At 28.9% G+C, this 121,896-nt stretch overlaps 2 protein-coding genes and 1 long non-coding RNA gene across 7 annotated transcripts; 2 read left to right on the forward strand and 1 right to left on the reverse strand.

Moving 5' to 3' along the window:
- The first annotated feature begins 37,396 nt into the window (after positions 1-37,396).
- Cyp18a1 (Cytochrome P450 18a1) lies at positions 37,397-39,895 on the forward strand. The gene is made up of 6 exons (XM_088203790.1): positions 37,397-37,977; positions 38,157-38,278; positions 38,363-38,587; positions 38,669-38,873; positions 38,946-39,210; positions 39,294-39,895. Exons 1-6 carry the CDS (start codon positions 37,620-37,622, stop codon positions 39,709-39,711), a joined length of 1,593 nt encoding a protein of 530 aa, XP_088059916.1. The 5' UTR covers positions 37,397-37,619; the 3' UTR covers positions 39,712-39,895.
- Positions 39,896-40,847: 952 nt separating this feature from the next.
- On the reverse strand, positions 40,848-119,611 carry phtm (cytochrome P450 enzyme phantom). 3 transcript variants are annotated; one of them, XM_088203759.1, is made up of 8 exons: positions 119,545-119,611; positions 119,315-119,439; positions 44,705-45,193; positions 44,446-44,645; positions 43,942-44,377; positions 43,731-43,883; positions 43,456-43,630; positions 40,848-41,056 (listed from the first exon to the last, which is right to left on the reverse strand). In XM_088203759.1, exons 2-8 carry the CDS (start codon positions 119,327-119,329, stop codon positions 40,884-40,886), a joined length of 1,641 nt encoding a protein of 546 aa, XP_088059885.1. In that variant the 5' UTR covers positions 119,330-119,439; positions 119,545-119,611; the 3' UTR covers positions 40,848-40,883. The 3 variants fall into 3 exon arrangements, with proteins under 3 accessions (XP_088059885.1, XP_088059894.1, XP_088059903.1); XM_088203768.1 differs by having other exon boundaries at positions 119,533-119,611; XM_088203777.1 differs by lacking the exons at positions 119,315-119,439; positions 119,545-119,611 and adding an exon at positions 115,684-115,758.
- On the forward strand, positions 112,498-113,989 carry LOC148237713 (uncharacterized). Of its 3 annotated transcripts, none has more exons than XR_015812704.1 (3): positions 112,498-112,628; positions 112,697-112,740; positions 112,822-113,989. It is a non-coding gene; the product is annotated as an uncharacterized LOC148237713 (long non-coding RNA). The 3 variants fall into 3 exon arrangements; XR_015812706.1 differs by having other exon boundaries at positions 112,986-113,989; XR_015812705.1 differs by having other exon boundaries at positions 112,502-112,616.
- Positions 119,612-121,896: the final 2,285 nt, after the last annotated feature.

A 121,896-nucleotide genomic window follows, 5' to 3' on the forward strand; every position in this document is an offset into this window, starting at 1 on the left:
TAAACTTCACACAAATAGTAAATTACGGTTCATACGCAATAATTTGTGGTTGTAAAATTCAAGCAAACATAATTCGTTTTATTCTAAACGTCCGCAGAATTTCACGAATACGTAAAAATAGTAAATTAAAAGTTTCATATCGGGTAGAATCAGTCAGGTAAACAGCCTATTAGCTATTAAATCTAACGCATTGAGTTTGTGAAAAAAACGCGTTAAAAGCGTAATAAGCACAATGTCTTGACGACTTGCTTAAAAATGATTTTATATGTGACGATAATATATTACGAAAGAATATCATCCCAAAATGCATCATATACAAATGCTAATATTGATTTTATTATTATTTGACCTTTGTTGCTTATATTGAACATATTGACCACGTTTTAAAAAATATGTTAATATTTTTTTTGGGAAAGCTAAACCTATCTATATTTTTAAGAATTAGGGCATGATAAACTTTATCAAAAGCCTTTTCAAATGCAATAAATATGACATCCTATATGATTTCTTTTTATAAAGTATATCGTCTAAACAAAATTGAAAACGCATTTATTGCTAAATTACCTGATAATAGCGTTTTTTTATTGATATTTATTAGTGCTAATATATTTATTATTATGTATTTTTTAATTAGATAATCTAAGTTTGTAAATAATTATTTGTGGGATGATAAGGATGTTTAGCCGCACAGTGCAACGCCTTAGCGATTTTTTTTGTGATGTGATTTGAAAGAAGAAGAAAAAAATTAAGAATTCGAATGCATATCGGCGAATAACCAGCAATGGTCAGATGCAGGTAGAAATAATAATGAATACGGTGGAAATAAAAGTCCACGTCTAGGTGGATCACGATTGTATTCTACCTGTAGAATTTTTTTGCGAGCTAAACCCCATTATTTTAGATTTTTATTTTTTGTCTGAAAACAAGGAGAGCCTTGACTGATTCTGTTGTCAACTCTGCACACAAATGGCGTTGGCAAAATTTACAAATAAATAAACGCATCTAAATTTAGTCAAAACAATTATCTGATTTTTTTATATATTATATATTTATATAGCACCTGTAAGATTTCTCAATAATATAAATACTATATAAATATTTTTTTTATTATATAATATAAAAAGTACAATAGAGTATTTTATTATTACTTGTTTGAAATATTCATAATTAGTTCTTTTAAATATATGATACTACAATCTAGTATTTTTGCTGCCTGCTATATATTTAGCTACGACTTACCCACATTTATCACTGTCTAGTGTCTGGTGGTTGTTTACATTCACAATACACATTTTTTCAAGTTCAATAACACCACCAAAGTCCAAAGCACAAGGTACCATGGAAGAAATCGAAGTTAAAAAAAATACATGGAAATCTACCAACTCTCAAACTTGCCTTATCTTTCTCATTTATCTTCACTCTGTGCTGCCCTTTTATCTGGCAAACAGCGTCGAGAGCTTTCATCGGCCACCCGTTGACGTCATCATTGACGTCATCGGCATCAGCCCTACCGGTAGGAATGTCGTAATGCCTACAAGGTCGATGGAATCCTCCGCCGGATGCGTCCCTGTAGTAGTTCAATTCTGAGAAATCCGTGGACCTGCACTTAGTCAACGGTGACAGGTAACCGCCATTCGTCATCACCTGCCCACCTGATACTCGAGATTGCTTTTAAAAATATAACTGGCGCCCGCCCTTTACCGTTTATGACGAAGGGCTGAGTTTGAAAATACGATTCCGAGAAGTGGCTTTATGAATAGGATGGAAAATTACGGTGCACTATGAAGATAGTCGTAAATCTCCCTTTTGTAATTAAAAATAACTAACATAATAGAATATTTTATTTTATTATAAACCGCTACAGTATATTACTGCGAAATGAAATAAATAATGCTGTATGTTTTTTGTCATCAAAACTACTTACACAATTAAAAAAAAGCCATTACTTGTATAGTATTTCAAATAGTAAATGACAAGATTAAAATATATCTAATGTAACCAATAAATATAATGAGACAAGCCACGAGCCTATTTGGCCGATAGATCTGGTACAATATATCTATATACTACATATGTATTATGAGAATGTGTATACATATATTATGTATAATGTATTAAGTCATTATTGCGTATTAGGGAAACCTGCAAGTCAGATTTCAAATGAGTTATAAAACTGCGACGGGAACGCTCGTTACCGAACGTCCCCGCTGCGATAGCGCCGATACGATTTTATTGCTTTTGACGTGAGTTTTTGACTTCTGAGAAGGGATAATTGTTTTTGGCGCTTCAAAATTTGGTTTTGATGTGCTTTTTTCACCGCGATAACACGATTTTATTAATTTTAATCTGGACCGGAAATTCATTATGTAGCAACACTGAGCAGCAAATAAAACACGACTTATTATCAGTCTAATATTATGAGTCGATATTTTTTAATAATTTTTAATGCATAATTAAAATATTTTGCATAAAATATATCGCAGCAGTGGCTAATTTTTATATTTATTTGTAGCATTGAAAAGGTTAACTCGTACCTATTATTATTTTATCAGGAAATTATATTACGATGTTTAAATATACATAAAATTAAAAACCACCAGACTTTTCAGTCTGTGAATCGGTATACAATTAATAATAAATTATGATGTGTATTATAATTTATAATTAATAAATGTTACTTTGCAGCTAAGGTCTGTTTTAAATAATAACGCATTTTTTTAAACAAAAATTTGAGTCTGCTGCGGTGGCTCGAACCCTTGGCCTCTGGACCTTGCAGACTACGCTACTCCGGCTTTGGAATAAATAAATAAGGAATGTTATCTCCCAATTAATATATGTAGAATTTATTGTATTTTTTATTACAAATCTAAGCATCATAACTTGACTGTTTTCCCAATGCGTCATGATTAGGGATTCCAATCCCGGGATCCCGAATCCCGGGATCCCGGGATCCCGGACGATTTTCAATGCCCGATGAGTCCCGGGATTATAAAACATAATCCCGAATTTTTCGGATTGGTTGATTTATCAAGCACAATCGAATTATTATTGACAACATCGTTATATTTCGTGTACAAACTTGCGCGAGTTGCACGTGTCATCTGTGAATCTTTGAGGCTGTGAGTCTGAACGTGCTTTTTCAGCAGCAGGCTGCTTAGGAACCAAAATCAGATCAAGGCTAAATGATAAAACACTTGATGCTTTGATGTTACTTCATGAGTTTTATTCAAAATAATGTTTTCAATTAATTGTGTCTATGAATGTACATAATATGTACATACATTGTCAAAAGCTCATTTTTTTCTTCTCAAATAAATATATAAGACCTTCCCTTTTTTATTTTTATCATAATATTTTCTATTTTAAGTCCAAGACTAAAATTATACGTACTTTATACATTGTACGTTATAAAAAACAGATGTAAAAATATATTGTATTATTCATTTAAAATTATTTTTATCGATAAAATAACATGAAAAATATCCCGGGAGTGGTCCCGGGATCCCGGGATCGACTAATTGCAATACCGAAATCCCGGGATCAAAATTTTGGCCCGGGATTGGAATCCCTAGTCATGATGGTGCGTTATTGAAAATATAATACATTCAAATTGTAGATAAAAAAGAGTATTAAAATATCAATTGATCAGAAATACTATGTATTTAATAATTTTAAATTTTCTTTGAAGAAAGTGAAACACAGAGATAATGAAAGTGGTTACGGAAGAAACCGAAAGCATTCTGACTTCTTGACAATGTTATACGATTTATACTTTTACTATTAGTTTATATTTTCAAAATAATATTTATATTTTTGATTAACGCTTTTAATACATATATAACAAATATTTAGGATTATTATCTGTTTGTTTATTTATTTACTTAATTTTTAGATCATCGGTAATTTCCGCAATAACAAATATTCGAAATATTTTTTATAGTAATCTCAGCTCTTAGCAATGTTCAATTTCGCGTTTCCTGTTGTGCTCGAAGGCATACCATAAATTTCTAAAAACCTGATCTAAAAATGCGATCACACACCGCACAGGCGCCAGATAATGAATTATTCCTTGCGAGTGCGACTAAGGTAGCAAAAAAAAAAACAATCTCGATCGTCCTTGAACTCGAAGATCGTTAATCATTTTGGCGTGCTCGTGTTGAGTCAACAATTTTTTCTACGGTCGTAATTATCGCAACTTCGCCATACTATGCTATAAATAGTCGAAAATCTTTCTTTATAATTCTAGGGGCGAGAAGTTCCATGGAAAATTAAAAAAAAAAGTTTTTCGCCGACCTTCGATTATTGAGAATTTATCATTGAAAACCGGTCGATGTTATCCTTGGAAAAAAACATCAATAATCATGCGAATTTACAGAACTCGTCTCTTACAAAGTGATAAATTAGACTCATCGCATCAATAATGTCACCAAAATTCGGCAAAAATCGTTTTCTTTGAAAATGCTCATTGATTGAATGATTTAGTGCTCATTATTAAAACACCTGTGTTGAATGTTTAATAGTATACACGTAAAAAATTACATAACTCAGATACTTTTAAAGAATAGTATTGAATTTCAATTTTTAGCGATAAATAATTGTAATTTATATAAATATGATTATCGCAGAATAAAACTTTTAACTACTTTGTTAGAAGATTCTGTGGTTTTAATATTAAGATGAGATTAATTCACAGAACAATATCTCACATATGTATTATACGATAATTTCGTAACTCAATTATTGATATCACGTTTGTAACAGTTTTACGCATAACTATCTTAGTTCATTGCACTGTGCGTATATATAATCATCCTGATATAACAAAAAAAACGTGATTTAATTGATGGGTCAGTACTATAATGTGTGTGTTGCAAGATAGCGGTCTATCGTAGAAAAATCTGAGTAGTTATCTATTGAGAACGAATCGGAACGCGATAAAAGGTTCAAACTATTGTGCGTAGAAGAAGCATTATTATTGTATTGAATCTACGTAAAACGAAATATGTTTCTAGAAAGATGTAGTTCAAAATTAAAAAGTCTTTTTTATATGGCTTAACTAAAAAGCATATATAAGGCTGAGAGGTGGGGGGAGGGGAGAAAAGAGACACACTCCCGGGGCTTAACTCTGGAAATAATCATGGTAAGAATATATTCATAAAAAAAGTAAAAACCGACCACAAATAATGTATATTAACTAAACTACAGGTGTTTGAGATGTATGTACTGATGTATTTCATGTAGAATTTCTTCAGCCCTTTTTATACATACAAGAAATAAAAGGAGTGGAACATTACCTTCAAAAGCCACTTTCCATGTAGTACTTTTACAATAACCATTATTATTCAAAGGAACAGATTGTAGCTTTTTTTGTTTGTGCTAAAATTTATTTGCAAATTTTTGTTGACTTTATTGCTTTTTGAACGTTTAAAAAGTATAAGACATGAAAGGAAATATTTAACGAATGTAAATTAGTAGCAGTAAATTTAAGTATTCGATCTGAAAATTTAGATCAGATACTTAAAATTCAGAAGGAAGCAAAGAAATAACGAAAAATCAACAACAGCACCAGCTATATTATATATTTTTAATGTTTTTATAGATTGTACTATCGATAATTTGACAAGTGGTAGTGCAGCTAAATAAATAAATAATACATTCAGTGTCATGTGGTTATTCCTAAAACAAAATCTAAAAAAGTCAGTCTCGAATCTATTTAATATTTTTTGAAATATGCTATTTCAGTAAAATCATTTTGGATATGTATATACATTTTTACAAGTGAAAATATAAATTATCTGGCAGGTGCTAGTAAAATTATATGCCTTTAACTTGTATATATGTAATAGTATATATATGATATTTATATACATATCATTATTAATTTACATCCCATATATAAATGTTACATTTTCACTAGTAAAGTTCAAATTCATTTTCACCAGTAAATATATATTTTTACAAGCGAAAATACAATTAAAATAAACTGATATGCTGCTCTAAAGTGTCTATGAATTAAATTTGACAGTTGCGAAACGCCTATTTGCTGTTCTAACTTTGGGTTAGAACAGAAAATAGACGTTCCAACTTAACCTAACCTAACCTAACCTAATGAAAGTTCTTAAACTAATTATAGTTTGACAATTTTCATTAGGTCCATTTGCTGTTCTAACCCAAACCTAACCTAATGAAAGTTTTAAAACAAATTATAGTTTTAGAATTTTCATTAGGTCAAGTCCAAATACAAACTAAACCAATTCATCTCTCAATAAATACAGACAGACATCGCATCTCATATATTGCTGTTCAAACCCAAACCTAACCTAATAAAAGTTCAAAAAACTAATTATAGTCTAAAAAATATTATTAGGTCTAGACCAAAATACAAACTAAGCCAAATCATCTCTCAGGGGAAAATTAGCGAAAGAATAAGTACAGATAGACAGATGTTTTAAAAATACGATATCTATCCTTACCGATATTACTATGGACTTATAATATAAGAGGGTTGATCAAAGTATATACAAGCTGAATTTTGCTCAATGGGATTGCGCAAAAACAGTTATTACTTATCAGAGGGCAAAAATTCACGTCAAAAGCAATTTTGAAAATAAAAATAAAAATAAAATTGAGTCATAATTCTCAGTTTCCATAAACATATATTGAAGATTCTTTAAATCATTTAAATACTTTTAGAGTTTAGAGGTGCTTTTTATCTTAAATTAGACCTTACATTCTAGTGTTTATTTATCAAATTAAGGTTCTTAGCTATAATGAAAGGCTTAACAAAAATATTACTCACTAAAAAATCGAAAAAAATGCACTGGAATATGAATTTTGAATTAGAGAGAATTTTGATGACAATTGTCTTAAAATAAAATTTTCATTCATAATTTCACAAAAAAAACTAATCAAAAATAAATGTGGCTGCTATTTTTTTTATAAATAAAGAATATTGCTCTTAGTAAAAAATAAACAGATTTTTATAAAATGTTAAAGAAATGTAGAATATCAGACTGAGTAAATTAAAGAAAGTATTTTTTATGATTTGGTGTTTGATTATGGTTTGTGCTTAACTCTTCTGTGTTTATGTATAATCTAATAATACATACGAATCAGAATGAGATAAGTTCATAAGTTAGTTTATAAGCATATTGAAAGCAATTGCTCTTTAAAATTTTCTTGAAATTGTGTCTCAATTAAAACTGCGTTTTGAGAGAGATAAGAAAGCACAGTAAATCTACGTAAAATATATATTTCGTTAGCCTATCACACGTCTCTAAGTGCTATCGGAAATCCCCTTACTTATAGACCAGTGGTGTGGTTAGTGAATAATATGTGAAAAACCAGGGCTGGAAATACATACATATGAACATTTGTATAAAAATATCTAATAATAAGCTACTTTAGTTTACAAAAAACTTCACATATATGATACAAACATATAAATAATAAATTAAAAGTGCTTACCGAGAGTTTTAAACCACGACGGGAGTTGACCTACGTTGTTAAAAAGGGGATGTACTGTGCAATCCGGAGGAAAGTAGCATTTTCACTTTATTCGTCTGATTTGGTCCAGAACCTTGAATCTCCAAGAGTTAACTCGAACTCTAAAGCAAAGGCATAGCATAAATTATGCATCACGTATCTAAATCTAAATTTTAATTTATTGCACTTATAATAAACTTAATTCGACCTATGTAGATTGAGAAAATAATTAAATACCTAAATATATGTTAAACAATATATTCAATATCTCCAGTAAAATAAATTAACATATCTATTAATTATAAATTTAACATAAATTAATAATTTAGCATAAGTTAAAATCACAATGGATTTATTTCGTATACAATTTAATCATGATTTTCTCTACTGGTTTTTTTATGCCTAAAGTTTAATTCTAAGCGCTTCAAACTTAAAGCTTCTGTATCGTATCTTATTAAAATATATTTAACGGATTTCTAATGTAATAATTCGGCTGCGTTTTGTAATAGTTAATTAATAATAGTTTATTGTAATAATTATTTTAATTATGTAAATATTGCGTCACATCTGTGCGAATAAATGCTATTATCTACTTATAATAATAATAAATATATTATTATTAAGCACACAAAAATACACAAGTGTTAACCTTGGCCCGTTTCTTAGAACGATCTCGAATGTGAATGACATGGAAATATACAACCAAACGAAAAACAAGTCTCACCACATTTTGCACAATCAGCTTCTTGGTATCCCAACAATGACTCCTATCGTGGAAAATTAGGGCGTGTCGCCCTTGACCCATTTCCGAGAAGCCTCTCAATGCCTGCTAAACTTTTCTATGGTATCACTTTCTGGTTAAGAGGTTGATTCACGTTGCATAAATGGCGCTCCTCCTGTGCATGTGTAAGATGTATTTATATAATATATTAAGAATCACTTGAGAATTGTCCAGGAAGCGTTAGTTGTACACCTTGTTGGTTGCGACAAGTGGCGTGAATTGGCTCGTAGGTGGTACGGGTTTAACGACCGTTAACAATTTTGCCACTGAATTATTAAATCGCAGGGTTATGAAATGCGCCAACATCCGCGTTGCTCGCAAAACGGCCTTCAGCTATCAGTGACCCCAGTCTTATCGGCACGTGAGCTGCTCTACGAATATGCTATAAGTAAATGGCATATATTGAATTACAAATGCATTTTTTAAATATTTTTTTTAACCAATAACTCACATAGATAAATATAATTTCACTAACCATGCCAGTTAAAATGGATCGAGCTGATTTATAATTTCACTAGTCAATATGAGTACGCTCGAAACATTTTGAAAACTCGCTGATGGCGTATATAATATTTCAGTGTAATGTAATCCGATATGATTTCACTGAAATGCCAGTGAATATATATTTTCACTGATAGTGCACATTCACTGTGATATATGTATGTGTAATCACGATACAGAGTTATAAGATTGCAAAAATAAAAAATATAAAAGACTACTGAAACAATTTTTTTTAATCGTATTTAAAAAAATATGTCTTGCTTCTCGCTTTTGAATAACGACTGAAGCTCTGTATGGGTATTTTAAGACAAAATGCCATCTACATATTTCAACACATTCTAATAAGCATAAGGGGTATTCTCCTTTGTTCTGAGAACATAATTATATAACGTATAATTTTGTACTAAACGGTCAGTCAGAATGCTAATAATATCAATCTTGGTTAAACCTTTTTCAAAATCTTTCGCGATACATTTTATACCTGGTAGCTTAGAATAGTCGCGAGTGTTGTTGAAATCTTCGTAACAACAAAATGTATCTACAAGTAATTTATCAATATTAAATTGGTAGTATAGGTAAGTCTTATAGACTAGACATACTATGAAAAATAACAATTATTGATAGTGAAGCTTCAATGCAGCTTGAGAGAAATTATTACGAAGACAATGGAATCGAACCTTTGAACTAAAAACTCTTATTAATACAAAGTAAGTAATATTAATGATACGTCATTAAAAACAATGCATTTAATAATATAAATATTTGCTTAAGTGTATACCTGATGTTTTAATGTTTATCGAAAATAATTTTAATTTTTTACATAGCAAAAAAACAATGTTTTGTTAGCATAACATTGCTTTGGTAAAAATAATATTAGAAAAAGGCAACGACCTTTAATAAAAATAAACAACAGCTATTTTAAAATTATTCTGACCTTGATTATCTGCGTACTGAAAATTATTTTAAGTAACTTCTACACTTCATTATTTTAAATAAAACATATTTTTGGGAAATTAAAAAAAATATATGTGTTGTAGCAACTTTTCGAAAAATCCTATGCATGAGTTAAAGATATTTGCTATAAAATTATTTCTTAATATACGTATATATACATGTATTTTTTTTTTTTAATTTTAATATTTGCGTGCCAAAATCTACAATGGATTTTATTACGTAAAGCTCGCTAAAACCAAGTAACTCAAATACTGTTTCGTAATATTTTCATGTTCCGTTACTTTCGTTTTTCTTTCGGAACTCGAACAATATTGATATACGAACACAATGTGCATACATGTAATTTAGCACAATTTTTCCTTGTTTGGACAATTAAAGTGAGAGTGGCATTGTGATTAGCGCATCGTGTAGCATTCATGATTTAGTTATTATAATAATATTTATTTATTTCCCGCTTATATCAATCACCTTGTGAACTTCCAATGAATTTGAACTATTACAATTTGATCTTTTATTTTTTTTCCCACTGTGATAACTCAAATCAAATTTTATTTCGACATTAAAATAACGGTATCTTTTTTAAAAAAAATAATAAATGAATATTTAATTATGGTACTAATTCATTATTAAACTAATATTATCGACAATTAATTTATTCAATAGGTTGATGACCACCAAGTAAATAATTTTTTGTTTTAAGATATTAGTCCCTAACAAAATAATTCTAAGAAAATCGTTTGAACTTTGAGGTGATAAATATTTACATCACACTATTTTCTAAAAAAAACTTTGGACACTTAATAAAAATTTAATATTGTTTATATTGATAATTTGGCTGTAATTATTGTGTTTAATAAAACAATATTTGTATTTTCCTACCTAGAAAGTGGGTGCTTTTAAAGGCAATGTTCGGCTCCTTTTATCAATTGTATAATCTTATATATAATTGTTCTAAGCCGCTTCCGCTTCCGGATATTATATGCTCAATATTCTACTTTGTAAATCGAATCGCTTTGTATGAACAAAGGAAATAAAATTAATTTTGCTTAATAAAAATAAAAATACGGTTGATATGTATTCTTTTGTTGTCGACCAATGACAAATAAGCATTCAAATATAAAACAAGATGGCCTACCGTAACGTGACAACGGTTTTAAATAATTATTATTTAATAATAAAATTTTGCTACGCGACAATAATCGTCATATTTATTGTTCGATTTGAAGAATATAAATATTCGGATTGCAAATTAACTAGGTATGTTATAACTATGAAAATAAAATAATAATGTGTGTAAGGATTATAATAATACATTGATTAAACTAGATAAACAACATCAAACAATCTTCGTGATGAAATCTTCAAATTTTGAACTCCCGTCGACGGGCTCCGAGGCAGAAAAGTGAGTTTTTCCTTTTATAATACATAAAAATTATTATTGCTTCTGATTTAATCCATATATACGCTAGATTTGACTGAACTAGGTACGTTTTAAACGTGAACATGTAATATATACTAAAATTGAGGTTAATGTCGATCAAACCATATAAATGTTATTAAAACGTATTTTTTTATCTATTGATTTTTGGGGATACTATCTTTCACGACGATTGCGTGACAATGATTGTGATGCAGTCGGTTATTTAGCTGAAGAAATTCGGTTACAGCAAACTAAATTAAAATTATTATTGCAATAAAAAAATCACCTAAATCGTTCCGTTCCGAGCGACGACTCACAATATACACATGTGTAGTTTCTTGAATGTTGTCTAATAGACGACATTTTTCAATGATTATAAATATGTCATTGCATACCTGGAATAATCGATAGCCAAAATATCTAAGGGTTGGGTTATTTTAAATGTAGAAAAATATGTATACGTTATGTTTTTTAATAAATTTTTGTTCTATGCCATCATTCCTTTTTCGGAATAGCCAAATTCAAGATATTCAGTAACATAAAAATTATGTAGAATACAAAATTATGATAGAAGATTTACTCTTTGTTTTAATTTATCAATTCTACGTTGTAGCCAAATAGGTCATCAAATTGTTTTATCGTTGCTTCTGAAAAATAATTAAAAACAATAAGACCTTTATCAAGAGTTAATAATTGAACACATTATTGCTCCTAATACAATTAATAAATGAAATTTAAACGACAACCGAAGTACAAAATTGACGGAAGTTACTGTAAACGATTAAACACGTATATTGGCAATTCTTCATACTCTTCAAAATTGTCGCAATATGTCATATTTTAATTGTTTGTCAAACGTAAATGTTATTAGATCTATCATTGTTTCTGAAAATTAACTGTAAACGATACTACATAGTGAGTAAAATGTAATTTTATGTTTACACTAATATGAGATTTTTCATTATTGCTACCATTGTAATATGTTTAATTACCTTTGATATGTATACCTTTAATTGCCAAATCACTGCTGTTTGTCTTTTAATATTAGATCCTAGAAAGTCAATAGTAATTTTGTTAGAATAACCGTGATATATTATTCATATAACCAAACACTTAATGGCACACTCATAATTTATAGTTTTGATTATATTGTCCATAATTTCAATGCTACATCACTTTAAATAATTTTCAATTAACACTTTGTAAGAAAAATGTTGTAATTATAACATATTTCAGTGTTTATTTAATTGCACCGAACTGAGCGCAGCGAGCGCTTGACAGATAACAGAAAAGTAGTGACGTGTAAACAAATTTAAGAGTTAAGAGAAATCCCGGTTTTGGGCGCGCTTGAACGTTAGCTATTGAAAGTTATATTTTTTAGAGATTTTTTAAAATTTCGCTTTAAAAAACATTTCCAACAAAAAGGGGCAGTGTCTCAAAATAAGTACTATTCGCGCTGTCACATGGACAGCGCGTGCTGTCATTGACAACCAACTACTAAGCATATAGTGTTACAAAAATCCCTCTTACTGACGCCTTCGAAAGGAAACTACACATAATTTTATAACACTAAATTTAAATATTTTTAGAGTCTCACAATAAAATTTCAAGATTTATTCAAAATATTTTTTTCAATCTTGAAAATATTTAAAATTTTATTATAGATTTCAAATATTCTTAGTTTAGATTTTATATATGTTTAGTTTATTATAAATTTTAAGCACAGTGAAAACTTTTTGCACTTATTAATTATTATAATATATAATGCTGCGCAGAAAAAAACGTTTACTTTAAAAAATATATAAATTAAAATATTTTGTAATAAAAATAGACGAAGGTCTCATAATTAACGTTTTAATATTATATTTTATGTTTAAAACATTTTCTATTTTTTTGTTTTATTAATATTTAGTTTAGTTGCAAACCTGATTTTAAACGTAATACAGTAAAATGTCTTTGTAATAAATACCGAAATAACGAAATTCCCAGTATAGCGAATCTTCAATTTGTCCACGAAAAACTTTCATACAAAATATTTTCATTGTAACGAAGACTGATCTCAGTATAACGAAATATTTTGATCCAAATTTTAGAATGACGTTACAACTTGACACAATATTTTTTCGAATTCAGTTCAACCTTGACTTGACGTGTGCTGGATGTGTTCACAAGCAACATTCAAGGTGTTTCGCCGACCCTCAAACTTTTTTTATAAAACATTTTTTCAACAAATTTTATTGTGTTCATTACAGTAACCTTAAAAATGGACAAAAAACGATTTATTAATCTTATAAGAAGTTATTTTGATGGTGTAGAAATATGGTAATTGAAAATAAAATGAAAATATATGATTTTCCTTACATTTAATGTAACGGATTTCTAACTTCGGTACCGTGAGTTTCGCTATACTGATATTTATTGTACGATGTTTAGTTTTATTATTAGCTAGCTAAGTTTTAAGCCTAGTCTTAGATTTAGTTTTATTAAGTTTCAAATCTAACTTTAAATAATATAAAATGTTTTCTTCTGAAAATATTTAGCTTAGTTGTAAACCTATTTTGAAATGAATTGCAAATGTTCAGTAGTTTATTATAGATTGAACTATTTTGACTTTCATTAAAAATTCTAAATAATAATGTCTAATTGCAACCAATAAATTTTAAAAATGATTAAAAAAATTAGAACGAAACAAAAATAATATTTAAAACCCAAAAAGTTGAGGGTCCGGTATTCGCACACTCGCTAGCTTCGGTACCTCACGAGAGTGAGATACCGATAGCTAGTATGTATAAAAAGGGCTAATGGAACTTATACCTGAAATACATCAGTATATAGGTACATGTCAAACAACTGTACTTTAGTCAAAATTCATTATTTGGGGTCGTTTTTTAGTTTTTTTTAAATATATTCTTGCTATGATTTTTCCAGAGTTGGGCCTCTCAAGGAGAATGAGCCCCAGGAATTTTTTCCTCCAACCCCTCTTGACAGGCCTGATTGAATGTAATTATTTTATTTTAATTTTGAATACTACTGTAAATTTTAAGTCAGTAATAATTAATATTAGAATACGAATTCTGTTTTTCTTTTTTTAATTCGCGAAAATGCCACCATGTCACTAAATTTACAACTAAAGCAAATCAACTAAAGAACACTGTATAAAATAAAATGATGAGGATCTATGTCAATTAATCTCATTTGAAATATGTATATGTATATGCTTGTCATTGGATTTTAATATCCTGTTTTCAATAACAAAATCTAAACTCGTTTATTTTTGTATTTTATCAGATAATGTATATATTTACTATATATTTAGTCTAATATAATATAGCATGTGTATCCGTTATAAATAGAATGACAGACGTGATAATGACCTCCAAGACTAACAATAAAAATAATCTTATCAGTACTACACCAACACGCTTCACGTTGTTATTTTTTCTCTCTTCGAATCGTATTTATTTGTCCGTTTGACACGATAGTAAGACGTAAGATGAATCACAGATGACGCGAATGGCAGACGTCCGGCAGACACTTTTCTATCTTTGAACTTTTATCTCGATGAAGGGAATTCCACTCTCTCGTACGCGTGTACTTGTCATATTCAATATTTCATTTCATGATGTAACGTTGATATATGCAACACGTTCGTGACATTGACATACCGTGACTAATAATCCAGTGCATGAATGGGACGGATCGAAAGAGTTCGTGACTCACTCACGCAATTGTTCGTGAACTCGTGAGCAATGTTTGCACGGCAAGGTTGTGTATTATAAAATTGCATCGAAAGACGAACCCATAACGTTTACACAAGTGGATGGTTAGCAATTTGCTGACGAATAATGAAAACGCTACTTTGCTTTTGAGATTTTTGACTCATGAATGCGTGACTGAGTGCACCTACATACTGCAATATTGTGCAAGGTTCGGTTTTTGTGTTATTTTTAGTTGTTATTTTAAAAAAGAGGTCAGGGTACAGCGCGATCAAGGAGCGTGGTACGACCCCATAATGAAATCTCCCGATGACCTTATTTGTGTTGTTTTTATATTTTTAATTCGTCGAGTTTTTAACAACAGATACAGAATTAAAGAAGAAAGGTTCAATGAAAATATGGCATGGAAAACTTTCCATTATCATTTGTTTTAATAAAGGTGTCTAAGGTTAAACTATTGTATCATATTTCATTTTATTATAGTATCTCAGACACATAACTCAACAGTATTGAACATAATGGACATAATAATCTTTATTAATGAATTAAATATGGGTCATACAGTTTTTCAGTTATTTTAACTATAGTATATATTATCTACCTTAGCTAGATATCATTGCTGCGTTAATCTTTACTACTTATTTCACAGTAATATATTACGAGGGATATTTACAAAATAAAGATACAGGACAAGTAAGAATTGTAGCGATTATTACTTGATTGGAATTACTGATGTTTCAGTAAAAGTCCGCGTGACTAAATGCTGAAATTTTTTTTTAAATCGATGAACTTTATGGATAAATAGAAAGAAATGCTCAGAACTTTTTGAAATGATAGCCAAAATATTTATTTTTCTAAAGAAGGGAATAGAGATAATATCACAATGTACATTTGCATACAATAGAAAACTGGAATCTGCCGTGTGTTTTTATAATGAAAATCGAGGATAGAAGAAGGCAGAGGTTGGACCTGTGACGAAATATTATAACTATTTGATTCTCTGTTTCAAAATTATATGCAAACTATTTTCAAAAATAATTTTTGATAAAAGCTTCATCTTCAGAAGCTTTTTAGCATATCTTTAAGTTTTGCATATTCTATTTAATAATCTTATACTATTTTGAGGTCGTGATCAAATTAATGGTTGAGGTTTATTGAACTTGCTTCTGGGAATTTATTCCTCCTGTTCCTCGATGTATTTTTCAGTATCATATCATTAACATAATCAATCACTTAAGCTACCTTTATCTGATAATATTTTATTAATAGTAAATTAAATTAAATTATATTTATAAAAAAATCAATATCGATTCAACATAATCAAAAAAAGATTGAGTTCGAAAATTTTCTCTGATATTCTTTATTTTTTTATTTGTTGACGTCAACGTTCTTAACGAGTGTCATGATCATTGGCATCGGCTACAAACGTCAAAATTTCGTGTCAACGCATCCCCTTGTTTGTTCAGTTTGTTTCAATGTACGTATATGTATACGCACGTGTGCGCTTTGACACCGGATTCCACGAAACACCACATTTATCACGGGTTCATCTCCTTCTAATCAGTCTGAAGTCTGCGACTGGTGCAGATAAAAAGTCTCCAAAAATATTACTTTGATCCTGCTCGAATTATCGTTTTTAAAAGTTTAACGATCTTGTAGAGTTCGTCGAACTAATGTGGTGTCGTAGTGGGGTCAATTTCTCGCGTACTGACAATAATATTAATTAACGATATTATTTTTAATCGGCATTTTGTGTGTGCGTTAAAATAATTGCTTTATAATAGCTTAGAAAATGAGTTTCGATAGTTTCTATGCGAAAATTATTTTTGCTCGAATAATCAGTTTAATAAATAATATTATAGATACTGAAGAAGCAAAAAAAAAGTTTGAAAAAATATTATTACGTTGTAGCATATTTATAAAAACAATTTAAATTAACTTTGAAAGTTTAAAAATGTATCCAAAAAACTTTACAAAGAAGTTTTTAACCATAATTACAAAAAATATATTTTTCATTAATTAAATTAATGTACAAAAAGTTTTTTTTACTATTATAATTCAACATAGTTTTGGATTTTGGAAAACGCTCCATTATCAAGCGTTTATATTAAGACTTTTTATGAAAATATTACGAGTGAGAATCGAATAAAACACATCTAAACTAAATTTTGACCAATAGGAGAGCGCGCAAAAAATAATTATTTCTTCTCAGAAGTCAAAAATCAACGCCAAAAGCAATAAAATCGTTTCGTAGCCGAAATGATTTTATTGATTTTGCCATGATTTTTTTCTTACTGAGAAGTAATAATTATTTTATTAAGAATCGCCTTCTAAGATTATGCGATAAACTTTGATGCTTTATGAAATCAAAATTTATGCGATAAATTTTGATTTCATAAAGAATCTCTTTTTTTATAGCATCAGCAGATTTTTTATAGTAGTATTTTTAAAACAGTAATGATTTACTCCAAAAAGTAGATAATTTTAGTAGTACTGCTATTTTTAACACGATTATAGGGCTTGAATTTATTTTTTTTAATACATAAAATAATTTTAAAATATTCGTACCTTTTAATTTTATTTGTAGAAACATATCTATGATTCATACATTTAAACAAAATCAAAGTAGTTAATCATTAATCAATGCCTGCGCCTACGGCGTAGCCCACGGCTCGTGATTTGGCGTGTTGAAATAATTAATTAGCGATCAGATATACATATGTAGGTTCGAGGAACGAATTGTGCCCTAGCCGCATTCCATAATAGTTCCTATCTGGTCGTAACGAAAATTTAGAGGTGAAGGCCTTCCTTATCGTACAAATCACCTGTCAACTTGTTTAATTTTCGCAAAATTTTCAATTGCTGCGATCACGTGATTTGTGCGTGATATTCACGTGCACAAACAAAATGTTGATCATAATAAGTTGAGCGATCCTTATCATGGCTAACGTTGTTTGTCCCTTGATCAAGCACTTTATGTGTATTGTACACGGATCTACATGAATAAATGGATCTAACGGAAGTACATGTGACTATAAAAATATCAATAATAAAATAAAAAGCATTCTGTATTATTATTTTATTATAATGTATGGTAATTAAATTGTAGTTAGAGATTCTGTCCTATGATTTATTGGTCGAGATTTCTCGAGTAATATTCAAGAAAATAATTTTTATTTAAAAAACAGATTTTATTTCCTGATGTTATTTCGTAATACACCCATACCTCGTTTACGGCCTAGATACGTTCCACGAAACTTGGCCGCTAAGCGAAAAGCCGTATAACGAATCAATTATTCTAATACAAATTCATACAAATTTAATATGATCGGTTCCATATTTGTTAAAAATGTAACATGGTTTATCATTTAAAATGAATTTTATCTTTTTATTTCATTTAAATCAAAAATACATACATAACAAGTACATACATTTGTACATAAAATAATAACAGACTCCAAAAACCAACAATAATCCATAAACAAAAATGAAACAACTTCATGTTACATAAAATATGTGTATGAATACATACATAATTTTTTTTAAAATGGCTTTAATCTGAAGACGATAAAGAAATGGTAACCTTCAGATCACTGTCGTTCTCATTTTTCGCTGGTAAGGATGGGCCTGGCTTGAAAAAATTGCCCAACGATGTTTGTCTTGCCTTTTTGTCTCTTTCGTTCTTCAGAGATTAATAACAGCTAATGGCTGAGTTAATTCCTCGAGAAACTTTAGCACTACGTTTGACGTCAGGATCGTTTTCAAGGAAGATGTGTATTCCTTGTTCGAAATAGGAAAAAGCTTTTGACAATTTTTTTGATGTTAGCTGTTTGAATACAACAGGCTCTGTCTCTTCATCAAATGCCGGTTCTGCTTGCAATTGAATGGGTTCCTTATATGAAAGGGTTTCCCTATCAGCTTCAAGTAGATCAAGCACATCACGTTCGTTCAAACCTTCAAAGCCAAGATCATGTGCTAGATCCAAAATGTTTTGCCTAATTTCAGGAAGGCAATTAACTTCCGCATCAGTACTTTTTACACATTCTGGCCATATTTTTTTCCAAACATGGTTCATTGTTGTTAATTTTAATTCCTTCCATTATTCACTGATGCTGTCAACAGCATCCTTGATGTTATAGTTTTTCCAAAATGTTTTAATTGAAGATTTACCATCGGTTTCCCTTATAAGTTGTCGGAAAGTTCGGCGTAGGTAATATGCCTTAAAAGTGGCTATTGCACCCTGATCCATTGGTTGGATCAGAGCTGTTGTATTTTTCGGAAGGTACTCAATCATGACATCTTTAGATAGTTCGGATAAATTAGTAGGATGCCCTGGTGCATTATCCAAAATTAGCCAAGCCTTGTTGCTTAAGTTATTGTCTCGCAAATATTTTTTCACTTCTGTGCAAAAGTGATTTTTGAACCAATCCTCTAAAGTAGCTTTAGTCATCCAAGCTTTCTTGTTGGATCTCCATATGAGAGGTAATTGATTTTTATTTAGTCCTTTAAGAGGCCTTGGATTTTCGGACAAATATATTAAAAGTGGTTTTAGCTTAAAATCACCCGCGGCATTTGCACCAAATAGCAAAGTTAATCGTTCTTTAGACACCTTATAACTAGGCGCAGATTTTTCGGTTTTTGAAATGTACGTGCAATCAGGCATTCGCTTTCAATAAAGCCCTGTTTCGTCTACGTTAAGCACTTGTTCAGGTTTATGACCCCTCTTTCAAAAATTCCCTTTAAAATGTTGGGATATTCCTTAGATGCGGCCTCATCGGCGCTAGCTGCTTCACCTTTCATTTTAAAATTATGCAAATTAAATCTATTTTTAAATTTTTTTTAAAATCGACATCGAAAAAAAGTTTTTTTGCCGTTATAGCGAAACATTTTAGGCCATATATCGAAAACGTGCCTTAATTGAAGAGGGCCGTTATAGCGAAAAGCCGTATAAAGAGCGGCCGTATAGCGAGGTATGGGTGTATTGTTATTACTGTGCGATTAAAGTATCTGGCAGCTTTCATATAAAAGAAGTAGCTTCTGTGAATAGAAAATTAAGAAAGTCCTGTACAATACTTTCACGTTTTACAGTTCTTCTTATGTCTATCTGGCTGAATAAATCACACCACTTGGCAGCAAACCCTGAAAAAATAAACAATTTAACTTTTTAATTATAAGAGCTTTAAATAAAAATTGAAAATGGAGAAAATTAGTATTACTACAAGTCTAATGGTGACCTATTCTTCAAATGAAAATATGTTTCATTGATGAATAAATTATCTTATCAAAAAAATAAATAATTTATTGATATTAAAAATCCTAATAAGGTAGATTTATATAATACAGTGCAGAAGTATTTCAGTCCCTTTCAAAAACAGTTCGGGAAATTTCTTGAAGTTTAGTTAACGATTAGCAAACTCCTGGCATATTGATTTTTTTCCAATGTTTTTAATGAGTTTATCGGTGACAATTGATGGCTAAAAGAAGATACGATTCACTAAAAACGTTATGAATAAAAAAATTACTTAACTAAGCTATCACGCAATTATTATACGTAAACAAATATTAAAATGGGAGCAGAACATAGACCTTAATCTTGGTTTATGTACATTTTGTTAGTATTATACATTTAATTTAGAGCACAAAAATACTAAAATAAATATATAGAAATGAAGACTTTGCCAAAATGTATTATATTATTAAAATAAAAATTTATTTTAATAATATATTAATGCAAAGTTACTGGAAGATTTTATTTAATTTTATAAATATTTTTTAATTTCCCATTACATCAACACATTAACTGAATTACTAAAATTATTATATGGAAACTTATATTTATTACCTATTCATGTATTTTTTTGTGTATAACCTTTATATAACACCTTGATTTATATTTTATCCATTTATTATTTTTTTGCATTAAACCTTATTATTTATTTGCATCTCGGCCCTGCATCCAATCATGACGATTTTTTATAAATAAATCTGCCTCCATATTGTTACATTCTCTGCGTATCGGAGACAAGCAAATTATATTGTCCTATGAGACAATGTAATTGAAGAGTATGTTTACGATATTCAATTGGCCATTTACGAGTTGTTTGCGATTAGACTTTTTGTCGCGGTCGAATATAAGTGCACCCTCACTGTCATCTGAGTGTGTAAATTAATATGCACTCTTCCCATATTTTATTAGATATAATACGTGTGTACAAACAATCGAAACGATTCGCGTCCGTTCATATCTTCCATTGTTATGACATTGAACGTTCAATTTATACATAGAGCTAACAGCACGAACGTGAAAATTATTAAAATGTATTTCATGAATGAAACGTATTACCAATCGTTCATTTTACTATTACGATTTTTTCACGAAATCGCACTTAAAATACATAATTAGGTTCATGGGGAAAATTTTGCGTGTGTGCATCTTGAAATGTAACACTAATTTTTAATTCAACACTGTCTGTCATATATATATTATAACTATTATTGTCGTTTGAGTCATATAATAAGCTAATGTATTATATTATTGTCTCGGTGTAATAGAATGCACATATAAATAAACACACCAGTAAAAGCTTATTCAATGATAATATAATGACTGAATGAATATTTTTAATTGATTTTTTTCTGATATTTTATATTAGTACTCATTTGTTACACTTTGTTTTATTTTATTTTTATACTTATTTATTTGGCTCTGTTTAATGTCACTGTGCATTAGAGTAATACTTAAAACGTATAAATATATATATATTTTTATGGTTTGTAATCCTAAATATATGGAACATCAATGATGACGTCACAATTCGAATTTAATATGATACATTGACATATTATTATATAATATAGATCAGTATCATGCTATATTCATTGACGTAACATTTTAACGAATGCAAATATTTTCCTTTTGAACATAAAAAAAAATATTCTCTTCAAATGACTAGAAATGTAATTAAACATTTATACTGAGTACTAAAGGCATTGTGCATTATTTTAATATAATTAATTATTTCATATTTGTCTAACTCCTGTTATTTGGATAAATTAAATATTGTTACACTTTGTTAACGCAGTGGGTTTACGTATGTTATGTTACAGCAATAGATTAAGACCTTTAGTAGAAATATTAGGTTTTCAGCAAAAATATGTACTGACTTAGTAGTGACGCGTTTTTTATAAATTAATATTCAATTTTCACTATTTTTTATAGCTCATTTCAATTTACTTATATATGTATATATATATATATATATGTGTATATATATATATATATATATATATATATATATATATATATATATTATATATATATATATATATATATTTATGTATATATATATATATATATATATATATATTTATTTATATATATATATATTTATATATATATATATATATATATATATATATATATATATATATATATATATATATATATATATATATATATATAAACTTTTGCGTAACTGTATTAGTTTAAGCAGCTGGAGTTTTGGCAACGCTGTAATGTAACGCATTCCACTAGTAAATACGATACCATTTGTTAATGCACCGAACGATTTTTGTTTATATTGTCATTTGGGTATGCATTTACCTAGTTCTTATTTTTTTCTAGTAAATCAATACATATATACATACAAATATTAATCAAATATACTTTTTCCTTTAATTTTACCGATATGCAAACAATGTTCTTGATTCTTGAAAACTCCCAGAATTTTTTGTTTCTCTTTCCGGTAACATGCGAGCGAGCGAAAGGGAATGTATCTCGCCGTACGCGCTTGATAGATACCCGAATTAGGTATGCAAAAAGGCTTTCTTATGAAAAAGTAGTAGCCAAAAAAGTATCGCATTAATTTGCTAATCAAGAGTAGGAGAGAGCGAAGCATATTACTTATCAATAAAAGAGTATATGTGTACTCAAGAAACTTGTCCACTTATCAAAATTAAATAGTTATAAACACCACTTCGCTTTTGACTTGGAACATGTAACAAGCGGAGCTACATCTAATACTGTCCAAAATGACTCTGAAAACTGACTGCTTTCCACTTCACGTCAAACCTGGTTCAAAAACGAACTCCAAAATCCAATATTTCAATTCGATCTTCAGAGACAACTAAGAAACTACAATACGCATACAATGCTATATACTATTGCATAAATCTTACGCGATTTAAGAACTGTTGCGAATTTATTAATGACCTTAAGGTTAAAGCCTTTTTTATTTTGAATAATATAAAAAGACAAAATACATAAAAATGTTGGCACCTCTACTTACGAACCGCTCTACGTACTAATCTTTTTAATATCTCATTTTGACCTCTACATATGAACCTAAATTCGAGATACGAACCGCGTCGTTGTTAATAAGTCTCATTTATTTGAATACGACACAAAAAGTGGTGTGTGCGTGTACCAGTTTTAAGATATAATGCTTTCTATCTTTAATATTTGAAAATTCATCGTATGTACCAAGTTTATAATAATATAACGAGTTTCTTTTTTAACACAATTAAATAAAATTCGCTTGGTGTAAATTACAAAATAATAACAGACGCATTATGCAACCGATGATGCAGTTAATATAAATATCTAAACATATTGTTATCATACGGGTTATATAAGACAATAATACGCACATATATTATGCAAAATTGATTGAATAACGTAGATAACTCATATTTATTTGACAAGTGCCTGCAGATCGTCACGTTATTGATAATAATTAGATACGAAGTTAATTCAAAATAGAAACCCAAGTTTCGCAATCGCTAATCAATTCACACCGATCGCTCCATTTACCGAGAGAAGATTCTGATTGCATAATTCCAAATAATGCGCAGAGAGCGTTTTCATTTTCAATGATTTTACAAGTAGAAACAATTTTCAGCAAGAACACTTGTGTTTGCTCTCGTTGGTTCTATGACCCTATGTCAGTTGCAACACGACTTTGACGTCAGTTAATTTTAATGTTTGCCAAGATGATTGCAACGCACTTTGAAAGAAGAATTTGCGAGAATTCACTTTTTTTTTTATACATCAAATGCAAAAAGTCAGTGACTCTCTTGATAATTATTGTTTGTTAAATGCCACTCATATCCTTGTGCATGTTCACCACCAAATATTAAATTCCAAATAAAAAAATAATATTTTTATAATAAAGTAAACACAAGAGTCATAGACCTCCAGTTAGTGTAAATCACAAATAATAAATTTCAACAGTAATCACGCGCTATGACGGAAACAATGCGAGAGTAAAACGTCATTTATGTTACGTAACAAAAAACATAATTCATTATTTTTAGACACTTGCCACATGTTATTCGATAATATTTATATCGATTTATAGTATAATATTATTTACATGTATGAGATTTTATCAAAATTATTTATTATGGAATCGGAATCAGCTGGTTTTCTAATTGAATGCTCAAAGGTATCGATCGATTAGTAGTTGAATATATCAACATGAATGGAAAGTTTTAACATTTAATAATGCAAACTAATGACATTTAGTGTTGCAAAATAATATTATGTGCATTGTCTATTAAAATATTGTACAGTGATTATTAGGCTAATTTTATATAATGTTTAATGTTATTTTATAGTTATTTCACTTAAAATTTGATAGCTTTTCCTCACAAACCTTCAGTTTGAAAATCAGATTTTGATTAAAAACTGATTTTTTAATTTTTAAAATTATATTTGATGTACTTAAAGTCGAGATAGTGAAATATAATAAAATGAGTTTATTTTTTTTATATTCCACTTTATTTTTATAGCAAAAAAATTATTTTTTAACTCAAATTGTATCAAATAAAATTTAGTAGTCTATAAAATGTAAGACAAAATATATTAAAAATAAAACATAAACGTGTAACATTTATCTATTTAATGATTAAATTATTTATAGAGAATAAACATCTCGATATCTCTCATTTCTCGAGAAATGAAAATTCTCATTTTCATTTCTCAAGAAATGAGAATTTCCGCCAACTTTTCTTCTGTCAGAATCGACTTTTTACAAAAAAAAAAAATTCACGATATCAATCAAATTCCAGATATGGGCTCTCGTCTAATTCTATGGGGGAGAGAAAGTAAAAATAATTAATCGATAATATGGTTGGTTAAATGGGAAATTAGTACTTTTATTTCTTCTGCCAAATTAACAGAATCAAAAAAATATTTTTTTAACGCTTACTTTAAGGAATCTTTACTGTGATTATTTGTCTCACTCTGTATAATTCACACATTTTTTTTTTATCTATTTTTAATTTTTCAATTTTTAATACATATAAGATATTTTTTTTGAGCCGTATTAGCTCATTATTTGAGAATATTCAATACCAGATATGTACGACCTAGCTCGATTTTAATTATTTATCCTATATTCATCCATGAGATTAGGAAAATCTAGGCAAACCTAATATGTGATAGTTTATCGGAATTATAACTATATAATAATCATTAATACCGATCTCCCAAGCACGATATAAATTTAAAAACACTTCCGTATGGGATTCGAACACAGGTCTTTCAAGGCAATAGTACCATTATAAATGTGCAATAAAAACATATCAAACAGCAAAATTTTCCTTTAACAATGACGAAAAATAGCTTTAATCCCATTGCTCATGGAAATTATACGGCTGTGAGAGTTTCAACCATATGTACAAATTGTTATATTATTACTATTTTAGAGCAACGAAAATAAAAATCATACGTTTCTAAAGTAGCTCTAAAGAGTTCTCGTTACCAAATATTTGCGTTAATAATTGGCAATATATTGCACATCCATCCAAAAATATTATTCACCTACAAGTATCGCTGAAAAATTACTCTTTATTTGGAAAGGACGCGCGTTAGACTATACATGCTTCACATGCTGAACACTTTTCGGCATTAAAACCAATTATGAATATGTCGATACATTGTTATGAGAAAATAATACTGTATCTTAGTATTTAATAAGAAATAAAAATATACATAAATTTAATATTAGAAATAGAAACAATTTAAGGATAGTTAGGTATAAAAAAACGAGTACGGCCAGGGAAATAATGTGAATTTGTGTAATAATATTTCTAGGACAATCTGCAAGAATAAAAATGTAGCGGATTTCCTAAATGGAATAAAGAAACATCGTCGTGCATTAGGAAATAAATTATAATATAAAATCTTTTTTATATAATAATATATTATGTTTGTTTCGATTACATTTCTTTAGTGTATAAACAATTAACTATATTATCTAAATAAATGAATAAAATAATAAATAAATAAATAATAATGATTTGTTATAATGAACGCGAATAATCGAAGGACCAGAACGGATCGATCTACTTCGATTGAATACAGAGCGTCGGAATTTCGGGCTTCCGTATTCATATAACAGTTATTGCTACTTTAATTTTTTTTAATATTTTGCACAAGATAAATATAAAAACTTTTTTTATTATCAAAAAATCAATATATATTGCGTAACTTTGAGGGAAGCCACCATACATTTTAGCAATTTGCGATTCCCACGCGGAGCAGTTTCTTTTAATATGATTAATAATAAAAATCACATATTTTTATTATTAATCATAATATAGCAGCATATAATTTCACCCCAACCATTTTACCTGTCAGATAATTTATGTTTTCAATAGTATAAATATATTGAGAACATAAATTTATGTTCTCAATAGTATAAATATCTATCGATAAAAATGTACTATGATATAATTTCACTGAAATGCCAATGAAAATATATATACATATGTGAAGTGGAAAGCGGCTTCTTTTTTTGATATTCTCTGATGAATTATTTTCTTATTAATATTGTATAATACATACTTATATACTAATTATTGCCGATTTTCCTGATATGATTGAAATTAAAAAACACTATATGTAGTCCATATGGGATTCGAGCCCAGGTCTTTCAAATCAATAGTCAATCGTCTTTCGAGCTGGTTATTGGCAGAGCCGAGTATTTCTAGCTCGGCTCTGCCAATAATTTAAATGACACTAAATTACATTTTCTTTAAAAGTTCATCACTCACAATAAAAATAGCATAGTGTGCTGAATAATTGCGTTGAACTTCCATAAAGTAGCTGTGCACATTTGAAAGTTTTTGCTGTTTAATAAACAGATTTTGATTTTTAATTAAAGATTATTTTACTTCAGAAACTAAATAAAATATACAATTGTATGTGCATTTTTGTATTATTTACTGCAATGAAGAGCATTACGTTTTTTTGCGCAGTGAAGTATTTTATTATTGCTTGCTGCATTTTAGGCGTGCTAGATCGCATAAATTACATTCTTTACGATGTACCGAGTCACTCTTGATTTTTTTCGTTAAGAATAGTTTGTAAGAAAGATATGATTCTTCGCTTTATTTGTAAAAGGAAAAGTTTAATATTATAATATCTATAAAATTTATACTATACATGTATGTGTATAGATATAATATTTTTCTCTATTTGATATTAAATTCAATAACATATACAATTATTTCTATAGAATATTCATTCTAATGTAACGATTACTACACTTGCTAAACAACATTTATTCTTATACCCAATGTTTACCACTACTGACTTTGGATTACATTAAAGCTAAGGAAGTTAACGCAGTGCATTACATAACGAAAGCTCGAGTGGAAAAAATTGTTTTGATCCAAATGAGTCGTCGATTTTCCGCGCAGCACAGCCGCGGAAGGCAATGGCCCGCGGTGCGTTGATCTCTCTTGTTTGTCTGCCGGTCTAAGCATTTTTTTGCAAATATTTTTTTGCCTCAAACACCTTGAAATATCTTTAAGCAGCGCCAGCGTAAACAACACGCAGATAGAACATACCATCGCCATTATAGAACCGAGCACGATTTATGGTTGCCGATGGCAAAAAACCGCAGACACGTGTAAGAGACTACGATTCATTGAATCGGCTACTATGTGTCATTAGTCGCGGCGGCGAGACGAGCGTAGTAAAAAGACGTAGAACAAGATAAAAAAATAGTAATAAAACGGGTTCTACGACAAGTCTATCGTCCCAACTTAATAGCCACATCTAGCATACAAATGTGTCTTTTAGCACCGTCTGCTGATTCGCCATTGTCCTTGCTGAAGTTTCCATTGGCGGCGAATGGAGGATGATATCACCACTTTCGCTGGTAGTGGTGCGATTGCTATCAAGTTTTCTAGATTTTAAAGTAATAAAATATATTTTAATTAATATGTTCCAAGAAAAAATAACAAAACAAATGAATTTGGGATTTCAAACTTAATTATCATAAAATATTATTTATTCCTCTATTAGCTTGCTAATGTAAAGAAAAATAATGACGATGAAAAATAATAATCTTTCAGTTCGGAACAGGTGTTTTCCACTTTTACCAACAAAATATAATGAATGTTGCTTTACTGATTATTTAGTTCAGGTACTGTGTCATTTTTCTTAACGATGATGTTGTTCAAATCTCAGTTACGTTATAAAAATATTAATAGAACAAGAAACAATTTAGATAGATGTCAAAAATAAACAGTACTTTGTAGTACACAATTATGACGTATGTGTGGCTGTGAAAAAATATATTAAACTACATTGTATATTTAATGTGTATTATTTCAACAAATATTTTACGATCTAATCAATATTTGTTAATGCAAATTAGCTTATAATTATTGTAACATAAGTTGTAAAATTTATATTCTATTTTTTAATCGCTGTTGAATTCGAGTTTTCTTTGTTTATCTCATAAATTGGATTTATATTTGAACCAGGACTGTGAAGTCGTTGGAATTTTATCCGAATTTAAAAATTTCGATAAGATACTTTTAATATTAAATTTATTTTTAATTATATTGTTTATTAATTTTTATGTGAATATCAAAAAATAATTTATAATTTTTGGGTTGTCGAGTTCTGAATTTTTTTGACAAGATGTGAGTCAGATGATGTGTTAGGGAATTAGGTGTGAACGTAATTAGTAAATAAATACTATTTCTAATATGTCATATGTAAATATGACCCTGGATGTCATTCGCTTGGATTAGTGCCGCGCCATTGTATGTGTCTACGTGTGGCCGATCGGTTGCGGTACGCGACAATTGGGCGACGGACAAATGGGCGATTCCGGTCAATTGGGCAACGGACAATTGGGCGATGGTTATTTGGGCGATGGTCATATGGGCGACAGAAATTTAAAAAAACTTGCACGCTTTGCTTTATTTTGAATATAAATAAAATATACATTAAAACGAAAATGTATATTAAATGAAAAACAATTTTATTTTCAAATTATTAACTCATATTATAATTATATGCAATACCATGTAAATATTCTATGCTATTTTTTCTATTGTACCTCAAAACTTTTATAAAAATTCTTTGCTCTATTCTTTTTATAAAGATATCCATTCCAAAAATATTTTTCCTTGTCTTTTTGACTTAATATGTCTGAATTATCCATTTATAAAGAATATAAACTGTGGTAACTCAAATTAGTCGCTCTCAACAATAATCTATAAAAAACAATTATCTATAAATAACACATATAATATAACCCACATGTGAATATAAAGACACATACTTATTTTCTTGCTGTACTGAATTTTTTACCAAAAACACAGTGACACTGTGACAAAGTGTTTTAAAACCACGACAAAAATAATTTTCAAAGACGCAACGAAACTTTTTTCGAATGTTTTCAGTCAAAATTCAAAAGTATACTGAGCGCTAGTTATGTGTTTTTATATTTATATATAACTACCCTATCTAATTTTAAATAGATAACTGTAAAATATGCGATTTTTGTGAAATCCCAAAGTTTATTCTCACATTAATTTCCAAGGCTCAAAACATAAAAAAAATCGCGGAAAGGGCAAAATCCACGATAAACATTTATCAGAGCTAGTTCTAGCTTATTATATTTATATATAACCACTCTATCCAGTTTAAAATAGATAACGGTAAAATATGCGATTTTTGGAAATTCCAAAAGATTGTTCTCACAGTAATTTATAAGTCTCAAAACATAAAAAAATCTCGTAAAGGGTAAAATCCACGATAAACACTTATCAGCGCTAGTTCTGTGTTATTATATTTTTTATATACCTATCCTATCTAATTTAAAATAGATAACTGTAAAATATGCGATTTTTGGAAATTCCAAAAGCTTGTTCTCACAGTAGTTTCCAAGGCTCAAAACATAAAAAAAATTCGCGTAAGGGCCCACTAAGAACATTTATCAGGTAGGTATTTATAATAAAATTACCGACTTAAGCCGTGTGCTTTAAGTGTTTTATGATATCGGGTAACTGTCTTAAATTCTTGAATGAAAAAAATCAAACTGTTTAAGTGATATTTTATGATTAAATAAGCACAAATGATAAGTAAATATATACATACTATATCTTATGTAGGTATATTATATTTTGTTTAGACCGAATAATGTTTTCATCTTTTAATTCTATTATAAAAAATATTACTTATATTTTCGTATGTACGTATATGTATATATATATTTTAATATGTATTAAATTATGTAAATTATTTAATTAATTATAGGATCATGATTTGCTACACATTTATTTGTAATGCATTATTATTGTATCGCCCAAAAGACCGTCGCCCAAAAGACCATCGCCCATTTGTCCGTCGCCCATTTTGAATTGCCCATTTGACCGTCGCCCAATCGCCGTCGCCCAATTGACCGTGTCCCGATCGGTTGTTGTTGAATTTTTATTTACTTCAAATTACCGAATATAATACCGAAATAAACGCATGGCGCACGACGAACAATTAAAAAAATATTGGTCGGGTTGGAAAGGGTTTTTTATTAATAGTGAAAGGTAATACATATGAAAACTATTTTTTTTCTATTAGTAAATTTTGTGATAGTAAACATTGTTATATGTTTGCGACAAGTCGAATGATTCAAACCCTTCACCAAACTAGTAGAATTTCTCGATTAAAATGCTGAATCGAAAACTTTTTATTTCTCGATAATTTTGCATTTTTTTAATTTTGTGACCGCTGCATAAAAAGAGTGGGTCCATGCCAGATGTTTGAAAATGTGCATACATAAAAAATATTTACGATTTTCTCAATTAATCTAATCGATCTTATCTTTGCTTAGATAATCTAAAAACTAATTGATTAGGTAATAAGAAACCGATTCACGTGGTAATCGGCAGATTTCAAAAATGTATGAGGGCTTTTCACGAATCAGCTTTTACCGACAATTTTCTCTACGATTCGGGTATAAATTCGGGAGCCCGAAATTCCTTCGTAACTCGACGCTCTGTTATTAATCGAAGTATATTCATCAGTTTTGATCTGCTGTGCACTTAACGCTGAGGTCATTCAAACGACAATTTAGAACTTGAGAAAAGGAAATAAAAACTCGTTTTGACAATAGGAGAAAAAAAGAAAATACCACATCAGATACCATAGTTATCAGAGATTGAAAGTAAACGATCGTTAAACATCATAAAAACAATATTTTTTTCCATCAAGGATGCAATGGAATGTGTTTATCTGGAGTAAACACCGCTATTGCAATTTATCCCTTATTTATTATTACGAATAAAAAAACAACTTGCAGTTATACTTCAAAGCGTAAACATTGTTTGCTGGTAGAATGTGTAAGCGATGCATTGGCCAACCAATTTCTGCATCTCTGATGCGCTGGAGACGACTCGAAAAAAGAGTACAAATTGCTCCAAAACTCTCGAGATAATCGAAAAATAAACATAATAATTTTCTTTGAAGACTCATTTGAAACCATCGCAACCACTGGATTCAATAAGAGTTAAAGACACGGCAATTTATAACGGTTGAGAGGAAACTCATATCTAGAATCTATCTAATACCTTTCTGAAATTAGAATCCTTGAATTTGTACATTATATATTTAAACATCCCATCAGATAGTGATCAAGTTATTAATATATATTTCATGAGAAGCTAAGCGACATATGTAATATTAAATTAAATCAATAATGATTACAAATCATTAATTTTATGAATATAAATTTTGTGTATATTATGACAATCTATCATAAAAATTATGCGTTACATCACATTGAGCTGATTTATAAGACTATAGCTCACTCGTACGGTTCACTTGTCAGCGATTCGATAAGCGTTATTTCAAAAGGGTTTTTCCTGTCGATTTTTTCCTTACAAATGTTGCTGTAGGGCCGATAGCGTCAGAGTGATGTAAGCGCATCAATGGCATAACATGACACAAAGTCGATAAAGTTGACCGTTGCGTTTGAGACCGGTGACCCTTGGAGTACGCAAGTAGCTGTCAGCGTGTGACCGACATATCCAGTAGCACGTCATGACAATATTTATGTAATAATATTATGTGGAGTTGAATGCACTTTATGCCTAAACAAACCCAACCCTTCATAATAATTTTATCGATTTTCTACTGAAATATATACAAAACTAGATCAATTATCGAAATATGCATACCATTTGTTATTGTAACATTTGTGATTCAAATAGCGATAGTATCATCATCTCGCGTTCAGGTATCTGTCGCACATTACATCGTAGTATATAGTGTAATCCTGTACCGACTATATCCTTTGTTCAGATCACTTTGGTCAAGTGCTTTCTATGAATACTTTTAATCCGTCAATACATGCGATCAGCATATAATGCTAACGAATAAAAAATAGTATTAAATAGAGCAGAAGCCTTTGTGACATATTTCATCTTAAAGTGTCGAGAGATTATCCGGTATTAAATCAACAGTGTCTTGTCAGTGACTTCCTCAATCCTCCTCTGAACCTACTCACACTATGATGTATAATTTTTTTATGAACCACGAATTCTAGAGAAACAAATATTGCTCAATTACATACATATCTCTTAATGCAGCATAATGCCATTTCAATAGATGTAATAGCGGTTTTAAAAGTATCAGAAAAATTGCAACTAAAAAATTGAACTTTTCTAAAATATATTAATGCTTAATTTGTTGTCATTAAAGCACAAGTACTACAAACGTATCATATAACATTGATAGAAAGCTTTTTAATTGAGCTTTAACGGTTCATGATATAACAACATTCAAAAAGTATTTTTTGTACATTATGTTACGTTCTAGTCTTTTTTATGCTTTTCTTTTTAAATAATATTAGATATTTTTATAATATAATATATTACTATATTTTTTCGTATATGTGTATGTATATACAATGAATGCTTTAATTCTAAAAAAAATTATGAAACTACGTAGCTGGGTATATAATATTATAATATCATCATAAATAGTATTTATTTTATTTAATTTAAGTGTTTTGAAAGTCAATTAGACCACCAGGTTCCATTGGATGGCGAGAGTAATTTACTCTCTGAAAATATCGATACTTAACTCTCAGTTTAAATTAACAAAGAAGACAGGCAGCACTGCAAGATGTGTGCTTGTTTATTGTGTCGTCCTGTGTTAAGCCATGATCTGTGTTTCCTAAAATCGATGAAGGCATATTAAAATATTGAAGAAATCATCTCAAAAGTAGCCTTTAAGAAATTTAGCCAGCATTTATGGCATATAATTGACGAAATAACTTTTTTGTTACTATGTTACGAGGAGTTTGATTAATAATCATCAGCAAAAATAGTTACGAGTTTGAGCAAAAAAATATTTCGAGTTTTGTGCATCGATTCCTATGACAAATTCAGAATGACAAATACCATTGCTTACATATGTATACATCAAAGAAGATTTAAAAGAAGAACTTTCATAAAAATATAAACGTCACAAAAGTTCAGCTGTACTTTAAGACATGGGTGATGTTATAGGTAAAACGAGATGTCGAGTTACAAGAACAATAAATTGTAATTAAATATTCAGCCTGAAGATTACAAGGCGCACGAAGCACGTTTTATAGGACACGGCCCATTGGCGTGGGCCAATCTTGGGCAAACTTGAAAATCTCTCCGTTATAATCGCAGCACGTTCCAGATTCCGAACAATGGCCGTGCACGTGGCTTATTGAAATTCGTTGTGCATTCCACCCGACGACTTGTCTGTTTAACTATTTTCTAATAACTTAATCGCCACCGATAACTGATGAAGCGTGAACCACTCCATCAACGATCGTTTCTTGTTTTTCTTTTTCAACACGTGTATGCGCAGGGAACACGTGTATTTACGATAGCCATGGAGTCTCGGAGTCTAGACAAATAGCTGAAATGATAATTGATGGAATTCAAAATATGTTCTACAATAATAGATAAAAGTCATGTGAAGGGCTATAAAACAAAAATAGAATTATACGTACATTAATAAAACAAAAACAAAAATCGATGCAGATGTTTAATATATATTTAAAATTATCGAGTTTTAAAATATTAGAAACAAAGCTGAAAATTAAGATTAATATTACAATTGTAAAACATTATGTTAATAATTTAAGATTTGTGTTATTTACAATAAATATATTGATTTAAAAATATATACATTCAACTCTTTTTTTACACGATTTTGAAATAACACGGTCCAAAAAAAATAATGAATACATATTTTCACTATATTTTTACACGAATTTTTTGTTTTAAGATGATTCTCAGAAACAATTATATTTCATATTTTCAATTTCACGCGTTTTGAAGTATAATGTTAGTTTCGAAATTCCAAAATTGCGCTTAATGGTAGCTCTAAATGTATTGTATTATATATATTTTATTATTTTTCCCTAATTAAAATATGTACATACATGTGTATAATATTTAAATAAAAATAGTTTTAGAATTTATTTATTAGGCTTTTATTATTACCTTCTTTTACACGATTTTCTATACTACACTGTTGTTATTTTTTCAAATATCACGGTTTTATAAATTTAGGGAACCAATCTTTGATTATACTATGTAAATTTTTCTTTTTACACGGTTTTTTGTGGAACGTATCCACCGTGTAAAAATAGAGTTAAGTATATTTGTAAAAAAAAGGCTTTTCTCAAATATATTGAGCTAAGTATATTTAATGCATGACATTAATTATTTAGGTTGAAAAAAGTATTACAATAAAACTGATTTTTAAATTTTAACTAACGTTTTAAATTTTAAATATGAAAATAAAAATTTGCATTTTATTTTTTTATAAATATTTAGAATTAAACCTAAACAATTTATAATCGTACATATATATGATATAATACATGTGTGTCTATGAACCGTTTAATAAAAAATAAGACAATATCAAATCTTGTATTTGATCAAAATAATTTGTGTATAAATAAAATATTATACAATACACTGCTTTCACAGTATTTTTTAGATATATCTGTATATTTTATTTTAGAAATGAATTTAGTTTTTTTTCTAATAAAAAAAATATAAAATCACAAAATATTCAATAAAGTTTAAACAGGTATTTTAAAATAAAGGATATTTTGAAAAAAATACAAAAAATATGTATTAAATCATATTGATTGATTATTTTGGTTGTAAAATTGTATTTAGGTGTTAAAATATTTACATAAAATTAAAAAGCAATTTTAAGTATGATTTTAAAAAAAAAATCTTATTCCATGTTGAGAAATAAGCATAAAAAATAATACTATGTCAATAGGATATTTATATATTTTCCACTAGTAATTAAATTTCTTTCCTCTTTAGGATTTAATTAATAAACTATTTTATATTACAACAAAATATTGTTAAAAAAGTTGTTTTTTTTTTCTTATGACGATTTTAAAAACACTGGGGAATTTTAATAATAATTATTGTTCAGTAATTATTTATAATACAATACAAACATTCTATAAAAAACTGGTACTTTTTGGTAAATATTGGCAATTTTTTTTTATTAAATTTTTCGATGATTTTATTGTAAGTTTCTGGTAGCATCTCGGCTATAACTTGTTGCGGATGTTGATTTTTAGGTATCCCAACATTTCAGGTTTTTCAGCGTAGACACGACTCTTAGCATAATTCCACAAAAAACCCTTCGAGTAGTGTTAATTTTTTGTTGTACTGATTAATTTGATGTAAATATATGTAATTAAATAAACATGGTAAATACTTAGATCTAAATTACATTATTTAGTAAATAAAGCACTCTCCGAAAAATTTGAAAATTGCTACTATAATACATATACCTAAAATAAAATAAAAACAGTAAAAAGTTAAGACCAATTAACATGTTGCCTTGTATGGAAAAGATAATGAAAGAAGTAGTAATAAAACAATTAAAGGATTTTATTATTAAGTACAGTAGAATCTCGATTATCTGCACATCCATTATCTGAATTGGATTTAATAATAATAAAAAAAATTTCAAACGATGGTATGAAAAGCTGTATTCCAGAAATGAATATATATTTCAAGGAAAAAGTATTGTTATTACTCGACAATGCACCTTCGCATCCGTCAATAAATTGTTTAAATCCAATTGACGAAATGTTTACGATAAAACTTCTTCCATAAAATGTAACGTTTGTAATACAACCAATGGATCAGGGAGAACTAGATATATTAGAGCACTTATACCGAAAACAGATCCTTCGAAGACTATTGTTAGCAGATTAAAATAAGTTTCCACAAGATGAATAATTTTAGAGACTCTTGCTACATGGCAGCAGAGATTTGAGATTTTATAGATGTATCGACATTAAAAAAATCGTGGAACAAACTTTTGAAAAGACCGTTAGTGAGTTCCAGTAATAGTAATGCAGATCTCGCTGATACGGTTATTATAGAAGACATAACAAATCAATATGCAGCGAATGGGACAAAGAAGATGTTATGGAGTGATTAAATTGTGATACAAATTTTAATTAATTTATAATTAATGAAATATTTGACATACCCTTAGAAGAAGAAGAAAACGAGGAGATTGTCGAGGAGGAGGAGAAAAAGAATGAACCTAAGACTTCTAAAGCTTTTTTTATATTTCTAAATTTAAGAAAAATATTATATTAATTTAATGTTTTTTATTTCTTCAGTTATATATGTAAATATATTATATAACTATCTGGGGTACCTCAAAACAGTGAAAGATCGACCGCCGTACATGTACGGCGATACTCCTCAAAGAGTTGTGTATTAAAAATATATTATAATATTAGTCTTTTTATATATTCTGTTAATGTTTATATAATGTTTTGACTAAATAAATTATGAGAAATCAGTATAATGTACGAATTATTATTTTTTTTTGTAAAAGATGCTTCTTTTTATTTTTGGCAAAAAATTAATATATTCATACTGGACGTAATTAATAATGTAAACAATAAGATTATTGCGTACAATAATAGCTCGAATAAATTGCGCAATAAAATTGTTTATAATAATTTAGCGTCGTAATATAAATGCGCACGTGAGTCGGCTACTACAGCTTGTACGGCGCGACGACTACGACGCACCGTAGTCGCACCGAAAGCTCTCGAGCCAATACCTGAGCTGACCGTGAAAGCGCTCCAGTGGTGGGGGGGTGGGCGTCGTCTTCGCGGCGACACCTATACGCCCCCACTACTCGGCGCCGGCTATATAAACAGCAAGGCCACAATTCGCCGGCACAGTCAGTTTTGACGCTCTGCGGCGTGTGCGGTACACTCTACGCACACGAACAAAAAAAAAGATACGACCGGCGAACTCTTCGTATTTTATTATTTACATATCATACGAAACCAAAACATTACACAGTGACAATATTGTGCTCAAAAGTGCGCGTAATCGATGAAAAATAAAAACATTGAATTTAATTCATAAAAGAACTTATCAAAATATATAAACAAAGATGTTGTTCCTCGCCGTTATAACATGGTTCTTAAAGTTGGGTAGCGGCGCTTGGGCCGTATTCGCGATAGCTCTCATACTAGCGAGGTGGGCTTTGTACAAATGGAAGGAACTCAAATCCCTACCGCCTGGACCTTGGGGAATCCCCATCTTCGGATACCTCGCCTTCATGAAATCGGGCGCTAAGCACAGCGAATACTTATCATTGGCTGCCAAATACGGACCATTATTCTCGGCGCAATTGGGCAATCAGCTCACCGTGGTCCTGAGTGACTACAAAGTCATCAGAGACGCGTTCAGGAGAGAAGAGCTGCACAGCAGACCCGACACTCCATTCATGCGGACCCTTGAGGGATTCGGTGAGTTATCTATATAACTTTACGATCTGTCAAAGTCACGTGCGTCGAGCGAGAGTGGGAGTACTCGCCTCCTAAGCTCCGCCTCGATCGCCCGCGCTCGTGAAAACTCGTTCATACATTTTCCTAAAGCGACCCGCGCACGCTCCACATTTCTAATAAATTATTTAATTAATCAACAGGTATAATTAACAGCAAGGGTAGCTTATGGAAAGAGCAGCGCAAATTCTTATTGGAGAAACTCAGACATTTTGGCATGACTTACATGGGCAACAATCGTCAAAAGCTAGAGAATCAAATCACGGTAAATATCATAACCATCAGTATTTATATATATATATATATATTTAAAAAAAAGATCTAATGTTTTATTTTCTTTAATGCTTAGATCGAAGTAGATGAATTGATCCAAGAGTGCAAGAACACCAATGGAGAAGCCATTGACATGTCGCCATTATTGGCCGTGTCAGTCAGTAACGTAATCTGCAACGTGATGATGTCCGTTCGCTTCTCATTCGACGATCCTCGATTCCGTCATTTCACAGGATTGATCGAAGAAGGAATGCGATTATTTGGAGAGCTCTGCACAGTAGATTATATTCCCACTTGGCAGGTATGCATCTGAAATCGCATGATTTATTATTTTTATATTAAAAAATCGATCGATCAATAATAATCATATTTTTTTAAACAGTACTTGCCCGGCAAAGCCACAGCCAAAAACAAGATCATGAAGAATAGAGAGAACATGTTCCAGTTCTATCAAGAGGTCATTGATGAACACAAGAGCACGTTCGATCCGAACAACATTCGCGATCTGATCGACTCTTATTTGGCCGAGATCCAGAGAGCTAAAGAAGAAGGTCGCGAAGATCAGCTGTTTGAAGGAAAAGATCACGGTGAGTCTCTCTTTATTTAATATATAAATAAATTTATATATGATCGAGACTAATATATATTTTATTTTATAGAGCAACAGATTAAGCAAATCATCGGCGATCTATTCTCAGCGGGCATGGAAACGATCAAAACCACTATTTTATGGATGATTGTGTTTATGCTGCGCAATCCTGATGCCATGAAGAAAGTTCAAGAGGAGCTCGATTTGGTCGTCGGCCGTGAAAGATTGCCCAAAATCGAAGATTTGCAATATTTGCCCGTCACCGAAACGACCATCTTAGAAACGCTGAGAAGGTCTACGATCGTTCCTTTAGCTACGACTCACACGCCCACAAAGTAATTTGACTTTACAATGATGCTTATTTTATTACATCATCCTTAGACTTTTCATTAATTAATTATTTTTATTTTATTAACAGAGACGTGAACTTGAACGGCTTCAAAATCCCAGCTGGGTGTCAAGTAGTGCCTTTGATCTACAGCGTCCACATGGATCCGAATCTTTGGGAAGAACCTGAGAAATTCATGCCTGAGAGGTTTTTAGACGCTAGTGGTAATATAAAAAAGCCAGAATTCTTCATGCCGTTCGGAGTCGGAAGAAGAATGTGCCTCGGTTATGTATTAGCCCGCATGGAGTTGTTCTTGTTCTTCACCGGACTCTTGCACAGCTTCAATATATCATTACCAAAAGGAGAGCCTCTACCGTCGATGGAAGGAAACGCTGGAGTCACTCTTTCGCCGGACGCTTTCAAAGTTCATCTGACTCCTAGGCCGTTCCTAACGAAACCTAAAAATATTCCTACGCCATCAGTGCTAAGGAACGTAGGCTCGCATTAGTAAGCTCGACGCCTTCAATACAAATCAAAACCATGCCACCCCAGAGCACGGTATACAGCATTTATTGTTCCTACTACATTAAGTATTATCAATATTTATTTAATCATTCCGATATCATACGATCAACTCAGTTTCCCCCCAACGGAAGTATCATATTCATAATCATGAGTTAAAGAGGAGAAAATGTACAAAGCATAGGTCTTTCCGGCCTTTTAAATTATTCGTTTTAGCGCGTGTTGAAAATTCGTGTCAATTAAAAAGTGGCTGTGCTTACGAAGTGTTCATTAATTTATAGGAGAGTATTAAATTGTAAGATAGTTTAGGTGAAAAGGGGGTCACGACGCGCGAAAAAATCACATAAAAAACCCCCTTGAAAGTAATGCATTTCCATTCCTTAAAATCGTTCAATTATAATATATCGTACGAAGAGGATGTATGACACGAAATTCGCGTTTGTTACTTTATATATATATTTTTTATATTATTATTAAATAAATAATAAATCATAGTACAATGATCTCATTTGTTGAGATTTGGGGCCATAGCTTGTTCACGTAATACGGCCATAATCTCAAACGAAGATTTTGTGACGTAATCAATCACAGGGTCACAATTTTTTTATTATTATATACAGTAATAAAATTAATAATTAAATAATATATTTTTTTATGTATATGACTAGTCTAAAGTCGATACGGGTCGATTTGCACCCATCGTTTGTACCAATTTTACACTACATACCCGCGTGTTCATTTTTATCTTAATTAAAAATATATAATTATATAATATAATATGTGAGTGTGTATGTATTGTACATTCGTCGAAAAATATTGTATTTTTTATACCCAGCATTCAAGTTGCCATTAGGAGTTTAACGAATACATTTTTTTTTGTATATTTATATTGAAAAATAATCAATTACGACCATATTGTTATTATGATTAATATACCATCTAAGTCGACCAATACATAAATTTTGTATCGAAATATCTTAATATATGTATTTAAACGTGTTTTTTAGATTTAGTTTTATATTGTTGCATTAGTAGTAATTAAACCAAGCGGTTCTTAAGACTATATCGATTAAATAAATATACTATTTTTGTAAGATGTTTTTTTTTAATAAAATGACAAAATTAAAAAGCATGTATTTTATTTATTGGTAGTACACATTACAAAGGTTTCAATTTCAAAGAATATTCCGGTGGAATCAAAGTCAATCCAAACGTTCCGTGTAATGAAGGCACAGGTTTGCTCAAGGAAAATTGATATTTGGAAACGAGTCTTGTACTATACGTAAAGATCGCCATTCTTGCAAATTCATCGCCAGGACACATCCTTTTGCCTATAAACAAATAAAAATATATATTAAATAAAATAATAATGTACAAGATGAGCTATAATCATTTTTTTTAAACGTTTTTTTCAAATACCTAAAGAAAGAGAAAAAACGTTTTTTTTTGTTTTAGAAAGTTAGCATAATTTGTAAAAATAAAAAAATAATAATATACATTTATACGTATTTAATAATAACACCATAAAACAATATTTTTGGTACAAAAAAATAAGACAATTTAATTTTTTTAATACATGGATTTTTAACACTAAAAATATTATTATTTAATTACAAGATTATAATTGATTATTATTAAATATAATATTTTTTACACATTAAATCTATTTTAAGCCTAGTTTTGTGATCTAGAGTAAAAATGTGAATTTTTAAAGTAGAAAAAAAGAAATTTTCCGCAATAAAATGAATATATTATATTTACACGAAAAGGTTTTTAATACTTGCTTTAACAACAATATACTCAATAATATTTGTGTTTAATTATAATTAAATATGAAACTTAGAAACGCATACATATTTAGTTTATCTTGTAATGAATTAAGTTTTTTGTTCTAGATTAAAATTATGAATTTTTAAGGTAGAAAAAGTAAAAATTTCGTGAATCAGCAACGAAACGTTTTTAATATTACTTACAAAATAATCAAATATTTGTGATTAATTATTATCAAATATGAAAGTTCATACGTATTTAATTCATTATTAGCTAAGTATTGTGTTCTATACTGAAATAATGAATTTTTAAGGTAGGAAAAGTAAAATTTTCGTAAATAAGTCACGAAACGTTTTTTTTATTTAAACAAAATAATTATAAATATTTTTTTATATAAATATTTATAAATCAGTATTTATGTACTTCATACGTAATACTTTTTTTGCTAGTTAGATTTTGTGTTCTAGATAAAAATTATGATTTTTTAAGGTAGAAAAAGTGAAAATTTCGTGAATCAGCTACGAAACGTTTTTACAAAATGATCAAAAATATTTGTAATTATTAAATGTGAAACTTCATACGTATGTAATGTAATTCCTTATTAGCTAAGTTTTGTGTTCTAAATTTAAATAATGAATTTTTAAAGTAGTAAAAGTGAAATTTTCGTGAATTAGTTACGAAACGTGTTTTTTTATTTAAACAAAATAATCAAAAATTTTTTTTTAAAAATGTTTGCATTCATTATATTAAAATATTTATGTACATCATGCGTATTACTATTTTTCGCTAGCGGTTTTGTGTTCTAAATCAAAATTATGATTTTTTAAGTTAGAAAAGTAAATATTTCGTAAATATTTTTAATATTACTAAATTGAACAAAATAATAAAATATTTGTGTTTAATTATTATCGCATATGATACTTTATTCGTATTTAATTCATTATTCACTAAGTTTTGAGTTATGAATTTAAATAATGAATTTTGATGGTAAGAAAAATTCAATTTTCGTAAATTAGTGAAAACGTTTTTTTCATTAAAAAAAAATTTTTAAATATTTTGTTTAAAAATGTTTGCAATTTATTGTAATAAATCATTTATGTACTTCATGCATATAACTTTTTTTCTATATAAAATTTATGAATTTCTTAAGTAGAAAAAGTGAAATTTTTGCTATAAAAATCGCTACGAAAAATAAAAATAAAAAAAAATGAACAAATTTGAAGTTTCAGATTTAAATTATAAAACTATATTTTATCTGTATAATCATAACATTACTACAATGACAAAATCAAGCATTATGTAAGTAAAGTAATTAAAAAAATTATAGTGAAAATTTTGCTTCCCAAATCTAAAAATCTTTTTTTTTTATGTAAAACATATATTTTTTGCGTATTAAAATAAAAATAGTAAAAAATTTAAAGGCACTTTATCTCAAAATTTTTTCAACAAAAACGATTAATTTGTTATACAAAATGTTTTTAATACTATGCTATACCATTCTAAAATTGCAATTGATTATAATTGTGTATTATAGTTTATATCTATTACATGCATTTAAGGCTCGGTTTTGTTTTATAGCTTAAATGTACAAATTTTTAAAGTAGCAAAAATTTTCGGTTTAAAAATCGCTACAAATAAAACATTTTTTTATATGATAGATATGATAGCAAAACAAAATTACAACAATATAGTCATAATATACTACTAAAATAATAAACGAACTTTTTGTAATCAGAGTAAGAAGCTAAGATAATTTTTAAGTACAGTTTTTAAAGCAAAAATCTCTTTTTCTTCTTTTAAAATCCTTTAAATAATTCAATACGTAATATAATATGTATCATAATCAATATTAAAATGTGTTTTTTTTTGTTAAATAAAGAGGATTAAAAAATTATTTGTAACAAGCTATCAATTTTACATGTAAATCGGTTCATCTTATATTTAAAATTATTAATCAAACCTGATTGAAATGGTATGAAATGCAATGGAGCTAGCAATGAACCATCTGCTCCAATGAATCTCGAAGGCTTGAATTCACTAGGATTTTCCCAAACTGTTGGATCATTATGAATGTACCATTGCAACGGCATTATCATAGTATCTTTTGGAATGAAATAGCCATTGAATATCGTATCCTGAAGTACATAATAAAAAAACATTATATCGATAGATCATCTCACTGTTGAATTGCGTATTATAAAAAATCTCTAAATTCAGCTATAATATTATGATCACCTCTAGTGTACTATGGGGTATTCCTATAGGTACTACGCTTCTCAATCTTTGAATCTCACATATCGCTGCTTTAGTGTAAGTGGCATTTGGCATATGTTCCAAAGAAGGTGTTTCTTCGCCGCATAAGGTTTTTAATTCTTCTCTGATTTTTTCCTAAAATATTATGAAATTGTTTAGAAACTATATTAGATCTTTTGAGGCATAATTTTACCTGTTCATCTTGGTGCATTGCTAGATATAAGATAAGCCAAAGAAGAGTATTGAAAGACGTATCCAAAGCTGCTCCGAACATATCACACATAAAAAATTTCATTTGTTCGATGCTCATACGATTAAATCCTTCAATATCTCCAGCAGATTTTCTTCTTTCCCTTTCTTCTAAATAGTGATCGAGTACGCAGTCATCATCGACGACGTTTAAAGTAGACGGGTTAAAGTAACACTTTTGCGGATTACTATTCATTGCTGAATAATGAATAAACTCTATGCCATTTTTCTTATCAAACTCTTCGTCTAGCACGACTGGACCACCCCCTTGCTGCTTTCGCAATTGTCTGATAGCCACATATCCATCAATAACTTTGTGTGTTTGAGTTTGACCACTAGTTATGATATAATATACTTTTCGGAGCCACGGGGAGAAAAATCTGAAATTAAAGTAAATAATATACTAAAAATAAATCGTTCTATTTGATAATATTTTATGATTTCTTGCCTTAAAAATGGTAAAAAATTAACTATTGCAGCTACGCCCATGTATTCAACAGCTTCTGTTTGTATTTTTAATAACCAATCCATAACACGGTCATCTTTTTTATAAGATATTCCAAAGAGCAGCTCGTATATTGTGTTACCCATTACAAACGAAAGAGTTTTAGATAAATCGGTATTATCCATATCGCCATCTAAAACAGCCTTTTATCCAAAATTTAAATTACAATTGTATTGACATACTATATAATATTATTAAAAACCTGTTCAAGTTGGTCGGCCGAAGATTTCATACGTTCCATAAGACGCGGTCTAGTCATAGCTCCGCGAGCAGCTCCTAATACCCTCATCCAATTTGAAAGTAACTTCCTGTGATCCTTCCATAATTCTCCATTGGAGAATATAACGCCCTTTCCTTTCATGACTCCAGTGGTCATGTATAAATTAGGCCTGCCGCTGAATATGTCATTGTTGAACGCTTTTTTGATCAAAATCGGATCGATCAATACAACTGTATTTATCGAACCCAGTTGAACGGAAAACATTCCATTTTTGGCGTATTTGTTGGCCATGTTTATAAACGATATGTGCGGACTGACTGCGTCCATAAATGCTAATGATCCCAAGATCGGAAAACCTATTGGTCCCGGAGGATACGGTGGATTTGCAAACCTGAACTTTGAGAGTAGCCATCGTATTATGCCGATCAAAAGTAAACCGAGCACTGAGGTTAACAAAATGTTAAACATGATCTGCAACATAGAAAATAAGCAATGTTAGATAAGAGAACACGTATGAGCGCAACGGACGTCACGCAGTAGACTGAATCTAAAAGAAACGATTCCAGGTAATATTGTGTATCGCACTGGATTTAAATCATTATTGATTTGCAAGTTTAATAGCATGATACGAAACGGATTCCGGCCTTCATTAACATAGGTCTGTGTGGCTTGTTACCTGAAAAGTGAGGATCAAATCAAACCAAAAGAAACTAAGGAGACGGAGTGAATGTCCTCTGAAGGAGTTGGGCTCTCTCACATAGCCCTAGGAATTCCATCGTTATCGGTAACTGGATTGTCTTTACTTTTTGTTTCGTCTGGCGGCGGCGTTATTTATTTAGATGCATACGATTTTTGCGCCAGAAACAGGATACATTTTACATTCATGACTTATAATAATGTATATGTAGAAAAAAATAAAGTCAGTATAAGGCGAATGTCGTTTACCCGAAGAAGACCGTATGCATAAATTATTCCACATGTGACCGGCACAGTATGCTGGAAGGAATAGCCGAGTCAATGGGACTATCTACCCCGAGGTCGGTGCCTCGCTCAGGGGGCATTGTCTGTTCTCAGTCAGTCAACCCTCTTAGACCCTGATTCTTCACATGACCGGATCTCTGGCTTTGACCCTACTCTAAGATCGATCACCTGACATAGCTGAGGGTACTCCATTATTTAACAACAATCAGTCATCGTTTCCACTTAGCAACAACACAAATATATACTACGCCTTCACTATAAATTAGTTGTGTATGTAAATGAATCCGTAAATAATATTTTTTTTAAATTTACCATATATATGTTCATATTAGGGTGCATTAATATTAAAAATAAAATTTTAAAGTCATATATTTTACTACAAAATAATTTAATATAAAAGTAAAAAAGAATTAATTAAAAATAAATTTTTTTACTCGTTTTATAAATTATTCTTTCAAGAATATTCTAGACTTAAAATAAGTACATTTATATATTGCACTAAAGGGTCAGTTGGGTTCAAAACGCAGACGTCCTTGGTACAGGGCCGCTCTCTCTGGGGCCAGGGAACTCGTCAGAAACTAATTTTAACCACGTCATTCTTATATTTAATAGGGTTTTCATTTTTATGTTAACGGGATAGTTTTTTAATATTTAAAACCCAGGGTATATAAAATCAATATATTTTACATAATATATTAATAAGTCAAAACTACGTTAAAAAATATTAGAATAAAATTTAGTATAATTTAAATCATGTTATGCTATTATTATGTTGTTAATTGTATGTAATATAAAAATAATATAATATTTTATATTTCACAACCCTAAGTGCAAAGCTTCTCTCATACTAATTTATCAGTTACAATAGACGAACAGCGGCATAGCCTTTTATTAAAAGAACGCGCTTTATTCCTTTTTCCTTGTCGTGTCAGACAAGACATGATGGAATTTAATCATTTAAACTTTCCATTATTGCGAAACTTTCATATCTGTTGCCCTTGAAGCTCTCGAGGAAAATCTTTAGGGCTTAGTCATACCCTTCTCATTATTAAAACAGGCTCTTCTAGTTGTACTTATTGTATCAATTGAGCTTACAGGTGATTCCAATACTGTATATAATAAATTTATTTTAATGCATAATTATTTTCTTTTATTTAGAATTATTTTGGGATCTTAAAAACATATATTTAAGCTTTACTGTACAATTCCCATTAGTATTTATTGTTGCCATTAAATAAACAGTTATTTGCAGTAAAATCATTAGTCCTTATTAATATTATATATTTATTTTAAAAAATATTCAGATCTGTATTTATTAAAAAGATTATATTTTCAATAGTATAAATATAATTTAACTTACTGTTTCAGTCATAACATATCTGAATAAATTTTTATCAATAGATATAAATTTCTACTAGCAATAATAAAATTGTCTTTGTAATTTAATTTGACAGTTGCGAAACCTCCATTTGCTGTACAAACCTAAACCTAACTTAATGAAAGTTTAAGAACTTTTATTGGGTTTGGATTTAAAAATCAATTGGACGATTAGTATCTGTTTATTTTATTTTTTTACAAGTGAATTTTTCAGTGAAGTTATATTTTCACTAGTATAAATGTAATTTGACTTGAAATTTATCAAAAAATTAATAAAACGTTTGCAAAATTTCATACACAAGTTATGTTCACAACTGTCAGTTAAAGATCACTAGGCTTTTTTACGCGTAAATAATAGCTTAAAACAGCATATAATTTCAATAACACCTTTGTAATAAAATAGTTTTTATTACAAAGTCAATACCTTATTTTCTAATACATAATAATTTAATAATTAATATTGTATATTTTTGTCATTTAATAATCGATCATTTAAAGGCACTTAAACCTTTTTCAATCAATGTAAATGTCGATAAAAACATATTTTTCTTTGAAGAGATAATATCTGTTGTAGCACGTTCATTTTAACATATTATAGAAAAAATAATTAATATTACATTAAAAGTAATATTTATTATTCAATTATATTTATTTGATATTACTAGAGATTGTAAATTCAATACCTCAGTTTAATAAATTAGTACAATACAGTAATTAAATATTCAATGTAAATGTATTTAGAAGAAATTCACAACACAGTTTGTAAATTAAAAAATGAACCAGTGCTGATGAATTGGGTGTAAATATAATTAAAGAAGCATGCGTAATACTAAGAACTAAATTACATTATTTAGTAAAGAAAAAATCCTCTAAATAAGGAATACTTGATAATTTGAAGATTGCTATTAATACCTATACTTAAATTAAAAAAAGTAAAAAGGTTGAGGAAAAGATTAATTAACATGCTTCCTAGTGTGAAAAAGATAATGGAAAAAATACTAATCAAATAATTAAAGGATTCTTATGTGAACAAAATCTAGATTCAGATAAACATATTCAATTAAGACTGCCCTGGCCAAGGATACGAACAAAATCATTGAAGCTTAAATTCTTAAATTTCAAGAGAGCTTTCAAAACAATAGACAGAATAAAAATGTCGAAGAAATTTAGTATAAATGAAATAGTTTTATAATTGTTTGATAATTATTTAAAAAGAAGAAATACTAATCAAATAATTAAAGGATTCTTATGTGAACAAAATCGAAATTCAGATAAACACATTCTATTAAGACTGCCCTGGCCAAGGATACGAACAAAATCATTGAAGCTTAAATACCTAAATTTTAAGAGAGCTTTCAAAACAATAGACAGAATAAAAATGTCGAAGAAATTTAATATAAATGAAATAATATTCTAATCGTTTGATAATTATTTAAAAAAGAGAAAGAAAATAGCTAAAATAAATATTGCTTATTCTAAAGAGAATAGAATATATCATGGTGTACCATAGGGGTCCAAAATAGGACCATTGTTGTTTATAATATATATAATAATGATATAATTATTATTATAAAAAAATATGAATGTACTTAAACTAAATGAAAATAAAATTTAATGTATGTTTATTAATTATAAAGATATCTTAGATAATAATATAAAAATAGTGAGAGACAACTCTATTATTGAAATAGTTGATACTATAAAATATTTAGGAGTTATTGTAGATACAAAATTAAATTTTAATAAACATTGAAAAAGTAGTAGAAAAATAGATATATTATCTAGGATGAGAAATATGTTAAGTATAAATACAAAACTAAATTTACGATAGTATTATATTGCCCACTTCAATTATTGTGCAACAATATTATACATTCTTATTAAATTAGATAAAACGATGTTGTAAAAATTACAAAATAAGACAATAAGACATTGAATACTAGAAATTGAGACAATTTATTGATATTTAAGTATAAGAAAACGAGTACGGCCAGGGGAATATTGTACGGAGGTGTAAATTTATTTAATAGTATTTCTAGGACAATCAATAGAATAAAAAACACTCTCTTGCATTAAAAATAAATTATAATATATGTTTTTTTTTATATTCTGTTTTATATGTATGTTTTGATCAAATTTATATTTGTTTTAATAAGATAATATTTGTCTAAATAAATTAATAAAATAAATAAATGAATAATATCGCCATGATAATGTATTGACCTTATCACCATAACTAATTTATGATTGGTAATCCTATTATGTTGCTGAATAATTTTAATCAATCAAAAATGGGTAACCAAAAATTACATACGATTGGTTGTGTATGTTTTGAAAACATACATACATACATAATTGTGTTTATTCGATTTGGATTATTATTTTATACCTTTACTGCTTCAACCAATGACAATATTAGCACAACGTCGATCACTAATATCTGAAATACTTGGGTTCAAATCCCACATGAATCAAAATTAGTGATATTAAACAAATATAATTTTGATTGATCATCACGTGCCCATTTTTACCATATATTTTTTCAATCTCACGTTACATAGATTATTGCCCTTCCGTATTACTAATGGCATAAATACTTTTCCCTTATTTTCCCTTGTGGTAAAAAAGTTAGAATACTATATTTTATGATGTAAAATCTATTTTAATGTATACTATTTTATTATAATATGTTTTATTGCACACTTTATTATACTAATACAAGGCTCTTTTATTAAGTAAAATAAAATGTATTGATTACATCTTAAAAAATGTTATTTTTGTGTATTTAAGTATATTTTGGTATGTGTATCTCTGAATTTTTTTTTACATTTTTTTGCACATTGGAATAAAAAATGCATAATTTAAAATACTACCTTAGCAACAGATGGAGAATCCCATTATTGTACAAGACAGTGAGTTCATTGAATTCTTTTTTACAACTATAAGGTCATCCACTTCGACCAGAAGAGACTGGATTTTGTTCCAGTTGAATAGTGGAGATCGTTCACCTACCAGTCTCGTATGCATATAAAATCTTTTTTATAACTTTCAAATTATTGAATAAATATGAGATTCATAAAAATGCTTCTATTACAAAGCTAGAATACCAAATATGGAGAGAGGGTGTAGTTTTCTACAATCAGACTTTTGTTTAGGCAATAGTGGAATCGGGGGCATTTTGAATCGAGCGCCTGAAGGTGCATCAAGGAGTGCAGCTGCTACGTCTACAGTAGCAAGAGTAGCATCAGCATCGGCGGTGTTTATAAACAATAAGAGCAACGTTCTTCAAGTAGGTTACTATGCGCCGGTGGGGCAAGAACCCCGGAAAGCTGTCGCTCTCTTCCCACCCACCTCCTCGGCCGCTTTCGATCAGTCACACTCGATCAATCAACATTTTCGTAGAATCGTACTTTCCATTCGTTTCTCGCGTTCACGTGGTTGTGCCTATAAAATGACACGTTTCCACTGTTAACTGTCGGCGAGTATGAAACGAAAATTGGGTCAATTTCCATTTATTATGGACCGGAGCGGCGGTTGTTTAGTGAGAAAAGAGCTTTTTCATCTCTCTAAGTGGTCGATCTTTCAGAGACTTTCTTGAATTAGAGTATTGGTGTGAAAAGATTAACTATATATGATATTATGCTACAGTAAATGCGAATAACTAGACTTAAGATAAATGTTAAGTCTACAAATTTGATAAAAAAATATTTTTACTACAACTCAACTAATAAAAAATATAAAATATATCAAAAGATTGTAATGATACACATAATACTGCACGAAATGTAGGTGTGAAATGAAAAATTAAAATCCCGTAGCAGCCATAAGAGTAAAGCTCGACAGCTGATTCTCCCAAGCCCTTTATATCTGTCAACGCCAATAATTTAACGATGCGACTATAGTGATATAGTGAATAGTGAACTCTACTTAATTCGTTAATGCACGTCGTTCATAAGATGACAAGGCATAAAAACGTCGTACTTAGAGTTGTACTATTAGAAAATATAATAAGTAGTTCTTTTCTATATATATATATATTGTACATATAATATAGCACATTTCTAGTTATATTCTCATTTAATATTTATTTGATACAGACATTAAAAAAAATATACAAAAAAGTTTAGCTATTTAACTATGACTTATTTTTTTTTTTGATAAAAAAAATATTTTTATAACAAGGGGATGAATAATAAACATAACAGAGCAAAGAAAAAGAAAATCTTTTTTTCAGATAGGCTAAGGTGATAATTTATTTTTAAAGCAAAGGTTAATCTCTAACATACATTTCTCCAAATAGGACAAAGAGTCAATGAAAGTTTCTATTTAGATTTATTAGAGTAACCCGCGAGACACGTGTAAGACTCGAGTTTAATGGCACACATACAACTGGTACCTTTACAGATACTAACTACATAGATCGAGCTGAAGCCGATTGTTAACCTTTGTAGCATCATTTTATTGTTTTGTTTTCTTTCGGTCGTTGACATTACATTCACTAATTTATAGATAAAAAGCAATAAGTTGACCGATAAGTAATTGTGGCGATTATTGTTAATGAAACGGTGTATTTTGATTTTCAGTAGTACATAGAAATGCATCGATGTATAGAGTTGTGAATGCGGCGATAAAGTGTCACCTAATGGTGTCGTGTTCGTTATGAATATTGAGATTAGCCGATATCTAAGATTAAAAGAGAGGTAGAGAAACAGATGACGGTTGTCTTAATGATAATTCGGTGAAATTCTTATCTATCATTGGTATGCCACTCTATTTTTAAACGTAGCATTCTGCAGAGCTACGAAAGCTATATAATATATAACTGCAAATGATAGAGAATTTGATTAGATGTATATATATTCGGAAGACATTAGCTATATTATGGGAATAGATAATAATAACTGATGGGGAAGATCTAGTTGACAAAAGTCCAGATGCACCACATTCAAGTAATTTATTAAGTAATATAAGATCAATTCATTTTGATATACATATACTGACAGGAGTAAGTCACCTATTACCTGTCAATATATTAGCAGCATCAGAAGCATCAGTGTGGCGATCAGATGTCATGATACCTAATGGTGTCGTGTTCTGGTGCGATGCAGTTGTAAATGTCAAGATAAGCCGATATCCGAGGTCGCCCGAGAGAGAGACGAAGGTTGCCTTGGTGAAAATTCGGTATGTAAATGTAAATGCTCTATGGCTGGTCATTGACTAGCGGCGGTCAATTGCACCGACCCAGTCGGTCAATGGCACCGTCGAAATACCCCCGGCGGGCATTTCTTTCTCACATTTGATCTTGAATAGAAAGTTAAGGTGGTATTGCATAAGAGCCGGTGCGTCATCCTCTCGGGTCGCCGAGGCCTTTGTTCCCAATTCACCATCGTTTTATGACCATCCGACTTCTTTTCACTTCACGTGCCACATTTTCTTGTCTTCGCTAATGGAAAGTGGACGCTCGCTGCATTTTTCGCATTTAACCCACGCGCTTATTTACGAGCGCAAAAAATCGTACCTATCTCAATCTATGCGTCGAAAACAAACAGAGCTACCCAATAAATTACGTACACAGTAAGAGTTGTTTTAATAAAATTTTGTGTCAAATGAGTCGTCGAGAATATTAGGAGCCAATTCGGTATTGTTTTTTTTAATTCATCATAACGTTCCTTAAATTTCAAAATAAACGGCTAATGGCTAATAATACAAGAAATAATCTAACATTACATTTACTCTATAAAAAAATACTAAACTATATAAATATTAATAGCACAATCATTATGTATCATTCCTTCATATCCTACAACTCAATAGAGTGACAAGATCTATGAAGTTAATAAGCTGATAATTAATATTATCTAACAAAAAAATATTTGTTTTTCGATGCTCTCTACATAAACTAATGCTATACATAAAAAATGATAATGTTTAAGATAATAGTGTTTTTAACCGCTAATACGTATTATTAAAAATAAGCTCAGATATATTGTTAAAAATGTTTTATGTTTAGTATTTAAAGTATGTAGTGTATGTATAAAAATAAACTTTTTTATACTCCCTGCGCGAAGTAAAAAAAAGTGTACCATAAAAAAAATGTGAAAAGCTCCTAAAGATGCGGGGAAAATCGCCGGCGAAATATAGAGGGACCTATTCAAAAAAACAACGCGAGAAAATCACGTAAATAAATTATTTTTTTAAATATATTGCCGCGTAAAAATAAAAACAATTTAATAATATTAACAGTTACGTGCTGTAAATTGTTTTTTAAGGATCGAACATTTGTAACAATACGAAAAAACGATCGATAAAAAATTCTTCTGTATGCTCCTATCAGCGGAGCAGTGAAGGTGCAATAATATTCAAACTAAAAACCGTGTTTTTAACATTAAAACCAAAAAATAGTGCGAATAAAAAATCCCTCCCTGCGCGAAGTAAAAAAAGTGTACCATAAAATATATATATATAATATATATATATATATATATATATATACATATTTAAAAAAACAATTATTTACGTGTTTTTTTCGCGTTCATCTTGTTTTTTGAATGAGTATATTTCACCGAAGATTGTCCCAGCATCATCAGGAGTTTTCACATTTTTTAGAGTACACTTTTTTTTACATCGTGCAGGGAAGGATTTTTTTATTCGTACCATTTTTTTTTATTGGTTTTAATGGTAAAAACACGTTAGTTTGAATATTATTACCCTCACTGCTCCGCAGATAGGAGCATATTGAAAAAAAAATTATCGATCGTTTGTCGTATTGTTACAAATAATTTATAATAAATTTAATAAGAAATAAAGATGTACATAAATATAATACTAGAAATAGAGAAAATTTAAAGATAATTAAGTATAAGAAAACGAGTACGGCTAGGGGAGTTATGTACGGAGGTTTTGATTTATATAATAGTCTTCCAAGAGAAATCCGAAACAGCAAAAATATAACGGGTTTCATAAATGGAATAAAAAAACACCTTCGTACATATAGAAATAAATTATAATATTAAGTCTTTATTATTGTATATTTTTATTTTTTCTTTCTGTTATGTATTTTTTATATATTTTTTATATATGTTTACTAAATTTGTTAGATGTAAAGATTAGCTATTAAGCTAAATAAATTAATAAAATAAAATAAAATAAATGTTCGATCTTTGAAAACGATATACAGCTCTCTTAAAAATGTGAAAGCTCCTGATTATGCTGGAACAATCTTCGGCAAAATATAAAGACTCATTCAAAAAACAAGATGAACACGAAAAAACTCGTAAACATTTTTTTTTTAAATAAAATATCGCGTAAAATATAAACGATTTAATATTAATAACAGGAACGTACTGTATATCGCTTTCAATTAATATAAAATAAAATTATATATATAATCCATATGAGCGATAAAGTGATATAAAAAACGATCGCGATATGTAAAGTAAACGATAGATTTAACAACTGCCCGGCTATTGGTATGAAAAGCCGGCAGCTCCCACTGCGAGACATGAAGGCCGAAAGGTCGGAGAAATAGACAGAGATTCAAAACGTCAAATGCATGAACGGTTGATGACGGGTGACTGTAGACACGACAAAGAGTAATAGAATATTAAAAAAAAAACAGCTTGTTTTTTAAATATTCGCTATTTATAAATAATATATTGTCGGATAGAAAACTAATAAAATATATTTGTAAACTTATAGAAATTATGAGAAATATATAGTAGAAACATTTGAAGGTATTAAATGTTTCTACGAAATGTAATTTAATTATTTCTGCTGCCTAAAAGGCTCATTTAGTTGCTATCGATGTGGCTTTATGCAATGTGTTTAATAGTATATCTGTCCTCAGGGCCGGCCCGAGGGACAGGCAGTACAGGCGATCGCCTGGGGCGCTAGATCTTGTGGGGTGCCGTGATACCAAATAAAGGCGCAATATTCACTTAAAATTATCAAACAATATTGTTAAAGAATATAATCTGATATTATTTTTTTGTATACACTACTGTGCACTCTTTAGATTATTTCACGAGTAAAAAATCGCGACGAAAATAAAACGACAAGTTCTTAAATACCCACAATCTCAAAAAAGAGTATGGTGGCAAATATAATATTAAATTACTTTAATTTGAATTATATTTTTGGGCTCATGTAATGAGTTATTAAAGTATTAATAGGGGGGGGGGCGCAAATTTAGTTTTTGCCTGGGGCGCCAAATAACCTAGGGCCGGCCCTGTCTGTCCTTGCTGTCTTTTTATAAATGTGTTTTAACATTAACAAGTTTCTCAACCATTAGTAAAATTATTCTCTAAAAAGAATTTAAATTTTTTATTTTAATATTTGCTTAACTATTTTAAGAATAGTTAAACAAATATTTACTACAATTCAGTATGCTTAAAAAATATTATCATACAAAGTAACTTTAAACATGGTTCAAATTTAACATTATTGGTATTGAGTTAAAAATCCACAGCTGCAAATTATATACCCTTGAATATAAGTAATTTATGAAATTTCGTCAAATACAAAGCGTTTTTTTTTCTGTCTAAGATAACAATATAAACTTCACACATAGTTTTTATTGAGAAAAGTCCACATCTGCATTATTAAAATAATTTCGTAACGTTAAGATGAGAATTTAATTTCAATATTTATTACTTGAAAGTTACTTTTTACCAAGGGAAAAAATTTATAATATAATTAATTAAAAAGTTTATTGATTTAATATGCACATATGTTCAAATGTATACCGCTGATCTAATCGATAGTTTCTAACGACTGACCTTAAATCTGAAATAATTAACGATGATATCGGAGCGCAAGTGAAATTATAAAAAAGTGCATTAGGCCGTTTGTAAAAAATATCGTAAACATATCCGGTAGCCAGATATGTGTGTCGTGAAGAGTGAATGTGCATAATTATGCACGTTTTCGGTATGTAAATTTTATACTTGAATAAAAGTGATAGACACGTGCAATTTAATAAATATAAACAAACGATAACAACGAAATGTAACAGTAAATATGGGATAGTTAGAGTGCACGAGGTTCTATTACCACGACGTTTGTATTATAGGAATGTAGGGCATTGCAAAAGCTTTCAAAATAAATGCATTTTCACCGTGTCTAAGATTTCACATAATGATATGCATGAAGTCATCTATAAATGCTCTTATATGTATATAAGGTATATAATTTTACTTCTCGAGTTCAAGTTCTTAGAGAAAGAAACTTCCTGATAAATTAATTCTTACGGTATGACGAAGATGTGAGTAATATGTAAACTATTTCCGTAATGATCCATCGACAATATTTAATGACTATATAGCAATCATTAAAAATAGATATGTAATCATATTAATCAATTTAATCATGCTATTTGATTACTCAAATAGGTGTTATTTCTCGTTGAATTCTCCGTCATATTAATAATTAATAAATGATGGAAGAATATAACATATTTTTTAAATTATTAAAACTGAAATTTATAGTATAATAATATCTAAATAAACTGTATTAATCAATCGTTAATTGACTCACATTAAATATTTTTAATATTATATCTAAAAACTCATTAATAAAATTGATTTTGTATAGTTTTTTTAAATTCCTTTTAAACTTTTTCATTTATTACCTTTGAGTTTTGTATTATTATTTCTTTCTGGTGTAATTTTACAATGTAGTTTTTACTTTTATTTATAAATAGTTTTGAAATTTTTGGATTATTTACTTATGAACATCATTGTCTAAAAATAAAATGGTGACATAAGAGAAATGAGGCAAAACTAATAACCTTATTTTAATATTTTATTTATTTATACTTAGCATAGATCAAATCTAACTTTACACATAAACAAAAGTTACTTTACTATTAATAACCTAATTCATTATAAATAATTACACCTAAAAATTTAAATCTATGAACTATGTCAACTAATAACTGATATTTATAATTCGATTTTGCTACAGCATTAGTAATATTTTTTAAATATTTATAATTTTTTTTTATAATAAACAATAACTTTTACTGGTTTCTAATAATAATAAAATTATATAGTCATTTTTATTACTTATTAGTGTACTCTAATAAGTATAAGAATGGCAAAATCAATTCTGATTCATGTTTACGTATTTGTTTAACATGTTTATATGTATCACGTATATAATTATAGCGAGTTATTTTAAAAGTAAAATAATAAATTTCCTTTTATCGCGAATAAGTGTTTCAATGACCTTAAAGATGAGGTCACGAAAATCTCGAGAACAGTTCATTGTACTAGTTTCACTATTTTTTAACTTTCGCATGATGGATCATTTCGTGAAAACATAAGAGCCAACAAAATAAATTAGGTCAGTAAGACTAAGCTAACAAGATAAATATTTTTCAATTTCAACATTGTATTATATAAAGTTAGTACTTAGTATAAAAACTATATATATCAAGAATATTTTGTTTAAATATTTAAGCAACATATTTCTTATTTTAATATCATTGATATTATAATATATTTTCGGGTCATGACTCATATGACAACTAGAACAAATCATAGAAAATTGTACTTATTTTATATAATTTACCATTTATTTTTAATACACTTTTTTGTGATTCATCATCACAGTAATCCCCAACAATGATGGAAAAATCGATTAAGGGCAAACGTAGTAGGACGTTGACCAAAAAATAGAGAAAACCACGAACACCGGCTTATCCGAACGAGTCGAAGTAGAAATTTTGTGTATTATATAACATTTGACCTCAATAGTTTTAAAATTCGGCCAGAAGAGTGAATGACACCGGCGGCCCACGAAAGTGCAGAGAGCGGCCAAGGAGAAAAAAAACAGGAAAATTATCGACAGAGTAGTTTCTAAAGAAGAAACCGAGCAGCGAGACATCGGAAAGAAATCAAGTAGAGCGTTGTCACACGTGAAAACTCGACCGGATGAAAAAATAGATTCGCTCGATTTCGTTGTCGCGAGATTCGCAACTCTGTCTGAATTCACAACTTGGATTTTGGGTCAACGGGTATAGTGGGCAACGGAACCATGGAAGTTTCATTGACCTTTGCATCCGGTTCAGCAGAGAATCGCTCTCCATAGTAGTGGAAATAGTCTGCGAAACCTTCTCCTTTGTTTCAAACAATACACTTATTATACACTTAGATGATGGACACAATAGTGATTTTCGACTCGCACGATCAACTATATCTATATAAAGACATAGCACCGATGTTTAAAATAATATAATGGTTACAATTTTGACGGTGGCGAATGAGTCGATGTTTAACCTCAATAAGGAGTGGACCAGTTAAGTATGCATAATTAAATATCTATATAGATGTATTTATAATATTATTTTAATATAAAATCTACCAATTGTATATACTATGTAATTATTTTAAAATTTAAAAGCATATCAATAATAAAAACAGTGGTTCTACCCCATGTTTTGTAATTCAACATAGGTATTCTATTAATAATTAGTCTATTAAAATTAATTTTTTATCATCTTTTAATTTTATGATCTATTGCAATTTAAATAAAAATCTATTAATAATGTTTTTTAAATAAAAATATAATAATTTATCTATATATATGAAGTGTATATTCGTGAGTTTTTAGAGGGACAGAATAGTAGACAATATATGGTAAATTTATGGCTGAAACTATTCAACGGATGTCAATAAGTATTGCACTGAAAGCTTGTTACTACATTTTGTTTGCCTAAATATTTACATATTAACGCCTTAAATGCGCTATCTATTTCAATATATAATATAAAAAATTATAGTATATATTTTTTAATTCTAAAATTATAGAAAATAGCTGAAATATTTGCCGCGATATTTTCCGACGTAAAACTTGTCTATCAAGAAATAATAATTTAATATATTTTAAGAACACAACCAACTAATTATTAATTCAATATCTACAATATAATTTAATAATAATATTATTAATAAATATTCTTTCAAGAAAATTAAAAAAATTAAAATAGTATTTAATTTTTTAATTAATAATAGATATATAATATGTATATATAGACATAACATATAATTTTATGTGATGTTATTATTACGTGTCATAATCAATTTAATAGGTTATAAAAAGTCTAGTTTTATAAATTAAAACACTATTCAGCAGTTAGATTAATACCGACTGAATTTGATCATAAATTATCAAAACATTCATCTTACTTTTTCTGTGATAGTAATATTGATTATATAATCACATAAGCGTTTCAAAGAAAAAGTACAGTTTTCAGAACGCTGTAATTATATTATCAGATTAAAAATAGTATTTAAATTATAAAATATTTATATAAATATTTTATTTATTAAAATTATAATCTAGATCAATTTTTAAGTATGTCAAAATTATCTATAAATTTATAAATTATGTATGTATACCATCAAATTAAAGAGAAAAGATAAACTTGAACATAAAAACATCGTTATGAAGTTACATCTAAAAACAAATATTTTTATAAATATATTAATTAAGCTCACATCAAAAATTAGTTTTAATTCGTAAACTTAGTATTAATTTAAAAAAATAAAACTCAACTTTTCTGAAAAATCAAATAGCAATTGCAAAAATTGAATAGTAAAAGAAATGTTGTCACTATTAAACTCATTTAAAGAACAGAGAATAAAAAAATTATTTTTATGAAAATTTGACTGAAGCTTTCGAGAATACTGCGCGAATCGAATGCTGGAAAACAGGAATAGTTCCAATTTTTATCAATTATTAATCGGAAAAATGTGGCAAAATTTTTTCGTGAATTTGAGTACTCGTAGCAAAAATTAAGAAAATACCTTAAAAGTATTCAAAACTGTTAAATAAGACTTATTATGAAAAATAAATAAAATATATTAAAATAAAATTTATTTTATATATGCTGAAATACAAATTATAAAAAAATCACGGTAAGAGAAAAATAATGATTTATTTTGAATAGCCCCCATCTCATATTTGTTGTCGCCGAAGATAATCTAAGATTATGTTTGTTATTGCTACGAAATTGCCAATAATTTTGAGAATTGTATCTTCACTTTTTTAATATTTCATTAACAAGGATAGATGATAAAATAGATCTATATCTAGTTAATTAGTGAGTTGTTAAATTTTAATATTGATAACATTATCAATGCTAACTTTATCTGGAATCTGAATGCAGATAGTGTACTCAAAAACATAACAAAGGCTGATAAATATACATAACACATTTTTAATAACCTACTAATAATATGTATAATACGGATAATTCGTGTTCAATAAACCTTTAAAATCGAGGGTTATTTGTTTCATATATCTTTTATATTCAGTAAATAAAACAACAATCATTAATAGTCATAATAATAGCACAAATACTACTAATTAAAAATCATACTTTAAAATAAACATTTTAATTTTACGATAATGACTTTTCTTTTGAGAAGTTTCATTAAATATAAACCGCATAAAAGAGACAGAGATTTGTATAAAGGTTTCAAAAATTAAATTGTGTTCATTATATTGCATTAAGTGTGTCCATAATATTAAGAGTAAATCCATCAAAGTGTCGTTTTCTTTACATTTTATGATAATCCTCGCAGAATAATATAGTAAAAAGTCGGTTATAAAGATATAAATAATTCTGCACTGCGGTTACAATATGCTGGATGGTGAAAAAAATGGCAAAAATCAATAAGCAATGCAAGCTTTCCCATATTCTAACCACTAAATAGCCTATGAGGTTTGATGGCCATTTTATTCTAAAACGCTTGAATAACATTGATGTAGGTTATCTTGAAAGATATGTTTATTGAGTTCGCCCTTAGTCGTTTTTCTTTTCTATAAAGACAGACAAGAAAAACGACTTATTTATTATCTAGTTAGCTAAGTCACCTTACTATAAAATTAATGGAATAAAAAACTGAACATTATAGTTTTTCCGACAGTTTTCATATTTAATTATATTGGTCGTTAAAGTTTCGCGGTCGCGATTACATTGTACGTAAACGATCATACGCACTTAACAAAGGCGACAGCAGTCGGAACGTGAAACGTACGCTCGGATTTTATCCGTAGTAAATACATAGTTGATTTCTAAAGTGAGAATCGTGAATTTAGTTGGAAAGTGTCGTGGATGGGGAGAGGAAGCGGGTCGATGTCCCTGCGCCGTACTATCGCTGATTGCGACCCCATTAAATGTGGGTCTAGGCCGAGGTCCACGAACGCTGTGACCCACATAGGGCCAGTTTCGTTGCACAAATTACTATACTACTACGTCGTGTGCCGCACTTTCATATTAAATCTGTATGAGATATCAAATGGATATATTGCCGGTGGCACAGGGAAACTCTCACAACGCACAATGCTCGTCGTCTTCTTCTTCTTGTTCAATTCGCTAGGCGAATGTACTACGCGCGTATAATCACGTGCGCGGATGTACACGTGCAATATTTATTTATTTATATTTTATATTTAATTATTTTAAAATAGTTATCCAAAATATTAGAGAACCTTAATACATGTGCTATGTCCATATTTTGAGAAAATAATTAAGCTTTTTGCCACAATTCAAATAAGTTTGTTTTCATTATTTCGTGGACACTCTCTAGGTTTTGATTTATATTTGCAACCATAACGTCATTTTTTCAGATACAATTATTTCAGCAGCTTAACATGTGATATGTTTTATAGTGAATCGTCCGTTTCAATTAGACAAAAATGCGTTACAACCAAGTATATACAATCAACAACTACAATACAAATAGTGAAATCCCAGACTGACATCAATCTGTAAATCTATTTAGATCAATATTGGTAATACCGGTATTGGTTCAAAAATCGACTTTTGGTAAAAATTAAATATTTACAATTTTTTCCCCTAATCCGTACATTTTATTTGTTAAAAACAATATTTGGTAGAACTACGAAAAATTCCTATATTACTTGAAAGCAGAAGCGGAGAATAAAATAATGCCATTGTAAGGGGTCAACCTAAGTTGTGTTATCAGCGTAAGATATCAATTTAAATATTTACGTATTATATCATATTTACATGAACATATTATATCTAAAATTTAATTTATGTTACTTTTGACTTGTGTAGAAATATATTATAAAAATGATTGAGATATCCTAAAATAAATATTAAATGAGAAATAAATAAAATAGGATTATATAAATAAATCACATCTCAATTGCACAAATCTGTTTTTAAAAAAAAATATGTCGCATTTTAAACAAACAGATTAAAAATTTTCTACGCACTCCTTTCTCATAAGTTTTTTTCGGAAAATCATAACTAACAAAAATAATGAGTTTTATAAGAAAATATTTTATTGGAATAAATCCAGAAGTGGTCGATCAAAGACGGCGATTTTCTAGACGTATTGTTTTGAAAACAGAATGATTTTTGCTCGTATTTTTAAAAGTATTTTTTCTGAAATGAGTGAAAGTAAAAAAATAAATGGAACAAAAGGGTTTTTACGCACCTATTAAATTGTATTGGTACTCGTAGATAGCACAACAAAGGACCAGCGTATAAAGCATGTTTAGAAGTACCTGAATATAAGGAAGATTGTTCAAAAAACGATGCAACTGGCTCACTAACATCATCATCTGCGATTCGTCAGTTATCTCGAATCAGTAAATTTTACATTTGGTCGTAGACAGACAGAGAAGTCCAGAGACTTGACAATATATGTATTAGGAATCCCAACATTAGACACATCAGCAGATGGTCCAGCATCATCAGTACTGTTTCTTCTCAATAATTACTTTTCGAGAATTTCTAAAAAATGATCTAAATCAATAATTTTCTTTCTCTAAATACTTGCTTTTTTTTGTTGAAAAATGAATATGTTATAATCACAGCATTTTTCTTACAAAATATTATTTGAAGATGATTTAAAAAGATGTAGCATTGGAATTATAGACAATTTAATCAAAATTTTAATTATAAGTGTGCCAAGAAGTGTTCATATTTTGATATGTTTTACAATTTGAATCAATAAAATCAATTGCGTAGCTCGTTATCAAGCGCGCCCAAAACCGGGATTTCCCTTAACTCTTAAATTTGCTTACACGTGACTACTTTTCTGTCATCTGTCAAGCGCTCGCTGCGTTTAGTTCGGTGCTATTAAATAAACACTGAAATATGTTATAATCAGAATTTTTCTTACAAATTGTTAATTGAAGATGATTTAAAGTGATATAGCATTGGAATTACAGACAATACAATTAAAACTATAAATTATGAGTGTGCCAGTAAGTGTTTGGCTATATAAATAATATATTACGGTTATTCTAACCAAATTACTATTAACTTTCTAGGATCAAATATTAAAATACAACCAGCAGTGATTTGGCAATTAAAGGTATACATACCAAAGTTAATTAAACATATTACAATGGTATGATTAGCATGGTGGTAATAATGAAAAAATTCTGCAAGTATTATCTTTTTATAAAGAACATACTACATAAGTTTGATGTAACTGAATATCCTGAATTTGGTTATACCGAAAGAGGAATGATGGCACAGAACAAAAATTGATTAAAAACCATGACGTATACATATTTTGCCACATTGGAATTAAAAATAACCTACTCTTAGATATTTTGCCTATCGATTATTCCAGGTATGCAATCACATATTTATAATCATTGTAAAATGTCGTATATTAGATAACATTCAAGAAACTACACATATGTATATTGTGAGAACGATCTAGGTGTTTTTTTTTTGCTGCAATAATGGTTTAAATTTATTTTGCTGTAACCAAACTTATTCAGCTAAATAGCCCACTGCATCACAATCATTGCCACGCAATCAATAGATAAAAAAATATTTTTATTAACATTTATATGGTTCAATCGACATTAACCTCAATCTTCATACGTACTAAGTGTATACTACATGTTCACGCTTAAAACGAACCTGGTTCAGTCAAATCTAACGTATATATGCATTAAACCGGAAGCAATGATAATGTTTATATATTATAAAAGGAAAAACTCACTTTTTGCCTCGGAAGCCCGTCGACGCAACTCAAAATTTGAAGATTTCAACCCAAATATTGTTTTATGATTGTTTATATAGTTTAATTGATGTAATATTCTAATCCTCGACACATTATGTATATATTTAATCCGATTATTTATACTTAGTTAAATCAAACAACGCACATGACGAATTAATGAAAATTATTGTCGCCTAACAAAATTTTACTAATAAATAATAATTATTTAAAACCGTTGTCACGTTACTGTTGGCCATCTTGTTTTATATTCGAATGCTTATTTTTCATTGGTCGACAACAAAAGAATTCATTAGCGGAGCACGAAAATCATCGTTTTAAATCTATTTTTATTTTTAATAATTATAATTAAATATATTTCATTTTTTTACAGGTATTATTATAGGCCGTTCATATAAAGCGATACGATTTACAAAGTAGAAAATTTAGCATATAAAATTTGATTTTAAAGCGGCTTAGAACAATTATATATAAGATGTCCAAAGCTGCAGGGTAGTCTGTATCTACTGAATCTCATCAAAAATAACATTTGCTATTCTCAAAATTTTATATTTTCTGATAGTGTTTCTAGACTATATTCCAGTATTTTTTTTTCATGTAATAAGGAACAAATTACACGTCTATATCGTGTTAAGTTCAATAACTAAAGAAAATTACTACTTAATACATAATTGTAGTATACCATCTTAAAACTTTGATTTGGTTTTTTTATATATAAAAATAAGATTCAGTATTTCTTGACCGTTCTGTATAATCTTAAATAAAAAATAAGGAAGCCGTGATCTAGTTACTTCGTTTTATTGTTGTGCGAATTTCCCAGTCAAGCCTTGGGTATATCGTCGTGACAGATTAATTGTCGCCGGTCGACGACACCAGACTAGCACATACGAAAAGAACAAGAGATTTAATGACCGTAATCCTGCGATCGGCTAACAAAATCGAGCTATAAATATAAGCTCGTAATCCGGTCACATAAAGATAGCGTATACGCCACGCCATAATATAATTCTGCAGGGATTTTCTCTTGCAGAGGTGCTGCTAAAATGTCGTATCGGACATAATTTATAGATAGGAAACGCACAATATTCAATATCTAGCGTACACACGAAACAAAACGTTTGCTTTCTTCGTGTCAATGACACTATGGCAATTCAAAAGAATATGAAAAGTGTTGCGTTCTACTTCTGGGTCGAGAGCAACTTTTTTTGTCCATGTTATCGATTACGATTTCGCTTCGCTGAAACATCATTTGGTACACCGTTGACGTGGAGATATTTATATTATTATTTACTTTTATGATTTACGCCGAATATTAAAACGTTTAATGATTGACAGTTAAAAAATAAGAGCACGTAAAATATAACTTTAAATAGCATAAAATAAATCGGTCATGTACTAATTTTAATAGTTTATTTAAAAATCAGATAAATATAAATCTGGCGGTTAAAAGTAAAATTTTTATTCGTATAATTGTTTCTAATGACATAACACTACTAACTGAAATATGTTTAGTTTTTTAAGATAATTTAAAAGTATTTAAATATATTTTTAGTATATAAATATCTGTAAAATTAATAAAAATTATTTATGTTTCTATTTGAAATCTTTAGATAAATTTGTATTATTTTTACAGTTGTTGTGTCGTATGACTTTACACTTCTTTAAGATTGATTGTTACAAGTTAGCCATACTGTTTTTATTGATCGTAAACATTATCACATTAGAGCGCATATCCTCAATGGCGCCTGTCGATATAATGGCTTTAGGAAATATAAGCTTGGCGGACATCTTCGTCGATGCGGAATGCAAAGAGTCTACTTTCGGATTGGAAGCGTTTCCCTTGGTGCGCTTTTTTTCCTCACAGCAAAACTGCTCTGTCTAGTCGCTCATAGTTTACAGCTGGCAAAAGTGCTCCAATTTCACTGCGACGCACTTCCTAATAGACTTTCAACCATTTCACACTACTTTTTCTTCTCACGACCGTTTCTACGAAATTGCTCCGCGACGATTCGCCTTTGCATATACACCATCTTTGAAAAGTGTGCCGATGCCCTACACCAAGGGGCAGCTGTAGCTTTAGATCTATCTATTGACTGAGACTTTTGTATGCAAGTTTTGTATATATTTCCGCGTTATGTGCCGCATGATTTATGCGTGCACTCACTTAGGAACTAATAAACTAGTCATATCTCCCACGCTGAATTGTGCCTTAAGGTGATCTAAAGTCCGGAACAAACCGAGAAACAGTTATTGCAACTATGCTTTTACCCTAAGACGTATTTAGACTATATAATATATGTTTTTAATAGTAATTATAATATAATATATTTATAATATAATATAAGTAAGAGGTACTAAATTTAAATATTGCAGGTTGTGATTAGAAAAAAAAATAATTACCTAATAAATAAATCAATTTTATATGAATATATACAAAGAACTTAAGAGTATTTATTATACTAGTGATGGCAATCATAAATTAGGTTAGGTATATAAAAGGTGATGGAAATAAGCTTTAACTGTTTTATTTCAAAAAAATGTATTATTATCTTGTGTATTGCAGTAATTATATGTATGAATATAATTAAGTTTTCTATATCATTGAATTTTGATGGTTCAATATTTGTGGTATATTATTTATACTATGAAGGTAACCAAGAGAATAAGAAACCCACAACAATTCTCCCAGTCAGGCTTAATAAAGGAAAATATGTCAGAGATGATAAGAAAAATCTGAAGCTTTAAGCGATCACTTACTTAATATATTATATTTAAATCATTTTCCAAGGAATTCACTTGTGAAAATGATCAGAATAGTGACAATGAAATTCACGATTTTTAATGCACCTTTTCAGATGGGAAAACTTCTAATCAAAATAATTAAAATACATAATACAAAAATATATGAATGTCAATAATATGGCCTAATAAGCGGTAAAGTAATAAAAGAATTGCCGGTGAAAGTCATCAGATTAATGACCATCCTATTCAACTCAGTAACAACTTTCCATCCCAATGTAAGTTTGCTCAAATTATAATTTTACTGAAAACAGGAAAAGAACCAGACGATATTGCCTTTTACAGACCAATAAGTATCTCACTAGTTATGCCAAACATAATAGAAAAATTACTATTAAAAATAATCAAACCGAATTTTATTGCTTTTGACGTGAATTTTGGCCTTCTGAGAAGTGATACTTATTTTTGCGCTTTCATATTGATCAAAATTCAGTTTTAATATACTTTGATCAGCCCTCTTATATTAGAAGTCCATAGTAATATCAGTAAGGATCGCTATTATATTTTTAAAACATAGTGTGATATCTAAATACAGAAAAAATGTGGAGTCTGTACTTATCCTTCATATTTCATAGGCAATGTTACGTTTTAAAATTGGTTAGCATCGGTATATGTTGCTAAATATTATGCAATACTAAATGATTTCGTAAAAATCAGTAATAAAACTACATATATTCATTTTTATATTAAAAACATTAATATTATTAAGTAACTAAATATTAATAATATTTTTGCTCGTTTTATTTAAAAAAAACTGACAATTAAAATTTATTACCTAAATAAAAATAATACGCGTTGATCTAAAATCTCTTAATACCGCACTTGCAGTTTTTATTGACTCTTCATATGATTCAAAATCAACTTTATGGTAATCAGTGTGTAATTCTGAATTTAAATCAAGCTATATCATCTTCAAAGCCTAAATTTATTGTCTGGTGGTACACACATTCAGATATATTTTAATTAAAATTTATTAAAAGTAATACTGATATGTTATCTTTGGTTTTTATTACTTAATATAAAACATAACCATTATCAATGAAGTTAATTTTAATTAATTTATATATCTGTATTTATACCATATAATAATAAAATTCCATTTAAGAAGTTGAAATTTGATATAAATTTTATGTTAAGAAGTCGTGTTACCGATTACATTGTATACAAGAGTATAATCAAGCTTCAGTCGAAGAGTTATAGTATTGTTTGAAGAACGAAGCGAGGACAAGCGAAGGAGGAGAGGTTCACCCACTGATCTACATTGCGAGAAGATATAGGTTGACCGCCTCTGCTTTGTATGACGACCCCTTTCACCGACCCAGTCAGCATTCTCACAAACAACGGAGGATGTTCAGAGCCTAAACTCACATCAGTGAGAATAAAAATCAAATTATATAATAAAATAAATAAATATTTTATTATATACCTAAATAGTAAATTAATTTGTAATCTATAGTTTTAATTTTACTTAGGCTTCCTGGATTTTAACTGTATAATATCTTATTATAAACTTAGTGATTATTAGAAGAACACCGCTGAACGCACTCGTCATTGTGTATGTGAGTTCATCGACCTCAAAAGACAAAAAGAAGAAAAAATACAGTTACAATATTCGGTGTCAAAGTGAGTGAAAGCTATATTCGCATCCCTGTCGTCTTGCCCCCACCCTCAGATTTTTGCCACTGATTTCAGTCACTGAATTATGTTGAAATCCGGAAGCTTGGCGCCGCTCATTTAAAAGACAATTTCGGTTCGGTTCGAAACCTGTTCGGAAAACGAACGGATATCGGTTTCGCACTTACGTATAGTGAGTGTATGTCGTCGAAAAAATACGCGAATAAAACGGTAAAACGTATTAAGTATTACATTTTATAGGTAAAAGTGGATACAAATAATGACCTTAGATACTACTGGATAATATAAAATATTTATTCGTAATATAATATTTTTTTTATAATTTAATTTTTATAATATTACTAAATAAACAATACTAACATAAGTATTATTAACGCTAGTTTTAATGCTGTATTACACTTCAATGATAATAAAACTATATTATTAATTTTCTGGAAAATCGTATTGTAATACACTTTTTTTAATGATGTAAAAAGCTTTTACTTTATATTTTCATAATCACTGTGAAACTATTAATAAAAGTAGTTTGTTATAGCTACTTGGCAATAAGCCATGCAGTATCATAGCATGCCTTTTAGTATTAGGTTAAACTGAAATTAACCGCTTAGCTTTAGTGTTTATTAAAATATCATATATACTTATTGTTACTATGTATAATATCAATTTGATTTTTATAAAAGTCCACAAAAAAAATTAATAATATTTAATTGATTCATAAGAATTTAAAATGTGTTTATATTACGTTTAATTAATTATCTTTAAATATTTTTATATATAATAAATTTTGTACAATACCATTTATTTATTATCTTCAAGTTGCTTAATAATAGCTATTATTATGATATTTTTTTATATTACATAGTGATATTAATACCATATCTTTAGTATTTATCGTTTTCATATGACTTTTTTATTTGTAAGGTAAATTTAGTTAAATACCACTAATTGCATATTTTTGAGTTAATAAAGCTATTATCTACTAATACATTTATCAATACTGCTATTAAGCCATGTTAATAATGTATTACTTTGTAAAGTGCCCACGTGATATTTTTTCTAGAAATTTTAATAATTCTGTAAAACTACGTAAAAATTATAATCAAATTTAAAGATAACAACAACATAATAAATGACATTGTTTTGTGAATAAAACCTACTGAAACTGAATACTAAAAATACAAAATATTTTTAATATTAATAGGTTATTAAAAAAATGTTTTGTATTTTTTAATTCTGCACACTAACTCATATTTAATTTTTAAATGTATTAAATGTGTATCGTATTTGAATGATTTATTTATATATACAGGAAAAGTTGTTCACAAAAAACCGCTAATATCATAATTTCATGTTCATGTATAAAGCTAAAAAAACCTTCTAATAATGTAATTTTATTTCTTTTCCTACAATTCAGTTTTTCTAGACTTTTTACTACTACATATTGATATATTATTATTACTATGTAAAATTAAAATAGTCTAGAAAAACAGAAAAATCAATAGATCATTTTTCAATATGAATTTGAAAGAGAAGAAATAAAATTACATTATTAACTTTATACTGAAATTATGATATTAGTAGTTTTAAACAACTTTTCCTATATTTATAAATAAAACATTAAAATACCGTAAATTCAAATTTCATACATTTAAAAATTAAATATGAGTTTTTATCTAATAATATCAATGTGCAAAATTAAAAAACTATTGAAATAAAAAATAATTTGTATTTTTAGTTTACAATTTAAGTAGGTTTTATTTACAAAATTATATTAACATATATTGTATTAACGTATTTTATTTTTAAATGTATGAAATTTGTATTTTTCGTATTTTAATAATTTATTTATTTTTAAAGAAAATTTTATTTTTATCGTATGAAGCTTAAAGCTTGAACATTTATTAATGCTGCTTTTAAGTTATGTTTTTAAAATGTGACTTTTTAAATTGCCTACGTGTTATTTTTTAAGCTACATAAAAATTATGATAAAATCGAAAGACATCAATAACATAAATTAAATGTTTTTGTAAATAAAACCTAATTAAAATATAAATTAAAAATATTGCTTCTCCTACAATATAGATTATATAAAGTTGATTATTTTTCAAACAAATTATTTTTAATTATATAATGAGTCAATAAAAAAATGTTCTACTTGTGTTTTTTAATAATTTTACATAAAAGTATTAATAGGTAGAAGCTCAAAATATATTTTTAAGTTGGTGAAATTTGAATTCACCAAATTCTAACGATTTATTTATATATAGAGAAAAATTTATTAAAACCCACTAATATCATATATTTATATTAATGCATAAAGCTATAATTAAAAATATGTATTAATATGTTTCTTTGAAATTGCCCACTTGTTATACTTTCTTTAAGATTAAAATAATTTTGTAAAACTACGTCAAAATTATAATAAAATCCATAGATAACAATAATCTCATAAATTAACTTGTTTTTGTAAATTAAAACTTTTTATGTTCTAATTTTATATTTTTTTCTACAATTCAGATTTGTAATAACAAATAATTTTTAATTCAATAATGGGTTGTTACAAAATGTTTTCTTTGTGTTTTTCTACATAGTGATATTAATACATATAAATGTATGAAATTTGTATTTATCATATTTTAATGATTTATTTATGTATTGTGGAAAATTTGTTATGAAGCACTAATTTCATGTATTAAGTTATAATATAAAACATTTATTAATGCGACTATTGTACCATGTCAATATTATATTACTTTGAGCACGTGTGTTCAATTAATCATCGGAAAACTACGAATAAATTATCTTGAAAGTGAGTAAAGAAAACAAATACAATATGAATGACCTTACCTAAAAAAAAATTAAACTCACTTTCATTTTATAAAAAAAAAACTATAATTTAGATTATATGAAAAATAAACTTTTTAACAAATTGTTTTTATTAGTAAAAAATTAAAGTAATTAAATATAAATTTTATTATATTATATCAGTAAGTGCAAGTTCATATTTTATTTTTAAATGCACGACATTGATATTTTTTCGTATTTCAATGATTTATGTATTTATGTGAGGCGTTAAAAAATAAAGCGTTGTTGACCTTGTGTCGTATTGCAGGTAAATTTTAAGCGATTGTGTTCAGTGTCCATTCTTTATGATAACTTGAAACAATATCAATGTCAAAAATAAAAACAATAAAAAAAGCAATTACCGTAACGGCAATTATAGCAATGCTTACATACGTCAAGCGATAACCTATTCGATAATGTAACTCCCAAGTCATTATTTATTGTTCATTATCGGCAAAAATGCTCAATGAAACTCTAAGGTCGTTTATTAATGAAACGTTATATAAGTTAATTTTGGATAACGAAACATACGCATTGCGATCATGAGACATTCACATATAGAGCTATGAAGAAAACCGCTCGATGCGCCGGCTCTCGAGCTATTGACAAGTTTTCACGAAAAAGTTGTAGCGTGTAGTAGGGATATGGGCGTGTATGCCCCTACCAGTTTTCTTTTAGACTCCTCCTCATTATCCCCTCCTTTCCGAAAGCACGTGCGACGTGTGCTACGACTGGCGTAGCACCGCACATTTACTGCAACGTAATATATGTAATTTTATAAATATAAAAATATATATCATATGCTTAACATTTTAATTCAATTTTAACTGTAATTGATAATCGAATATTGTATTAAAAAGCATGCTTTAAAAAATCGATAATGTTTCAACATAAGCTTAATTTTTTTATTATCTAAAATACCGAGAATCAAATTTTTAAAAAAATAATAAAACTTATAAATAGTATATCAATGGATCGACTTTAAATTGTAAACTACATAATTGCCATCTTAACAAGATGGCCGAATTTATGGTGTGTTTATAATTATTGAAATTAAGTAATAGAAAAGATAAATATAACTTATTCATTTTCATTTGCAAAATTTCCACATACACATTTTTTTTCTGACAGGTCAAAATGGTAGAGCTATATTGTTTATACAGACATAAAACTGTATACAAACATTCTAAAAAAGTAACTATACAACTATAAAAAATTAATATTATCAATGCTTCTGAATCTTAGAACGTTCGATTCATTGTGGTTTATTTTAGTCTCTGATAAAAACGTCGTCTATGTGTACGTGCACAGCATCGATTCCATAGTAGTTGTCGTGTCTAGGGTTCATTGGTACGACTACGAGGAAAAGTCACCTCGTGACTGATTATGTAGTGATATATTGTGAGTTCAAGTTGCGTAATAGATCATTTTGAGTCGGTTATGTGTGTCGTTGGTGGCAATGGCCGGAGCATTTGGCTCTGTGTGAGCGGCTTCAGGTGTCCTTACCTGGCGAGGCGAGTTTCACTGGCAGCGTGTATACAGGCTGGCCACAAAGTACGGACCGTTTGCATGTATTTCGATCCTTTCAAGTGTCCCTATTGAGATGCTCATCAAAAGGATTTTGCAAATCCGGCCGTGCGACAATCAAACGATCGCGAATCTATTTGACCCAGTTCAGAGGGTTAATTCAATGGTCGATCCCCTTATGAAATATTTTATGTAAGAGATTTGAATGACCGTGAAAAAAAACTTTTTTTAATGTCGAATTGAAATTCGGATAAAGAACAGATGTTTCTTTCAGATCTTTTCAGTATTCAAAGCCATTCATTTTTTTGTGTTTATTTTATTCCAGTTAAATAAGCGCGTGAAATCTTATGCAATGCCGGGATTACATAATGAAATCATTTTTTCATATCGAAATTTGTATGAAACTGGTTTGTATTATTTATGAGGTATGGTTTCAGCACGTGTAAGGTTAGCCATTTTAAGGACACCATTCAAGTTATAGTACAGATTAAACTAAAATATACATTAAAATTATATACATGACAAATAATTTACTTTCAGTATTTTTTATCACTATTGTTACTATTATATATAAGTTAATTTGCATATAATTTGCACAATAAGTAAAAATAAAATAAATGTTTTAGTGTAAAAATTAAAAACTTATGTTTTCAAGATAAAACAATTGTATATAAGAAGCTATATACGAAGGATATTCGTAATGTAAAAACACAGGAAAAGTTTACTAGACCTCAGTTGAAGAAACCTTATGGTTCCAGTGTGATTTAAATGCCGTGTATTTTTTTTATTTTGATGTGATAAGTGGGAGTTTCGTTTTATGACCTAATGAAATTTAACTGAAATTTAAATTTTAAGAAAAGAGAAGTAGCATTTATACCAAAGAAACGAGTTGAAGGCGGTCCACTGTCACTAATAAACTGATTAAAAAAAATTATGAACAATGTCAAGACGTGTTTAAAACCGTCAATAATAAAAAAAATGCGCTGGGCATTGGAGGCGTGGAATATCATATGTTGACACTAATGACCTATTCAAATGATCGAATGGATGATTGTAAAAAAAATCCTAATGAAAAGTTGACAGAAATATTAGGACAGAAACTACGCGAATTTATTGCGAGAAAAAAGCGATCGGATAAACTGCTGATGATGTTATGAATATGATACATTAGCTTTATAATCCGGCTTTGTTTAAGGTAGACTTAAATTCATTCTTTGTTGATTTTAATTAATTGTATAGAATTAATATATATTTTTTTCAATACTTGGCTATATATACCGAATATTATAAGTCTATTAGCAGTATAGCAAATAATCGGTAGCTACCACAACTTTCAATATTCAACTTAAAAAATAAAAGTTTTAAGTTGAAAATGGTTCAGTTGATTTATGATATGTGCAAATGTCACTTCGCTACTCTTCACCATTTAGGAAGAGTTCTTGTGACAGACAAATAGAAACATTTTTTTTGTTTTATAATATAGATATTACTCAGACTCGTTTAAAATAATTGGAAAGAAAGCTTTATGAGCAATATCAATAACTATTTAAAATAGTAAAACATGTATTAAAACACGTGAGTACATAGTTAATAAATTATTAATTTAATTCTTGTATGAAATACTATTATAATTTTTACTACAATGTTTAATGGTCATTTTTCCTCATATTTTGCAAAAAATATAACATATTATCATATGATTTATATTTATTTATTAAGATTAAACTAAGTGTTTTTTTTAAATGTACGTTTTTAATGGATACCAATTTTAAATGCTATATAATTGATAATGTAACAAAAATTAAATTAGTACAAATATTTCAATTTAACATTTTACGTATTTTCTACAACTTCTAATCTAAAAATAAATTTAAGAATTAGTGAGTGTAAAATAAATACAGCAAGATAAACATCTTCAGTTATTTAAAAATCCTGACATAAAAATATTTGTTATTTATGGTTTTATAAACATTGTGTCAAGTGTATTGAAATTATTATTATTTTATAATTATTATTAAAAGCCAATAAAATAATTTACATTGCAAATAATGAATGTTTGTTATTGCTAAATAATTGCTAACACTTTTGGCTTTACACGATATGCAAATATGAATAGCATAGTATTTCTGAAAAATAAATACAAAAATCAATCGATTTGTGTTTGTTTTGAACCAATCTGTGGTAATTGTGAAATCGATCCAGTGGTTTTGGGTTAACGCGCGGTTCATTGACCACGTATATTCTCACCTAACATTGTGCATTTAATTATGCTTTATATGCGGTCATTTACATTTAAATGTTATATTTTTTTAATGTACAGAAAAAATGTTCTATTTGTTTCTGTTGATTTTTTTGTTTAGCGTTTTTGTACAAATCAATATACTTAATGTGTACTTGTATTAATATATTTATCGACACGAATAAAAAACCTTGAATTTAATTTATTATTAACACATGTCATATGCTAATAGAAAAAATAGTAAACGATTTAATAAGTAGCTCTAACTTAGTTCATAATAAATTAATTTTAAACAATATTCTTTATAAATTAAAATTTGCATGAGTACTTTGTACTCTTTTCCTTTATTTATAAATTTTCATGATGGTGTCAAAACGATTTTATAAAACAATGTATTTTATTAAATAGAAAAAATACTAACTGCATAAATCTAATCATATACGAAAATAAAAACTACAGTGAAATAATTAAAAATCTACAATAATATAAAAACGATCATAACAAAAAAAAGTATACCAAAAAAATATTAGAGAAATTTCTATACAGAAACTTATTTACTTCAAAAAATTATAATTTTAACCTAGAAAATAAAATTAAGTTTAACGCAGTATTTATTATGGTAGAAAAATAAATTTGAATCAATCATACTAATACAGTTTTTTTATTAGGTAAAAAATTGTAAAAATATCGATGATAACTAAATATGCAGTATATGTTATTTATTTTTCACATGAAAAAGCACTGCACAAATTTATTAGCTACGATCAAAATTGACCACATTTAAATAGTATATTAATTAAAAAAGTAATATTATTAGTAGACTTTGAATATCACCATAACAAAAAGTAAATTCTGCTTCAGAAATGAAAAATATTTATATTCTATAGCCCAAAACTTCATACTACGTCTTACATTAATTTAATCATTTATATCATACGTACATAAGTCAGATTTATTTTAAATCCTTCCACAAAATGCTGTGCAAAATTAAAAAAAAAGATGTTTTTAAATAGAAAAGCTGTATATAAAAAAAACTAATGGCGTATTTGAAATCGCATATAGCTTTCAATCGTTTTAAGCTATTATCAGTCTCAAATATAATACATAAATAGCTAAGTGGAAAGTCCGTTTCTTGTCACCACGGTTATGAAACTGCCATGGCGATTTTTAAGTGATTTCGCGATCGGTTCGACGACCCCTTGAGTCCAGCATTAAGCAAGTTGATATCACTATTTTGAGGTGCGTGATGGTCGTTGGCTATTGACGTGTCTTGTAAACAAATATTGTTGTCGAAACCCAGTACGTGCGCACTGGGATCGTCGCTATATATGTAATTCTGACGACAACTAACCAAAATGTTGATCTAGAACGTCGTTCAATTGTAATACAAGCAAAATAATCGCATACAACCGAAATTATCGTAAAAGACATCGACGCTTGAGCAAGCACCAAACCCAGTTAGCATATGATTACGTTCTTTAATACGATTTTCTCACATTGCCAATATTAATAAACGTTAAAAGGCCGTGATGTTTTATTTTCCGGATATAAACTTTACAGGAAATTGTCTCGATATAAGTGTCTCGTGTGTGTGTTTACAATGACGGTCTTTGACTTCTAGAGAGCATCGACCATCAAGCACGCGGAAGAGAATCGACTGCGCTTTTTGGTAAGAAGGCACGCATGCTAATTCGTGTACTGATTATAAATAGCGGTAGAGCAAGGCTATGGGTACAGTTATCCTTAAACGAAAGCGAAAACGAGCGGTCATCGCCCGGGCCCTGTCGGTCACCTGGTCAACCACGTCCCGAACCGGTCCCGCCTGCGGATATCTCAGAAGCGAAACAGATATACATTAATTTACAGTCGAACCCGGTTATAAAGATCATCGTTATAATTTCAAACAAAAAAAATGTATTTATAAATTATTTTTTAATTTAAATTTATGATTTAAGCGAATTTTACAAATCAGTTCCGTTGCAAAATGAGCTTTTCTTTTATTTTTAAATTCGATAACCGGATCGAAGTTCTCTCTGAGCCGGTTCGATCCGCTTCATCGAATACATTACATATATTGATGATGACATACTGAGAGAAGCATCACATGACTCACAAGATGAGCTGTATATATGGGGATACGTAGAGGTATGCAGTATTACGCAATGCATGCTGTATGAGTAGATAAACAATGAAAATTGAATTACAAATTAGATCTAAGCACACTGAATTAAGTCATTATAATCTGGAACTGCAAATTAAATTATTTTTTGCTAAACATGAGTATATATTTTTTATTATCTGTATTATAGTATTATTTCAATCCTAAAATTAAATCGGAACTGAATCTGATGGGGAACCAAAATACTTTACCAGTTCAAGTAACGATTCAGTTATCGATCATTACTTCAAAAAATAAATTTTAAATTAATGAATGAACCTACTTATTAAAAATTGACTTAGTATACATAATATAGTTCTTACCAGATTTTAATTAAATAGATTTTATATAACATAAAGTTTATCAAGAAATTATTTTTTCTATACACCACATTCTAAATCTACATATATTTATCAATATATATTAATTCTATTTGTAGAAATTTAGACCCCTTAGATCATTTTTGTCTGACAATAAAAATGCAGTAAACTTAGTTCAAAAATCATAAAATAATTTATGATATTATTAACAAAAAAGCATATCTAACGACTTCATTTTTTTAAATCAATATAGTTCTTTAGAACTTTATTAACTTCAAAACCCTAGTGATTTAGATTTGTAATATAACAAAATAAATATGACATCTTCTTTAAATTGATTCCTTGGTTTTTAAGAAGCAAATCTAAGAAAAACAAATATGAAACAATTTATTTGTTTATTACAAGAATAAAATAACGTTATTTAATATTTTTACTATTGATCTATTATTAATTTTTCATTCAGAAACTAATATTATTTTTTCATATATTACAGCAAAAGTCTTTTGCATTGATAAGATTCTCAATGAACATTTTTATTTACATTTTTATGATTGCATACAATGTTATAACAGCTAATTTTGTGTCGGGGACTTGAGTTTAAGTTTTTAAGCAAATCACTTTAAGGGATATTCAGGATTTAGCAATGGCATTGTTCGGGAACCACTGGGTGAATCCAAAGAAAATTATTTTCCTAGCCATCAAATTGGCTATTGATGTTACTCACAATGTGCTCAAAAGTTCTAACAACTGTTCTCACCAAAAGCTTGGTAGATTTAAATAGGAATGTACAAGTCACATCCAATTCTATTACTACAGCATTAGTAAATGACAAATAAACTACTATAATACGGACATTTTTTAATTTTATTTTTTAATATATATAATATATTTTCTATGAGCTGTATTAACTCATTATTAGAGACTTTTCAATACCAGATAGGTACGACCTAGCTCGATTTTAATTAATCATAACGATATTCATCTGTGAGATTAAGAAAATATAGATTAACCTAATCTGTGATGATCGATCGGAATTATAATTATATAATAATCAATAATTCCGATCTCCCAGACACGATAGAAAAGTCCGTATGGGTTTCGAGCCCAAGTCTTTTAAGTCGATAGTCAGAGACTTCGACTATCCATCGTGCTGGTTACAGCCTTAATTTATTTTCGCAAAATAAATTAGGCTGTATTTGCTTTTCTTCGAGTATTAAACATAAGGTCGAATACTTATTTAGTAATACGACGTATATTGTTTTATTTTAGTACAGACTTAGATATTGCCTTGTCATATAATTCGATAACACTTAGTTCACTAGTATCTTTTTTTCTGGCTTTGACGTTCAAACCCCAATATTATTGTTTTGCAAAAAATAGTATTACATAAACTTTTACTTCAGTAATATTAAAATTTTAGTAGGGTACTTTTGTTGTTTCGGTTTTCAGTAAATTTTTATTAGAAATACCATTTTGACTTAGGTTGGTTGAGTATAATTTTTTTTTAATTGTGGTTTTAGTACTATTAGATTAACCTTTTAGCACTGAAACCAAAAAAATGAGATCGAAATGAGTACAAAGTAACCCTTAATAACAATATAAATGTTACTACACAAAAATTACTTATTTTTTTAATAATTACAATACAAAAATATCGATTTGCCTTATACAATAGTGTTAAATATATTAAAAGCAATGAAATATATAAATAAAAGCAACTGGACCTAGAAAATGTAGTTATAGTGGTAAAAAATCAAAGTTTTTAATATAACTATAACGTATTAAATGTAATTAAATTGATTAATAATGTCTTAGTTATTTTTTGCTATATTACATAAATCGTAAAAAAGCAACAAAATATTTTACATCCTATAAAAAGTGCGCAATATTTTTTTTTCTAGCGATATTTTTTAACAGTCATCTGTGATTGGTTTTCGGCTAGTAATTTATTTTATCTAGGCGATTTTCGTAATTATTTTTTCCTTTTCTGTAAAAATGATTTTATACATACTAGAAAAAAAATATGATAGACTTTAAATAACACAATAATAATACAAATTATTACATTTTTGTAGTGATTTTATATTTCTTTTTTCAATCTTTAATTATACATTATGTAATTTAATATGTTCTAATAATATACAATATGTTAAATTTATTTTATATATAAATGATTATTGAGTATTTTATCAAAGAAAAAGTGTATAAGATCGATAAATTATACAGATTTTACACAAAAAAACTGGACCTTGTGTAAAAAAAATGAAAACAGATTGCACAGATAAAAACTGGGTAAAATATAATGTTGCATATAATTTGCCATATTTTATCTTTGTAACAAAAGTTCAATGTTTTTGTACTGCGTAATAAATTAATAGCAATAAATATAACGTTTTAAATTTATGTAAATTAAAAATTATTATCGTAGCTATTTTTTTCTTTCTATATTGCATAAATCATAAAAACGCAATATTAAACAGCCTATTCCGATTCTGTCGCACTCGCCGACTCGTTCGCCGCTAAAAACTTAGAATATGGAACGATGACCGGCCGAAGAACTTTATTGTTATTCATAATCTTTTATCGATATGCTTGTCCTGCGTGCTATACCGCTCTTGAGACACCCACTGAAAGACAATGGCTTTGAGTATTGGACGTGCTAGGTAAAACGTTCGGCGAATCCTATGAATATGCATCATCGCTTCGGATCGATTTCCATGCTTTTTAACACTTTTCGATTGCATGTTGGAAGAAACAAACAACAGCAGAATGCAACAGCAGCTTTTTTTGGCACGAGGGCAACGAACCTCGACAACCCGATTGGATATTGAATCGCAGCGGTCGTTTAACGACTACGTGACGTAAGGAGTTGCGTGAGGTTACCAGGTGTAGCTGAATTTGAATCACTTCAAGATATCTAAACCAGTATCTAAATTTCACAAAAAAAGTGAGTCGTTAATATAGAAGTTTTATTAGGCTATTGATATTTTCAGGCAATGCTGAAGAACGTCGGTGTAAAATTGTTAGTCGTTTGACTGGTCGGATTATAATGCGGCCCTGGCAACATCGTGTCTCTTGGTGGATCCTCTGGTTAAGAGAAAGTAGCGGCAGGTCATCGACCGAAGCAGTTCCATTGAGCACTGCTAACAGGACTGTGCGTTGTTGCGCGGGTAGGTCGCGCACGCGGCGTAAGTGACCTACAGACCAAAAGCTCGCACACCCTTTAAGTTTCCTCGTGTCTTTTCAACAAACGCAATTTTCACAAAATTAATTCTTTATATATTTATAAAGCATTTGCATTGATCAGAAAAATAATTTAGAATTAATATTTTTAAGTGAATTAAGCAAGCAAAATTAAAATTTGCGCATAAATAATATAATACATTTTAAAAAAATGCTTTGGGGCAATTTTAAAAGTTTTTTAATGAAAGATGACTTATTACTCTGATGGCTTCGTTAAAAAAACGTATGACAATCGTGTTGCTTAAAAATTCAACTTAACTAAAAAACCTGCAACATCTTCCTAGTACTAGAATATGTGTTTTTTTACATAGACTTTTTATCATATCATAAATAGATATAATTATGTTTTAAGCTTAAACCCACAAATAATCAGTATGAAAATAATTTATATTAGAGTAAAAATAGATAAAACAAGTTTTGTATCCTTCATTACTTGCTCATGAGATAATGCTTTTAAATAATACTCATTCAACAAAAAGCTTTCAAGAAAGCATGCATATTAACATCTATCACCGACTCACCCTATCTTATGCAGCCATTTTAAGACATTTAAAATATTTGTACCAATTTATTTTTCGATTTGCCACATTTATTAAAAAATTTTCGAGAAGAAAAAACTATGACATAATCAACATTTACTAAACAAGTAGTGAGACACCAAACTAAAATCATTCTGTAAACTAGACATAAATATTTTATTAATTAATACTATTAATACAGCCTACAATTAACCCTTTGAGCTGAATCGCCGTACATGTACGGTGGTCGATCTTTCACTGTTTTTAAGTACCCCGGATAGCTACATATTTACACATATAACTGAAGAAGTAGTAAATAAAAAACATTATATTTATATAATGTTTTAAAAATTTGATTCTATGTAAACGATTTTTATAGAGAAATATAACAATAAATTAAATAGTAAGAAATAAATGATCATAACTAAAAATATTTTAAATTAATTTTGTAAAAAGTATTGAAAGCCTCTGAATTGATATAAAAAATTCATAAAAGCCAAATAATATATAAAAATATGTAAAGCAAATTAACGAAATTTTATAAAGCAATAAAACGTTAAGAATCTTAAATTTTTTTGTACTTTATAAAATATAAAAAAATAATAAATAAATAACAACAGAAATAATTATGGAAAAATACGTAAAAATAACTCACTACCGGAAGGGTTAACGCCAATTTATTAAATTTGATTTATTATACATAAACAATTTTAAAATAAAATAATAACATTAAATTGAAGAGTACGAAATAAATTAATATAACAAAAAGAAATATTATCAATTCAATAAAAAATATTGCGAGCCACTTACTTGATATAAAAAAATCCACAAAAGCCGAATAATATATAAAAAATTTGTAAAATAAATCAAAGTAATAAAATGTTTTTTCTATAATTTACTATAAATGGCATATAAATTAATAAAAATTAAATAACAACAGTAATAATTATGGAAAAATATGGAAAATTAAGTCACTCTTTGGTGTATTCAAACAAATTAACAAATGTGTATTAATTAGCTCACTACTCAAAGGGTTAATACAGATGTCACTATGCACGACATAGTTTGATTTTATTTTAAATGTTCATCATAATATTCATACGTGAGATAAGAAAAAATACGTAATACAGTTTTAAACGTTACTAGAAATTGTATCGGAAGAAGAAACTTTTATTAGTCATACCTTCACTTTATAAGCGAACTTCGTACATAGCGAGAGGTAAGTAAAAACGTACCTACTATATGTCAGCAAATGGAGAATATCACGGTTCAACGACCCGCATCTATGGTTCAGATTTAGTAATTATTCTGAGCTAAGGTAAAAACACGTCCGAGAGTCGCTTGCATCCGTACTTTGTTGGGTGGACCAATGAAAATTTGACCTAGTGCCGTACCGAAGCTAATGGTTATAGAACCATTTGAAGGTATTTAGAGCAGGCACGAGCGTAAAAAACATGCACAGTTATTCGGAATGGTCAACAGATTGGGACGCGAATTATTAGCGAGAAGAAAATGGAAAAACAAAGCTCTGTTCTTACCATTGTTGAATATGATAAGAGTTGCCAATTCATAAAAATATTTTAATGGACTCCAATAAGCGCAGATCTTGTTACGCACGTTTAAAGTGAGTTATGCTTGGTTGGTGGAAGAAAAAAATGTATAATATTTTTAAAGAACAAGTAAAAAGCGGTTATTGCATAAAATTGAGTCGTATTGTTAGCGGAGAAAATTACTATATAACTGATAAAAATCACGTAGTCCAAACAATATCTTTACGTTAAAATATTACACGATAACTATTTCTTAAGAACAATCATATGAGTTAGTATGCGATTACTGTTTTATTTAATCACATTTTTTTGTGTTAAGTTAATAGTATCTAGTAAAAGAGCTACAAAATCGTTTACAAATAAACTTCTGTACTTTGTATGCAAGAATTAATTAATTAAATCTTAGTTATAAGAACTATTTAATCAATCCCATTTAATCACATTGGACAATTTCAGGAATTCGTCACACTTCAATAATAATAAAAATAATAAAATATCATCTGCTATAAAAAAACACAAGACAAGAACTGCCTCCACGTACAATATTAATAACATCGACCTAGTTATGCTTCGCACTAAGTTTTGAAACTAAAAAGTCACACCGATCGAATTGAATATGCATAGATTTTTTACATACCTTTACAGAAAAGTTGTTCCCTTAACCCCGACCAAAAAAGTTAATTAATTGCGATCGTTGCGCAATTTTCGAACTAAAAAAACTTTTGAATGAGCGGTTCACCATTCTCTCTTAGGCACTACGTGGGCAAAACCAGGTGTTAAATCATATACATCTGGTTGTCCGTTTGGTCAGATTATTATATTTATTTGTATGTGTGTGTGTCCTCTGGATATTTTGATCGAATTTCGGTAAACGGTTTTGGTGCGTGAGGTGAGATTAATACGTAATTACGGGCCATTATGCTTCGCATATAATCGTCTTTGGCATTTTTACGATTTACGAGAAAAGCGATGATTATCTCAGTATGATTGAATTATTGTGATGCAATGTCTTATTAAATCGATTCCCGCTATGCGTATTGCAATTTTTAAAGAGCTTTTTTTAAGATGTAAACCCCACGCGTCGCATTGCCAACAGGATTTTTGAGCGTCAAGAAACAACGGGATTTACACTTTAACTGCAATAATATAATATAATATAATATAAAGGATAATATGGTATTAAACAGTATTTTTATCACAGTTAATTAACTACTAAGACTCCTTTAAATATCTAAACAAGCACAAGCTTCAAACTGTAAACGTAAGATTTAATGTATTTTATTTCACATACAAGATTTCTAAATTATCAGTCGTAATTTTTATGCCCTCGATTACATTAAACTATTCATACAATTCTAAATTAGATTTAAAAAAATTGGGATATAAAAGGTACTTAGCTAACCTTATGACAAACGGTCAGTATAATTCCATTATACAAATTACACATAAAATTATACATATTACTTATATGTGCAGTTTAAAATGTTCGATTTTTATAGAGCTATTTTATGATAAAACACATCTAGCAACTCATTACTTTGAACTCATAAAATGGTAATATTCGCTATAAATAAAATTACCCATTTAACTTAAAAACATTACGTTAAATATACAATTCACAATACACAAAACCGAAAACTTAAATTTAACTACTAAGCATTTATTAAAACCACTGAATGTTTTATAAAAAAAAATATTTAAAAATCCAAATGACAATTGTAAAACTTTTTTGTGTTTATTTATTTATACGACTTTTATTATTTTATTTAAATGATAGATAAATATAGTATAGACATTTTATCGCTTGAACAACTACAAATAAATAAATTTAAGTTATGAATCTGTTAAATACATCAATATTAAAATGTTAACTACTTAAAATAGAAAGATTTCGTTATGTAAAAGAAAATTTAATGACGATAGTAAGTAATCATAGTCATTCAATGGGTATATTTAGTTTATACCGTATAATATACCGTAACAATTCATGTTGAATTTTTTCAATTACATTAATGTTAGGTTATTTTTTTATTATTATTATATATATACATATCGTCGTTAGATTTTAAAATTGATATTTTATATGCAAATCATTTAAAAGTTTTTTGCTTGAGTTTAACCTAATGCACCTGATTATTATTAATTATGGAAAGTTAAAAAATTCTATTTTGTCTAAGTTCAATTTTTAAAACCCCTAATTTTCTTAAAAATTCACATTGTTTATATGCAATTTATTTAAAATCTGTGCGTTAAAACACATTGCGTCAAAATCAACGCTTTCGCCCGTTTCTTAAACAATGTGTAGATAACATATTACTATGTTTAATATTAAAACTATTATACATATATTTAAACGTTAAGTCCGATGCTGGTACAGTTTGCAAAAAAAAATATCTATTTGTTTATATTAACAAGTTAACTTCCCTAGTAAAAATATAATATTTAATGAGAGACTTAAATGTAAGTAACCTATTTCTAAAAAAATAATAATAATGAGAATTTATAATTGCTTAATATATGTACTTAATATTTGTATAAAATATTGTATTTTTTCATATTTAAAAACAATATATCAAGAAGTTTTATAACCTACTTAATAAATCGATTTTACAATACAAAATAATATAGGGTCTTTTAAACCTATGGCTATATTCACCATTACGTCGCTATTGAGTGGTTAAAGCAATAAATGTTGCGTGTTAAGATTGCTTTAATATTTATAATTTTTTTATCAAAGCCCCATATTTTTAAAATAAATTCCTTTATTATGATCAACATCTAATGTGATCTGAAATATTCATAATTTTTTAAATGTATTTTTTGCATCTTATGTATGTTTGTATAATACATTACACGCAAAATACGCAGTTGGCATAAACGTTTCACATAAAACATGCGTTTTTTATAGCTAGACTACAACTAGTTTACGCTATGTATTCCCTTGCGGGACGTAGATGATGTCACGCTTCGGTCGTTATGCTAGATCGGAAGAGGTGTTGGTGCATTGGAGTGGCCAAGTTACGTAAAGACGAGGTCTTTGGCCGCTGAAGGCCGCGGGCCCAGACCTCCAGGCGCAGCCTCCGACTATAACACATACACACATAACCTACTACAACTACTACTACTACTAATCATAAATCGCACTTGTACCACAACTGGTATTAGATCGTGACATCACACGCAAGAACCGTTTACAACGAGTTTCCAGTGCGATCTGATCGCATTGGGTAATTTTTCCAATTGGCAAACAGTGGATTCTACGCACTAGATCTATGATACAATATACATTAATCGTGAGATATCCTATAACACTGATGATCAAGCTTTTAAAGTTGCGATTTACCAAAAAAGTATCAGCCCTCTTTCTCAAAATCATGAACAGTATAAGCTAATTTTCCGGATGTTTTTTTATAGATAAATACATAAAACAATATATCACAGTCAGGTAACATTTCAGACTCGTGTATCTACTGAAAATTTAGTTTATTCTAAGCAAAAGAAAAAAATCAGGTTTATTTTACCTTAAGTTATAGATACAATAACTGCTGCGTTAAAATACACTGATATTATTTTATATATGAAAATGTCAAGACATTGTTGCAACCGTGAAATGTAATGTTTTACTAACTGTTTTATATGGCCAATTAGAAGCGCAAAGAACTATTTTATTGCAAAAAATATAAATTCAGATTGATCCATTTGAGTTTTTAGCAAGTCATCGCAGTTGTACAGTTGAAAAACATGGCAAGACTCTCTGTTCTCTGGTTCTAGAGAGTAAGTCAATGAGTGGTACTGTGTATATTAGAGAATGATAATTTAGACCAATGCCTTTGTACCATCCCTCTAAGTGTATAACTTACAGGTGGCCAATTTCGGGATGATTATACGATAATAATAAAAAAATTAACGTGTATTCGATACACAATCAGGGCCGCCGAGAACGAACCCAGGCCATGGAAAAACAATAATTCCGGGCCTCATGATTCATATTTTTTAACATCGTAATATAATTTCTTGAATATATACCATTGTAGAATATTAATCAGATAAGAAGAAACTGCTCCGAGTGGGCGTTGACAGATTGCAAAAATGTATGGAAGCTTTCCACATAGTTACGCCATAAAAAATTGTCTTTCTGCGAATTTAAATCTCATTTATTTAGTTATCAATAGCGGTATTTTATTTTTATATTTTTAGTAATATGAAAAAGGTAGAGTAGCAATAGCTGTTTTGACAATTTTTTCTACGATTCGGGTATAATACCGAAATTCATTTGCAATTTGACATTTCGTAATCAATCGAAATAGATCTTGTCCATCAATTATTCAAATCATCATCATCCTATTGAAGTTTGTGTTTTTTAACGATTAGCTAGTTTTCTGTTTATAAATAATATAAAGATACCCACAATAATATATTGTATAATTATATTTACATATATTTTTTTATTAACAAAACTTTTCCAAATCATAATTCTAGGAATAAATTTTTCACTCCTTGTTCCTAATTCAGCCATTTTTTCCTAACTCAAAATTGAATTCATTATATTTTCTAGCACCCATATAAAATAATAAACAATAAAAATCTTGAGGAATAGAATTTTATACATAAAATGTTATAAACGTATAAAAAGTGATTTTTTTGAAAGAACCAGGTATGCAGATTATGCAGAAGTATATTCACCCAAAATTTTCAACTCCTGTTTGTCGACCTAGCAATCTGCGCTTCAAGGTGTGGTCGCAAAAATTTAGTGCGTAGCAAAGAAGACTGCCAATTAAGTTCCCGATTTTTATCCGTCTTTATACGATTCAGCTTTTTTTTGTCCTTATTGGCTCCGTGTGAGGTTGCATTTACAGCAATTACGATGCTGAATCGGTTGTCACTATGTATGGACGTCTTTAAGTGGCAGTTGAAAAATTACGACAATCGCACCCGAGCACGCGTCGATCGTTCGAGATCAGAATATAAATATGGTTTATGTTCGAATAGTGCATAATCTTTTTATATATCTTATCCTTTACATTGCTCTATTAACAATAGCTGAATCAAATGATCGAACAGGTTAGCAACAAGAGAATCCTGCGCTCTTACAACTTAAAAAAATAATTTTCTTACATGTCACTTAATCGTAACCCTAAAATACTCACTAACAACACCTAAAAGCTACCCACTTTTACGTAAATATTCAATGTCAATATTCACAAAACCACATTTAATACTTTAAATTTAATGATATCCCTTACCGTTGCGTTAGAGCTATTTTTACTTCCATTGCTTCATTATAACCAAATTAAAACCAATAAGCATATTATAGCTTAACTGAAATTATGTTGATTTAGGGCTAAAAATATCGAAACAAAAATATTTTTAGTTGCAGTAGAGATAAAATAATCTCAGTTATGTTAACTAAAAATTTCAATTCATTGTTTTCATTTTAATATAATTTTAAAGTTAATTTTTCAATCTCATTTAACATCAAATTCTGTTTGAATTTGAGACAGAAATGAAGCTGATAATAATAAATTTTTGTATGAGTTCAAAACTGGTAGTAAATCAACAAAAACTATTTGTAAAATAAACACTGCTTATAGTAGTACAACAAAATTGGGGTTTAAAAAATATTCTAGGGACGAGAGCTATAATAATGAAGAAGATCGTAAGCGTCCTTCTTCAGTTTATACCTTCCTAAGAAAAGCGTTATTTAAATAAAAACTACGCACAATAATTCAAGATCTTGTATAAAAGTAAGGCGTTAGAGTTGCTACAGTTCTGAACCGCTTAGAACAGCCAGGAAAATATAAAAAGGTTGGCAAATGGGTGCCGCACGAACATTTATACTATATAAATAACTTCTTAGAATTTACTATTTATGCAGCAGAAACGATCCCTTATTGCAACTTGCGATGACATGTGTTTCTTTAATGACAACATAAAGCATTTTATAGAAATGAATATTCAAAAGATTTTTAAAAATCATTTAAGAAAATACAGTAATTTGAGCACAGTATAATTCATTTTATTTTGTTGAATTATACTGTGCAAAACAATAAATCACATATATAAGTTTCTTATGCTGCTCCCATAAGTGTGAAATTACACCACTAGATTAAACAAAATGTGGCTATTTGAATGGTGTAATAAAGTAATCTATATTTTCATAAATAAAGTAATATAATAATGGGGAAAAATACATATATTTTAATGTGAAATTTATTCACTGTAATTATTTTTCTAAGAATAAATAAGTAAATTTTGTTATAATCGATGTTAGTAACATATATTACTTCGTTGCTATTATATTTATATTTTAACTACCTTTGCATGACATTACCTTAAAAAGCTATTAAAATATTTAAAATTTTATACTGTGGTGGGGTTCAAAAAAGGTCAAATATTAATATTTCAAAAGTGACCCAATAAATCGAATTATAAAAAGGTGAGATCGATGGCGGCCGAGAACCGTTCCAATCGTAAAACATAAAAAACGGTATCGTTAATTTTTACGTCGTGCAATATACCTTCAATTACGACTCGGTACTTCCATTTTTTATTTCTTATATATATTTTTCGTTAACCGCCCGTTACACATGTATAAACCTCGGTTTAACGGCATTAATCAGTGGCCGATCTGACATTTGAAAAAAACCCGTTCTCGTCGACGAATTGATGAATGAAATGAGATTCATCAAGGCGGTTATCGATTGACTCAAACTGGAGAATATTAATCTGTCACAAAACGCCCTAATGAGTCCTTTCACCAAAAAATAAACACATAAAAATGAAATATATACATATGTATGCGAGTATATTTTTTATTGTGCCTGTGCATATTGAAGCGGGCGTTCGATTATTACCTTTCCACAATTGTGGTGTGACCTAAAAAAGCTTAATGTAAAAGCTATAAAATTTTGAAAGCGGGAACCGTGAAATTCACATCGTCCACAGTGCAGTGTACACACAGTTACATACCTATGTACAGTACAAATGATTTTTTTAACCGCCAATTATTTGAAGTTCAGTTCAGTTCAGCCGCAAGTACGATTTATGTAAAAACACTTCTTATTCTTGGACTTTAACTACACTTCTTTATAATTTATCACGTATGCGTACAAATTTTTAAAAATGAAAATACCCATAAACAAAAATCGCGCTTTTCTTTGGAAGAAAACAGTGAAATTCCATTTAATAACAAATAAATAATTTTCTCATTCGCTTCCTAAAAATAATTTTGATTAACCTAAACAAAATGATAATAATTAAAGTAGGCCAAATTTTTTCTTTATATTTCACATTTTTATATTATTTATAAATTATAAATATAGATATAAACCGAATATAATAAACATAAGATATCCTTTATTTTTATCTGAAGCTATAGTAAATCCTTAAAAATCTTATGTTAACTAAAATTTTCAACTTAACAGTTTTCTAAAGATTTATATTAAGTGTTGCAAGCAGCGGAATATTAAGAAAATGCCTTCATTTTTGGCAAAAAACAGATTTATAATAAGGCACGTAACTTTGAAAATTCGTGAATATTAATATATATTCGTAAATGCCTGCTAATTGTTCTTAATTTTTTCAAAAACTCTTTCACGCTGTTTTGTAACACACTAAATTTTTCCTTCAATATAAATAAAATCACGTGACACCGGCTAAATAATACGTTCCAAGCAGCACATAACAGTGAAATCAGCAATTCGTGTAACAGTACCCATGCGAATATCAGTTAACAAATAAGTTCTAAAATATTCCCTAATATTCAATGCGCTGTAAAACTCATTATGAATATGACTTTGAAGAATTGCTCTAAATATATCGTAATATATTTTAAAGTGACTATGTTGGCTTTAAAGTAAATAAAATAGGGATTCATTTGGACTTCCACTTTATCACTTTAACACAATCGGTGGACTGTGTTAAAGTGATAAAGTGGAATTCATCTATTAATTATAGTAATTAAATAAAAAAAAGTGTTACACTATTACAAATTATTCTGAATTTTTTTTAAAAGCAAATACTATCTAATACATATATACAGTAGAATCGTTTTGTTAGGAAATTTTCGGTGGAAAAAAAACACTGTGGTAGCTCCCATACATTTTAACAATCTGTCGACTACTATTATATTATTATTAATGTAGTTTTTAGATTACCAATTTGAGTAACATTTTTTTGCTATTCAAATACATTCGACCTTTATTAAAATCTTCCATGAAAAAATACAAATTTTTAAACACCAGGAACGGACCCACGTTTTTATATGCAGCGGTTCAAAATAACAGTGGTTGTAAAACATTTTAAAATATTCGTACAATTTTTTTTTATAACAAAAAAAGGCTTTATAAAAATTCTCGATTTGGCATTTTTCTCAAAAAATAATTCTCGAGAAGAAACTCTAAGCGTGTTAACGAAATCATAACATTGCTGAACAAAAACAGTTTTGTCCTCATCTCCTGCTTTTAACCCATAATCGTCGCAAAACGAAGATTCTCGTCTTCCACATCAAAAAGAAAAAAAGTCTGTTGTCGTTTTATCGACTATCAAACTGTAACTGTCGAATTTATTTTAAACTTTGTAAAACAAAGTAGTAGAGTAGAGAGGTAATATATTTCGATTGAAAGTGAATATTCAGTTAGAGACTAATCCACATAGACAAGGCATAAAAAATGATACTTTAAAATGTGTTTAATTTAATTTGCCAAATCTTATGTATGAATAACTAAATGTTTACTATCACCTGGTGATTTTTAAAATACAATAAATGTTTGTATGCTAAAGGTAAATATACCTCAGAGAGAAATTTTCAACTTTCTTTTGCAAAAATGTATTTTTAGCGTTTTTTGCAGAGTTCAGTACACTCAGTAGCACGAAGATTTTCAATTTAATATTTCTTGAACTTCAAGAAAAATATTAAGAGCAGCTGAATAGTTCTTTTATTTGCTGATTTATGCGTGTGATATTATATATACGTATGTATAGAATTTCGTATTGCGACAATATTTAATATTTGCATAACCGATTCGGTTCACACACCTCTCGTAGGAATTTGCATAAAAAGCATTTTGACGCAACAAACTTCGAGGAACGTGAACGATTATTCCAAGAATTATTCTTCGCTTAAAATACATAATGTTATGTAATGGAAAATAGAAGTTCCCTATTTAATAAGCAGAATTTTTCTAAACAAAATAAATATTTATTTAATGATGACAAATCAGCGATTATTAGTTACACTTGCTACAGTGTTTTTAACATAATAGATAATCAAATCCTAAGTTAATGATTTTAATAATGTTATTTATTACAATCGAACATAAATCCCGGTCGACCTCGCCTGCCATTACCGTATCTCGCCAATGTTAAATGAGATTTAATGAACAACAACAACACTCTTGTGCATTTGTATATGATTGTATAAATCAATCTCTGCCTTGCGCAGGTGTAGAGCATTTTATTGCTATTTTATGTAGAAAAAATAAAGTTATTCATGTATTAGTAAACGTTTGAGAAAAATGTCATACGCACGATTTATTTACAGAACATGTTCGTTTTTGTTCAACGTTACAAAATAGTAACGAAACGCTCGGGAGTTCGACGACCGAACGCTGAAAAAGTTGTTCGTACGCTTTCGAAAACCGAAAATAAATAATCAAATATTGTGTGAATGTGTTCAACTGTCTAGGTACAGTATGCCTGAAAAGTTTTTTCTATACGCATTTAAGTTCATGTCTAAAATCAACGCAATTTATGTGTTTATACTACTAGTCACAACATAATACACACTACGCCACTTAATATACCCCTAATATAGACACAACTTTTTTTAATTTATTTATTTAATATTTATAGCAAATAAAATTTACAAATACATTAACAAAATAACGATGATTTTAAAAATAAAATTAAGCCGATAATACACAATTTTATAACAGTAGTACATGTTATTTTATTAAAACATTTCTTATAAAACTTCAACATTGCATAAAAAACTGATCCAAGGTAAATAACAAAAAATCAAATTAAAATAAAAAATCAATTATCACATAAATAAAAAGAATCATACTCTGATTTTTATATATTATATACTATATTTATTAAACCATTATAATTACTTTATTTCAGGTGACTACACTTCTGGAGCACCCGTTCATCCAGAATAATTAAAACACGTCTATGTCCAAGGTCGTAGTACTACGATTATGATTTTTTATTTCATACTTATTAACTAGTGAAGGTGAATTATTGTTGTCTAGGCGTATAATGTCTAACTAGAAATATAGGGTTATTAAGAGCTTGAAAAGATGCGTATGTATCGTAACGTGTGAATGGTCAATTTAAATGGTAGGTAGGTAAATTGTGATGTCGTTATAAAACAATATTTTATATTATAAATTTTGGGTCCCGTAAAATCTGTGTGGTCACTAATAGATACATGATAATGCATTTTGGTTTCTCAGTTTATTTCTCGAAAAAAGAGAATTCTCATTTTTACATTTAATTTTGATAAATATAAAATATATAATATGTGATTATAAAAATACATTATAAATTGCAGACATATTTATATGGATGATAATAATACGCGAATAATCAATGGACCAGAACGGATCGATTTGATTATGAACCGTCGAGTAACTAATTAATTCCAGGCTCCCGTATGTAGGTGTATACTTGAACATAGAGTAAATTGTCAATAACAGCTGTTGCTACTTAAAGTTTTTTGTATTTCGAACATATTAAAAATAATAATAATAAGTTTGGATTATTGAAAAAACGAGATTTAAGTTCACCGACAGGCAAATTTTATGGCATAGCTCTGTGAAAAGCCCCCAAACATTTTTGCAATCTGTTACTTTCTAAGCAGAATGGTAATTTCTAATTTAAACATTTTTTTAATTCTAAGATTACCAAACCAAAGAATAGTTAAGAAAATTCAATATATAATACTACTTTTTTCCATTCAAATTTTTCCGATCTCTATTGTAAGCATACAAGAAAGCATACATATTTTAAAACATCTGACAAAGATCCACCCTTTTTTATGCAGCTGTATATATAAGAAATGCAACGGTTGTAAAACATTTAAAAATATTCATACCAATTAATTTTTAACAAAAAAAGTTTTATAAAAGTTTTCAAGAAATCAGCAGATTTCTCGTTAAAGTTAAAAGTATCTAGTGAAAGTTCTTAAGTATAAAAAAAGAAAGGAAGTGTATTTTAAATGGAGGTATCCGTCGTGCTCATGCGAAAACGTTTAATTTGTATAGCTGAAGATTCAGCAATGCTGTAATAGAGTACTTATCAATACGATAGCTTTTTTTAAGATACAGAACAGATTAAGTTTGTGCTCCATTTGGGAATGCATTTACTTTATTTATCAATAGGTCAAGAAAACAAAAGCACTTGCTTGGAAACTCATGTGCTAACAATACTAATATCCATTTGATTTATTACGCTTTTATAAGTATTTTGCCAACGTAATTGCTAGGCAGATAAAAACATAAGTATTATATTTACTTAAAACTATACTTAAAAATTGATATTTAAATTCTAAAATATAAAGAACATTAATAAAGGTATTTCAAACATTTTTTTAAAAAGCAATTTGTTAAGAAAGTTAATACTATTATTTTTTAAATACTTATATAAAAAAAAATATGTTTTTAAAATTTGTCTATCCCATACAAATACGCATTCATGTGAAAATAAAGTCAACGCCTTTCAATGTTTTTTTTATAACTTGTTAAAAGTTTAAAATACATTTATATTAATGAAAGTACACTTATATTATTGTTACTATTTTTTTAACAGTGATATTTGGATTTTTCATATACATAAAATAAGAATTTAAAGAGATTTGTAACATGGAATAATTGCAGCTTTAGATTAAACAATATAAAGCAATAGTTTAAATAAAATAATATTTTTTACCACGTTCCTGTGGAAAATTATCGAAATGAGATTCACACCCTATTATTTTCTGACAACTGCAAATGTAAGTTTAAAAAAAATATTTTCCCTAGTAGCTATCAATTAAATTACATTTTTTTAGACCTTTTGCTTATATTTTGCACATAAAAGAAATCTCATAATTAATTCGATTACTACGTCACTAATTGCGAAATTCAGGACTATCTTCTGAAATTATTTTTTCCATGAAGAATTAAATGAATATATTTATACAGGCTTGGCCATGATAATGGAGCACCAAAATCAATGTGTTATATCTTAAAAAAATCGGGAAAATATAAATAAAAAACAACTGAAGTTGTTCAAGATGTTCATTTTAAGCTTATTTTTATTATTTACCAGGCCCACCCTTTGCTTTAATTACAGCTGCAACCCTTTTTAGCATACCATCAAATAATGATTTGCGGGTGGGTGGAGACAATTTAAGTTTAAAAAAAATTTAGTTTTTATTGTTTTTTTATATTAACCTTAGTTTCAAATTATCTTAAAGTTGGATTCATCGGCCCAAATGACTTTCGCATAATCTCGGAAAATAGCCCCCTGACAATTAACCCCAATAAGTTAGTAGTGAGACACCATACTTAAATAAATCAGTGTTGTCTATTTTATTAATTATGAACTATTATTACAACTCACAGTTAATATATCACTATGCATGACCTAGCTGTATTTTATTTTAATTATTATCGCGACATTTGTGAGATTATAAAAATATAGGAAAATCTAATCTGTAATGATTGATAAGAATTAAACTATGTAATAATCTTCCAGAAACGAGAGAAACTTAAATCGCGAGCATTCATATGAGGTTTAAAAACCAGATCTTTGAGGTACTTATCAGCAGCTTATCCCAGCGGTAAATGGTCTCCGAGCGAGCAGGTAGTGTACCACTGTTCCTAAGCTTAACTAAATGCGCCTGCTGCAATGATCAGAAGAGTCTGTGAGGATCTGTTACAATCACCTGCACAGTTAATTTAGTTGCCATTCTAACAACTATTTCGAACAAATAAAAATAAATACTAACTCGCATCGAAAGAAAGGCCTTAAGAAGAAGGAAGGTCGGGAAGAGAGATTTCGAGGCTAAACAATAACGATAATAATTGTTGATATTCCATGAACCATCTATTAGCACATATGTCCTGAAATGTGAATTACTTGAAAGCACCTTAAATAACTGCTCTTTGTTTGGAAAGGATGCGCAATATGCAATGCATTCTACCTTGCGTAAAAGGACTATTGCTATTTTTACTCTTTTGTTGACGAATATCGGAAGTAGCCAGTAGTAGTTTCACTTTAGGGCGTAAAAATCATTCATGAAACCTGTTCACAAACTCACCAAAAGCATTAAAATCTACAGTGACTATGTTGAAAAATTAAAACTAGTAATTATCGCTACATTATGTATAATTAGAGATATAATTCAATTTTCCGGCTCGTGAAATGTTCTATTTTGAGCAATGGAAATTTAAGAATATCGAGATCACATAATTTTTATTACTCGTGCAATGTTCGCACGCACCTTTTTACACACCCTGTGGATACGCACTCTTGGTTCGAAATCGTTGTGAATGGATATTGAGCCGTACGTCGCTGTTTGGCATTTGCGATGTCGCGTCGTTTCGTCAACATTGCAAAACGTCGAATTATGGCCGGTTTTCGCGCCTCCGAAAGTTGTATCATCCCCGAACAACTTCTTAATGTTGCGTACGATGAAATTATATATTTTTTTGGTGCAAAAAACGTACAGGATTCATTCACACAAGGTTGAGTTTAAACGTTTTACATTCATTCGCGTGACTGCTTAAATATCATGGTTCAACCCACGATGACACTCCTTTGTTCAGTTTGATTTGCCTTCGTGACCAACGAAACCGTTATGGTGCAGGCGAAGCTCTCATAAATACGCGATGAAAGCTTGCCTTTAGTTTTGGAAGCACATTTTGACACGTATGTATCCTGTTTCATATACAAAGCGAGCATTCAGATAAAGGAAATCTAAATTTTAACCGGAAATCGGTCCGAAATCTCGGCTTTATTGCGTCGCCTTTCTTTCTTTTATTCTCTCACATACATATATTTTTTTATTCTTTTAAGGTACGCAATTGGAAAGTCGAAGAATAAACACGAACAAAAAGACGTCGAGTTACGATTTACGGCCGTCGAGCAGCGCAGCCTGAGATGAGCCGTTCGATTATTGCTGATGTTACATTGTGTCCGAAAATTTATCGTCCTTTGTCGACAAAAACGAATTTTGACCGACAATATGCTCTTCCGTCAGAAATTAAACGGTTTTACAAAATATTTACTAAGGTAAGGCAGTGTGTTAAGAAACCGGCGAAAACGGAACGGATGGCGATACTTAAATTTTAATTGCGAAATTAAATTAATAGCGAAATAAATTGTTAACTTAAAAATTGGACGCTAATGGAATTTCATTCGGTTCCTACTGAAAATTTCAACGAATTGAGTGCCGTACATTAACTTTCCTTTAAATTCCCCATCCAATAAAAAAACTATTAAAACTTTTTTTATACTATGCCAATCATATCATTAAAATTTATTTTAATATCTAAATATTATATATAAACAGTCAGTAAAATTTGTTTCAGTTTTAAATTACGTGTGTGAATATAAATAATATTTGTCATTTTTATCTTTATTAAATGGTAACACATTTAAGAATGATAAGAGATCACACGGAGAGAGAGATCCGTGAATGAGAGATTTTTTATTTATTTAGTACAAGAATAACCGTACTGCCATTTCCTTTCTTTTAGTTCCAACTTGCTCGTCAATTTATTAACCAGGTAGTTGTCCAGAGCAAGATACCCACACAGCAGTTCAGGAAGATATGATTACACTTATGGCTCATAACTATGAATATCTCATCACTTTGAGTCACAATATGTATAATATAGTTTGAAAGAGTTCAGTATTTGAATGCATGTCTAAGTCAGAGTACTGAAAAGGTCTCAAATTAAATTCTCAATCATTTTTTGTAACTATCTCAGACACCATGGATCCTAAGGCATTGTCCATACAGCTTTTGAGAGTGCGTTTTGGTCCATTAGCAACTCCTACTTGGACTACCGCGAGTGACAATCATGGTCGAGTAAACCAGCACAAATCTTATTAATTCAATAAGACAGATAAGAGATTTAAGAGATAGAGAAGGAAGGTAATGGAATGCAAAAATTAAAAATAAATCGCTGAACACCACACTATTCTATAATTTTCAATTGAAAAAATGGCTTATGTTTGTAATATAATAATATTTTGTAATCAATAAATCAGATCTCATCAATTTGAATTAAGTTATGGAAAATTCGTGAACATGGCTGGAGCATCACAGTCGAAATATAGAATTATAAGTGCATTATTTTATGACTATTAAGTAATTATAAATGCAAGAAAAAGCTTTAATAGCTCTTCTCGAGATTTTTTAAACCACAAAAGCCCACTGTGCATTTTACAACGCAGTTCATCATATCATTAATCTGAATTAACCTTCAGATAAACAAGTAAATAAAAATTAACCTTTAAATGTCAATTTTTTATCAATTTCAAAATTAATTTAATCATCATCGTATTTTGAAAAAAAATCAAATAATACAATACAAACATCAAATAAAAGTTAATGATCTGATTTTTGTCGAACGTGTGTTTTTCCCCGGTCTTATCACGTGTTGTGATTATAAAACTGCGTAAATGTGGAATCTTCATTGATTGTAATTTACGTAACGCACTGTGTGTCTCCTCTATCGAGTTACGACCCAATTATGAAGGTATGAATTCTAGTTTAAGCGAGTTCATTGCCCCATCGGCAAGTAATGTTGTAAGACAAGTAACGCCGGCCATATTTAGATGTACGATGAGTGCTTTAGTACCGATAAAAAATCAACTGATTTTATTACTACATTATGATGTATTTTAATCGTATCGTTCTTGGCATGCCGATTAAATTTACAACAACCAGATTATTTGGACATGTGTCTTGGTATCCTAGTAATTACACAGCACCATTAAAATCAACGCTCGTTTTACCAAAACAATCTGAATTAAATTTAAATGGTGCCATTAAATTTGTTACATGTTTAATGATAATTGCACTTAAATTTCCCTTTTTTATGTGTACGCATTTAATGCTCCTAGTGATTTTTTTATTCAACTGATAAATTGCAATACCATTAATAGAAAAAAAAATTTTTTAGAATAAAAACTCAAAATGATACTTGAATGTTTTCGTGTGAGCACGTTGCTTTGTAACCAATATTCGCGTGAGCAATTGTTATGTGAGCAATGACCATCGAACCGAAAATAATAAATGTAACACTTAAAAAACGTCGTACACGCTGGTACTAGAAAAGTAAGTTTTAAAAATATATATTTTTTTTTCATATACCAACTGTACAAGTTTTAATTTATATTGATAAAATTGAACGTTTTGTATTAAATACTGGTATTTCGATATTTTTAAAATACTAAAATTATTTTATTTAAATTCTTTACGAAAAATTGAAAATGAAAATAAAAATACTTTTTTAGATAAAATAATCATATGTGTGTTAAATTAAAAATTATAAGAAAAATAAATAATTTGTTGAATGATGCAAAACGAAATGTTTGCAAAAACCTTTTTAAAATGAAGATAAAAGTAAATATCATTAATCCATCGCCGTCGCAATTTAAGCGACTTTATTACTTTTGACGTGGATTTTTGACTTCTGAGAAGGGATAATTATTTTTTTCGCATTCCTATTGACAAAAATTCGGTTTGAATATACTTTGACCAATATTTACTCTCATATCAGAAGTCCGTAGTAATATCGATTTAGGTGCAAATTATCATTATTTTAAAATTAAGTTATTTTATACATAAATTATACTTTCTATGTGTAACTCTTATATACATACATACATATGTATATAATTTAATGTTTTTTCTCCGACTGTTAATTTTTCAGTTATACTATTACAATGATAAGTGACTTTAACTAAACCTTCTTTTAGTATTTTTATATTTATAATATTATTTCAACATTTAAAACATCGTTCTGTTTTTTGTGCCATCCTTTCTATCATATATTTATACTTAATCAACTAGGAATACCAAGTATACATTGTATCATGTATGATGAATTTAATAATAAGCCAGATGAAGCGTGCGTGTCGATTATGTAAAGTGTATGTGTGTGTAATTGATTCATTGAAAGAGACCGGTCCGTTTGGCGGCGGCTCGTTTGACCGTGAGCAGAGTGCGGGCCTGTTCGACGCAGGGCCGCTTCCCGTTACGCGGGCCCGCGGGTCAACCACCGTAGATAGTGAAAGTGCCCCACTGCCTCGAAATTCATACAAAGACACACCTCTAACGCACACAGACGTGCGGTTCCGAGCCGGCCGGCTTCACACACTTACGTCATCGCACATGAGTTTTATCATATTTTTATAAATCATTTCTTTCAAAGCTCTTTACCTGTAACAGGTGATTGGAGACATGGACTGTATATACAATAGTATGTATTGAAACATCCATTATGAATAGTGTTATATACACATACTAAGGGCGAACTCAACAAATAAACGTTTTGAGATAATCAACTACAAAATTTTAAGGGCCAACTAAATTTGTGGATATATTCTGCAGTCTACATACAGTTGGTAATTTTTCAGGGCTACAAACATAGTAGAACTTAAGTTAAAGTTCAACTAAATTTAATTTTAACGCAACGTGAAAATTTTAATATGAATTGTCAGTAACCTGCGATTCTCTATAAAAGAAAACGCAAAGGTTAATTGCTAAAAACTTGTTAAAATAATTTTAAATAAATGACAAATTGCTCATTTCTAAACGGTATGCAGAGGGGCATTTAGCTGCGTAGCACAATGATTTATGAATATATGCTTCATAAATTGTCATTTTATTTATTGAGAATTTGAACTTAAAAATATTATCAACAGCTTTAACATTTTTTAAAACATAATACACAATTATTTTCATTTTCTTTAGCATTTCTGAAGCAATAAGATATGTGCGAAAATTTCCATACGGGCCTTTTTCAATTTTTCAATTTGAATACATATGATACAAAGTTTTTATATTATGTTTTTATAGTTATATTAAGAATAATATAATAAAATATAATATGATACAACTTGGATCCATTGCTGTTTTTATTGTTCATTAAAGTCATAGAGACGGTAATGAATCACTCGTTTTTTTATTACATGTGGATGACTTGAAAATTTTCAAGAGAATGTAATCGTTTTCGGATTCCCTTGACTTGCAGGAGAATCTCAATTGTTTATGGAAATGGGCTTTCGATAACCGATTGTCTTTCAGTATCATGAAATGTCACATAATTTTATTTTTATAGTCTGATGCCGACGAAGTACTTCTACCATATTGATAGATATACATATTCCAGACAGACCTTGCTTTATTAAGGTTTGACGTTTAAGAAGCACTAAAAATCACAGTAGATGGATAAATAAAAAAAACGGGTTTATCTTGAGAAATGCGCGCTACTTTAAGAATACTTTAATATTGCGCACTCTTTATGATTCCCTAGTCTGCAGCATACTAGAAGCAGGCCTGCTGAGAATGAGCGGTAGAGGGGACAAATTTCCCATCTTGAGGGTCCAATCCAAAAGCAAAAAACAAGACCTCAAATAAGGAATCTGAACATCTACAGTTGTTTGAGATGTACCTTAATACTGACGTATTTCAAGTATATGTTTCTTTAGCCCTTTTTTATACATATACAAGAAATAAAGAGAGCAGAACATTGCCTTCAAAAGCTACACAATGTGTTTCTTATATTAGTAATTAGTCTTTATTGACAGCACTTATGCGCTGTCATTGTGACAGTGCGAATAGTACTTTTGAGACTTTGTACCTTTTTGTTAAAAATGTTTTTTTAAGCGAAATTTCCAAAACTCTCTAAAATATATAACTTTAAATTGGCAACGTTTGCCAAAATTTAATTACACTTTATCTGTATAGAGAAGCTAATACAAATTCACATTATTTATATAATATTTAAAATCCCTTATAAATTAAACATATTTTTTTTAATTTATAAAAAAATGTAAGTGTGATTTTGATATGGGTTTTTTTCAATTTAAAACGATAAAATCAATTACAAAGTTCATTCTTAAACGCGCCAAAATCTGTCAAATTTGCTTACATAAAACAACTCTTTTATCATCTGTCAAGCGTGCGCCGGTAAACAGTTTAGTGCAATTAAATAATCACAGCATTTTTCTTACAAAGTGCTAATTGAATATGTTTTAAAATGATGTAGCATTGGAATTATAGACAATATAATCAAAACTTTAAATTATGGGTGTGCTAGTATACGTTTGGTTGTATAAATAATATATCATGGTTATTCTAACAGAATTAATATTGACTTTCTAGGATAAAATATTAAAAGACAAACAGCAGTGATTTGGCAATTAAAGATATACATACCAAAGTAAATTAAACATATTACAATGGTAGTAATAATGAAAAATCTCATATTAGTGTCAACAAAGAGTAACATTTTACCCACTATATAGTATCGTTTACAGCTAATTATCAGAAACAAGTCAAGAGCTAATAACATTTACGTATGGCAAACAGTTAAAGTATAACGTATTGCGACAACTTTGAATAAGATGAAGTCATACCATTCTACGTGTTAAACCCTCTACAGTAACTTTCATTAATTTTGTTCTTCGGTTGTCGTTTAAATTTTATTTATGGATTATATTAGTAGTAATAATGTGTTCAAGGTCTTATTGTTTTTAATTATTTTTCAGAAGCAATGATTTTATGACCTATATGACGACAACGTAAAATCGGTATATATAAACAAAAAGTGAATCATCTCAACTTGAAGTCACTGTCAGCAGAAGAACATACTACATAAGTTGAATGTAACTGAATATCCTGAATTTGTCTGTTTCGAAAGAGAAATGATTGCACAGAACAAAAATTGATAAATAAAAACATTACGTAGATACATATTTTGCCACATCAGAATTAAAAAGAAACCACTGTTAGATATTTTGCTTATCGATTATTCCAGGTATGTAATCACATATTTAAAAGCATTGTAAATTGTCGTATATTAGATAACATTCAAGAAACTACAGATTTGTAAGCTGTCAGTTGGCTGATATATTGCGAGTCGTCGCTCGGATCGGAACGATCTAGGTGATTTTTTTTTGCTGCAATAATAGTTTTAATTTATTTTGCCTATATACCTTAGTGTATATAACAACTCACTCACTACCCTAAATATTATCACTATATGACATATTATACGTAAAAATAAAAAAAATAAGAGCCAATAACTGACGTTTTAGGACAAAAACAAAAAAATTTAAACGTTCAACTATTTGCATCCTCGCCAAATTATTATGTCATATCATTGTCAGTTCTCTATGTGAGTATTGTGTATATATTTTAATTATTATACATACTTTTAATCGTTTAAAATGTTTTTTAGAAGCTATAAGCGAAAAATAAGCTGACTATACAAAAATAGAACCAAACTTCTCCAGCTAAATAATCGACTATTCCCAAATATCAATAGATAAAAAAATATATTTTATTAGAATTTATACGGTTTGACCGACATTAACCTAAATCTTCATACGTACTAAGTATATATTACACGTTGACGTTTAAACCGTAACGAATATGCGCATTAAATCGGAAGCAATGATAATGTTTATGTATTGTAAAGGAAAAACTCACTTTTCGGCCTCGGAACTCAAAATGTGAAGATTTCAACACGAAGATTCTTGTATGATTGTTTCTATAGTTTAATCAATGTATTCTTCTAATCCTCACACACACACTATATATATATTTAATTTTCATAGTTATAACACACTTAGTTAATTTGCAACCCGAATATTTATAGTCAATCAAATCGAACAACGCACATAACAAAATAATGAAAATTACTGTCACAGCAAAATTATTTAAAACTGTTGCCACGTTACTGTCGGCCATCTAGTTTTATATTTGAATGCTTACTTTTCATTGGTCGAAACAACAGAATTCATTGCCGGAGGACAATCGAACAAATTAATTTTTATTTTTATTTTTTAAATTAAATATATTTCCTTTGTTTACGTGTATTATTATACACCGTTCATACAAAGCGATACAATTTACACGATAATGTTTAAGGCTTAGAACAAATATATTATATATAAGATTTTGCAATCCATGATATATGAATATTAACAATTACATTTTTTATAAAATTTGGACAGTTAATATATATTTATCTGTACTTTTATTACAAAGAAGTCTGTAATATATAATAGTTACCATATCAAAAATATATCATTCTGGCTCTATGTTAATATTGGTTGTTCCATAAATCTTTGTGTGTTTTATTACATTTGCAAAAATGCATAACTTTTTGTAAATGTACAATAATTTTAGTAATATTTTCAGTGCTTGTTAACAGTATCGTATCAGTGATGCTCTTTAGTCCTTGGATATTTTTTCATCAATAATGGCAATGGAGATAAAATAATCTCAGTTTAGCTATATTATGCTTTATGAATTTTAACTCAGTCATAATGCAACAATAGTAGTAGAGCATACCTGTAAAGCAATGGGCAGGGATGCCATTAAATTTACAAAGTGTCAAATTTTGCCATTGAAGATATACTTAAGGGCGGGTAGTCCTTAGGGGTTGTTAGTGAGGATATTAGGGTTGCCATCGAAATAGATTTGAGAATAATGCTACAAGAGCAAGTACAAAAGCTCAATGTATCGCCTACATCAGTTCAAATGTATTGAAAAAAAAATACGAAAGTTGTCAACTTGCAGAATATGGTACTTCATGAATAGTCTGAGGTAAACCTCGTGCAGCTTGCTTAATCATTAATGATTCTAGAACAGAAAAAAATATTTTTGAGTCGTGTTGTTACTTAAGATGATAAGTGGATCCTTTTTGTTAACACGTGACATAAAAGGTATTGGCTGGACGCAAATCAACTCGCAAAAAGATAATGTTATGCATTTGGTGAGATATGAAAGGTATAATTCATTATGAATTATTAGATTATAAGCAGACAGTTACGACATACGCATAGTTTGCTTAGCTAATTTAATTAAAAGCAGCTTTGATAATAAAAAGACATGCCCTTATAAATCAAAGAAGTGTAATTTTACACCAATTCAGCGCTTGTCCTCATGTGATGAAAAATACGATAGAAAAAATAATCGATTTTCTTTGGAACTTCTTCCTCACCCACCGTATTCTCCAGACATTGCTCCAAACGACTAGCATCTTTTTAGATCCCTGCAACAGTTTTTAGGTGCAAACACGATATTAACGAATTTATTTCTTTAAAAAATGCATTAGCTTTCGGATCAGATAATTTGACTAACATGTGGAGAATGATTTTAAGAAATTTATTATTTATTCAAAGGACTTTGAAAAACGGTAAATTCTTATGGAACAACCCGTATAATTTATATTATATACATGTGTTGCAAACTTGTTTATATATTAAATACTATTATCATAAATATATTGATTATGTTTTGATTATAAACATTATTCTTATAAATAAAATTATATGTAGATACATATATACGTAGATTAAATACAAGCTGACTATTTGTAAAAAAACCTGCATATTAAAATACGTATACGATGTGAGGTCATTTGAAGAAAAAAATGCCTTTCAGATTTTTTAACTAGCAACCAATCAAAATCTGAAAGAAATTCATAAATCGTTTAAACTCGACAGTTCTCACTAAACGCAATAAACCCGCTCAGGGACCTTTCAATCATCTCTTGAAACGGTCCTAATATTTAAATCGCTATCTGAAATAAATACATAAGAAATTCGGCAAACGGGTTTCTGTCAAAAGCTTCGCTCCCTGCCGTCTTTCAGTCAGCCAGCGGCTACGTGAGAACTGGGTTAGAGAGAATAAAGCTCGTAAAAAAATACATATGCGAAAATAAAGACAGACGGGCGGACGCACACATTTGCAGACAAATATTCGAATAGACGTTTCGCATAGGTTCCAATTACGTGGGTCCAAATTTGACGTCCAAAAAAGAGGCAAACTATTAAATTTTGAATGTTGAAATTGCAAGACGTGGGATAGAATTGCGCAGCCGATTTTTTTATGTATCAAGCTACAGTCCTTCTTAAATAATTTTATTTTAAGAACAAACCTACGGATGTTTGAAATTTCGCAATCAATGACCAAACAATATTGTGAAAAAAGTATTTAAAACATATCCATAATGCCATATTTTATATATCACTATGTCAGGTGAGCTTTTGCATCGTAAATATGTTTTATTTATACAAAAAATATATGCATATTAATTTATTTATAAATTTCCAAGGATTAGTAAAAACATACAAAAAAGGAACTGATTCTAAATATTTACATCTCAAACAGTTAATAATGTGAAAAAATATGATTTCAATAACATTTATAGAACAACACAATTTTTTCTGTTAAATTGCCTATCACGTGTGAATAATGTCTTTACAATTAAAATCACACGTCAATTTATTACTCTGCTAATATAATAGATGCTCTATTTACCTGTAGGAAATATGAAAATTACCATTTATTTAATTCGATAATTTTAAATTGATAACTATCTTACTGTTGGCATTAACACGGTGGGTCAAACCTTAGTCAAAGACAAACTAATAACATTTACTTTTAACACACATTCTTCACTATCTTACAAATTGTTTAAATAATTTCAAAAAATAATATAATTATTACTGATTATTTATAAAGCTTCTAACGCGGCCATAAAATCTATATCCTTGGTTTGTAATGATTTTGATATCACGGTATTTTCTAACTAATGTTTTCTGTAATAATGCATGAAAATATATTTAGCATAATATTGTAGTTCACATTGTGTTTAATTACATATATACATATGCACCTTTATATACAATTTTTCAGCTTTTCAGTACGATTTTCCTTAAGGCTTTAACTATTAATATTATGATTAATTCGCCGCTAACCTTGATAGTGTGTATTATGTAATCTTTAATATTTTTTTCTACATATTATAATTTTAGAGATTGTTATCATGAGTTAAAATTAAGGGAGCTTAATATTTTATTTAAAGAATTTAATTATGGTATTAAGACCATCAATAGTACAGTGAATAAATACTATTTTTATTGTACAATAAATACAATAAAATAATAAATAAAAAAAAACTTATTCAGAGGTCGAAGAACTTGGATCAGCTTTTGCTAAAGCTGAGCTTTTGCTTATTTGTTATAATATTTTTCTTGAACATATGCATGTGCTTTATATAATCCAAGAAAATACATATTTGCAATATGGTATGTACTATTATATATGTATATTTATATACAACTGCTCACCTGTCGATCTACTTAGGGCGCAACTACTCCTTTGGTTTATTTTACCTCAGGAATGTTGCACTATTAACTTTTAGCACTCGCGTATGCACGCAAGAAAGTAATTGTAAATAAATTCTTTCTTTGTTCAAACGCATTCATTTTTAAAAATAACTATAGCTCATTTTTATTTATTCATATAAATAAACACGTAATTAATTGCGTGCTTACATTATATAATTATATAATTAATAGTAACACGTAATGATGCTTCGTAGATGTCACACGCGACAATTGATCTTAGGTTTAAATGCGAAAATTATGCAGTCCGATTAACATTCTCATTAAATGCTAAGATATCGATGATGATGATGGTAATAAAAAAAAACTAAAAGCATTAATAATACTGTGACGCAGACCAAGTCACTTATTAACAACTAAAATGTAAAAAAAAATATAATCAGTAAAAAATTACAAAAAAACTTAAAAATTCACATGCAAAATTATGCATAAATTTATCTACGTAAACTATCTGATAAGTGGGAACTAAATTATGAAATTTCATGTGTTGTAGTTTTGGTTTCAGTGATTTTGATATGAATTTTTTATTGCTTGAATTTTTTAATGTGAGATTTATATGGCATATGTATTAGAGAAAAGCGGCATTAAAATATAATTTCACCCAAAAGTAAAGTCAGCCAAATAATACTGAAGGACATTGATATTTTAGTTATAAATTCCGATGGTAATATGATACATAACAGTTTACGAGTGAAATTTTTTTTTAAACAGATGAGGGTCGATAGGGCATATCCAAAATTCTTTTCGGAAATATCAAAAGCAACTCACTAAATATGAAATATCAAATTCGACCCATTAGGCTACAATATTTGATCGCGAGTCTACGAGTATGAAAACGTTAATGCAACGCTTACCGCTCTCTATAGCAAAATCTATAGCTGCATCCCTTGTTATTAAACGTTGCGGACAGAACGTCAGCGCTCAAGAATGCTTTTTTAACTCGAGCCATCCAGCTACTCAACAATCTTTCCAAACAGAATGTTGTATTCGGCGATAGTTATTAGAATCTGGTGCAATTTACGTGAAATCTGCCAATTAATTATTTTTTGCTGAGGGGGGAGTGCAATATTCGTGGTATCCGTAAAATCCATTCACTCACACTTGCAATGATATAATGGTAATACGCCAAACTTACGTCTTTACCACGTCATTTTCCCTCAGATTATGCATCCTCTGCGCATTCTCGGCTCGTTTTTGGGTTAATCTAAGCATAATCAAGCGATTCACATTTATATCATATCGTGTTTAGTTAAAATAAGACATTGCGTAATGCGGCAATCATCGGTGGACAACGACAACATAAAAGGCGAGCCTCGGATGAATATCAAAACGGATGAATATGAAATATTATAATATAACTAAACGCGGCCACGGTTGGTTTGTTTATATCAGAGGTGTGAAAACGTCGGTTTGTGTGCCCGTGTGAATCGATTCGAAGCACGCTTTGAGACCGTATAATTATCGATTGTCTAATCATATATAATAGTAAATCTTAGAGTAACGTGTAATAAAACAGTACGAATTGTTAGTTATTATGTAATATAATAACTGCATTTATTTTAAGCATAGAGAATTTTTTTATTATGCTGACACTAAATAAAAACATATAACATAATATACTTACATTTAACCGATAAATGTGTTTTTAATAATATTTAAGATATACAACTTTTAAGCAATATTACTACAAATTTAACACTGCTTTAAAGAATAGGACAAAACAAGCAAATTTACTTAGTATCAGACAAGAAAATTGCTTTCATTTCCTCCAACACATTTCACATTTTCATCACAAAATTGAATTATATCACATATAAAACCATACGCGAGTATAATATTGTATTTTTCAGGCGAAGTTACGTCACTTTTCCGTTCACAAAGCACCGTTCGATACAAAATTTAAGCTTTTACCTGTCGAGCTTTCTGCGCGCAAGCTCTCGCAAAGTTTTGTTCGCTAGGTCGCATCCGGTTGTATTTCGGCCCTGTGCATCTGTAATTCGGTCAAGCTGTGCCACAATGGCCTGCCTGCCTCCCAAGCCCACAATATCTCGTGGACATTCGGGGTCCAGTTTTGTGAACGAAGGCCATTGACCCTACCGAGGCTCGCTGCACTCGGTTTGTTTTGGTTCGGGCGACATTCGCAGCTTTCACGGTGCATCGGGTCCGCCTCTTACAAATTCTTACCCCAGAATGTGCATCAGGAGTGGCCAAAGCGCGGTACACGTGTCTGGCGTTGAGTTGAAATAAAACTTTTCAAAAAGAATATTGATAAGACTTTTGAGAGAGCTTTTAGTAAAAGATACATAAAAGTCTTTTGAGAGAGCTTTTAGTAAAAGCTCTACTCAGATGCGCCCCGACTCTAGCTTAATAAAAACGCATATGTTGTTAATATTCTAAAATTTACGATACATGGTCTTGTAAACATGGAAGTGATTTTTTTACTTGATTAGCAACATTTCGGTTATGGTCAGAGTACAGAAATTACATTGTTAATCTGTTCCTGTTTAAGTCAATACAGGTAAATGTAACAAGAACCAAAAAGTGAGTGAAAGTTCATCAGCAATGAATGATTTCATTTGACGTTTAACGATCGATGAGAATATTCACACGCTTTATATTCGGACGGATATCGAAAGATTAGGTTATAAGTAACTGTGCGCGCGTTGGGTGCCAAAAAATACTTCTATGAAATTAAAAGCTCGCTCAAGAAACTTGTTCCCCTAATTCATTAAGACCTAGATTCAATAGAAAAATATCGTTTAAAATGCAAGTTAATGACAAAATAAAATGATTTAAAAATATTGCATCTAATTTTTCCGGACATGATTTTTGCGGACACAGATTATTTTAGAAATAAATTATTCCGAAACACTTTTTTAATATTAAATAAAAACAAACTTTTTTTTGAGTTTGTACTCCCAAATTAAATGTAGCAATCTAATTGAACTAGCTGTCGGTACCTCACTATCGTGAGGTACCGATAGCTAGCGAGTGTGCGAATACCGGACCCTCAACTTTTTGGGTTTTAAATATAATTTTTGCTTCGTTCTGATTTTTTAAAATATTTTTTAAAATTTAATGGTTCAAATTGGACATTACTATTTAGAATTTTCAATGATAGACAAAATAGTTCAATCTATAAAAAACTACTTGAAATTTTCAATTCATTTGAAAATAGGTTTACAACTTGACTAAATATTTCTAGAAGAAAACATTTTATATTATTTATTAGATTTACAACGTTAGATTTTATCATTATATTGAAACTTAGATATTTAATGATAAATCTAAATATTGTATATCATTTATGAATAGGTTTAAAACTTTTATTATATAAAAATAAATTTTAAATTGTACTATGAAATTTCAATACAGCGAAACTCACGGAACCAATGAATAAATTTTGGTGTACTGAAAATTCGTTATATTGAATGTAAGGAAGATGATATATTTTTATTTTATTTTTAATTACTATATTACTACAGCATCAAAATAACCTCTTATAAGGTTGACAGATCGTTTTTTTCCTTGTTTAAGGAAAATGTATGAAACACAATAAAATTTGTGAAAAAAATGTTTTATAAAAAAGTTTGAGGGTCAACGAAACACCTGTAATGTCGCTTTTGAACACATCTGGCACACCCCAAGTCAATGATGAACTGAATTCTTAGAAATATTTTGTCAAGTTATAACGTCATTCTTAAATTCGGAGCAAAATATTTTGTTATACTGAGATTAGTCTTCATTACAATGAAAACATTTTGTATGAAAGTTTTTCGGGGACAAATTAAAGATTCGTTTAACTGGGAATTTCGTTATTTCGGTATTCGGTACAAAAAAATATCATTGTATTATTTTTTAAAATAGGTTTGTAACTTTACTAAATATTAATAAAACAAAAAATATCAAAATGTTTTCAACATAAAAAATAATATTAAAACGTAACATTTTGTATCATTTAAAAGTAGGTTTACAGTTTAATAAATAATAATAATAAATAGCATCGGTAACACATCCGCTCAAAAATATTACTGATATGAAAAAATATTTTGTTACACGTTACTAACGCAACAACACAATCGATCATATATAGTTAGTGCAATGTGAGTGATTATAAGTCATTGATTGTGTTTTAGCGTATTTTAGGTGTTTGAGTGTCAGTTTTAACGCTGCATAACACAATTTTATCATAAATTTAAATTTTCGTAACAAAAAAGTTTTTTGGTGACACCATAAGTTACTTTATAATAAAAAAAATATTTCTATGTTTTATGTGTAAATATAAAAGTCAGTTTTTAATTACATTTACTAATTAGAAAGAAACAATAAACTAAAAATATCAAGCATCTAATCTGTTACTTTAGACCAAAAGTGCGCTTTAAAAATATTAATAATTTTGAAACCTTTGTCTTTTTTGATCAAAAAATATTTTGATTTACATCTTTTTTAAAGTAAATGTTTTTCTGCGCAGCATTATATATTTTAATAATTAATGAGTGTAAAAAGGTTTCACTATATTTAAAATTAATAATAAACTAAAGATATTTAAAATCTATAATAAATTATTATTATTTAAAATCCATAATAAAATAAAAAAGATTTTTAATGTTTAAAAAAATATTTTGAATAAATCTTGAAATTTTATTCTGAAACTTTTAATTTAAAAAATATTTAAATTAGTGTTATACATTTTTGTGTAGTTTACTTTTAAAGGCGTCAGTAAGAGGGATTTTCGCAATACTGTGCGCTTAGTAGTTGGTTGGTAATGAATAGTACTTATTTTTAAACTTTGCCCCTTTTTGTTGAAAATATTTTTTAAAGCAAAGTCTTAAAAATTCTCTAAAAACTAAAACTTTAAATTGCCAACGTTCGCCAAAATTTTGGAACATATTTTTTCTGTATAGAGAAGCTAATACATATCCACATTATTTTTATTATATTTTAAATCTATAAACTAAAAAAATATTTTAAAAAACATTTGTTTTAGTATTTGATGATTTTTATACATATTTTAATAAATGTTTTACAATTTAAATCGTTAAAATCAATTTCGCTCGTTAAAATCAATTTAGTTCGTTCTCAAGCGCGGGACTTCCCAAATTTGCTTTGACAGTTCTGTCACATCTGGCAAACGCTCGCTGTGCCGGCTGCGTAATATGTTATAATCGCGGCACTTTTGTTAAAAAGTGACAATTGAAGATGATTCAAGTGATGGAGCATTTGAAATTATAGACAAAACTATAAATTGTGGGTGTGCCAGTAAGTGTTTAGTTATAAATGAATAATATAACACGGTTATTCTAACAAAATTACTATTGACTTTCCAGGATCTAATATTAAAAGACAAACAGCGGTGATTTGGCAATTAAAGGTATACATACCGAAGTTAATTAAACATATTACAATGCTAGTAATAATAAAAAATATATGACATATTGTGACAATTTTGTAGAAGATGAAAAGATGCCAATCTACATGTTTAATCCTCTACAGTACATCCATCAATTGTGTTCTTTGGTTGTCGTTTAAATTTAATTTATGGATTATATTAGTAGTAATAATGTGTTCAATGTTTACTCTTGATAGGAGTCTTATTGTTTTTTAATTATTTTTCAGAAGCAATGATGGAACAATTTGATGACCTATATGGCTACAACGTAGAATTGGTATATATAAACAAAGAGTTAATCTTCTAATGTTGAAGTCACTGTCAGCAAGTATTATCTTTTTATAAAGAACATACTACATAAGTTTGATGTAACTGAATATCTTAAATTTGGCTATTCAGAAAGAGGAATGATGGCACAGAACAAAAATTGTACATATTTTGCCACATCGGAATTAAAAATAACCCACTCTTAGATATTTTGGCTATCGATTATTCCAGGTATGCAATCACATATTTATAATCATTGTAAAATGTCGTTTATTAGATAACATCCAAGAAACTACACATTTATAAGCTGTCCGACAGCGCCGATTTGATCGACATTAACTTTCAATCCTCACATATTAAGGATATATTACACATTCATGTTTAAAACATAACTGGTTAATTTAAAATTCTTAAAATCTAACGTATATGTGTATTAAATCGGAAAGCAATGATAATGTTTATGTAATATAAAAGAAAAACTCACTTTCCGGCCTCGGAGCCCGGCGACGGGATTTCAAAATTTGAAGATTTCATTACAAAGATTGTTTTATGATTGTTTATCTAATTTAATCAATGTATTCTTCTTATCCTAAACACATTATGTATATATTTAATTTTCATAGTTATATAACACACCTAGTTAATTTGCAATCCGATTATTTATAAAAGCAAAAACTCACTTTTAGGCCTCGGAGCCCGTCGCCGGGAATTCAAAATTTGAAAATTTCATTACGAAGATTATTTTATGATTGTTTATCTAGTTTAATCAATGTATTCTTCTAATCCTCAACACATTATGTATATATTTCATTTTTATTCAGTCAAATGACTAATTATTGAAAATTATTGTCGCGTAGCAAAATTTTATTATTAAATAATAATTATATAAAAGTGTTGTCACGGTACTATCTATTTGAATTTGAATGCTTATTTTTCATTGGTCGACGCTATTTGAATATTTGAATGCTTATTTTTGATTGGTCGAAACAACAGAACGCATTGCTGGCGGCTCGAAAATCAATCGGAACAAATTCAATTTTAATTTTTATTATTATTTATTATTATAATTCCTTTGTTTACGTGTATTGTTACACACCGTTCATACAAAGCGATACGATTTATAGAGTAGATAATTGAACGGAGAATGTTTCGTTTAAAGTTATGCGCGTCCGGAAGCGACGACGGCTTAGAACAATTATATATAAGATTGAATCCAATGAACCATTTTTTTTCATTAGTTTTTCAAAACAATCATTGTTGATATTTTGAGTATTTTTATAACATTTTTGATTGGTTGATGTCTATAAAAACGGACAAATAGATGTTAAATAAAAATTGATTTGGAATTCTTTGATCCGTAAAAATTTGTCTGCCAAATTCGTGTCTGGAAACATTCTGTCCAGAAAAATCACCAAACACTATCGTTCATATACGATCTCTTGAAATATAACTCGATAGCTGACCTAACCGAAAATTCACCACTTGATACAAACTATGATATAATTATTAATATAATGTCAACTATATCAGTAATACATAATATAATACAAGAGTCGATGCGAGCGACAGCAAGCAGCTTTTTAGCAAATTGCGCTAATAAATTGGCGCTTTGCGCTCATAATTTTGCGAAACATTTTTTGGTAGTTTTGTTACTCACAGCTCATTTTTAACCAAATTATTTTTATTTATTGCTAACTGATTAGTGAACTTTAGATTTTAATGCATTAGTTTCGAGATACTTAAAATTACATTTTTTACATATAAAAATGCGAGCTCGATAGACTGGCAATAGACGTCAAGTCCCATAACTATAAGGTATATTTTGCTTACTAAATTAATTACAAACTATAATTTAAAGGTACACACAATATATATTTCACAGTGTGCTGTACTTTTGCCACTTTACAAGGGGGTGTGTTTTGAACGATATCAAACTGTGAAAAATCATAGATTACCAATATATTTAAGTAAAAATAGAGATAAATTTAAAACTTTTTTTAATAAAAATGTGACATGTAATAACTAAATGTGTTTAATTTGGTTTTTTCTTAAAAATATCTGTCGACTGTGTTGAACTTGTAAAGTAGATTCCCGTTTTAAATAGTAAATATTGCACGTGAGCGTAGATGAACGAAATACCAACATCGTAGTACAAAAAAAGTTTAGTACCCTTCTCCCGCTTCTAACATATAAACGAATAATCTTGTCTCCGGCATATTTAGTACAAAAAATATATCCTATTTATAATATTAGTAATTTATAAAAGGTTCAACAATACTTTAATATTGTTTTGCGAATTAGTTTTATTCTAAAATTGAATATGTAAAACATATGGTTAACAAATAAATATTTATACTTGTATTTTTACAATCAAGACACTAGCAATAAAAAAGTTTAAAAGTTATAAAATATAACGTATTAATTGAACATGTAAAATACTAAATTAACAGTAGAATGGACATAGTATTATTATTTAAAAAAATGTTATTTCATTATAGTATTATTTCATTTTAGTGTTATTTGCATCACTTTTGACCTGTATTTAATCTACCTGTTTCGTTATCTTAATTTTAAAATAATATTATACATGTCAAACAGAGGTTAAAGCGTATATACTAAATGTATATGTAAAAAAAACGTAAATTTATTTATACTTACCATTGAATAAATTTGCAATTATTTTAAAACGTATACAACCACACATTATCACTACACCGAATATAGTTGCCGAATAAATAATATTTATTATATTTTTTTCAATGCCATTTGCGATAAGATAAATAATTATTAATCTATAATTGTTTTATATTGCATAAGCATTAAACATACAAATCTTATAGATTATAATATTTTATAAATGTTTTTACACAACAAATTACGATAGTATTTTTATGATAAAATAATAATATATAATTGATTGAATTAATGCGTATAACATAACATAATATATAAAATCAAATAAATAATATTAATAATAAAATGAGGTAAATAAATATAAATTTTACTGGAAGTTAACACAACTAATATATTTGAAGCATAAAACAGTCACCTGTTTTATCGGCTTCGGTTTTTAATATTTTGTTGAAAAGTTTCTTAATAAAACCGTAAGATGGCGTTGTTCTAGTAATATTAAATTTTATCATATGTACTTTTATATGATTCCGTATAGCACATAAAACTAGCTGAAAAAGCATATTCGGCACATAAAAGGTCAGAGTTTAATTCGGATAATGTGGGAAAACAAAAATACGCAGGTTCAGCAGAAAATTCACTGCTTGCGAACAACACGATAACCAAAATATATTGATCTATAATATTTGATCAGCTTAGTGAAATTAAGCTTAGGAAAATTAGAAAATTTGTTACACACATAAATTACTAATTAATTATAAATCTAATTAAAACAAACATTGGTTACAGTATAATGCAATAGATAGCACTAGTATCAATGATTAGAACAAAACAAACCTATTCATTATCAATATTGCCATACGTAAAATTTGATTTTAAAATATATGTACTTTTATTTTCTGTAAATCGTGTTCTTTTGTCACTTGTATAAAAAATATTTGTTTTGCCGGTTGTTACCATAGCAGATAAAAAATAATTGTTTTAATATGTTCAAGGCCATTTCGATAGTCTTACTTTTTTATTTGCCATGTAAACAATATTACACTGTTAATTTGGTATGCCTTATTCTGTTTTACTAAGTATCTATTTAAAATGTTTTTGTTGAAATATAAAAAAATAACGTTAATGAAAATAACGCCAAGAATATTTTATGCTATATTAGCGGAAGTTGACAGGAAGCTTAAACAAATCTATTATGTACATGACAAATTTATTGGCTATTCAATTTGCTTCCGTAAGTAGTCATATCATTCGAAATAGTATATATATATTTAAATGCTTATTATGTTAACAATTATATTTAGTTATCATGCTAGCTTGACACACGCATTTATTTTTGAGTACAAATTACAAATGACTCTTGGCGATTCAATGTTGCTGCTTGGCTGAACTAGGTTTGACGAACAAAGTGGAAGCGGTTGCCTTTCACTTCAAATGTGTAAAGGCCTTTCACTTCGCGTTCGGGGTTGAACTTCCGTGAATTTTAAGCTAATAGCGTAGAAAGTGATGTTAAGAAAATCAAAGTGAACATAATTAGCGTTACTGCTTATAAATGATAATCGAATTAGGAGAAAATCAACAATCCTCTTCTCTACAACTCCTAGACCAATCTTGGGTGACGTAAGGTGAAACTATGATCTTTGTTTTTTATCTAATAATATCTGATTAAATAGCTATTTGCCAGATGTACTCTGATTTATTTTAGATATTCCCAGAAAAAATTCTGTTGCTTCAACTAACCATCGGAATAAACTTAAACATATTTTAAAGTATGCCTACAAATTCAATAATTGTTTCGTTGGTTCTTCAAACTCGATAAGGCAGCCTTCGCACAAGGGATAAAAGTCGTACACACTTATAAGAACATTCTTTAATCCTCCTCGAAGAGAAAAGTTGACCAAAATGCTTTCAATCTAAGTCACATAACAATGAAAGTTGTAAATATCTTCTGCTCAGAGTGCTGACCGTCTTTAATTATTTATATATTTGTGTCATTCACAATAGATCCCGTTTTAGCATTAATTGCTTCAGAAAGAAGATGCATCGCTGGCACATTGTCCTATTGGTTCCTTTTGAACAGCGGCTAAAACGTCGTTTTAGCAACACGTGCATGTGACAAAAAACGTTCACTTTTAAGACTTTTTATTAATGAATCTTGTTCAAGTTAACTTCGACATGACGATTATGGCTTTTATGACAAATGGAGCCGCACCAAAAAACTACAATCTTTGAATAATAATGTTTATTGTGCAAGTACTACCTAGAAAGTGGGTACTTTTGAAGGCAATGTTCCACTCCTTTTATTTCTTGTATGTATAAAAAGGATTGAAGGAACTTCTACCTGAAATACATCAATACATACATATCAAACAACTGTAGTTAAGTTCAGATTCATTACTTGAGGTCGATTTTTATTAATTTATTCTTGTTATGATTTTTTCCAGAGTCGGGCCCCTCAAGGATAACGGGCTCCAGGAATTTGTCATCTCTCAGCAGGGTTACCTACAGTCGAAGATAACACTTTTCATTTTTTTTATAATATTTTATATATAGAATAAACCTATGCAGAGCAATTGCTATACGAACTCAAATTAAAATCTTCAGTAAAATTTCGTATTGTATGAGTTGTATCATAAGACGGATGTCGTCAAGTATGTTAAAATATGAGGTATCAGGTGGGCTGCACATCTGTTCTGCATAGACGACACAAAAAATGTGAAGCGATTAACATCTTATAAGCCTGAGGATAAGATGAGCACAAGTAAACCGCGACTACGTTGGTTGGACAGTGTACAAAAATCAGCGACTGGCACAGCATGATCCAAGATAGAGCGAGGTGGGCTAGAATTTATAGCGCTATGGAAATCTTATAGCCTTTGGTGATTGATATTTTCTTGACATTTCTTTGTTAGATTGCCCTTAAAAATGATTTATTTTTGGCCTTTTTATAAAAAAACTATATGTGGCGTATAATATTTAAAGTTTCACCAACCAACGCTGCATTAATAGTTAGGACTATACCACCTAATGCCGCATAAAATTAAAAAAATAAAACTAAAAATACAGTGTTTAGTTTGTGTATTGGTTCATCAAACCGCATAGACCAGTGTTCGGCGAGAACACACTCCGTTCCAGCCCTCGGACAGATGGCGTCGCGTATTTAAAATTTAATTAAATTAACAAGCTTATATCTTCAAACGATTATTACCTATTTTGGATATACCAGAAAAGCTGTGTCATGCATAAAATAATTATACATTTACATACACATTACGTTGTTCGTAAGCGTTCGCTGCGGAAACGAAGTTTAGGCTTGATTGCTTTATTTCGTTTATCGCTGAAAATTGTTTTTGGCAGCACTGCCAAAAAGAGATTCAGCACTGCTAAATTAGATCGAATCACGCACGCATTTGAAATTGGTTAAAAAAGAAACTTTAAACGCGATACTCACCGATAAGACTTTTCGGGTAAAAAATCTTGTTTGCAAACTTTCGGCGGTTGAATCTTAATTTATTATATAAGCGAAATAAATTTCGTCACAGTTTAGCAGCGAACAACTTTTTAACAACCGGTTTTAAGATAAAATGCCGGTGAAGTGTTCGGAATTAATTTCGATTAAAAATATGTTTTATATAAAAATAATAGTTCAGTTACATACCCCAAGTTCTGGCATCTTTAATATTATGTATTATTATCACACGGCATCGATAAATCAGGTAAATGTGCGATTATAACGTCGAAACTATATTGACGTTTACTACGATATCCAAATGTCAAGATGACCTTAAAAAGCAACGTAAATGTCACACGGCAATATCAATGAATATTGTATAACTAAATATTATATAACTATTCACGAAACAAGTCGCTTTTTACCACATCTATTACATTAATTATTTCAATGCCGAATAGGATTTTTTCACAACGTGTACACTACGACGATACAATTGCTACTGATGATGACATAGCGCGTGCTTCAATGTCCATGTTCATTTTTGTAATCTGATCTAAGTGTTGTCAGTTTTTTTTCTAATGTTTAATATATATTTATATTTTTGGAACATTGAAAAAACGCACGATGAAAATACAAGCACTTCCTGTTATAACTTTTATACGTGCTAAGCATGTTTATTGTTAAACAAACAATCAGTTTAAAATATACAACAAAATTACAATAGCTTCTATTAATGAAGTAGAATCATCACTTGGTAAGATTAGATTATGAATTTCAGTATAAAAATAAAACGTTATGCTCCAAAATCCCATACGTTTTCCATGAAAATCAATTTGATCTATTTGCTGTTTAAATATTGATTGACTTGATTAATGAAATTTTTTGTAGTATTTTGTCGAACAATGCGACGTCACAATTCTGTGAATCCTGTGGAAATACGCGTACTAGATCATCTGTTAGTCAACAAATACAGTCTTATAATAAATTATATTTCTACTAGTGAAAATATAACTTCACTTCAACATATACGCTACATTATATTTATACATTTAGCAAATATTTGTATGTGATTTTATGGGCAATATAAATGTATAGCCTGTTTTTTTTATGTAGTCATAAAAATAATCCAGAACTGTAATTATCATGATTTTTTTAGCTTGATACAATTATATCTATATGAGGCATTAAGAACTCAAATTACATCATATGCCGCATTAGCTATTTTGTATCGACTGTTTGCTTAAAAAATAATGTAATGCTAACTATTATTTTTATATATGAAGAAAATATACTTCTTTAGGCATACGCACAGCATATCTTTATTTCTCTCAAGGGCCGCATGCATACTAAATGAACACGCCCTCAACTTCTATCGTAACTCGCAAAAAAATCTTTTTGCGGATCACATGAATATAAAAAACATATTTATAAATATTTTATTATTGGTTTTAAAGTTAGACAAGTATTTCGCATATTTATAGATGTCTACATCGTAGATATATGTAAATAATATATTAATTTGGTTGTATATTTAAAGTAGAACTCATGCATGTTGCTATTATATTTAATAGAATACAATTATACAATAGCAGTTTATAAATATTTAGCATTAGATTAATCATTTATAAATATAAACATGTAATAATAATAAGTTATATTTTTCATGGATCATAGAAAGCTGAAAGTAAACAATATACAGGCCTATTTAAATATTCATTATGGACAAAACTAGGCGGTACTCTGGCAACACTGACGTGACGGTGGCGTATAGCAGCACATTATTTGGCGGAGCGCGACGGGAAGACGACAACCGGCAGTGCCTCGCCCGTCGATTACTCACATCATTTTAATACGTAACTAAACCTCTTAATTGATTTCGGCAAAGATACATAACTGGTGTTATATTACCATACACATTCCTTTTCACCAGGTCGCTAAAACGTCTTTTGTTGACAAAAATCTAATATTTAACTCTTTTAAAGAATATTGTGAATGGGCTATATAATGTTATTGAAAAAACAATATTTTTCTTCAAATTTAAACATTGTCAAAACCTATTTTACGCAGTCAAAGATGGTCCTGCAGCTATCTGACTTGTAAATAAATATAAAAAATAACATACTCGAAAATGAGTCAAACGAAAACATAAAAAGTGCGACAAAAACATTACTTTTAATTCAAGGACTCGACAACCTCGATTCATTGGGAATCCGAGTTCGACACTGCCGCCCGATACTGGCACCTGATTTACGTCTCTATACTGAAATACAATACTTAAATCATATTTTGGGCAATAAAATATATACAGTCAAGTCTCACTGGCTAATTAAATCAGAACACCCGGATTCACAATTCGAAATATACATGTAATATCATTGATTATATTATGATTACGGTAAAGAAAGTAAAGTTTGCCGTGGAATATTTTTAATCAGATTTCGCTCACACTGTATATGCAATTTTCCATTAAAGCCGAATTTTCTTTTTCGTCTTATGCTTGGCACGTTTTCAACGAACCCGACCATATTTCTTTCATTTTGAAAGTCTTTTCGAATGGTATAATATTTACCATAATTTTCACATTTTCCATTCTGACGCGATTCGCGATTTATACGTAATCATAATGGCCGATTTTTCATTCCCGCTGACACATATTGCATTATCTTTAAATATAAAATATTATAAATATATGCACATAATGTAATATTAGGAGCATCTCTCGTTTCCCAAAAAATAATCAAAACTCACTCTGAAAGTTACATATTCATCAATTGTTGCGTGCATAT

Source organism: Plectrocnemia conspersa, unplaced genomic scaffold (assembly GCF_051122295.1).
Source record: "Plectrocnemia conspersa isolate PC_06_02 unplaced genomic scaffold, ASM5112229v1 ptg000002l, whole genome shotgun sequence".
Classification (NCBI taxonomy): Eukaryota; Metazoa; Arthropoda; class Insecta; order Trichoptera; family Polycentropodidae; genus Plectrocnemia; species Plectrocnemia conspersa.

Excerpts from the sequence above, each read along its gene's own strand:
- Cyp18a1 (XM_088203790.1), top strand. The coding sequence starts at position 37,620 with ATGTTGTTCCTCGCCGTTATAACATGGTTCTTAAAGTTGGGTAGCGGC. Across the intron at positions 38,874-38,945 it reads GTTTGAAGGAAAAGATCACG|AGCAACAGATTAAGCAAATC; the intron begins GTGAGTCTCTCT and ends TTTATTTTATAG. Across the intron at positions 39,211-39,293 it reads ACGACTCACACGCCCACAAA|AGACGTGAACTTGAACGGCT; the intron begins GTAATTTGACTT and ends TTTTATTAACAG.
- phtm (XM_088203759.1), bottom strand. Across the intron at positions 44,646-44,704 it reads CGGCCGACCAACTTGAACAG|GCTGTTTTAGATGGCGATAT; the intron begins GTTTTTAATAAT and ends TTTGGATAAAAG. Across the intron at positions 41,057-43,455 it reads TTTCATACCATTTCAATCAG|GCAAAAGGATGTGTCCTGGC; the intron begins GTTTGATTAATA and ends ATTTGTTTATAG.